Source organism: Cygnus olor, chromosome 15 (genome assembly GCF_009769625.2).
Source record: "Cygnus olor isolate bCygOlo1 chromosome 15, bCygOlo1.pri.v2, whole genome shotgun sequence".
Lineage (NCBI taxonomy): Eukaryota > Metazoa > Chordata > Aves > Anseriformes > Anatidae > Cygnus > Cygnus olor.
In genome coordinates, this window is record NC_049183.1 from 1,810,297 (window position 1) to 1,944,115 (window position 133,819).

At 41.4% G+C, this 133,819-nt stretch overlaps 2 protein-coding genes across 3 annotated transcripts; one reads left to right on the forward strand and one right to left on the reverse strand.

Annotated features, from left to right (window-relative positions):
* The first annotated feature begins 39,654 nt into the window (after positions 1-39,654).
* USP7 (ubiquitin specific peptidase 7) lies at positions 39,655-112,266 on the forward strand. 2 transcript variants are annotated; one of them, XM_040574420.1, is made up of 31 exons: positions 39,655-40,216; positions 71,168-71,272; positions 77,120-77,318; positions 78,708-78,846; positions 79,578-79,666; positions 80,348-80,456; positions 85,851-85,981; positions 88,895-88,949; positions 89,493-89,573; positions 89,661-89,751; positions 90,619-90,701; positions 91,721-91,830; positions 92,141-92,297; positions 93,376-93,520; positions 94,106-94,236; positions 95,341-95,475; positions 95,651-95,752; positions 96,411-96,516; positions 96,908-97,000; positions 97,918-97,985; positions 99,948-100,048; positions 101,427-101,580; positions 102,275-102,342; positions 103,550-103,658; positions 103,753-103,830; positions 104,130-104,230; positions 104,739-104,838; positions 105,684-105,803; positions 107,121-107,192; positions 108,093-108,183; positions 110,911-112,266. In XM_040574420.1, exons 1-31 carry the CDS (start codon positions 40,132-40,134, stop codon positions 111,015-111,017), a joined length of 3,315 nt encoding a protein of 1,104 aa, XP_040430354.1. In that variant the 5' UTR covers positions 39,655-40,131; the 3' UTR covers positions 111,018-112,266. The 2 variants fall into 2 exon arrangements, with proteins under 2 accessions (XP_040430354.1, XP_040430355.1); XM_040574421.1 differs by lacking the exon at positions 39,655-40,216 and adding an exon at positions 66,621-66,765.
* Positions 112,267-116,572: 4,306 nt separating this feature from the next.
* On the reverse strand, positions 116,573-132,386 carry LITAFD (LITAF domain containing). The gene is made up of 5 exons (XM_040574422.1): positions 132,239-132,386; positions 123,630-123,748; positions 121,856-121,921; positions 120,576-120,735; positions 116,573-120,116 (listed from the first exon to the last, which is right to left on the reverse strand). Exons 2-5 carry the CDS (start codon positions 123,733-123,735, stop codon positions 120,008-120,010), a joined length of 441 nt encoding a protein of 146 aa, XP_040430356.1. The 5' UTR covers positions 123,736-123,748; positions 132,239-132,386; the 3' UTR covers positions 116,573-120,007.
* Positions 132,387-133,819: the final 1,433 nt, after the last annotated feature.

A 133,819-nucleotide genomic window follows, 5' to 3' on the forward strand; every position in this document is an offset into this window, starting at 1 on the left:
TTAGTAGGAACTCAAGGAAGGAAATAATGCAGACTCCAACTATTGCACAGATAGCCAATGGAGAGAAAAGGATTCAGCGGGTCATCTGCTTGCTTGTGTTACGAAGCTGAATTCCAGGGGATGGAGAACATGCCATTCACCATAAATTCAATGCACAGTATCAGTGGCAGAAAGTCCCTCCACCTTGCAAGCTGCTAACTGTGGGAGAAGAGCAGCCTTAGCTGAGTAAACTCTGCTCTGCAGGTAAGCAGTTGGTGGGTACTGTCCCGCTGCCAGGTCCTCGGCATCTGGAGCAAGTGGTTCCTCTGGGAAGGAGCACTAGCAATTGCACAGTTTATAGAGTTCATGCTATGTTCTGGGGAGATTTTTGTTAAAACAGACCATTGTCGGAGGTACATTCTGTACTCCAGATAACGCCTTACCCAGTGTTTGATGCAAACTTCACAAGGTTGCTGGCAGCATGTGAAGAGGAGAGGGCTGCCTCTTGCCCCCTGGCAGATGTTCCCTCCCCACTTCAGCGGCTGCAGGGTGGGAACAGCCCATAGTGGGAATTGCTGGGACTGGACTCCTTGACGGCCACTGCCGGGGAAGCTACCCCTGCTAGTGACATCCCTCGGGACATGACTAGGGAATGCCACTGCCCAGCAGGATCAGGAGCAGAGCCCCCTGTCCTGGTGGGATGTCCCACACTGTCTGTGAGGAGTGTGACCATGTCCTAACAGATCCTGCCCTCATTGACCTCACAGTTAAATTATCAGGCTGATGCTCTCAGGAAACAGATCGGCAGCATCTTATATCTAACACCTAGCCCCTCCTTTGTGCTGCCATTAGTGCTCATCCAACCACTCGTGTGATGAGTGGATTCACCAGTGCCTGCAAGCCTCCTTACTTCAAGGCAGCCACCAGGAGCAGCTCATGCACACACAGGGCAGCCTCCAGACATCTCTAATCCAGGGTGGCTCTGCTCACACACCCACAGGCCTCTATTTCAGTTAGGGATCAGTAAAATGTAGTTAACCTTCTCATTATGGGTGGATCACCTGTTCAGATGGTCAGTCCTACGAGGTGCTATAGCTCACTTCAGCATGAGCATCTTGCATGGTGTTGGCCTCAGTCTTGGGCGGTCCCTCTGGGTGTCACTGCAGCACTCCACAGGGAAATCAGAACGGCCCCCCAGAAAGAAGCAGACTGCACAAAGCCACCTAACAAAATAGATCAAAAAATAATAATAATTTTAATCGAATTGTCTATCTGTAGAATGTAAGAAGTCATATGTTTTCTTAAGTAGCTATACCCTAAATCCTTCTTTAAACTGCAGATTTAATAAAGGGATAAGATCGCTGTCTTCTGCTGGAAGATCTCAAAGCATTTTTCCTGGAGCAATGTATTCATTTCCAGACATTAGCTGGGGCACACAGTTGTTTGCTTAGGCTTCCCCTGATCGCAGCTGGCGTAGTCCTAGAAAGAGACACAGCCTTCAGCCTCTGGTCCACCAGCACCACGCTGGCTGACACTTCTGAAGCAGTGGAGTGACACCACAAAGCAATGGTTTCACACAATAATCTTGGTTTAATAATAGAGAACTTGTGCCCAGCCTGAAACCACACTTTCTCCCAAATAATTTCCTTGGAAGAGCAGATCCTTTGGAAAAAAATAAAAAATAAAAAAAAATCCACACAGTAAATCTGAGCAAAATCTCCAGATACTACTTGTGCAGCATGTCACAACAGGACAGATGTTTCATGGGAAAGGTGAAATACTGCCAGAGTGACAGAGCAATAGCTGCTGCACTTTCCTCCAAAGCTACATTTAAAGCTTACAATCCTACAACCTGCATCAAACTCGTCGTCTTACTTCAAGCAGATTGTTTCAATTCACTATTTTCCAGAATGTCCACAATCCCAGACCGGGAATATTTCAGAGCACTGGGCACAAAGCTTCATAACCAAGCTATTTTTCTACTTTGCTCCGAATGCACAGGGTGGGCATGTGTGTTAGCAATCCGGCTGTGTGCCTGCCGTTCCCCTGCTCTGTTCATACACGGCTCTGCTGCCTTTACTTCCCCAAGCAGCTCTGCTGGCAGAAGATAGAGCCCACGCCGGAGCTGACCTTCATCTTGTACTTTTGGCAGTGATTCTTCAAATCCTCAGCAAAGGTTCTTCTTTTTCACACATCAAAAATCTGCTGCTTCTTGTAAGGAAGAGAACGTTTCTCTGAACGCTGTAGTCGTGGCACAGGGGTCTGCCCCTGTTTCCCAAAGCAATGTCACTTACACCTGTGACTCTTCGTGCTTTGGGGAGCTCTGCTTGGTGGCTCTCGCAAAGTGACCCCCCAGGCAGAATGAGATGGCAGGAGTGGACTCAGGAGGCAAGCTCTGCTCTGTGGGTTTCTGGTTTCAAGAAGCTGGCTTAACCTGTGCTAGGACGTTCTTTTTTTATCAGGGGAACTCTTGCTCCCAAGTCTGCCATTTTCTTTGTATGTCATGTACCAAACACCTTCCTAGTTCACACCCTTCATTACACTTACATTCTCCTACTTTTCTCAATAATTTCCTTCATAAAAGATTGGACAAGTGCATTTTGCACAGGTATTCCTACAGTACTAAGATTTTGAACTGCAAGACTTACAATATGATATCGAACAAACTCCTAGTTGATAAACATAGTTTTCATCGCCTGCATAGCCATGTGATTTTGTTAAACTCCCTGAACACAAGGGTCCCCTGTGAAATCTATGTCGTAATATTTTAGAGGGCTTTTCCTTTTTGCTTCATTCAAAGTATTACAGGAATCTTCCTGGAGATCGGGTTTTTTGAGCACAATTAGGGAAGGCTGCCTTTAGCCCTCTCACCCAGCCCTGGTGGCGGTGCTGCTCCTCAAAGCCAGCGGCAGCAGCGGCTCCGCAGGGCACGGAGCAGCGGGCGCGGGGCGTAAGGCTGGGATGCTACCGAGGGGCTCGGGGTCGGGGCTTAGGCCTTGGGTTTGGGGCTGGGGCCTTGGGGTCGGGGCTGAGGCCTTGGGGTCGGGGCTGAGGGCCCGGGATCGGGGCTGGAGCCCTGGGCTGCCGTGGCCCCGCCGCTCGCCGCCCGCTGCTGCCCCCTGCCGCCGCCTGCCCGTGGGTGCTCCCGCGCGGCCGGCCGGGCAAATTTGGGCGATTTTCCAGCAGCGCGGACACAAGTCAGGTGTGGGGGGGATGCTTGTGAGGCGAAGCTGTGCCAAGTGTCCAAACCAGGCACCAAAACACGCAGCCGGCGCTTCCCTAGGCTAGAGGAGTATTCCCAGTGTGCACCCCCGGGGCAGGAGCTGCGGAAGAAAATGACATTTCTCTGGCCATTTCAAAATGATTTCTGGTAACTTTAGGCTAACAATCCTTCTCATTACTTTAGCTTAACAGCCACCTATAGAGAAGGAGAGTGGTGGTCACTTGCTGTATTATTATTATGTTTTAAATGGACTGAAAATACATTCAGAAATTCCGGCAAGTGACTGTGCTCCAAAATAAATTCTGACTACAAAATAAACCAAAAAAAATTAATAAGTTCTGCTCTAAAATAAATAGCACTACATGGGTTATTACATCAGCACCCCCAGGCTCTTCAATGTAGGAAAATAAATAATGTATGAGTTAATTTATTAATTAAACATAAATATGACTTTAGCACTAATGACATTATAGACATCAGCAAAATAATACATGAGTAATGTAACAAGTGAATTAGAGAAATACTACAGAGAGAAATCATGAAAGAGAGGGCAGTTTCAGAGCCTCTCCTCCAGGTTACTTGAGCTGCACTAGCTCTTAGTAGGGAAAGGTCGCTGGCTTTTGGGTGGGACACAGAACACCATGGGCTACACACTAGCTACACACTAGCCAGTGGGAAAAGGACTATGAAATAATGGAGCCCATTGCTAGATTTATTTCTTGTACCAAAATTAAATATATATATATATATAGTGCCAGTGTGTATGTGCATGTGCAAAAATAACTGAATATCCAAAATAAGTCATTTTAAAAGGCCCAGTAATGCCTCCCAGCCCCTTTGCAGAGATCTCAGTGAGGTCAGCAGTGATTCTGCCTGGAAAAATATAAAATTTGTTACTGTTTTCAAATGGAAAAGTGCAACAATAAGGGGAAAATCTCAAAATTGAGAGCACTTCAGCAAGTTTCATTGATAAAAGGTGATGTCCATTGCACATGGCTCTGTTGGCCAAGCCTGTCACAGCTCTGCACTCTGGCCATGTGGCAGTGTACTAGTGTGGGTTGCTGTCCCTGCACCCAGAAGTGAGCTCCCAAACTGGTTATTTTGCAGCTGGTTTTCTCAAGATACGAATAACTCAACTTCTGGGTACTTCTTGCTTCTGGGAAAACAGATGATAGTATTTAGCCATACGAACGTTGAAACGAAAGTTTCAAAAACTTTGTTAAGTTACCCAGTTAAAAGATATATTGTGATAATGTTTTCTAATAGCGTGAATTTATTCCTTTATGAGAGTAAAGATACAGATGCTATTGCTAAGGGAAACTTGACTATTGCTTTTTTTTTGTTTTGTTTTTTGTTTTTTGTTTTTCCCAAAGCTTGGACAAAATGGAAAAAATGTAGAGGTTATATATTTTAGATTTGAGTATAAAACATATACTCAGATAATGATGTTTGTAAGTGAAGTTTACTCCAAAAAAACTGGATGCTGTATAAAGGAAGCTAAATCCCTGTGAAGAACAACATCCTCCTTGTCACTTGTGTCTTTTCTGACACCTGTAACATAAAATTGCAATAACAGTGACATGATCCTCACTGCCCATCCACACCATCATGGGATGGCACATCACAAAGTTCAAGTCTTTCTCAGTGGAGCCATTAACACCCTTCATAGATCCTAAATTTAAAAAAAAAAAAAAAAATCTTATTTGCAATATTGTGATCTTTTCCATGGACTGCAGTTTGATGTGCACACTGCTTTGGGCTTGTACACTGCTTTGGATCTCCTTTGGGTACTCTTCTCTTTGATAACCTGGGTCTTATTCTAGCTATATTCACTCCTATCCTTATTTTTTTTAATACATTTCTGCCTGAACCTTCTCCTAAGCTCCTTTTACAGATCTGCCTGGACAGTGATCGCCAGTTATCTTCCACGCACACGAGTATGAGCATGGTTAGCTGCTAATTTCCACCTACTGCATTTTCATCATCAGTCAATTTTCTCTTATGAACCTAGCAATTTTTTTTCAGCCTGGGTTGATGGAGCTGACACACTTTAGTCCAACCCTTCTCTATAGAGAAATATGGTTCGCAGTGCATACTTTGCTGCATCTGCCAACATTTAGGTCTCTATGGAGAAAGAGTTTCTTCTGTCTAAGAGTTGTTTATTTTTACATTAGATGACTGGGAAAGAATTGTACTCACTATAGAAACAGCTTTATGCATCCTGTACTTATTATGTCTTCATATCTAACACACTTCTGAGCACAGGATGAATGATTATTAATAATGAAAGACATAGGAGTGAATGGCTGGGATGCCTGCATCACTTGACCTCAGTGTCTGGAAGCTGCGGCCTTCCAAAGGCGCCTGCAGCCTCTCTCAGCTCAGTGCCCCTGCCTTTGCCTTTTGGCTGGAGGAGACACGATGGGGAATCTTTGCTTATCTGCCTCTTATCTCATGTAATTTAAGCTCCATATTCCCTTTCTACAGCTGAAGCTCAGACCTCTTTCTGAGAAACCAAGATAAAATTTGTGTTCTAGGTACCCTGACAAGAAGGCAGTTTCTCAGCATTGTTATAAATGTGTCAAGGTGGGCCATAAAAGGGAGCTTTCTACCCAGCTTTTACTTACGTACTTGATGGCATTTTCATGTAAATCTTAGCTTTTGGTCAGCCTCATTAGTACCTGTGTCCTATGAGGCACAGCCACGCACCGCATACAGGAAAATGTCCCTACCTGATGCTGATTTTGTTGCAGGAGAGTTTCCATATCCTCTGACATTTGCAGATATGAACAAATCTTTTGTACAAGTTCTAGCACCACATTTTTTCAACATCTTATTTTGAACTGCAGCTTCCACTCATCTCTATTTCTAACACTATGTTCGTCAGCACTCTGACCTGTTTGTATCCGAAAGAAGTGCTGGCAGTGCCAGTTCTGTGAAGTTGTGGCAAAATACCAAAGTTTTTCCCAACACCTTCTCTGGCAGCTGGGCATTTCAATGCTGCAGTGAGGAAAATAACACCTCGTACTGTAGCATTTACCCTGAAAGTGGATAAAATAAAAAAAATAACTATGACTGCAAGTGACTTCTTTTGCTCTGGAGGATTCTGCCGGTTCGAGGAGGCCCAGCCCAGAGCAGCCCCCGGGCTGCTGCCGCAGGCCCGGAGGGGCTGGAGCCCCGCCTTGGCGCAGCCGCCCTGAGGGCACCCACTGATCACAGGGGTTGTGTGACCACCTCATGTCCATTGCAGCTGGTGTGGAGAGCGCACACATACCCAGAAACACCTCCTGAGAAAGGCCAATAAAGGCAACATGAAAATCCAAAGAAATACTGAGGGGCCAATTGCTGGACTAAACCTTGCAACCAGCTGCTCTTGTGCAAAGTGGCTGCTCTACACAGCGCTTCTGTAAGTGGAGCAGTACATTTCTTCTTCTCTTCCTGTTTTCCAAACTTTATGCTGTTCGGGGAACACTTCTTTCCTGTGAGGATGACTCAGCCCTGGCCCAGGTTGCCCACAGAGGCTGTGGAGTCTCCTCCTTGGAGATCTCCCAAAGCCGCCTGGACACGGGCCTGGGCCCCCTGCTTGGGGTGGCCCTGCTGGGGCAGGGGGAGCAGATGGGCCCAGGGGGCCTCTGGCCTCAGCCACGCTGTGATGCTGTGATCCAGTGATACCACACTGTGTGTGTCCACTTCATCCCTGAGCTTCCCAGGGAGGAATTTGGGGAAAGTTGCTCTTCAGGCTGGTGGGGGTCATCTGGAGAGCAATTCCCTGTCTCAGTCCATAATGATTAGTACAAGAGCACTGCTTCTAAAATCACAGGTCGTCTGAAATCACTTTCACCTCCTCTGAAACAGCAAGCTGCAGGTTAGAAAAAATATTAATAATAATGTGAAATCTAGGCTGAAATTCTCACAAATTGATGAGATTCCAGCTTTGCAAAAAAAATACGCAAAATATTGTGAAATGCCTGGTGCGGTAATTACAAATTGGCAGTGCTGTAGGACTTATACACCTGAAATGCCTGTCTCATCAGCCAGCCTGCTTCAAGTACAAATGGTTGTTTGTTCTCAACATTAAGATCGGAAGATAAAGGAAGCTGGCAGAGCCCAGGAATGCGGGCTGTTAAGCAGACATCCCCCACCCATCTCAGCTCACACTTTTTGGGCAAACAGCTGCCCTCCTCCGGGCTAGCTTCCCCAGCAGGGATACACCAAAAGTCACCTTTTAATTACAAGAGCTCCAGACTGAGAGCTTTTATTTACTGCTTTAGGTCTGCAAATCTCAACATGCACTATTTTTAGCGTCTGCAAAGATGGACCACGATTGACTTTGTTCTCTGAGATTGATGTCCTTGGGACAGTGGCACACAGAGCAGCATATGCACAGGTTGGTAGCATTCACTCATTTTACATAAAACAACATTTGGGGGGCTAGGACCCTCACATACAAAGGGGACTTGCATACAATATCTAGTACCAAGCTCCTTGCAAGCTGACTTTTTTAATTGTCAGTGATTCTCGTTACAGCAAGACTGCAAACGTTTGTTTAAACACAATCTTCTGTCCTTCCCAGTGCCTGCTGAGCACTCAGATGTGTTTAAATCCCTGTTGGTGACTCTTGAAGTATGAATGTGCTAAGATACAGAGCATTTGTCATTGCACACACTAACTGTTTGCATTGGTGCCGTTGCCTGTGGCCGAAACAATGAAACTTTCTTCTCTCCAGGGGCCAGAAGAGAGATGGCCCTTTCAAAGCCTGACTCTAACATCAAAGCTGACTTTGCAAACTTGAGATGAATTCAGCAGCTTTGAGGAGGTTCCCCTTCCTGCATCACTGGGTTCACCTTTGAAAACCCTTGTGCTGAGGTAGAGCTTTTCTTTATCTTTCAGCAGGATTTCTAGAAAGGGGGCATCCATGGCAGCTGCTGCCTGATGGTTGGTAGCTCCCTACTAGCACCAGCTTGGAGGGAAGGATGGAGCTGGTCCTTTCCCACAGCCATCCATCAAATGAAGGGGAACAGAACCTCAAGCCAGCAGTGGAGACCAAGCTGTGTCTGTGTGGTTGTATCTTACATGCCAGGTGCTTTGTGGGAACAGGGCGTGCAGAAACCATCCATTGTCACACTGTGATGCTGTTGCCTGCTGTTAATCAAGAGCAGGTTTAATACAACAGAGTCATTGTCACGTTTCGATGAAAGCCACTTCCTCATGGTCACAGCACCAGAAAATCTCTTTACACTAGAGATGTGTTTCAGTGAGGTATTTGCATTGCAGACCAAAATGGGCAGCAGACACTTGGGTCTGTCCCATGGCCTCCTGCCATAGCAAGCTCCTGTCAGCTTTCCAGCACTGGGGAGCTGCAAAAACCATCTGGTAAGGGTTGAGAACAGGACTGGTTTGTTACAACAACCTTTCTTTTACTTTAAAGAAGTGTGAAAGGCCTAAACAATGGACAATTCCTCAACAGAAATATTTCTATCCAGTGTGTTTGTAGGTACTACATCACCCTTGGCTCAGGATCCTAGTGCCTTGCTCCATATATGGTATATCTAGAATAATATTCAAAATCCAAATGGAGCTACTTATAGTTTTAACCCGAGTTTAATTTTTTTTTCATTGTGCAGCTTTACAACTGGCTTCTATGTCTTTCTGAGGAAATAACAAAATTAAAATATGATCCTGAATGACTAAATGACATTGAAAATGCTTCCAAAAAAGATATTCTTGGGATAACCAGTGGATAAGTTATGCTTTCTGGGAAGAAGTAGTTTTCACAGACCTTAATGCTGATCTTCCACATAAAAACCCACTCTACTTACCTGTTAGGGGGAAGGGAATATCTTCCAATGATATGTAATTTTTTCAATTATGTCAATTTAAATAACACTTAAACCCAATGACTTCCAGCACCTTCAGGTTCAAATAAGTTACAATGTCTTATCAACATATTAAGATTTTTCATTTCACCTGAAAATATCCATTTAGTTCAGATAATATTTAGTCTAGTTTCATCGTTAAAGCCACTTCACAGGCTGATGTTAGACAAATATTATGATAAGTTCCATTTCATGGACAGAGAAACTGAGGCACTGAGGATGTAAGTGCTGCATTGGGGACTGAAAAGGGTGACCACAGGGCTGAGACCCGAGCTCTGCAGTTTTGTCTTCTTGCCCTGCCGTAAAATGACTCAGCCATGCGTTCTCTTTAAAGACAGCCTGTTTTCCTTGACTGCTCCAGGGACTGTGTGATTAGCCAGGAGAACAAATGTAAAAGGCAGCATGTGTATTTAGGAAAGAAAGAAGATTGAAAAGGTATGCACAATAACGCTGAGTGCTTTGGAAATCACTGCCATTAGGTCAGATTATGTCTGTCATTAAATCCCACCCTAGAGCAGAGCCCAGAGGCCTCTGAACAACTCAGATCTGCTCCCAGCTATGGGGAGCACAACCAAGCTTTGCCTATACAGTGATGCTCTGCCTGGTTTGTCCTGTTGAGGGGATTTAGCAAGCGCGGAGATGCTGGCTCTGTGCTTGTAGCAGTCAAACACCTGCACTCAACCCTTTGCTCAAGTGCTCAACTCTGCTCAATAAATAAACATCTATTGGCCACGGAGATTTGAGATATGAAATGTGGAATTAAGCCATTTGTGATGTAGATTTATCTTTTTGCAGTTTTGGAAAATTACAGCCACTAAGGGAGAGTAGTGATCTCTCATAAATTTCCTAATTCATTGAAGTCAGCGCCGTGGTGAACTGCTAGGCTGGCAAAGGCACGAAGCCAGCTGACATGGGAGAATTACGTCACTGTCGCTCATGTCATCCAGTCATCAGTCCTAAAATACAATATGTTAAATGCCACTAAACCAAAACTAAACCAAGTAATTCACTTGCACCCTCTATATCTCATGGGCCTACGGGTGTTTCTGTACTCTTAGTTTTCAGGAATTTCAAATATCATGCATTTCGGATCAAGCAAGGTTCCTAAGAAAATACCTGATGAGAGAAGGGGCTTCTCCTCCCTGCCCTGCAGCTTGTGCCACCATGATGGTGCAAAGTCCTGCAAAGCCCAGAGCAAAGAGCAGAGGAGGCCCCCAGACGTGGCTCTACAAATGGGGTGACCCACAGCCTTGGCACCAGCAGCACTTTCTTTAAGCGATGCAAGTGTTTAAGAAAATGACAGTAGGCATCTAGGTCACCTCTGTGAGGGTTTTCCTGATATTTTGCCTCCAAGCTGCCTGGATTGGGGGTGACCTTCCCCAGGTAGCCCCACTTGGGGCAGCGCTGCTGTGCCCAGCTGCACACCCAGGGCAGGGAGGACAGATGCAGGGTGGGAGGCAAAGGCACAGCACCCATGGGAGGACATGATGCCAGGGCCTGCTGCTGTCCAGGCAGCTGCAGTGACTGCTTTTGCTGGTGATACAGGTTGTCGTCTGGTCCTACCAGCGGTATCTTCTGGCCTGCAGCTGGGCGCTAAGGGTCACACTTGGATATGCATTTGTGGGTGGCTGCAGGGAAGCGAGCACCCCATCTGTAAGCTTCACCCTGGGATGAACGCTTGGTGAAACCAGAGGCTGCTCCCCTGGGAGCTGGTCTGCAAACCTCAGAAAGAGGGCTGCTTCTGCAGGAGGCAGCAGGCACTGCACCTGTCTTTGGGAATGGGGTTGTGAGCAGACAGATGTACGGACCTGGCTGCAGTTAGGGTCTTGTTTGGACTGTCTTTGGGCAAGTGGGATCCTACTGCAGAGAGAATGAGAGAACCAAAAAGCATTCCTGTGTTACATCCTAGTGAGATAACATGATAGTGCTCCATGACGAGACTTAATGAAAGGTTTCCCCATGATTGGAGTGGAGCTTTCTGGGAAGTAAATGTAAATTTATAATTTATTTACTGTAAAAGAAGTTTCGGAATAATTTTGGGTAGAAATCTGGCATGAAACTTGAGCATCAGCTTTCCCATACAGAGCACTACATCAGGTGGACCAGGAGAGGAAATCCCTCTCCGTGCAGCGGCAGCCAGCCCCAGGGCTGCAGGGTGCCACGTGGGGCTGTGGTCCTGGGAGGTGGTCTCAGACACAGCAGGTCACCTGCACGGTATCCACTTGTCAAAAACGCATGCTCCTGAGACATGGGCTGCTTGTGATTAAGCTTTTATCCCACCTCAGGATTCTCTTGATAAAAAAAAACAGGGAAGGCACACATCTTCCCGGGATCATCTACCAGTTGGGACTGGGCACAGTGGTGGTGCCTGCCCACACCTGTGCCTGGAGCAAGGGCTTTGCGTGACGGGTAGATGGCTCTCAATAGCAGAACAGCAATGTGCACATGCATTATCTGCACAAATCCCAGGCTTCAATTCACCAAGATATCATTCCTTTCATTTGTTGGGCCCTAATACTTCCTAGTGGAAGGATAGACCCCTCTGTAGTGAATGTGGGCCTTCTGGCACTGTGCTTGCCTTCAGCTACCTTCAGGGACTCAGAAGTCGTATATAGCTCCATAGGGACTGAAGACACACTTCTCCAGGAAGTCAGAATGAACTCCCCCATCTCACAAGGAAACATTTTTCAGCAGAGCTCTTGCTGGCAGACACAGAATATGAGGAAGGACTTTTTGCAGACCCATTTCCTACATGCCCATACAATGTTTGCTTGACTGACACAGAACATTGTTAGTACAAGGAACACGCTGGTAATATGGCAAACTGCAAACTGGTATAGGAACTCATGCGATACTGAAGGCTGAGACACCTTCTCCCAGTTTTGGGGATTAGTCTGCATAGCAAGTCTCACATGTCCCTTTCAGAGATGCTAGATGAGGTGGCCTTGGGGATGTTTTGTTGCTAATCTGGGAATTCATCTGATGCTCAAGAGCTGGCTGGCAGTGGCAGAACTCAGCCCATTTAGTTCCAATTTTTTTAGAAGTCAATTCCCCAGAGTCAAGGGGTTACTACCCGCTGTAGGGACAGAAACAGTAAAAGGCGTTTATCTTCTCCGAGGCAAGAAAATGTTCCAGCAATATTAATTAGTGAAATAGCTGTCATAAAAGTGATATTTCCTGAACCTCCTGGAAGGAGTCTTGCTTTAATCACAGAAGGTAGATCCCAGTTAAAGGTCTCACCACTGACTAGTCTTGTTTTCAGTGGCTGAAAAACTCACTATGAAAACTAATTGCTTCCAAGATCTGCACTAAATACCTGCATGAAATAAATGTGGCTGCACGGTGCACGAGGAAAGATAATGCAAAGACAAACAGAACTGGCTGGCAGTTAGGACAGACCTGCACTTGGTGTCCTTTGGTAAAGGAGGCCCCAGCAGACACTGACAGCCCAAAGAATTCAGACTTGCAAAATGACAGAAATACCAGACCATGGTGTCAATGAAATTGAGACAATTATGGTAGATATCACTAGGTTTTTTCTGCAGTAAATTCATGGTAGCCCTACCACATTAATGCTATCAGCTTGGGAAGTGAGAATCAATTAGTAGCTCCAGCCAAACTGCATGATTTTTTTTTCCTTGGGACTAGAAGATATCAGAAATCATCAGTGCCTTGATAATTCTTAATGTCAAGAGGTTTTTGCACTGAATCTCGAGCGTTGACCACCTGATCCCTCTGTTCACAGGAGCGGGACCAGCAGTGCTTCGCGCTTCTCCCTTCAGCATGCGATCACACAGGAAAGGCTGCCAAGGGTGAGGATGGAACACACCTCCCTGCTTCATGTTGAGGATCTATGTGCTGGTGTAGTTTTCAGGTAAAACATTTCCCTTCGTAATATAGCTAGAGTTGGAAAAAGGTTTAGGAGGAACAAGTAGCTTGACTTCAGAAAGTTGGAAAAGTACCTCCCTGGGAATATGGCTGCGTTAGAGTATTTTGTCTGACTAAGTGAATTTGCATCAGATTTTACTTCTTCAACAAAGCAATTGAAAAGTGTTTTCATTCTTTTGGGCTGTTATTTCTCCAGAATCTGCCTGCCAGGGTAATTGTCTAGGATGGAGAGTGATTGAGATCTGTTTTGCAAACACAAGTATAATGAAGTTTTAATATCTGGCGTGTCCACAGCAATACCCTAGAATCCCCATAAAATAACATACACAGCCAGGAAGAACAACAGACATCTCCTGGGTTGTCACCAAGGAGTCTCTGGCTTCAGTGCCTTGGTGCAGTTAAAAAAAAAAAAAAAGATTAGAGATGTCAGATTATAATTATCCATGATGGCAACACAATGTTCATAATGAGAAAACAATGCTCTTTGGACTTCAACCCAGTGTAGCACCCGCCTCTTCCTCTCTCCATTCCTCTGACTGTGTGAATTAAAAATAAAAGATGACCCGGAAGAGCAGGCGTGGTGCCCATCGCAGAGGGTGTGTTCCCAGCCGTGCCACACCAGTACCATGGTCCTGCTCCATCAGGAGCCTGTCTGGAGGCCCCTGTGCCACAGCAAAGTGCATTTTGGGCCCATGCCAGCTCGCAGGCAGAAGGATATTGGATTATTTTTCGCTTTGACAACAGGAAGTCTGAGGCAAGGCATTTCCCATTCTTGTTCCAGCATTATATGAATGGCCTTTAAAAAGTGTTTTGGAGAAGTAAACACAAAGGAATTTCATACAAAGGAATGGTTTTTAACAATGCCCCTGTTTTTTCCACGTTCAGCTGCGTGGCTGGGCTGCTTTGTCTCAGCCAGCTCCCTTGAAAGTTAGTGCAGTTCTGTGCACATCGTGCAGGGGTGAATGTGTTCCTCTGTAGCCCTCCTTTTGATCACAGAATCATTAAGGTTGGAAAAAACCTCCAAGACTATCTGGTCCAGCTGTCCCCCTGCCACCAATATCACCCACTAAACCATGTCCCTAAGAACCATGTCCAACTTTTCTTTAAACACCCCCAGGGACGGTGACTTCACCACCTCCTTGGGCAACCTGCTCCTGGCTGCCTCTAGATCTGTGATCTCCTCGCCTCCTGGTGAGAGAGCAGGAGGGAAGAAGGATGGAACATGTGCTTTATCCTTTCTGTGAATGGATAACCATATAGCAGTCCCATATGTTTACAGGTATCTGAACCTATTTGGGGTAGGCTTTTTGCTCCTGTGAGGTATTTTTTGTTCATTCATTCATAAATAAATGGTCTGAGTAGACAGAAAGTTGTTTTTAGTAAGTATTCAATGTGCTTTGAACTCAGTGTGGATTTTCCACTGGTTTTAAAGGACTGGATGAGGTCTCAAAACCATAGATCACAGAAAGAGACATAGGAAAAATGTGTATTAGCAAATAGTTTAAAGGTAAAGCCAAGCAATTTCAAAAAGAGAAACAAGGAGGCAATTGTTAACAGTAGGGGGGCATCAGCTCAAAAAGCCTTTTCAGATGCAAAAAAATATATTTGGTCTAATAAATGATTTAATGCTCCTGTCTAGCCTTCAACAATATGTGGAGCAAGGCAACCTCTCACCAAGTAAGGACTTTTTCTTTAATTCCTTTAAATGTTTTATATGGTCATATTCTAAATCTATTAGGTAGTAAGTGCTCACTCCAATATGAAAACCCATATATCCCAACAAAAGAAAAACTGGAAAATGTTTTCCTTTTTCTCTCATAGTTCCAGTAGACCTGTTCTGATTATGTTTTCTTCTATAAATCTGCTTTGTCTTTGGAGTTATAGCCTCTGAGTATCTGTATACTGTCTATCAATCAATGCTTAGTCGATTTATAAATACTCCCTTTAAACTCCTGTAAGTCTCCCAGGCTTTGTACAGATCTGTAAACTTTGCTAGAGGATATTTGGGAAAGAACATTTAAATGATTCAAACATTGCATGAGTTTTTCATAGGTCCTCTGCACAGAAGCGATGTTCATCTGAAAAATCACCTTAATTTGCATCACATGGGAAATGGGGGAAAAAAAAAAAAGTTAAATGTCCTCCTCATGGTCATGGTCATGCAACAGTTTGGTGAGAGAAGTAGCTTCTTGACCCTAGTCCCAGGCCTGACCTTAAACCATATGCCAGGTGGATATATATCTCTTCAGGATTGCCATACTGATCTCATCTCTGGCATCTCACTCACTGCTTTTTTATCTGTAATTATGTACTGACATAATTATCCTTCATTACATAGAGTGCATGCTGTGCACACACGGACAGGAAAAGGAACTGTGCAGTGCAGCTGGGGTGTGCTTTATCCTGACCAGAGGTAAAATTTAGCCACCATCATCAGTGTGCAACATTGCAACACAGACCAGTTGCATTGAGTGCAACATAGAACAGTTAGGGGATGGGGTTTTCTTTTTTGGGATAGAACTGTCCTGATGTTGTGATTTGCAGTTCATCCATAAAGCTGCAATGCATTTTTGTGTCTTCTCACTTCTGTTCTACCATTTTCTCCAATATTCAAGCATCTTCTGAAATAGGTGTGATAAAATTGCTATCACTAAGCCTTTCTGCTTGGTTCAAGGTGCTTTCCCTTGTCATCTACCTGTATTCTCCTTTGTGAGGATATCAATAGACAAAATATAAAATCTTAGGCAATCAAATTATAGTAAATTACTTCTTAAGTCATCAGATGGAAGTCAGTCAGTTCTTTACTCTGTGAGGAAGAGGTGAACGAGGATAAGGATTCCTGGCCTGAAGATCACCACACGCTGCTTCATCCATGAGAGAGAGGAGGAGAGGAGAGGAGAGGAGAGGAGAGGAGAGGAGAGGAGAGGAGAGGAGAGGAGAGGAGAGGAGAGGAGAGGAGAGGAGAGGAGAGGACTGCAAGTGAGACTGATATCGCATAAGATGTTTAGCCGCACATCTGCCATTAACGGCACCGGTGACAGCAGTGCTGCTCAGAGGGCTCACCACCACAGCCAGCACTATCGCACCTTTACGGTGTGGCAGTTGGTGGTGGCAGCATGCCAGGATCCCTGGTTTACGCTTAATGCCCAGCACACAGCACTATTATCTATTATCACCAGTGCTTCTAACTGTACCTTTCCTGATAGACCACGTGCAACTAGTTTTATTTTATGCAAATGAGGAGTGGGGCCTTACCTTTGATCTGAGGAGTCACCACGTATCGGTCTGACAGAGAAGTCGGGTAAGGATGGTGGTTTATGAGTGCCCTGGGTGTGCTTGGCTCCTGAGATCACAAGCTGTGCCTCCCGCTCACAAACAATTCCGGTGTCTGATGCCAGTGGCCTTCCGTCGGCATATAGGCCCTTCAGATAACCAAGCCATTTGATGGCAGGAGTTTATCTGTCTGAATCTGTTACAGGTCAGTGCTATAAATACTAACCTGTTTAGTATCTTGGTTCCTCCTCAACGTTTTTGCCTTTCATCTTCCCTATTGGAGTCAACCTGGAAAAGATAGGGATGGTTTCTGGTAGAGTATAAATCTCCTTTGTAACAGCCAAGGATGTGAACCTATATGTTCGGTACTGCCCAGGAAAGGAACTTCTCTGTTGTCAAGAGTTGGCTTTCCCAGTTAAATCAGCCTTCCATCCTGCCGCCAAGGGAGTGAGTGTCACATTCCTTTGTATTTTTTTGGATGAACTATTAGACCATACTGGTCTGAAAACTTACTGAAAAAAGGAGGCAGGGCTGTGTTTTCTTGTATTGTATTGTTCTAAGCAAGTTGATATGTACCACAAATAAAAATGTTATTTGTTTTATGCATAACAGCAAAAGAGGTTGGGAGGCTGAAGCTTTCCAGAAAATCCCACAGGAATTTGAGTCCAGTGCTGTGTTCTGGCCCAAATGCAGTGTTGCTGGTAGGAAATAAAGATCTCCATTGTCTCCTAGCTGTTGATGTTTGACTGAAGTCTAATCTGAGCCCTCCACTTCTATTCCCAGTGATCACCTCTGGAGCATGTCTCAGCTTCCAGGGGGCACACAGTCAGGAGGAACTCACCTGCAGAAAGTTTCATTCTTAAAAATGCACACACTAGATCAGAACTGTTCACTCGTTCATATTCACTTTGAATAACACCTCACTTCCATGACCACTTGTACTTTCCATGAGCGAGGATGGCAGATAGCAGCCCACCACCTGGTTTGTAACCTGTGTGACCTCTAGAACCTGAGGAGTGCAGTCACTTCACCATTGCACAGCACGCGTGCATCAGGAATGAGATGCCTTATGACTGATTTGTATTGTGATAGTGCTGTATTTTATGTGCTATATCAGTTTTTGGCAGCATCAGAAAAGTTCGACTCAAACTTTTTTTGTGGGAGGCAGAATAGGAGGTGAATGGAAAGACTACTTTCCCCAGTTTTGGTCAAAGGAATGAAAAATACCTACCATAAAAGAAGTGGAACTGCCAGTTCACAGAAATGTAATGCAGTTTGCCTGTGGCACTGCCTTGCACTGAATTCAGAAACCCTAAAAACTCACAACTTTTGTATTTTAGAATTGAGACAAGTTGTGTAATATTTATGTCCTTCTTTAACAGATCACAAGAGTGAGTCATAATGCTTATCTCACATTGTTGTCTCTGGTAGCATGATTTGAGGCTTTGTGCACCGTCATATTATTCAGAATAGGATGGGAGATTGAGAGCAGGGGCTGGCACTGGAAGACCAGATCCATGTGTGGCTGCTGGGTAGACATGATGCACACTTACAGAAGAAATCCTGCTGTATCAGAGCCTGAAATTCTGGCTTATGCTCTTTATTAAAATAAGGAATATTATTTAAAAAATCAGGAGTTTTGTCAAAGTTTCTTAAAAAGAAAGTTCTGGGCAGAAAATAGACGGCTTCGACTTGATGAGTAAATGTTTCTTTAAAGCCTTTCACCTCACTTGTAACAAGACTGGTAGCAAATTTTACCTGAAAGACTATTTTCATTTGATACTTTATGCTATTCCACCATATCAATGTATTACTAGCAATGATAACCAGCAGAAAGAACTCAAATAAAACTTGGAAACCGTGCATTGCTCTGGCTTTGAGTACTCCTCAGACACAGCTCCACATCCATCTCTGTCAACTCAGCTTAAATTGAACTTTTGTTCCTATTCCTGCCTGCTCTTGAGGTAATATCCAGTGACATTACTGTAACTTTATTTGGGGATGCTTAATGTCAGTCAGAGATCAGGATGCTTACACTTCCAAAACATCATGAGAAAAAATACTAATCTATATTTTTAAGAGAGAGGATGCAGACTATGCTGTTTTATTCATAATGAAGGAATTAAAATTACTTATCTGATATTTCTGAATTTGGGAGGACTGAAGAAATATTTCAGATTGGTCCTTGTGTTACTTTGCTCAATGAGAATTATTTTATTACTTTTCACACTAACAGAAATTTTTATATCATTTTGTACACTAATGCTGATACTTCTGCTTCATCACTGGCGACCTCTTATCTTTCATAAAGCTGCACTCCAAATATCCATTTCTCCACTAAAAGCCTTCCAACACCAATCAATGTTATCACTGTAAAAAGACCGTCCTAATATTTAAGCATTGTATTATAATTGCCTGTAATAGTTGTAGAACTGTAGAAGTGTAAAGTTCTTGGGACACAGACTACTATACACGTTTAGAGAACAACATGGCTAAAACAAAGCAAGAGGAGGTGAAAGTTGAGCTCCTTGAGTAGACCATTCCCATCACCTCCTGTGAGCACTTTAACCCTTATTTACTGCTGAGGTTTGCATCTTATCTTTTCACTAGAGCCTGATTGAACCTTACAGTCTCTTCATAAAGCACAGCAGTACATTTTTATCTTCCCCCTGAAAGACGTCTTCCGCTTTGGGATTTGGGATTAGAGGCAGAAGGTGAACAAGCTGTTGTCTAAGGGCCTCACACTTTGACGCTATGCCAGAACTAATGGAGGTTTAAACCAAAATGAAAAGCAAACAACCTTAAGCAAACCAAGGTGATGACGGTAGGGAGAAATGAATGTTTAGGGAACTGCTAAACATCTCTGAGCCACTGTCAATCTACAGGCTTTGCTTTCCTTTGACTTATGACACTGGGGTTTGTTGCTCTTGGTGTCAGGATGACACAGACTCTCCCAGGCATCTGATAACTAGGGAGAATCCTCCTCTTACACCCATGACCTTGCATGCACTGCCTACCTTGCATATATGGTCTTGCAAGCTGTGATACGGTCCTTCCTGAATAACTGCAATGTGTCTCAAGATATAACAGCCAAGATATAATAGCCAAGAAATAACAGCCAAATGTTGCACACAAACTTTGGCTCTATCTACACACATTGCTTAGAAGTTTGTCACAGTTAGCGTGTTAGGGGTTTGTCACAGCAATACTCTGGGCTTCACATTGGGCTCTAATTCTGGATCAATTACAAGTTCCTTTTGCCTGGGCAGTGCATCTCAAAGTTTGCCTTTATATCCATCACTTTACTTGTGATCAACTCTGCCTTTGGAGTGCGGCGCAGTTAATGATGGAGACCACCTGGGGAAACCCACACCAATTGCCTCACATGGGGGACCCTATCTTGGGATACTGCAACTGCACATCAGGACAAGGTTGTATCTTCAAAGCCAAGTTGAAATCTTCAAAATCTGGCATAAGAATCCTTTGGCGTAAGCTCACCCTCACTGCTCTGTCTGGCCTCTGCAAGCCAATCCGAATAAGTAGCCTAGACTTACTCCTGATAGGAAATATTCACCAACAACCCCTCACTTCAATATGCATCTTTAAAAATAAGCACAAATTTAATGCTGGTAGCAGAATATATGCTGGTTTTTTGTTGTTGTTTTGTTTTTCCCAAGTTCTCAGGCTTGGCATGCACCTGCCTTTCACATTTGCTCTGGCATACCAAAGTTTCTATGTGTTTTTCTCACACAGAGGGTTATATGCTAAGAAATATGCCCTCAGAATCCCTAATTATCCAAATTCTAACCATAGGGCTGAGTGGTTGTTTCATGAGCAATCATTTATGTTTGTCCATGAGCAGAAGCACTCATGCGTGGAAGCTGGCTGTTTAAAAGGTTCTCACCTTCACTCTGGCAAGGGTTCAAGTAACTATGTTTACAGTTAATATAAAATTTCGTTTTATCTTTTATTTGCTTCTTGATTCTGCCTTTTCAGCCCATTAAAAATTAAGAACAGAATCACCTCAGAGAATAACTTCCACGCTGTTTTGTTGTCCCCTATTTCTTTAAGTTGTGGTCACCAAAAGCAGTCCTGTCCTTGTCTGAACTTTGATTCAGCCTCAGGTCTAGAGAGTCCATTTACTGAGGAGCCAGGAAGAGTACATAAACAAAAAGGCATATTCACAAAAGAGGAACTATGTTAGTCTCCATAAAATTCACACCAATACTTTATTTTCAGTGAATATTTGGATATACTCCTTATAAGAATGACCCAGAGCTTTTCCCAGCTGTGAGGCAGTTAAACATTGTATGATTAAAGATGCCAAGATGTCTTAGGATGTAGAGGGCTTGAGTCCTTCTGCTGTAATGGCTCCATCTTCTGGGATGCAATCAGTTGAGCTTTCTAGGTAGGTTATCACTTTGATGCTCCTAAATTCTCACTGCTACCTAAGCCTGGTAATAATGTCCTGCGCGAAGGCTTCTGAACTGCGGAGCTTGTTCTGTGTGAACTTATCAGTACAGCTGCCTCTACTACTAAGCCCAGACTTGCCAGCAAATCACTCTTCTTTAGGGAGTCCTACACGCTGGAAAGCAGATTTAGTTTCATTATCGTCTCCTATGAAAACAGGGTGACTCTTAGTCCAGGGAAGAAGTAGGTCGTATTAGAGAGGCTAACAAGATTATGACCAGTTCAGTAGGACACTCAGGAGGCCACAGATTTCTCCCATGCTGCAGCTGACAAATGCCCTGCAGCATATTTGAAAGTGCTGAACGTCCCTGACAAAAACAAGACTTAAATTCTTGTTCCTCAGGTACACACCTGCTGTCACCTTGAATAATGAAAAGAATGTACAATCTCATAATCGGGTCCAGGGAGTCAGCAGAAAGACTATACAAAATGCTTCACATTTTATTCTTTCCTCATCTCTTCATTCCTTACTTCTTAAAATTCCCGGCGTCCTCAGTGGGAGTCGTAAGTGCCGGATGCAGGGCTGGGCGCAGACCGCAGTCCCTACCTTAAATCTTCATCATCTGTTGTAGCAGCAGCAATTACATCCTCTCCACTGCCTCTAGAGGGTAGAGCAATCATGAGTCTCTACCAGGGCAGGCAGACTGAACACTGACTGCTATTTCAGTCTCCCAAAAGCTTTAAAATTTCCTTAGCAACCCTGCACAAAAACTGCCCGTCAGTGCAGCCAGCCGGCAGACCTGAGACTGGTGATACAGCAGTTTAGCTTTGCCAGATTCATCCCACTCCAAACATATTCATAGCAGTCTCATGGAAGTCCGAGGACTGCTTTGGCAGCAATTGTGCAGGATAAATAAAGCTCCCATTGTTGCAGATGACTCTGCTTTCAATTGCATGGGAATCCAGGACAGCAGAGACTTCTGACTGATAAAGGTTAGCACATTTGTACTACTTTTGAGTAACACTGGGCTAGAACCAATGCACGAAGCGGCACCTTTTGGAACCTAATTTTGGGCGGCTTTCAGCATTTTTTAAGCAGCTAAGTCTCTTTGATTTTTGTCACTGCACTGCCATTTGAACAAGTATGAGTTAATATATTCTCAGCCATAGATATGTCTGGATCTCCAATAAGGAGGGAGTCTTCGCCCCAGAAATCTTTGTGAGGTGGAGTTATATCATGGAAATATATATATCATGTTGAGTAGAAGAAACAGTGCTCTTTTTATTCTATGCTTTGATAGAAACTCTTTTTATAGTTGAAGATGAAGAGTGTATGTTCATTTAAAGTAGTCCTGATCATGACCTCTGCAAGTATTCCTGAAAATTCTTTGAATTTCACCAGCTATAAATATTCCTTCCATGGCATAAATTAAAAAGACCCAATGCATCTCCTTGTACACTACCTTAAAATTACAATAAATTTATTTGTCCCTCCAGCAATTTACTGAACTGAACTTACTGCTCCTGAATATACAGCATATACAGAATAGAGATACAACCTCTTCAAAGAAAAAAAATAGTCTATTGATAATTTACCTCCTAAAGCTTTCCAGAAAGTGCATGCAACTTTCCTGAACCAGAGATTTCCCAATAGTAGATACCTGAATAATTAGTGGTGTTACTGAATATTTACTTCCAGCAATTTGGTCTGCCTATGTGGTGTATGGGTTTTTTTGAGCCTAATCAGATCTCCAAAGGCAGTTTATATAAATCAGCCTCAGGATGGTAATATGATAGCAGCTGAGCTTGTTTATAACACAGACTTCTACATGGTGCAAAGTCTGAGTTTGATGGTTTATAGCAGGCAATGAAAAGGCATGCCTCTGCCTTGCCCTTTGATTGTTTTGCTGAGCTGAACCATTGAACATTGCAAAAAAAGTTCACAGCCAATTTTTCTAGAAGTTTAATTCACTGCGTTGCAGCCTGTAGAATAAGAAAAAAAAAAAAGTATATAATAAAGTTTTTCAGAAGTTTAACCTCCCTCACGTGAGCCAGAGTTTGAGTGTAAAAGCACATAGGTGCCTCTCTATGCCAGCACAGTAACAAAATTCACTGTGGCATCCTGAACTGATGGTCCCCAACTCTTTACATCTGAACCCAGCCATGCAACAGCTAATTGACTGCATGCTTGCAGCCAGCGAGCTCAGCCAACCTGCTTTCAAAGAGGAGGCAAAAAGTGGCATTGGGACTGCGAGAGCAAGTTGTTTGTTTTTCCCCCTCCTCTGGATGCCAGACGTCTCAATCTGCCAGCAATTTGGGAAGGGAGTGATCCCCAGGGGAGGAGCAGGGAATGCATGGAGGAGGCTGCTTCCTTTGCTGTCTGCAGCATGGCAACCCGTTGAGAAATAAGGGAAGACAGGCAAGAATGGTGTTAAAATATAGTCAATTAGGGCTAAGGAAGATGGTAAAGGAAGAGATGGCTGCACTCTACTCAAGTAAAATTTAGAAAAAAATCTAATCCTTGGGGCCTCACTGTCAAATTTGACTGAACCTGGCAACAGAGGCACACATTTGCCTTATTTCCACAGGGAACTGGGTTAAATACCCTGGAGTTTTGGCTGGGGAATGACATACAGACAGGGCTTTTTGGGGCAGTGTGAGAAGCAGGCTTCAGGGCTGGGCAGAGGTATGAGGAGCACATGTGGCTGTGTTGGACACGCAGAGCCCCTCAAATGGGTAAATCAGGGCTGGCTGTGAGGTAGTGCATACCACAAATGTATACGTGTGCACATACACATTGCAGAATGAGGTTTTAGGGGGAAACTTGTCCCCCAAGCTCCTAGGAGCACCGCAGATTCACTGGTTTGAGGACTGATCTTGCCTCTCCTGTGAACAGTGAGTGAATTTTCCTCAGGGGAGAAAGGCAGGAGGCAGCAGGAGGGGTGGGCTTCCCTCCTCACCCGGCTGGCACCACTTGGGACTCAGCCTGGCCCTACACACAGGAGTGCCATAGGCCAGTGCAGAGGGCACCTCCTCACCGCTGAAAGCAGGTGGGCATATATTAGCTTTGACACAGGCAGCCACAAGTAACGCAGCCTGTCCAGCTCAGGAATCATCTCACCTCCTATAAACACCAGACGGCAATGCGCTGCCCAGCCGCAGTGCCTGTGGGATCAGGGATGCAGGGCCAGGGCCGTTCTCCAGCACCTCATAGCGGGCACCATGGGCAGCAGGAGGCAGAGGGCCCTTCTGGGCACACCAGCTTCACCCCAGCCACTGAACTGCCCTCAAACCTCCAAAATAATACCACCGACGGCTGCATTTCCATCGGCCCAAGCACAACTTGCCCTTATAAAGCTCTCAGTGAACAGATCATTTGTGATATGCAAAATATAATGAAAAGACAAGTGACCAAGAGTTGGGCTGCAACGACCACCTCTGTGTTTCATGCCAGTGCTCGGCGTTCACTGGCAGTGCAGGCCGGGTTTATGGCCACCACTGAGGCTATGTGGAAAGTCACCTGACTCTGCTGGATTACTACAAATGCATTTATGGCACATTGTTTTCCACTTCATTGTGCTCCTCCAGGAATGTAGTGTCACTTGAGATTTGCAATATTCATACGCTATGCTGCATAAACAACCTCCAGTGGACTGGACTGACATGTATGTATTGCCTTCATTGAACTGTTCAGTTCTACAACAGTTGAGGATTTAGCTTGCAAGGCCTGTAGCACGTTAAAGATGATATTTTGGTAATTTTGTTATCTGATTACCTTACAGCTCCCCAGGAGAGGGACCTGCATTCACCCATTTGCTGCCCCGTGCTCTCCCCGCAGGACGAGCTGGTGCTGGCGGATGAGCTGAGGTGTGCTCACGTTTGGGGTCTTGCTCCAGACAGCACTCTCTGTAAAAGACCAGAATGTTAAGAGGTTAGTCTCAAGTAATTTTTTGGTTCCCTTTATCATTTTTCAGTGTCTTCCTTTAACCTTAGTTCTGTGTTGATATTTTTGGTGATGGTAATGACTGTCTTTCCTTCTTTCTCTTAAACTTGTTGACAGTAACAGTGTACCTATACTGATATACTGTCCTGTTTGGTATACAACAATGTAAAGTTTAAGGAACTGATTTTAAAAGAAAAACAAGAAAAAGAAATTTATAATTGTTATTTTGGTGCTTACATTTTTTATCAGAGAGGGAAACAAATTGCAGAACTCCTCATTTTTTTACCTCACTGCCCTATTCCCTCTGTTCTTGAAGCAGCTGGCATTTCTTCCAGCTCACCAGCAATGTTCTAAGAGAGTGATAACCCTGGCAGCAAATTATTTGGGGATTGGTAGTCCGAAATTGTGAATTTTGAATTCCAGATGCATGGCAGAACCATTTTGCTTTTCTGATACAAGATTCCCCTGGAACAAACTGCAATTACCTACAGGTTGCTTTTATACTTTTGTGCTTCTTTCACCTATTTAGCCTATTTTTCTGCTTCCCCATTAGACCATTAAGGTAAGATTCACATTTCCCTACAGGAATGCCATAGATGTTTCACAAATGTAATTTCTTGGGAACCGTTCCTGCAATAGTTAAACATTTGTGTTTCTAGCATAAGGGTTAAGGAACTGTCCCAAACAGAAGAGGCAACACCAGGCTGCTGACTGCAAAACATCACACAAATGCGCCTTCCATTTGTAACATCCCCATTCAGTGTCTTTTGCATAGTAAAAGCATTTAGCAACAAATACAGGCCACAAGGAGTATATTCATGTCATTGTTTAATATAAGCAATGCCATACATGAGCATCTAGTAAACTACAGATTTTCTTAAATGTCACCAAATGTGTTTTTTGAAAGAGAATCGTTGCATCTGCTAATGCAAAACAAGATGACAGACCAAGATGGAAAGACATGGTCTATGCTCTTCCTGCTCTAATAGCAGGTCTTCCTCTGTCTCCCTCTGTTTCACTGAGATGAGCTTATTTCATATAATTTCTATGGTAATTTTTCTGTACACAAACTCTCGATTAGTACAATAAGTATGTAATTGGTTGTTGTGTTAGTTAATCATGTGGCCAAATAATCTCTCCATAAATAACGCAGGAAGAATCATACATCATCAATCTAGGAAAACAAATGAAAATAAAATTTTCTACAGAAAGATTTTTAAAAAGACTTTATTCTCAAGAAAGGAGAATGAGCTCTGTACGCCTTGCTGCTGCTGAGTCTGGCCATCTCTTTCTTGCCTTTGGTGCAGGCTGGTGTTTCCACAATGATCCCTGATTCTGCTCTAGAAATGTTTGTTTGGCATTATGAAACATGAGATTCATTATTTCATTGATCAATCAGTTTTACATTCTGTCTTTGGGAAATGGAAAGAGGTGGATTCAAAAATAACAGGGAAAGAATGAGGAAGCTCCTCCAGGCAGGGACTGGCACAGAGCTGATGGAGCCAGAAGAACAGGAAGAACAACAAAATAAGGACCAATAGGCCTTTCTCATTCATGCAGGTTATTGCTATTTGTCTTCTCAAATTCTCAAATCTTCAGAAATGACTCCTTAACCAGCTCTTGCTTCCTCCAGTTTCCTCATAAATGTTTTCTGGTTGGAATTTTCAAAGTGCTCTTGAAGAATTAAGCTTTGAAAAGGTCCAGCTTTCCTTATGATTATAACATGGTGGTATAATCTTTTTGCAAAAACAGCTATTTTTTTGCCTGAAATAAAGGGGAAGAAAAAGTAATGAACCCAAAAGAAAGAACTGAGGGTGAATGTGGGAGCTTAAGCATTGCACAAGGAGCATGTGTTTGCACATGTCTCTGTGAAATAGCACTTTCCTTGCAGTGCTTCAGACCACAGCTACTACCAGGTGGCAGAAAACCATGTGCTAGGCATGCACCATCACACTGCAAAGTGACGTCCACATGAAACAACTGTGTTTCTCTTCAGAGCTGCACCCTGTCACAGGATCTGGATACACGTGTGGGCTTCCCTGCTCTCAGGAACCCCCATCTGTGCTATTTTACCCTTCCCCTCCGGGACTTCTGCCTACGCATGGAAATTCCCTTCCCCTCAGGCAGTGGGTATGCCCGGGCTTCCACTCCTACCTCCTCCACCACCACACTCAGCTGTAGCTCCCTCCACTCAGGCTCTGACTCCCACAATCTGCAGCTGTTTCTGCATTGTTCTTGCAATCCTTTAAAAACCAGGTAGGGTCTTTCCACCTGCAGCTCCTCCTCCTCTGCTGTCTTTCTGCTGTGTGTATCAGATAACTCCTTTACTTTTATGTCTCGTCTGTTGGGGTTGAAGACAATTTAGGATGTCCCATTAATTTCTAAATAGCCAATCCTCAACTTTTAGCTTAGCAAAGTTCAAAAATAGCCTATCCGTATATCCGAGTGCTACACAACCCCCCAAAACTCAGCACTGGAGTGTAAAATTATGCTATTCCAGATTATGCTGGCCTCTAGTACCTCTCGTGTAGTACAGCCCCTCTCCATCACTACCACTACCTGATGCTTAAAAAAGCTCCAACACACTTGGTGCAGCAGATTAAAACCAGAGGTTTCACAGCCTCCAGCCCGTGGCCTTACTCCTTTCCAAGGCACAGACATCTGATTATCCAGGGAACCTGGTCCTGGATTGCCACTGTGGTCAGCCCAGTACCCTAAAGGAAAATAACTCAAGCCTGGGCTGGCCTTAATACAGAACTGCAGTAGTCCGAGGGCTAATTCACAGGTGGGTGAGCTGTCCTTGCTTTGAGGGCAGTGACATCCAGCAAAAGGATGGGAATGGTGACTAACAGTAGTGACCTCTTTAAGTGCAGTGACCCTTTCAGTGTAATGTTTCTGGGACTGTGTGACCTTGCTATGAATTTCTGTTCAGAAACATAGGAAATGAAGATGGCGGACTGGAAAAAGTTTCCAACTTCCTTGAAACTAGTGCCTAGCTATTGTATCGAGAACTGATCGGTAACAGGTTGAAAGCATCCTCAAAATGTAACCTATTTAAACATCAAGTTACCTTCATGTTTAAATAACACTCCCTTTATTATAAACTGTATTCAGCTTTCAAATTATAGCATACAGAGAGGAAGACATCAATCACATTAGGTTTGCAGGTCTGCAAATGTGTGTGTGTAAATTTATGCATGGGAATATTCCCACTGAAAGGGTGTGCATGAGCCTTAGGCCTAGCAACTCATTCTCTTGGAGCTGCAGCTGTGCTGGCTACAGCCATTGTTGCCTTCCTCCGGTTCCAAGTGGCTGGGTCACCAGTACTTCAGTCTGTCCAATCTGCTAGTGCAGGATTGATTCCTAATATTTTAAACTGCTTAAGGGACAGGCTTCTACCCTTTTACTTGAAAGATATGTCCACGATTTAATAAGTAGCTCTTGTAACACATTTTTCATATACTCTCCCTAAAGGTTTTGAAAAATGTGCTCACTTCTCTTACATTTACTCAAATTCTCAGAACAGTGTTGTTGTTGTTGTTTTCTTTTATTCCTGTAAATAATCAAGATTTCATATAATAATCCATCTCTGCATTGACTTATGCATGGTTAGTTATTGATTCGTTCTCTGGGTTTGGTTAAGCTTTAATGCTGCAAATACCTAATGGCATCTTACACTATATTAGCAACATGTCAAAAACAATTGATTGTGTAATGAAGCAAATGCCTAAAAAAAGTTACTAACCTGTAATTTTCACATTTGCAAAGAATATTCAGATTCTCATCTCATTGAAGATTCTCAGTCCTACTTCTTGACTTCTCAGAATGAGATAAATGCAGCTCTTTGAAATCCTGAGAGGTTTGGGCCCATATAGTGGTGGCTTGATACTAGTGCCAAGCACAAACTGGTGGTCTCCACATCTGGATCGGCTGCTCTGTGCAGCTCCAAATATGAGCAGGCATTAATGTTTTACCAGTGAGATAAACCAGTCAAGTAGGGCAAAAAATAAAAGAGGATGGGAAGGGGAAGAAAGTCTGACAGAGCAATACAGAAGTTACAAAATCAATATCTTATCAGAGACTCTCCAACAATAGGACAGAGGTGAACAGTCTCTTCAGAGCAGTAAATTCTGGTGAGTGGCTGGCCCTCTCCAGAGATCTGTCTGGATTCTTACCCCTGGAGTGTCAGGAGGTGAGAAAAAAGAAGGCACAACAATAAGAAAAGCCATGTAAAGGCGGAATTCATAGGGGAAAGGAATGTATATAAAGGCAGTCATATTTAAAAGAAAAGGTGAGGCAACTTGGAGTAACCTCCAGCACAGCGTTTCTAACTCTGAACGATGCATGCAAAACTAAAGCAAAACTCAGTTAAGTAATGTTATCCTGCAACAGATGAAGTTTCTGCTGTGTTGAACAGCTTGATTCCTATAATCTTGGAAACAACTTCCACAGCACAGGATGACTAAAATAGGATCTCTTGCTGTAGACTAAATCTAAATCATAGTGGTTTTGTGAATGCGTGGAGCATGCACCACGTAGCTAACTTGCAGTTGTCTTGTATGAAAATATCCCCAAGAAACACAGTGGGGGCTGCTTTGCTTCAGATCAAATGCATTTTGACACGATTTCAAGCTTCAGGCCAGACAGGTTATAAAAACAAAATGTACTGGAGCAGCTTAGCAGCTAGACAAGGTATTGGTAGCAAAGCTGCTTGTTGTGTTGATACCAAGTGAGACAGTAAGGTAGATGGGCCTTCCAAGTGCTTTAGTTCACTCAAGCCCTTTACAACTGTTTTTTACGATAACAACAACAACAACAACAATAATAATAATGTTTTGTTAGAACATGCAGGCCAGAAATGGCAAAGTAGCTCAAGTCTCGTCTTTGCAGTGATTCTCAGATGAGTCCTCTGCAGCACTCTACCATGTAAAATCTAAAAGATAACTGCTTGATGTGTGAATCTCACTTGATGCCACCAAGAAAGTATATAAGAAACCACAAAGTGAGTGGTTCCAAGGAAGTCAGTGATGGCAGACTCCATAAAGATCCTAGAAGAGAGCTTTTCGTAGGAGGTTTCAAAAATACACATTGACTTTTGAACGTATAAAAAGTCTCAAGAGTCTACCCTGGAGTAATTCAGTTTAGGTAAAACTTGGCATTTTTACTATGAGAAGCCTGACTACTTGGATATACTGCTTCCCATGTCGATTGGGGAAGGTTAGTGCTTCAAGCTTTAGGTTCTGATGGACTGAATTGCCAAAGAATCATCAAATAAAAGTGGCAGTCCTGTACTTGTAGCTGTAGGTCTTTCCAGATTTGAAAACCAGCTAAGAGCATTCAAAATCTTCCACTTGTTCTGATCTGAGGCCAGAGTTAGAAGACTTGCCTTTGTTAGAAAGCTTCTGACAAGGTGAGTTAAATATTCCAGCCTCTTGGGACTTGCTCTGTGTCGGAAAATGGCTTTTGCTCCTTCAGCTTCTGCTGTGAAGGACCTCTGGGTCTGATCTACTTGAAGCTATCCAGAAGCATGAAATCCTGTTAATAAAAAAGAATTCCTTTTCTCTGCCATGAAAGGAACACTCGGATGAGTCAGTGAGCTAACATTTGGCAGAATCTTCCAATTTGATGGTGATAGTTTATTGGGCCTATGGATGGAAATATGAAAAAGCTAACCCATTGAGCACCAAATTAATGTTTTTGTAGAAGATACTGCTTAAAAAGATATTAAAGAAAAGCTTCTTAAATTTATCAAGGCACCTTGAGCATTGAGGCAAAAAGTAAAATGAGTACCCATAACTGCAGTTTGCCAAAACACTGAAGTAGCCTCCAGAGAAGCCAGGCAAATTGTGTCAAAACAGGTTCCTACAGGCATCACATCACTTAAGGCAACAGCCTTCAACGTTGGCAGAGTACTGGTGATTCTGCAAGGGCCTCCTTTGCCAGGTACAATCAAGAAGAAATAATGGGGGGTATATAATATATATATAATATAAATAAACATATGTTTGGTGGAAAAGATAAACGATGAACATAGGAATCCTGCTTTTTGCTTAATGCAGCAACTGCAGACATCAAGGATCAAACAAAAAAGTTATTGAAAATTATCTTATACTAAGGATCTCAGACCAAGAAGTCTGACCATAGGCTATCTTTATAAATTATCAACTTAAGGGTTTCTAAGCATAGCATATCTAAAAAAATAAACCTGTAACTCTCTTTTCTCCCCAAACCCTACCACTAACACACCATGCACCAGATTTATTTCAAATGCAATATATCCAAAACAGCCCAAAAGAACATTTTCCCCAAACTTTCTCAAAGAAATTAAATGCTTTAATCTTGCTAAAAAAAAACAACAACTATAACCTTAGCCAAAATTTACTCTGAGTGAAAGGATCCTTCACTTCCACTACACTGGAGATGGGATGGGTTGCCTAGAAAGCAAGGCATTCCGAAAGAATGACAGCCTGCTTTAAGCTGCAATGTTAACACCAGCTGCTTTAAGCTGTGATGTTAGCACCAACTAATGCTTAATGCTCATATTCGAATAACAAAACAGCTTGCTTTAAATATAATTAATATTCATTGCTAAATATTGAGAACAAATAAAGGTAGTTGGATGCCACATTTGGCTTTGACTTCACCACTGTGGAAATGTTAATCCAGGCTCTCATCTTGCCTCCCACCGCCTATTGTCAGTTCTCCTTCCATGTTCTCTAAAAGCCCAGCTTCCCAAACTCCCCTAAATGTAAACTATTGCTGATAATAGGACGAAGTACAATTATGTGATTCCACCTGCAAACAAATCTCCCAGTTTCAGTTCCATTTCAGGACTGCAGTTAAATTCATCCTTCCTATTTTTAAGTCTTCAAGTGGAATTGCCCCAGGGAGCCTTCCAGATGTTTATCTCTGTGCTCCCAGCCCTGCTCTTCCTATTAGACTAATTGGTGTCTTCCTCCTCACTGCAACATAGCACAATTCTGGCATTGCTGGTGTTAGGAACTCCTCCTCCACAGACCCCACATATAGCGGCAGTTTTCCAGCAATTAATTCTCTGTCTCTACTCAAATATCTGGAGTGATCATTGCTGTTTAAATAGCCCTCTGAAAATTGTCTTAAAGGGGAGAAAAAAATCTCACATCTCATTTATTTGTTATGGATTTATGAAGAAAGAGCAAAGACACCTTTTTTATTCTGTCCTGTGTTTTTGGCTTGCTTGCACTTTGACCTCTCTAGCTTTGCTAGCTGCCACAGAGCATAGGAAAACCAGAACGATGGCAATGACAATAGGGTCTGACATCTGAACAATCAGAGGCCAAGGGTCTCTAATCAAACTTTTTCTTCCTCCTGCTGAACTCAAATTCCTAATAATACTTCAGAGACAGCCTTATTTGGGAAAAATTCAACAGTCACATCTTTATCAAAAAACAGAGGGCTTTCACTTTAGCAGTTTCTTGTAGGGACAATGAAGCTTCATAATTCTGATATTCCTTTCACATACACACAAAAACTAAGTGGAGAAAAACACTTTTGTCTATTTTACTGGGAATTTCTGACCTGAAATCAAATCTCAAGACACTGAAGAACACCACATTGCTTCTTGGATCTGTCTGCACAGAGCTCCCTGCAGGATCAGGGCTCACATTTGAGAGTGATAGAAACAGACGTGTCTTCTAGGACCTGGTTTTGTTCATTGCAAAGCAAAAGGTATATCTTCCCGAGTTTATCTTTAAAACGTTTCTTTCTGTTATTCGATTCACTTGTTTTAATTTATTCCTTCTCTAGGATCTTTTCTCTGCCACTCAAAACAAATGATTAATTCAACCAATGCTAGAACATTCATTTGAAGTAAAAATGACAATGCAGATCTCAATAGCCTTTTTTATTTAATCACTGAGAGATTTTGTGAGGTTTGCTTGTTAAACAGGTTAAAAAATTAATCTTCAGTACTGGAATCTGATCTATCCACTGACTTCATTCGGTTTACCCAGGCTGATCAAATTGCAGATCGGTTCCTACCTTCGTACTGAACTCTGCCAGACATGCTACATGGAAAGGAATCATAGCTACTCCTTACTATATGACAGATAATTCTAATATGATAACCATTCAATGTAGTCCTAGCATCACCTATGCTTATGCTGCCCCAGACCTGTTTTCACAGTTTTTAACCCATCAGTATAAAGTGAAGACCAGGGTGAAGAAGAATCAGTATCAGAATAGAGGTAATTGTTAATGTGGCCTCCTGAAAGAAAGAAAGAATTTGTGGGTGTAGGTTTTTCTTCTAAGGAGGAAGACAGAGTAAGGAGGTAAGGAAATGGCACTAGAGATATGGCACTGTAGGTCCCAGCCTATGCCTGGGCTGACAGCTGCTTCTGGGTGTACAAATGCTAAACTCAGTATCCAAGTGGGGATGTGATGTGCAGCCAGGCAAAGGGAGGTGATTGCAGGAAGGAGAAATAGTTTAAATCTTTAAGCACTCTGGTTTCTCATATTATATTTTATGTTTATTTTCATGTGAACATAATAAGTTACCTTTGCTTAGGAGCACTAATGCCTGGCAGACCTAGTGAACGTCAGGAAACATCTTATTTAGCAGAGACAGTACCTGCCCGTGTCTGTGACCTTTTCCACTAAATTGACCAAACAAATTGACATTTATGGATACACAACTAACTCCTATGTTAGCAAGACCAAAGTTAAATCTGTGTTGTGTTCTTCTGGATCAGCCGCCCGGTGCTTTGCAGAGGAGGTGTCACAGAGGAGGTCTGTGACAAAGCCAGGAACTCAAGTGTCCTCTCATAAGTCTCAACCTGATACCTTAACCAGAATGTTTATCTTCTTCTTGTCCTCAAGAGCCCCCGGGGAAGATGGCACAGAAACAAATTCTTTGTTATCCTCCACAGATGAATGGACAAGCGGCCAAATACCACTGCAGGTGCTATTTGCCTTTTGATGCCAAAAGTGAAGAGACTTAAAAATTAGGAAAATTGCTCAAAGGTGATCAGTTGCTATGCCACGGCAGACGAATTCACCTGATTTTCATCCCGCTACTCTGTGCCACCTTTCCGTGGATGTGTCCAGTCCCACAACAGCAATGTGCACAGGGGTTATGAAGCTGCAAGTGCATGGCCTGTTGGGGCACGTGCTGGAAGGATCTGCCCCTGTAACTACATATGTGATACATGGATGGCCACAGCAAAGAAACCATCATTATTTTTTTTTCTAAACGCAAAGAAGGTAACAAAGAAACAAGCAAAACCCAGACCATGTAACTCATTTCTGCTTTAATATATTCACAGCTCACATTCTGGCTCTGACAGTGAGTTAGCTGGTGTATGACCTGTGGTGTACAACAAGTCACTTAATCTTTTCCTGCCCGTTTGTAAATATGGTGATCTTAAGCACCTCATCTCCCGTACAGAGAAGGAGTTGTACAGATTATTCAAACACGGCATTACAAGCATTTTGAGAACCTCTGTGGGTCAAGGCGCTTCAGCATAACAATGCAAGCTGCACGGGAAGCATCGGTTTTCTTACTGGCAGTCCCTATCTTCCACTAATAATGAATTCATTTTAAAAAGGGCTGTTGCAAGTATACCTAATTTCATAGATACTTTTCAGCTTCACCTTCTGCCTTCTACTCAGAGTAAGACACAATTTTTATGGCTAGCCTTATTTGATTAATTATAGTTGCACAGAAAAAGATGAACCAGTAGAGTACCTTCCATTCCTTATTTCACTATGGATGTAGATCACTGGTAACACTTAACTTCACAGTTTACTGTGTCCAGCAAAATTTGATGAGAAAAAGGGATCATCTGACTTTTCAAAGATGGTAAACAGAGACTGGGTCACCACCTAGCAGCTCAGATGTAAACACACCTCTTTATAATAACAGGCTAGTTTTTAATGTGAAAATTAAACCTCGTGGTTTTTGCTTTTTGTTTTGTTTTGTTTTTTTTGTATGTATGTCTTGACCCTGTGAAAGTCATATGAAGGACGTGGCTTTGGGAATCGCTCAAAGTATACCTTAAATCATGTAAAACTTTAAACTGTGGGATGCATTCAGATGTAATGGATTTCCCACATTTTATTATTAAGGAATAATGATTTATATATCTCCTTAAAATATAATTGTTATTCAGTTAAAGAGGAATCATCAAACCAAAGATCTCTGAATTGAAAAAATCTCTAAAATAGACTTTGTCATTATGTATTTTTACCCTATTTTCCTGTGAAAGCAGAACTTATGTTATGGCACAGTCTACCTGTCTGTCAGATACTAAAAATAAATAAATAATGAACGGGTAGAAGACTGAAATATTAAGTACCTGCAAACTGTGTAGAAATTGCTGGCTAATTAAAGAATCACAGAATAATTTCAGTTGGAAGGCATTTCCAGAGGTTGTTGGATCCAGCACAGAGAAATACTGGGGTTATTGGGAGCTATTTGTGACTTTGTGGAAAGAAAAAAATACAAAAGTCCAGAGTTATTGCAGGATTTTGAGGGTTAGAAAATGTGGAAAATACGTTCATAGGACATGAGATGCTCTCCATCCCACTAGCTGTGCACCAAGTTGTTGCAGTTAAATACATGCACTGCAGCCAAAGAAATTACTCAGTTTTTGCATCCAATTCTGTACCTTTAATGACTTTTTCTGCCTATTGCCTTCCTGTCTCGTGCTCCAGCAGCCTCATGATTATTTTCTTCCCCACACTCAGCCTGAAGGTGTTCACAAGAGCAGCTGATCACCCGCTTCAGCTGGAAGGTCTCTCCTCAAAATTGTCTGCACTAATGTAGAGAGCTCGGGACGCTTGACTCTGGCTCCCTGCATAAGGTGCCCGGGGATCCACCTTTCACTCTCTAGATGCAGTGCAGTATCAGCAATGTGGCAAAGCACCAAAAGAACCATGAACAAGGGAATGGAGAGCTTCTGGCAACAGTGAGAATATTTTCACTTACTTTTATCACTGTAGTACTAAGTGTCTCTGATCGTGGAAGAAGCAAAACCGTGAGACCAGAAACAGCTGCCTGAGTGGGGAAGGCAGCCTCCGGCACACTTTAACTCATAACTTTAAGAGTTATAGGATGGTATAACTGTGCATATGGTCCCACGAGTGCAAACTCAACATCCTAAGGAAGCACGTTGCTGGCACAGGGGCACGTTTGCATTAATATATATTCATCCAGAAACATGGCAGAATAAGCTGCACAAGTGGTAACCCCAGTTTTGCTGGTTTAGTGCATCTATATTAAGGGTGTGCGCTGGTGTAATTGCCCTTCTGTCATTACACAGCTATAAATTTCCTTAATTATAGACATGGCCACCTGCATGCATTATGGGGCACCATAAGTGGTGCTGGAAGTGTAGAGCCTGGCCACGAGAGGACGTCTGTGCTGAAGCCAGGGCAGCAAACAGAGCCAAGCAGGAGGCGAGATGTCCTAACTCAGCTAAGGATCCGGGAGGAAATCAGCAGACTGGCACAAGTGCTCCTGGTCCAGGATATTGTGCCATGGGGCAGCATCCTCCTTTCCTTCAGCCCAGTTTGCTGTGGTGTTCCCCTCTACAGTTTACCCTGTGGTGGCCATCTGAAGCCATGGGTGGCCACTGTGGCCACCTGAGGCCTGCTGAAGACGACGTGGCCTTTCGGAGCAGGGGGCAGCAGCAGGGCAGGACAAAGCCTCCCCGACTCTGTCACAGCCAGGATCTCACCTGGAGGGCAGACAGGCAGCAGAGACACGGGGCTGCCTGGTTCGGTGCTCGGCCTGGCACTCACGCAGCCAAACACTGGCTTGCGAGTATTTTAAAAATAAACAGACCGAGTTGGATTTATTTTTAATTTCAGCGAGGCTCAGGAGCAGGTCAGCTTCACGAAGTGAAGCCCATTTCTTCAATGGCATTTTAAAGATGATAGCGCCTCTTTAACTTCATCTCTCATTACGATGACTAATGTGGAGGGAATGCCGGGAGGCTGCAGCCTGTCTGACAGCCCTATTGACCCAGCCAGTACAGAACAGGGAATCTCCTTTGCCTACTAATATACAGCTTGGGCCTGGAGGACAAAATCCTTTGCTCAGGTGCAGCTTTACCGAATTCCCCAGTGCTTTGTGTGGGCATAAGGGCCAAGAGGGACTGGATTAGCTTACAGGATAGAGGCCTAAATTTAGACAAGATTCAATAAGTGGGAGTAGGAAATGAAGGAAGGAGTGAAAAAGGAAGGACAAGAATAAAACTGATAGCAATGGATACATAGACTGTATTCATCACGTCCCCACTCGTGATCTTAATTGTTTCTTTTTCTTTTTCTTTTTTTTAGTATCAGTAACCCTTGTCAGGTGTTTGCCCACCCTTCCACATACGGCATTTACCATCAGAACTGCAGGAGACAGGAATCATCTGCAGAGGGATGTGGCTGTTAAAGATGGGGCGTGCAGTGCAAAAATGGTTTTCTTATGAAAATAGAAGGTATTTATGGAACAGCTGGATAAATAAGTGATTGGATATCACTGCTGAGGTAGAGGCTAAGCCAAATGCTGGCAGCGATGATATGGACAAGCGGTTACATAAAAGGTGACCATTCTTTCCTTTAAAGGATGGAGCTTTTGTGTCTTGTACTGGGGAGAGGTGAACAGCAGAAAGTTTCAGAAGGGAGTGGCAACAGGCCAGAAATACTTTGCAGAAGTATGCTTCATGTAGTTGGGATAAAATGTTAGCATATGTTGAGATCTGGACTTTACCTTAGGCTTGGCAATTGATAAAATTTGTATTTCCTGTCCAAAACCAATCAAATCGCAGTGCTACAACCACTGGCTGGCTGTGTAAAATGCTTACCATTTATTTCAAAAATGCATTTGAGATGATTATACACAGAAAATTTATTCCCTCTTAAATATGAGTACCCGAATCAATTTTCAATAGATTTTTTTTTACTTATAGCTATATTCACACAATGTAAATGATATATTTTCAACTGTTTTTTTTTTCTTCAAAACATTACAAGATACTTAAGTCTGCATTGTATCTGGACCCCGAAAAGTTCACTTAAATTAGAAATATACGGAAATGGCACTGCTTGATTGTGGCATTCTTCATAAGCTGACTATGCATCGTCCAGTTGATGACAAAAATTCCTGCCCCTCTTCCACACTGCCCTCTCCACAGCAAAGGATTTGCGCAGATGCCTTTTGCCGATTTCTGCTCCCCTAAAACAGCAGGAGAAGCCAATGACTTTGGAAAACTTAGCTGCCTGAAAAATAACTGAAACTGAGAAATTTTCGTATGTAAAAAAAATGTTTTTAATGCTTATGATAAATTAGCTTGACTGTCTTTAGGGACTTGTTCCTAAACAGTGAAATTGTTTTCCTCAGTTGATCCTTGCTTACAACCTCACTGTCTGTGGCTGAAGAATCAGGTAATAATCTGTAGCTATCTCCTCGTTGTGACATACTCGTTCATCCTGTATTGGGAATCACTTGTGGAGGAAGGACAGAGGGATGAGTTTAAACCTGCATACGATTTAGGAGGTTGGAATGGAAGTCATTAGGAAAGAGCAATTGTTCAAGGAGGTAATGATAGGGAAAGGCTGCAGTGTGGAATTCAAAGTTTAGGACAGAAATGAATTTCAGAAATGAAAGATCTGTGCATAAATCTCTGTCCTAAACCGGATCCCATCTCCCTCTTTATTGGAAACCCGGGTTTTGTAGATTTCCATGTTTTTGCCCAGGTCAATATCAAGTAAATGCTTGTAAATGATTTTTCTTTAAACAGCTTTTGAGAATTGAGAGGAACAACAGGGAACATCAGAATGTCCTATTTGGAAGGCAAACTATCAAACTGTTTTTAAAAGCTGATCTTCCCACTAGTATCTTCAGCCTCCATTATTTTTCCACTTTCTAGCTCTGGATTTTTACTACTTAAGGCAAGGCTTCAGATGTGGGACATTATTTTCCTGTCCTGCCCACCCTGCAGACTCCTGTGTTGATGAAAAGGGACCAGCTGGAGCCCAGACAGACTGGGTTTGTCCCCCAGATTGGGTGTGATTTGCTCATTTTATAAACTGGAAAAATAAACAAACTTGTAGATCACTTATCCACTTGCAGTCAGAGCAGCACTGTCTGCTAGGGTACATTTTCAGTCCCCTCAGGAGGCCCAGTCTTGCACGTCCTGGGCATTTCCCTTCAGACTATCCTCCTGCCCCGTTTTCCCACTACCGCGAATTAAATACTGCACTGTTTAATACCACGCGTTACTAAGGCCCTCTCTGCAGTCTCCCACCTACTCTTTCATACCTAAATGAATTTGCTTCCTTCGTCGCTCTAGCTCTGGACTGGCCAGGCATTATCTATTCATCTGCACCCTTCCCTGCTCTTTCCAGTGTACAAAAACCTAGTCCACGGGAGGGGCTATCCCCCACACAGGGCCCATGAAAAGCAATGGCACCCAGGCAGGGAACAGCCTTGTTTACAGGATCTCTCCCGTGCCTGTTCCCCCGTGCCGCCCCCAAACACCCTTCCCCCGCCTGCCCGCTCTCCCCACGCATCGCAGCCGGAGCACCCCGGCCACGGCCTCGGCCACAGCTTCCCCCGCGTGCGGCCGTGCCCCGAGCTCCGAACCCCGGCGCCCGGCGGCTCCCCCGAGCCCCGGCGGCCCCGAGATGCCCGCGGGGAGGCCGCAGCCCGGCGGCAGGCCCTGCCCTGCCGGGCCCGGCCCTGCCCGGGCGCGGGGCTGCGCGCAGGTGGCGGCGGCCCGCGGGGAGGCCGCGGCGGTGGCGGTGGTGCCCGGGCCCCTGTGGCTCCGCCTCCCCGGCCTCCTGCGGCGGCGGCGGCGGCGGCTGCTGTTCCCGGCGCGGCCGCGGCGCTGCCTCCCCCTCCCCGGCTCGCTGGGCTCCCTGCCCCTCATGCGGATGTGACATTTCACGGCGTTTACCGCAGCCGCCATTTTGAGGCACAGAGCGCTGGCGGCGGCCGAGCGGCACCAGCGCGCCGGGCCACGGGCGACGGGGACGGCCCGCGGGCCGGGAGCAGCGAGCCGGGCGGCGGCCAGCGGCGGTGCCGGGGCGCTGGGGGGGCCGGGAGGGCAGAGGAGGGGCCCCGCGGCGCCTCCCCGACTTCGCAGCGCCGGGGACACCTCGCCAGGGGAGGGGGAAGCGCCGGGCGCAGCCGCCGGGCCCTGACTCCTGATCTCCCGGCCCCCCCCCTCCCCCCTCCCCTCGTCCCGGTCCCCTCCCCTCCGGCCCCCGGGGAAGCCGCCACCCCCGGCCGGTCCCTCCTCCCCACCCCTTTCCCCCGACCGGGTGCCGCCGCCGAGATTGGGCGAATAGCGAGCAAATACGTGCGCGTCTCGCTGCCTCCTCCGGCTGCCCGCTCCCTGCCCGCCGGAGCCCAGCCGCAGCCCCCCGAGGCGGGTGCCCAGTCCCGGCCGCTGCCCAGGCCCCGCCGCTCCTCCGCCCCGTCCCCTCCCGACGCAGGCCCGCAGCCCCCAGCGGGAAAGGCCCAGGCCGTCGCCGCCGAGCCCCAGCCCCAAGCCCAGCCCGACATGAACCACCATCAGCAGCAGCAGCAGCAGCACCAGAAGCCCGGGGAGCAGCAGCTGAGCGAGCCCGAGGACATGGAGATGGAAGGTAAGGCCGGGGCCGGGCCGGCCCCCGGGCCCTCTGCTCCGCGCCGAGTTTCCCCCCCGCTCTCCCCCAGCCTCGCCGCGGGCTCCCGGGGCTCCCCCGCAGCCCCTGGCGCAGCGCAGCCCGGCCCCCCCTCGGGGAGCTCCCTTCCTCGGCCCGAGCCCCCCCGAGCCCCGGTGCACAGGCACCCGGCCCCCCGGTGCACAGGCACCCGGCCCTTTCTCTCCTCCTCCGCAAACATGGGCGGCCGGGGCCGGCCGTGCTGCGGGGCCGGGGGAGCTCGGGCGGGCGAGTCGGCGGCGGGAGGCGCTGAGCGAGGAAAGTTGAGGCTGGGAGCAGCGTGCGAGGGGCTGGGGGGGCGGAGGGGGAGCGGGGGATGGGGGGGCGGGGGGGGCCGGTCCGGGAGGGGCTCGCTGCAAGAATGCGAACCGTGCTGGGGCGGGGGGAGCGGCCGTACGGCAGGGGGCTCGGCTCGGCGGGGCGCGCAGCAGAGCTCGGGGGGCACCGGGAGCCTCCCGCGTGGGTCGGGGGATCCCGGGGGCTGGGGGGCGGGGCAGCGGGTCCCCAGATCCCTGCGGCTCGGCGGGGGGGGGGGGGGGTCGCGCTCCCGCGGAAGACGACGCCGCTGCCCGGCGAGGGGCTGGGGAGGGCAGCCCGGGCCCTGTTTTCCAGCGGGGCGTGGGGGGCCGGGGGGGGTCCGCGTTGGCCGGGGTTGAATGGGGGGGGGGGGGGGGGGGGGGTCCGGAGCCTCCCCGCCGCCCCCCTCGGGGCGGGCTTGAGCAGCGCCGGGCCGGGGCCGGGGCCGGTGCGGGGCCGCTCATTGTATGCGCGCAGCCACGCCGCTCGCCATTTTTAATTAACCCTCATCCCGGGGTTATTTACAGCAAACGCGCCCGGCCGGGCCTAGCGCGGGGTCGGCGGGGGCTGAGCGCTGCCCATGTGTAGCGCCCGCGAGCCGCCGGCCCTCATCCTGCACCGTCATGCAGTTGCGCCGCGCTCATAAAGGAGGCACTGCGTGTGCGGGCTGCTGCCCCGCGCCGCTCCCCGCCGCTCCCGAGCGGTCCCTTCGGCGTTTCTCGCCTGCTGTCCTTGGGTTTTGTTTTTCTGTTTGTTTTTTTGTTTGTTTGTTTTTCCCTCCCTCCTTCCAAACTACGAACTCGGCCCCGTGCAGTTAGTTCGGGCAAATAGCACGTCGGGGGTTCGCTTCGTCAGGAGGGGCAGGCACGGCGCTGAGCGTGCCCATGGGGTTTGGCTTGGAGGTCAAAATATTGCCTAAATCTTGTTTAGGGTGGCTGGCCATGAATGCACACGTTTTGTTTTAAATATTTGGATTAGCAGTAAGGTACATGGACACAGGGTATTTCACTTGTGAACCACAGAAATTGACATAGCAGATGTATATTTCTACTAAATAACAGGCCTGGAAATTACAAGTAGCAAAGGTGTTTTGGTGGAAGTTGGTCACAGTAACTGGGTGGTTACCTTTCAAGATTAAAAGGTCATTACAGGAAGCCTTGCTTTTTTGAATGTAAATCTCTATTTCCTAAAATTATAGCTAAAACCTATTTGCTATTGGAGTGATTTTTTTTTTTTGGAAAAATCTCCAAATTGGCAATTATATACTCAGTAACCAATACAAAAGACTTTTAAAATGCTTCATATTTGTTTTTGTGCATGCATACGCACACGTTAACATTTTGTGGGATACATTTTCCAGCAAACTTTGATAGCCTTTAGCAATCTGCTTTCTCAAAATCCTTTTCAAGTTCATAATACTACTGACTATCTGATGTTTTTATTTTGATTTTTCTATGGGCTTGGTGTTCTACCATGCTGGGCACACTGTGAAATGCTGAACACCTTTATTCAGTTAAAGGTGTCCTGCACCTCTCAGGATTGCATCCCCTCTGTCAGTGGGGAAACAGAAGCCCAAAGTACACGTGGAAGTCCTTCTGATGGTCGTGCAGACCTTATGCTGCTGGCCACCTCCTTTGGAGGGGCGAGGAAGGAGTCTGTGTACATCCGCACAGCATCCCTGGGAATGCAGTGTTGCCTCAGAAGTCTATTTGTGATCTATTAGGCTGCACTCAGCTGATTCAGGGTGATACTATGAGCTCGCTAATTTGTGAGAGCTTACTGACCTGTGTGCAAAACAAAAATTGTCCAGCCTTTGGAGGCTCTCTTTAAATGCTTTTTTCCCCCCTTGAAATGTGAAGTTTACCAAATTGCTGAGATAAGGTTATTGCTAACTTTTAATAAAAGTAGATGTCATGGGTATATATTCTGTGTGAAACAGTGTTCATCATCTTATGTATGGGTGTTCATGCTTCCATGGGAGAGATGTTTTCAAGCAGTGAGGAAAATATTTAATAGCGTGTAGTTAGCTTAATTTTAATGTGCATAAGACAGTGTCAGATGCCATTCTTCACTGAGTGATCACACTAGATTTAGGAGGTATGTGAAGAATGCACAGTGGAAAATTGCACTTCTTGGCTTCAAGCTATGTGAAGGCATGCTTGTTCTCTATACGCCTATACTAGATGAACAATTTTAATGAATAAAATAACTATCAAGCAGTAATAAAAGCATGGAATTAAATTCTCCAGGATTAAGCGGATATGATATTCTGAGCGTCTGCTCTCTTGTCCAGGGTTTTTCTCCCTTCCCTTTCCCTTGTAACTAATGTCATTGATGATCTTGCGGACACTGTAAGTGAGAGTAGTGTGCCCGGGGCTGTCAGGCTTCAGGAGTGAGGGAGACGTACCCTCTAGAAAGGAAAGCTGCTTAATCTCTGCATCATGAGCTAAAGAAGCGATGACAGCCTTGATAAGGGGCAGGTATCTACTCCATACGACCATGTGTGATACAGGCTCACCTTCTTCTGATTTAGCTAGAATAATGTGATGGTATGAACCACCTCTTTGTATATTTAGTCTTCCTGTGGATGTTGTGTTTGAAATCAGCTTTAGCCTTACTAAGGTACAGTGGTAGCGATGCATGGACAGAGAAACTCTGAATTTATGAGAAGTGTAGGAAAACATTTGGTCCCTTCAGCTGAACACGATAGCTTCCTTAGCTAGAAAACACAGCATTTGCTGCTGCTGGTTCTCTTCTTGTGTTCTTCCCCAACATTTGTGCTAGCGCAACTTCTTGTCACCATAAAGTGATTGAAATAATTTTTGAGTCATTGAAATGATTTTTTTTTTTAATGTAGCTTCATTCTTTTTAACTTGGTTCCCCCTGCAGCCCTGTTTAGTGTTATATTAATATGGTGAAGGTTTGGCATCGGGATGGGAAGGAACAAGAAAACTGCCACCTCGAGCAGCCTATCTTTACCAAATTATGTCAGTAGTAATGGATTTTGCCAGCACCCCTCAGTCGCTGCTGCATAAAGCATGTGATTCTGGTACAGCGGCTGCCTTTGCACTGAGACAGCCTGGGAGTGCGCATGTTAGCCATCGGTGCCCGACTTTGAGATAATTACCCTCTCAAGATGTTAATTTAGTCAATTATTCCACAGCATATTTTATTTGCTTATATACTAAATAAGTTTAGTGGAAAAAATAAATACTAGTTTTTGTGTACTGAAGGTAGGGTACGTAGGCTGCTTTATCATGCAAAGAATTAGGGCTGTTCAGTTGCTGGTGAGTTGCTCTGTGAGGTGTAATTGAACCCAAATCCCCCTATGTTCTGTATGCCTCCTCGGGAACTTCTTTGCACAAATGTGTCTAGTTGAGCTTCAAAGAACTTGGCTTAATACAAATCTACAGTTACGTATTTCATAAAGTTCTTTCATTGCCTCCATGGAAAGTCTCATTTGCAGCTTAATAACTGGAGGTTTCCCTTGTTTATAGTTTGAATTTGCCTCTTTGTAGTTTCAGCCTCTGCCTGTAGTTGTATACATATGTATGTTTCGCATTAGGGCTGTTTCGTTTCAGATGTAGCAGGCATAGTGTAGCCCTTGGACGCGTGGTGATGGGTAGCTGGGGTTGCAGGCTTGTATTTTCCTTGTGCAGCCCTGCATCCTCCCTGGTGCTGCTGTCCTCTGAGTGTTTCCCTAGTTAGGCTAGTTTAATGTTGAGATTTGGATTCCAGGTGAAACGATGCAAGCTTTTTAGAAAGGAGGAGATGTCTATGTGTGTGTGAGAAAAGTTTAAAATCGCGCTTTTTCGCAGCGTCCTCGCGATGGCAAGTTTGCGGCCCTTGCTGTTCATCCGTGTTTTGTTGGCTGCTGACAGCACTTACTGGATTTCTGTCCCATTGTAGCAGATTGGTCACAAATCCATAACACTTTTTTTGCCCGTCTTCTGAATAGTATTTTGTCCTCATTAGTGTTCTCCATCCCTGTCACTTTGGTATCAGCTGCTTACGTGATACAGGGCTCGGTCCTTTTCTTGCCTGCCCTGGTGTGCCTTGCTCCTGAAGGCCCGTATCCCTCTTCCCTGAGCTCCTCCACTGTCCTCGGCACTGCTTCCAGCCCAGTGCTGAGGAAGGGGGCTGTATGTTTGGAAGGAGAATACGCAGGCCAGGTTCATCATACGAACACGGGTACCTGCTCGTTTCTCTCTTCTTCCTGCCCCCTCCCCTCTCCAGCCTTCATGTTTTTCCAAGAAATGGATGATGCTCAAGTGAGGGGTGATAAAAGCGCTGATGCAGCAGACAACAAGCAAAATTAAGTTAATTCTGAGGTTATGGCTGGAGTGAAGAACCAGGCCTGGTCTCTTATGTCCTGTAATGATAATGTGTAGTGCCTCTGGAAACAGCAAGCCTGGCCTTGGGAAGTGGCATGTGTTGCATCCCTCTTGGAGAACTTCTCCGTGCCAGCTGAGGAAACGGCACGGAGGGGACTTTAGAAGAGTGCTGACTATCTCTAGTTCTCTTCTGTGCTTTCTTTGTCAAATAAGTGCTTAGTATGCTCTCAGATCTAGTAAGTTTTCTGTGAAGGAGAAGTGAACTAAATCAAGTAGTGGTAAATGCATGTAAAATGCAGAAGGAAACAGGTAGCGCTATTCGGGATGAAGTAAATATCAATACGTATCAGACCTCCTTGATACAGTACATACCAATACGTATCAGACCTCCTTGCTCTATCCCAGCTGTTGCTTACTGCTGGTTGAATTCAGAACAGATGTAAAATCCGCTGCCTATCGTACTCGGTCGCTGTGTTAAGTGATGGAGCAAGTTGTGTGTGTAAAAGCAGCGTAGCCCCGAACTTTAAAACCGCAGATGGAGATGGTTGTTTGAGACTAACTGAATTGGTTTCAGAGCTGCAGAATAATTTATCACAAAAAATCTGCGCAGTGCATCCAGCCTGTGGCAGTTAAACCAGTTCAGCCAGTACATCTTGCATGACATCATTCAATATTTGGGCTAAGGGTGAAAATGAACTGGTTTAGAGCTTGTGAAGCACCCACTTTTTTGTTAAATGATTATACATTTAAAACAGGGCATTGTTTGCTTTAGTTTGTGCTTTGAGATGTCTTAGATGAGTTGTTTTAGCTTAACTTTGTATCTCGTGGCTGTAAAATGTTGATTGTGAAGGAGAAAAGTATTGGGTAGCTTGCAATAGAAGGTATTAGTAAACTACAGCATTTTTTTCTTTTCAAACACAGATGTATGTATATTAGTATATATAGAAAATCTGTTACGTGCTAGTTTGATGTAACCAGCAGATTAACATTTAATATAAAATGCCTTGGTGGGTAGATTGGGGGCTGTAGGCTGGTTACGTTATTTATCAAGTTATTAAATACGCAGGGTAGTTCTTAAAAAACTTTCTTTATTAGTACTTCAGATATTTAGTGCATTTTGCTCAGATAGTTTTAGTATTGTAGCCTGATACACTAGCAAAAAGCTGTATGTTCAGAGTAAAAGTGCACATACTCAGTGGCAACAGCTGTAGCATAATGTATCCGTGCACGGTGTTGCAGGTTTGAACTTAACACTTGCATTTCAATATTTCCGCTAACCCTCTTTTTCACCTATGCTTACTGATTGTAGTAAAACAAGCTCTGTGGGTTTAGAAACGCTGAGAGATCAGAATGGGTTTTGAATGAATTGCCAGCAAAATGAGGAGTGGTCAGTTTGGAAAGCCCGTGTGTTTCTGCTTTATATTGCGTACTTTCACTAGGTGGTTGAGCTTTTGTCAACCAGAACCAATTCAGCTGGAAATAGGTGGATGGACGTTGAGAACAGTCAAACTGTACTGAATATTTGCAGTTTGGGGAAGGCCATTTCACTCTTTTACATCTCGCCCTGTAATGTCTAGGTGCTCTTTGGAGTACTTTTCAGAGTACAAAAGCACACGTGAAGACTGGTTTGTGTTGGACTTAATGTGCATCCAGAATAACACAGCTTGCTTGTTCAGTGTAACAGCGTGCCTGTATTTGTCAAGCAAAATCACTTAAAATAGCATTGAATAAAAAGATGGTAAATTTTGGTAAAACTAAAATCCTGTGATGTAAGCAGCATAGCATGTCTCAGTTTGGTTTTAATTGGTATTTGGCAGCTGTTTTAAGCATTAGTGCAATAAGTCATTCCTGACCCGTTTAATTGTGAAGATTTAAGCAAAGCCATGACAGTTTGTTGCACCAAGCATCTCAGGAGGATGGGACATTCAGCATCAGCAAGTCCAGTTCTCCTTGCCTGCTGCCATGAAGCAAGCTCTGGAGCACTGCCCTGCAGAGATGTGCTGGGAGCATCCCTTGGACCTGGGAAGGGAAGGTGCCAGCGTCTCAGCTTGCTCCTGCATGGACGTTGGTGTGTGAGGTGGTCTTCCAGGTGGCCTGAACACCTGGGGTCCCGCATTGGAACCAGCACCTTGACAGCTCCAAAGCGTATTGCAAGCCAGTGGAAGACAGTGTGAGTAAGGAGCTGAAACGTCCTGTGAGAGGAAAGCTCCAAGCAGGTCTATAGCAGTTCAACAGCAGTTTGCAGCCTAGGAGATAGGGTTAATATTATTTTTTAAATGCAGTCAGTTTTTTTATATATAACTCCATAAAAGAGGTGGAAAACAACTTTTGTATGTTAAGGGGTTGATTGTATTCCTATAGGATTTGATTTAAATGTAGAAGTCTGTGAAAATTCTTAATGCTATTTTTCCTAATTTCCCTTTTCCTTCTGTAAATCTGAAAGGATGTGTAGGAGTATCATTGATAATAGTGTTTGCCATAGCTCTAAGCTTGATCGTCTAGTGATTTCACAAGGTGCAACTGAGAGAGTGTTCTTAAAAAACACATCTCTAGGTGTGCATGTGCGTTTTTATAAAGATCTAAGGAAAACTTTTCTTTAGGGCTCTGACTGTGATGTTATACGAGTATAACAATTGGATGGACTTCTTTTGAGCTCTGTTTAAAAAAAAAAAAAAAAAAAAAGTTGTGTTTCCCCAGTAGAGATTTTGCTTCCTGTATTTTTCGGGGGTCTGTTTTCTAACATCACTGGCATTGATCAGCGGAACTTTGATGGAGGTTTGGATAAAAACAGGAGTGTGCAAAAGTCCGTTCAAACTTAGTGGCAGTTCTACATTCCAAGTCCGCCTCCGTGAGTTAATATTCTTCCTGTTAAATGGATCAGGGGTCAATAGTGGATATTTCTGTGTTAAAATGACTAATTCTTCAATTAAGAAGGCACAGAATTTACATCTATAGTAAATGCATTGGTAAAACACTTAATATGCAGAGACATTATTTAAGAAATGATGGAAATTTAGGATATTTAGGAAATGATATTTTTAAGAGTCTCGGTATAAGATCAGTGCATTTTGCTTTGCCTTGATAGGAAGTTATTGGTGTGAATCTTGCGCTGAGGCTGCGGGCAGGATCTCACCTCTAGGCCATGCGGTGATCCTTCTGCACTCCTGAGCATCTCCCACACGGGACTGGTGGTGTGTCTGGGCTGCTCTGCTCCAGGGAGGGTGCTTTCAGCTTGTGTTCTGCACCTCTCCACTGCACTGGATGTGGGGGTAACACATGGCTGTGGCTTGTGCTGGTATGAACGGTCTGGTGTGCAGGTCAGGTTGCAGGACCAGGAAGGCTGGCCGCCCTGCTGCTGGTACCTGTATTTTCATGCATCACGGGATGCACGTCGCTGTTTTGTCCAGCGGCTGCGATGCTGCCCATCACTGATCCCGTTCCTGTTTGGGTGCCGCAGCCCCTGCGACCAGATGGGTATCTGTGTGGAAGTGCACTTAGCTAGGACTCTGCAGTATTTCAGCAGTGACCTGATGTGTTTTTTTGTCTCACTGCTCTCTGATTATTGGAAAAGAATGAAGAGGTTCCTGGCTGGGAAATGATCAGTTGCCCTTTTTTTTCTTCTTGCCTAGAAATATGTTTTGTTTTGGGCAGTCAAGGCACAGTTGGCAGTCCTGGTAGGCAAGGTAGTTTTTGCATCTTCTATGTATTTGTTTTTTTTCAAAAACAGAAGCATTACATTTGGAGGTAGGGAAAAACTTGCATTCTTCCTTCCTGCCTGTAAGCTCAGGCTATTATGCTCCAGCCAGCTCCTCGTGGTTGCTGTTTAATAGTCATGCAATACATCTCAGTTACGTACTGCCAGGATATTTCTGGTAACTGTAATCAGCTAACAGTTTTTAGACACAAGTTTGCCTTCACAGTATGTCTTAACTATTCTATTTAGATAAATGGCTGTTTTGCTTCTGTTATAGATTTTAGAGATGTCTAGACGCTCAGATGCTGTTATATAGGTTTACAAGCTTCAAATCTGAAGACAATGTGAGATGTAATTTTTCTTAAAGGGGATTTTGAATTCTGGATCTGCACAGGCTGTGTGAATGCTGTTTAATTGTTCATTAAATCAAGCTATGGAAAGCTGGATTTCCTTCTTCTTTGGGAAAGAGCTAACCTGTTCTGAAGAGTTGTTCACCTGGTCAAGTGTTACTTAATGACATTGAAGGTCGAAGGTAATTTCTGGAGGAGAATAGATACTATTCACAGTTTGAACACAGAGGTAACTCAAGTGCGTCTGTAAATTATATGAATTAAAGAATGGGTCACAAACCACATGCAAAACCCTCCTTGCTAGTAGCAATTGCAGCAGTGGTGTTTCACAATTCTCTTCTGCTTTCCTTTCGCTCTGCTCATTCTTCCTGTGTGGTTTTCAGCTCCTGTATTTCAGTGTGACTGTTTCAGATGCTACTTGGATTTCAACCCTGCACCTATAAAGCGATCACCTTAAAAACTAGTACAGTGCTGTGCAGTATCTCAATCATGCCACAAAGGTGGTAACCATAAGCATAAGTGCTTTTTTTGTTTGTTTTTTGTTTTTTTTCCCTTAAGGTGTCCTTACAGCTGAGGAATTAAGTAGCAGTTAAATCAAACCGGAATCTGCCAGAAATAGCAACTTTCTGTTTTTTTTTAAGCATTGTATTTTAAAATCTCGACCACAGAATTTGATAACTGCTTGTTTCTTCAAATGTGTCACTTCAGTTTCATACTGATTTTAAGATACTTTATTGTTCTCAGCAGATTTGTCTTGTTCTTCAGCTTTTGTTCATCAGCTTATGCTTTGGCTTACACCCTCTGCCCTGAAGTGTAGCTTCCGAAGTAGGAAAGGGTTGGCATGGGAGGGATAGGATCTGTTTCGGGAAGGGAGTATTGGGGTTCCTCTCTGGAGGAAGGAGTGCTCTGTAATTCCTCTGCCTACCAATGGATCTCTGCTGGGGAAGGCATCTCTTGATCTTGGTAATGGCACAGAGGGAGGGGAAGAACACGTGGGAAGTTGTGCGGAAATGGATCTTGTTTCACCTACTGCTGCCCATAAGCAGCCCCTGATCATCCTTGTCTTTGCGTGCGGAACCACAGCGTGTATCTGCAGACCTGTAGTCTCAGCGTGAAACCTCAGCTGCAGTGGTCAGTGACCTCTTGCTGGGTTAAGAAGACATTTCAACTAATTCTTTAAGACCTTTCGTCAGCCTTCAATATAACAAACAGAGAGGTGTTGACACTAATGCAGTGAGAGACCGTGCCTCCAGTGGTTCTCATCAGCAAGAGTCTGCTGGTCATCTTACAAAAGTACTTCTGCACTGGAATCGTTTGTATAAATGGACCTTGATAACTTGAATCCACGTTGAATCAACATTTAGATACTTTGTGGCACCTGTGAAGAACAAAACCCATGTGGAATCGCAGTACTGGATTGATTGCAATGCAGAGTAGTCAAGGTCTGAGCGTGAGCCTCAGTGTGAACACATCCTTCTGCGAGTCGAGCTACACTGGTAGCACTGAATTCAACACAGAGCACACCATCAAGGCTCATTTCTTCAAAAATGCCGTTATTGGTACCTAACTTTTGCTTAAACGAGCACAGCAGAAGCCTGCTCACAGTTGGTAGAAGTGCATGCCTCGCTGCAGTCAGCGACGTCGAACATCTCCTGTGTGCAGCAGCAGGTCCTGTGCAGCTGCCCACCGGACACCAGTGTCTGTAAGGATGAGGAGCCCAACCCAGTACTGGGCAAAAGCTGCAGGGAAAGGTTTGGATTTTCATCTGGGCACTAAACCTGACTTTTTTTTTTTTAAGATTACTATTTACATGCTACCGGGAGCCAGGAGAAGAGTTTGTGTACAGTTCATGTTGACCTTCCTGCAGAGAACAGGTATCTTCTGGAGCAGTGTTTCACCTCTACACCTCTCTTTTGCCTCCTCACTTGCACTGTCACAACTGTTTGGGGGAGCACGTGGTAAGTAAGCTGAATGAAGAGAATGAAATTTAAAGTAACTTCCTTATTCTGGGTTTATTTTTAACCTAGCTCAGTTCACTGGTCTAGCTTATTGTTTGGCCTCACAAACAAGTGGGCCAGCCTGACTGAGGAGGCAGGAGAGAGAGAGAGAGAGAGAGAGAGAGAGAACTCTTAAGCTGTTGATAACTCCCATAACTTCTTTAACTTTCCCAAGAACCTTTGTTTGACACTGGGACCTTTCTCCCCCAGTAAATGCATTAGGAGACAGGGCTGTAGCAAGGTTACAAGGATGAGTAGCAGATCAAAACTTAGTTCTTACTGCTGACACCTGGTTTTACCATTACAAAAATTGAATGTTGTTCAGATGTGAACCACTTCTGGGGATGAAATTGTTCCCATTATAGGTCTGCTTCTGAATATCTTCCTTTTTTTTTTGCACAAGGGTATTCCTTGGAGCTAAAAATACTCCCGAATTCTCCACCTTGAACATACATCCAAAAGATCTTCAGCTTTCTCACCTATACTAAACGGGTTACTATTTTTAGATTAAAGTACGTATCAAAATCTCCAGCAATCACAGTGTAATATTTGGGAAGGAGGGAAGCCTCCTGCCCAAGCCAGCTTTTCTTCTGATACAGTGATTAAAAAATTTCAAGGTCATAATCAGACCTGGTGTTAGTGCTTACTGCGGCTTTTCTATGAGCCAAGCTCTCTGGCCAGCTTAATTGTCCTCATCTAAACAAGACCCGCCAGTTTCTGAAATGTGGTTAGATCATACAAGTTTGTAGCAGGCTGCTTAGAAGATTTCAGAGTTAAACATTTTTCATAAATAAAGAGGTTATAGGAGGAGATGCATGGAATTTTGATCATTTAAAAGTTAATTTAAGTATCTTTTGCTGTTAGTACCTTATTCACAGGTTAGATTTGGGAATACAAAACCATCTTAATGCTAGACTGGGTCTAGTTAGTGTAGCTTGAGTAAAATATTGGCAGAGGTTAACTAGGCTAATGTTCATTTTTGATCTCTTGTTTTAAGATACCTTGAAATGCACATTAAGCACCTCAGCTGCATGCTTTATTAAATCAAAGGATAGGCTTACAGGAAAAGTATTTGAAATTTTGGCAGAATACAACTCTGTAAATAGAGATGTTTTTTTTCTAAGATTTTTTTGAAGCTATTGGAATTGTTGAGCAATTAATGGGTCATTTCTGCCCTAAATATCGGAGTGCTGAATACCATGAGAAGCTAGTTAACTTCTGAGTGTTAAACCCATTCTTGGTGGTAGTGTTGCACTTTTGTTTTCTATATCATGCTCAGAAATTTGATGGGGGGCTAATTTGGTAACGTGGCTCTCCATCTGGGGATGCCTCGCTCGCCCATAGCTGCCTGGTGTGCAACACCAGTTAACCTGCCCATCACCCTGCTACTGGCAGCACTCTTTCCTTGGGAGCAGTCTCTAAGCTGGGTGAATTGTTCTGGGGATGGCAGAAGCCTACTTTAAGCCACTGTTTCCTAGATGAGGGTGCGTTGGGAGAACAAGCTCTGAAAATAGGTCACTACTTTGAAAAAAATAATTTTGGCCTACATCCTGGTTGAGTTCAGAAGAGTGCCTGGCGAAGTGGGCAGCCTGGGATCTCCTGCTTTTATTTTACGGGCAGAGTACCTTGGTTTTGGTGGCAGCCCTGTCTAGATGCTCTTCAGACCCGAACAGAGAAGAGGCCAGAGGGGTATCAGTTCCTTTTCCCCTGCTGCCACTCAGATAGTGCCTTGATCCCCTGCCAGGCTAGGAGTGGCATCTGTGCTCAGACGGATAACACAGAATTTCTAGTGCTATAGAAACCCAACTTGTCAAGTTAACATATTTAAAAGACTCTTGATTATATTGGCTTAGGCATTAGTTTTCTGGGAGCTGGAACACTTTCCTCACCCTACCACATTTCTCTGCCATTTATTGGGATCTGTAACTGTAGGTCATGTGTTGTGGGTGAGGGTATGCAGTTGCCTCCTGGGTCTGCTCAGAAGTGTTCGGATTGTGTCTGTTCTATTCACCAGCAGCACAAGTTATTTTAAAATAACATTTTAATGGTAGTTCAATACCTGGACGTACCTGAATAATTTAGGTTTTTGGCCTAGCCAGGTTGTTTAACTATCTTGTGAGATTTAAGAGAAAATAAATTAAAAAACAGAAAAAGCTATAGTTCCACTTGTTGTAGTGGGGAGAGATGCATCTCCCATTCTCCAGGGCCTTACTGGTTATCTTGGATGCATTTTTTCAAGCAATGATCAAATATGAGGATTGGAGTTAGGCTGCTAGAGCTATACTGAAATGTAGGTTACTATTGCAAGAAGTTTAAAGTACCAGTGTAGCCAGCAACACGTGCGGCTGCCAGTGCCAGCTCTTCTGGGGATGTGTGCGTGCCTTGATTTCCACCGATCCTCTTGTCCTTTCTAATCAAAGCTCAAAAATACAATCTGGTCTCCAAAAATACTTAAATGACCTAGAACTAATGTGCTTTTTGTCTACTGCTTTCCTCCCCCCAACTCCATTTTCACCTTAAGATAAGGAATCACAAGGATTAGGAACCACATAAGCGGGTGCGTGAGAGTTGGGTGTTGAGAAGCTCTGGCTGGTGCCTGGGCTGCTGCGGGGGAACTCTGCTGGAAAGCTGACAAACCAAGTGCACCAGCACAGGAGCTGAAGGGTAGCGGTCTCATCTTTCGACCTGGATGAAGGATTCATGTAAAGGACAATTGCAAGAATAATAGTAGTAATAGTAAAATAATACTAAAGAAAAAATCTTGTCTCTGGTTTTACTCCTTGCTTGCAGAACAGATTGAAAAAGCTACTTCTTATGTGCTCCAATCTTTGACTTACTTGCATCTTTATTAAAATTGGTAACAAAAATCAAACGAAAACTTTGTGTGCCCAGCAATGCTCAAAATGGTATTCCTTAAAAACAAACAAAAAAAAGTACATTCAATAAACTAGATAGAAAAATGACGTATAAAGCCATCCCTAGAGCAGGGGTTGTATCCTGCAATTAATCCAGCACGTGCAATGCTACCGTGTAACTGGAGTTTGTCACTTAATACAGGTTCTTAACTTCCCACATAGAAGGATCCCATAATTTTGCCAGAGTGCTTTGGACACCAGTGTCGTGAATTTTAGTTTGCATGTGTGCAAATGGATGGGCTGGGCTGGAAGGGGAGGCATTTAGTGGGTGCATCTGGGACAACCTTTCTGGTTCCCCTGCAGCTGGGCTCCCATGTTCAAGTGGATGCTCGCCCTGGAAGTCAAAGTTCAGGGGGACTTGGGAGTCGCTGGATCCGGGAAGGAAGGTTGTGGTGACTTGAATGCTGAATTGGACTGAGTGCTAGGAAATAAGTGCTCTTGCAGTTAAAGTGTTTCTGTTTGCCTGTGGAACTCATGAGGAGTTTGTTGCTATTGATATTTGCAGAAGAGGGAAGAATGAAAATAGAAGACTTTAAAAAAATTGGCTGGGAACACTGCATCTATTAGGTAGGGATGATGGTAGGAGTGATAATAAAATCTAGAAACAAAGTGTCTATAAGCTATATTGGAAGGGTTCCCTTTGTGTTCTGGGGTCATGCATTCTGTGTCAATACTTAGCAAATATTTTAACAGCGCAGAGGGTGGCGATGGCAGCGGTTTTTTTGATGAAGGCACATTGTTTTTGTCTTGGATCGTGCAGCGCAGTACTAGTGGGCAGGATATCTCTGTGTGCAGCATGGTCCTTGTGATGGATGACTTCTCTCCTGCCATACAACAGTGTATGGGATAAATCCCAGGGCCTTGCTAGAGAGGCAAGTTCCTAGAGCATGGTAGACAGCCTAATAAAATCCAAGAGATGTCTGGCGTCCCACAAGTTATCATTTGGATGTTTAGAGCCGTCTCTTGTTTACCAAGACTATCCAAGCCCAAGTGAGACACCTGCTCACTCATTCTTTGTCTCTCTCTTCTTGTTTTTGGGGGTTTCTTTGATCTTAAAATGTGCTGAAAATGCATCAGGAGTAAAGCATCCACAGGAGTATTAAAATACATAAACTTAGCCATATGAGCTAGAGCAAATCAAACGGCATGTGTGTTTATTTCTTTATTTTAACATTTTAATGGTCAAAGGATGTAGTAGGAAAAAAACAAGTGTATCTGCTAGGTAAAACTATAGACAATGTATTGTGTCTGATGGGGTTAGTGAACAAGCTTAAACAGGTAAAGAAAGGCTCTCCTGTTACATGTGCACAGATGAATTTCCTTTTGTGTAGCTTAGCTGTTAAAAGTATGCCAGTGTTGTGTTACCACACCAATAAACACAACATATTGCCACTTACAAAAACCCAGGTGCTTACAAGTAGGTGAAATAACTGAATATCATATCAAAGGGTTTGCTTTGGCTGGTTCTTTTGCAGGTCTGAGTGCTCTGCCCCAGAATGCAGCTTCTCCCCCCAATAACCTCCAGCAAAAAAAGTATTCTCTTTTCAGCCTCAAGTCTATCTTAGTTCTTTTTGTCTCTTATATCTTCTTATTCTTTACTGCAAAAGCATAGCATGGCACATCTTTTCCTTGCAGAAATGGAATAGAGTATTCCATAGAAATGGAAGAGTATTTCACTATGAATAAAAGTTGCAGCTAAACTATTGCTTCTTCTGCAAATTGACTCTCTGTAACCATTCATAAATCCGTATCTTACTCTGACTTTGACCCATAACATTTGTTTTTTTTTCCCTTTCGTTTTGCCAAACTTGAATGTAATGGCATTCAAATTGGAGCTCTTTGCTTCAATTCTGTTAGTTCACGGTGTTAACAAACAAACAAAAAACTTTTAGATAAGAAACCTTCAAAGGATTCATACTAGTTGTCGATGTTTTTAATGAACTTTATTTCTTAAGGAAGATCTCTTAATTTGTGTCCTGACTGCCTGTGAAAGGAGAAGTAAATCCATATAGATTTTTAATTGAATAATAAGTTGTTTAAAAAAAGAAAGTGCCAGGAATTTCATTCTGAACAGTTTGTGGTATACCTCTCCCTCTGCATTTGTTTCTCTGTCCTCTCTTCTGATCAGCTGCCTTGCCCTGTCCTATGCTCACCGTTTCTCCGTTCCTCCAAGGAAAAGTGTTGGGTTTCCAAGTCATGGAAAAGGAGTCCAGGAAGAAGAGAGGAAATGAGCTGAGGATCCAGTAATGGGGAGGACTGGAAAAAATAAATCTGCTTTTTCATGCTCCAGGGGTATACATAAAATACTGACAGCATTTGTGGGATAAAAGGTATAGCTAGAAGTGTAAGTGACCTAGATAGATCAAAAGAAGAGTGCGACCAGTAAGGGTTTCTGTACCAGCGGTGCGTGAGCAGTCACCTCGTTTGTAATGTCTGATGATGACACAAGCCACAAGTGATACATCATTCAAGAGGAAAATAAAGGGTGGGGAGAAGACTTTTGGGACTTACGGGTTTCCTGAGACAAAGGAAGAACCATTCATCATCAGTAGAATAAGGGACTTGAGATGCAGCTTAATTTGGTGGTGATGTTTGTACCAGCTTCTTGCCAGAGGCAAAGCAGGAAGGCAGTAATTAATTTTGGAAGTCCTCAAAATTTGCTTCAGATGAGTGGTGCAAGCAATGGAACAAAAATAGCAGTAGTTAGGAAGATTTGCCAGAAGGAATAGAGTATTGAGATTGGGAGTGTATTTGTGGAATTAGGGTGTTTTGCAGAGCATAAGAAAGATTTAATTCAGTGGCTGACACGCAGTAGTCAGCTGCTCTAAAACACATTTTCAAGTCTGTTTTGTTGCCTTTGTGCTCTGAGAGTGGTTGTCCAGAAAGCTATTGAAATACAGTCTGAGGGCTTGGCTCGCGGAGCAACAAATGAAATATGCAATAAATAAGAAAGCAAATACACAACAAACGTGTAAGCAGTAAAGTATAACTCTTCAGAATGCATTTTTGCTCAGTAGTGTGCTAGTTATACTCATTGCCCCGTGTGAGGTGACTGGCTTTTCAAGGAAAAAGGATGAAATTTGTGACCAACTTGGTATTCTTTCTCCGTTCTCAGAGAAAACTAAACTAAAGCTTTATCGGGATGGCTCTGAAGTAAAGAGCTAAATGTTCCTCAGCATGTGGCATGGACACTTTGAAATGCTGCCTCCAGTCAGCTGGAGGTACTGAGAGGGTGCTGTAGGTGGAGTGGGGTGGCTCCTAACGGAGGGAAATCCAATGCCTGTCAGGGGAGAAAAGGCTGTGGAGGACACGAAGTGCTCTTAACCTTGGAATGCGTTGGAGAGAGGGTTATGGAGAAATAGTTATTTGGGGTTCTGACACATCAGGGCGTTAATGAGAGAGCTGCAATATACAAGAGCCCCATCATATAAAACAAAGTCCGTCTGAAGCATCATCTCCCCACCTGTCATTCACTTGGTTGCACTGCAAGGTGAAATCTAAATTGCATAGGTGGACATCCTCATTTCTTGAACGTCTCTCTCAAATTTCTGTTTCTAAAATAGTTTTTTTTTGCACAGTTTGCATAAACCATGTATTTTTGAGGCTTGCAGCTGCAAATGATACCGTATGAGGTGTACAGTTCAAGAAGCTGTGTCTGTGATAAAGAATCACTTTAAAAAATGATTGCTGCTTTACAGGTGTTGCAGTGTTTATCAGTAGGCATTCTTTTCATTCTTGTTTGTTTTCCAAGATGCTCGATTTTTGGAGACCTGAGTTTAGCTGTTCTCAGCTGATGCAGATACGGCAGTAGTTCTGCCTCGTTGATTTCAGTGCGTTTACATTAGGTTTTGGAAGAGAAAGCTGGCCTCAAAATGTCTGCACGGTTGTGCCTTTTGTGTACATATATTGTTTTCTCTAAAATACAAAGTATACTTCTTTTCCAATTGTGTTTGCTTAACTAATATGAGAACTTGGCTATGTGGTCCTGTGGCAGCTCTTTGGCACCAGAACAATTGGTTGGATGTTTAACGCTTGAGTAGTCAAACAGGAAAAACTTTTTGGTCACTTCATAAAAGTTTTCTTATGTTTTCATTCAAAAGGGGGAAAAAAAAAAGACTTCAAGTTGTTGACAAAAAAAGCGATAAAATTGTCAGTGGAGTGTTTAAGTGAGAATTAGAAAATTCCTGTCCTGCAGTCTTCTACGAATTCCACTGTAAATAATGGAAACCAATGCCAACAAGTCCTTACGTTTCTGCAGGAAAGGGTTTTGGAGCTGTGGCTTAACTCTCTTTGTTTGAAGAAAGTTGTTCTTCATGTAGATAGTATGAAATAATTAACGTGGTTTAATACTGATTTTGGCACCTGCTAGCGTTTGGATGTTTTCAGTGTAGCAAATTCCATTTTTGAAGCAGTAAGGAGAAGCTGACGTTCAGAACGCTTTCCAGCAATAACCACCTCTTTCTCAGAGCCCAAGTAATTATTTGCCCGCATTAGCGCTGCAGTGGAAAAAATAGGTTACTGTCAGAATGAAAGGGAAAATCAAGTTTAAATCTTATGTAAAAGTGAACGCTGACCAAAGCCTAAACTGCGCTGGGACCTACTGATTCTGTTGTGAAGACCGAGGAGGACTCTGGATTCAGTTCCGTGTTAAGGCTTTTTCAGTGATTTCAGTGATTGCCGGCATTTATACTGCAAGGACTGAAAAGGCAGAGCAGCCACCTGGCAGATGATTCATTAAATTAATGCTGGCCAGAAGTGTAATGGCTGTGGTTTCTTGGGAGTGGCCAGACCCCAAAAATCTTTGTGGAAACTGCTGCCCAAATGGGCCCACTTCTGACGTGCAGGACGGGTTTTCTACACAGAATTGTAGGGAGTGGAAGGGACCTCGAAAGATCATTGGGTCCAACCCCCCTGCCAAAGCAGGTTCCTTAGAGCAGGCTGCCCAGGTAGGCCTCCAGATGGGCCTTGAATATTTCCAGAGAAAGAGACCCCGCAACCTCCCTGGGCAGCCTGTCCCAGTGCTCCGTCACCCTCACCGTGAAGAAGTTCTTTCACATGTTGGGGCGGAACTTCCTGGGCTCCATTTTGTGGCCATTGCCCCTTGTCCTGTCCCCACAAACCACTGAAAATTGGTTGGCCAAATCCCTCTGTCTCCCACGCTTAAGGGATTTATAAACATTAATAAGATTCCCCCTCAGTCTTCTTTCATCAAGGCTGAACAGACCCAGGTCTCTCAGCCTGCCCTTCTCTGCTTGTCGTTGTTGGCCTGCTGAAGTTTTTGTCAAACATGGAAAAGTGCTAACAAGGGAGATCGGGAAACTTAGCTTATTAAATAACAACCTCAAAAACTCGTGGGAACAATATCTTTCAGGAATTTGGGGAACTGGTGGAAAATAGAAGTTCTGTAATCTGCATTTTGGACAAGAAACTGCTTTTCTGTTCTAACCCATTGTAAAGCATCCCATTTGAAAAAGGAACGTTTCTTATTTTGCTGACTCTGTGGTTGTTAGTTTTAGATGACAGCATAATTACTTTTTGTTAATTACAGTGAAAACAAATGGTGAAATTAACCCAAAGCGTAGATTTTTGTAGTAGGAATCTCTTAAAATCATCATTTACCATTATGTTTGCTTGCAACTTGTGTTATTAAACCTAAACATGTTGAAAACTGAATTCCTCAAGGAAATAATGCTTTTGGTGGCAACGCTCCTTGCCTCTCTGAGGAAACCTTACGAGTTCCTCCTCTGGCAGGACGTGGATGTGTGCGTTTATGTCAGTTCCCATAAAGGACTGAAACCATTCAGGGCTTTTTTGTCATTGTTAACCCCCATGTGTAACCATGACCCCGGCACAGGCTGCGTCCGTAGGGGCCGGACGCCCGCGGGCCCAGCTCAGCGCCCCGCGGCCGCAGGTCAAGCGAGGAGGAAATCTTCAGAGGGAATTGGAGGGAGTCGTGGGAGGTGAAGCCCCCGCGCTGGTACAGGGCTGGGTGGGGAGCCGGGGCTCTGCCTGCGCCCCGAAGCCCTTCCACATTGCATGGATGCTCCCCGCGGGGCAGCTGAGATTGTTTTTCTGGAAGTGGAAGGGAAACATGACCCAGGTGCTCTGTTAGTCTGAACACCAAATCTGTATTCACACCAAGGATTATAGACGGTCTAAAACTGTCTTCTGAGTTAGGAACCTTGGATTTTTTTTTCCTACACTGTTCCTGTTCAGGCTGTTTAGAGATTTTTCGGGTCAAAAGCTTCTTGTGGAACCCCCACATATCTCCGTAAGATTAGGCATCCTGTATTAAGCAAACATTGTGTTTAACCTGGTGCCTTGTGTCTTGAGGGTTGTCAGCAGCAGATGCCTATGGTGAATGTTAAGACATGGAGCACTCACTTCTCCACTGCCTGCGCCCTGGGGGTTTTCTGAGGCTCCCTAGGCTGCCTCCTAGTGTTTTAACAGCTTTTGATGGAGTCATCTTCCATTCATTTCTTAGCTTTTGGAAGTGAATGGGAATAATATATGCTTTGTATAAGTTCACTGCATCTTGAATACTGAGTGCAGCCTGGTTTAACAGCCTTGCTTTTTTGCTTTTTTTTCTTCATTTTGAAAAGGTCCAGGAGAAGTTAGAAAAAAAAATGCAGCAAGGAAAATAAAAATCATCAAAGGTATTAAATGGCTGTTGTAGCAGTAACGACTAAATAGACTAGGAAGCGGCTGTCTGGCACTACCTTCATGGATAACTGAGGAAAGATACGATAAAAGCCTGGAAGGCACAAGTAGCAGGAGGAGGAGCAGAAGCAGCAGTTTAAGAACTGGAGAATGTCAAATGCAACATCAGAGGGTAGGTTGAAAACAAAAAGAGTTATTTTGTGTAAGACAGCTAAACAGTGGCACTCTTTGCTGGGATCTTGTAAACACCAGCGATGTATGCTGGTTTGAAAAGTGGGGGACACCCTCACAGGGAATTTTCAAAAGCAGAGGCACCATCCACAGGCCAGGACGTCCCTGAGCGTAAGACGTGGGGCCTGGCAGGACAGTAATTTAAATTTCATGTAATTTCAAGTAATGCCCCTTACATTGCAAGTGGAAAGTAATTGTTTTCTTGGGCATCCTTTGTCCCCCTGCCCCAGGTTCTGTCTGGCATGTTCCTTACCCTCATTTAGTCACCTTTTCTGTACAGGGAATGAATATATCTACTCTGTTTTCTCTGCCCTCATTCTGAATTCGTTTTAACTACAAAATAAAAGCTAAGTGTACAAGACAAACCAGCACACACAGCAGCCTTTACAGTTCTCACTTATAAAACAAAGCGTATCTCTTTGCTTCCATGTAATAGTTCAGATCATTGTAGCATTCGGCACGCTTAATTAGAGCTCGTGGCAGTTGTTTTTTATACAAGTACCTACCACTTCAAGAACAATGCAGTCAGATACTGTGGTTAGCAGGTCCCAAGAGCTCCTACCTGTGCATCCAAACTGAGCAGTACGTGCATGATGCCTAGTGCCCTAGATCCCCATGCTCTGGGTACCAAGCAGTGTTTTCACATCGTCAGAGACTTGCCATAGGACTGCCAGACCAAGTCTGTAGGTGACTTGGCTTGTGGTTATAGCTGCTATGCTGTAATAGTTACTTTTAAAACAGGTTTAGTAGTTGCATAATTAGGCTAAGAGGAGTCATTTGTTGTGAGCACATTTGATTTAGACTCCTTCACAGCACAGCAAAAAAGCCTGGATTTAGAGTTGCTTGTGTTCTCTGATGAGAAAGAAATACCATTAACTCCACCTCCTTCCCCTCCTTCCCCTCCTTCCCCTCGCGTAACAGGATTTAAAGTTGCTCTCCTGAATCTGGTTTGTTTGCCTTTCCTTTTCACTAGGCTGCTCTCAGAACTACTGAGAGACTGCCTGTAACAAGCACGTCAGATTTCTGTGGTCCTGCGCTGTGTATCTATCTATTTTTCTGCACGTTGCAGTACGTAAAGAGGAGATGAAACCTGATCAATGCTAGCAAATCTGTGATGGTAAAGGAAGACCATTAAAAGCACTTGCAAAAGTCACGGGAAGAAGTGCTGATGGTGTTGGATCTCAGGTGTGAAGTCTCCGATGTGCATAGACCACACTTTGTCTAGCTTGGAGTGATCTGTTAATGGTGTGGTGGTGGTGTTTTTTTTAAACAAACCCTGGGCAAGAAGTTACCGTTAGTCCTACTTACAGACAAGGTATGAGGCTAAAGGCGGTCCATGTCATGTCATCCCCCCCGTCCCGTATGCTAGTGTCATTGCAGTGCAAAATCTGTATTATCCACTGATGCTGTCTGCTGGAAAATTGGGTTTGCATTTAAACATGGGCAGATGAACTACGTTTTCAGTTTCAGAAAATCATGTCAGTATTACGACAAAAGAAGACTTCTTGTGCCCATGCTACCTCTCCATGCTGCCACTGGTGTCAGGAAAGCTCAGCATATGCCCAGGCGGCATTTAGCAGTGAGCAGCACAATTAGTGATTCCTGTAAGCACAAATGCGTTCTCAACAAGTATTTCAGAAATTAAAGTAATGGCTAATGATGTTTTAACTAGGTTACAAAAGTAACTACACAAAATCATCCTACCTTCAGAGCTCATTGTACAAGTACTGTATATAATCATACTAACCCTCATTTTAAGAAAGGGTAAAGTAATATTTTATATTATTGTTACAAGTGCAAAGCTTTTTCACTGCTCTAAGTATGTAGCAAGAATTCAGCCGTGGTATTTTTGTTTTAATACCCCAAAACTTTAGAATCTGATGTACTCAGCCAAGATGATACAGAGATGAGTTCTGGGTATGTATGTAGCTGACTGACGGGTCAAAATTAGGCTGGCTCAGGCGGTGGAGCCGTATGCTTTTCTATACTTGAAAGAGAAGTGTATCAGGCTAAAGGGAGCGTAATCACCAGCCCCATAACGTGTTCATAGTACTACCCAAATAAGCTTATTTAATTATTAATTTGTCTCTCTTTAAAGCACAAAGAATGTGATCACAGCATTGCAGCATGCTGAGTGTAGCGTCACAGGTAAACAGAAGTGCTCTGTGATGCTTGGACTGCCCTGGCTCCAGTTGAGAATGTATCATTTTCTGTATGTTAGAAGTTCACTTTTCTGTAAGTAGTTTTTCAGCCTTTCTAGTGATGATTGCCGAAGAGCTTAGTGTTTGTTGTTGCAAGAGATAAGTCAATTAATTAGTCAGTAGAGCAGTAAAACATAAAGAGGGGTGTGATACTGGAAAAACACATTGTTTAGGGTGTGTTCAGTAGGTTGGGACCAAGTGCCTTGTCTTCAGCAAAAATGTAATCATGCTATCATCTCTGGAATGCGCAGAGACAAGACTTAACGAGTTAGGATGGTTGTCGCTCTAGCCATGCTCCTTTAGATGCAGTCAAGAGAAGGCAGTGCAAGTCCGGTGGTTGTTGCTGTAATAGGTCATGACACTTCTGATGTTTCAGCCTTTCCCCTGTCGTGGAAGAAAATTATTTGTCTTGTCAACCGTTCCGTTTACTGTTTTGAGTACTACATGGGAGCCAGAAGCAGTCGTCTTTCCTTTTTCTTCAGGGTCTGGTAGTTTTCTACACGTGTAACCTAAGCTAGCAAAGCTCAGCAGACTAAGAAAAAAAACTATGGAATGATTCTCAGCAGACTTTCTCTTGCCCGGATGACTGCTGAGGAGCTTGTGGCACTGTGGAATGGGTAAAAACAGGTTAGTGAGAAGTTGGCATCTTTCAGAGAAATAACATCACTGTATTGAAGAAAAAACTCATGCTGGTATTGTTGCGTACCCCAAGTTATTAAACACTTAAAGCTTTAAAAGTGTGTGAAAATTTTCTTAAAATACATTGAGAAAGCAATCTATAGAAACTGCTCCAGCAGAAGTATAAAGTTGTAAATATGTTGGATAATTATAGGTGTGGTGTTAGTGTCCAAACTGAACTCTGGTTCATGCAGTTTTTCATTTGACACTGAATTATTCATAAAGCAATGAGTTAAACTGCTGAAAGCTGGCAGTAATTTAGTCACTGCTTGTTTTAGTAAATTTGGGGAGGTGGGGTGACTTCTTAAATGGCAGCTTTTGGTCCAGTGAATAATTGTATTGATAATCCCTTAAATGATTTATATGTGTCTATAAGAAATTAGTCGCATTTTTAAGACTTCAGCATTCTGATAAGCATTTTACAGAACAAAACATTATCTCTAAAGATAAGCAATTTGCTGCAGCCACTCATTTATCTGCCTAATTTAGGGAATAGCTTCTGTGTAGGCTATTTGTTCTCAGCTATTTTTCTATTCATGAAGATACATTGTACCTCCCTTTTATTTTCAAGTAATGATAGCTTTCTTAGTAGGATGACATTTCAGATACTATTTACCATGATGTGTCTCTCTCATGCACATTTGGTGTTCAGAAGTTTCTTAGGGGAGTAACTCTGGTTTATCTGAGAATGTAATAGTCCTGTAACTTACTAAGATCATACCTTTTTGGATTCATTAGGTACACTGACACAACATAAAAACACTCTTGCCATCCCATATTTTGTCAAAATGTTCTCTTTAACAGGCGGACGTAATGATAGGAATACAAGACAACAGCAGTATAATGATTGATCAGTGTAATAAGTGGTGGCTACAGCATTACTATCTGTCTAGTCATTGTTAAATGTTCTGGAGGCATGGCAGGGATGAGTCTGCTTCCAGGAAGTTTCCCCATCCCAGTAATGTTTTCTTCATTTACTGTCTTGTGTAGCATCGTCTCTGACTGTGGGGGATTTGCAATTCAGTCAATAGTGCAATAATTATTTGTTTCAGATGACAGCTACAGGGCAAGAGACTCCTGTATAATTCTTTATTTTTTTTAAAGAACTAACATTGGCTACTTGCTCTCTCTTTAGTAAATAAATGTCTTTCCTATTTTCTTTCTACTAAATTCGCTAAGGCAAATTTTGAAAGCACCAAGGACCATTAAACCGTGCCTCCCTCCCTCGCTACAGGTCATTTCTCATCCTGTGACCACAACACCTTTGTTCCTTCACCTGCAAGCTCGCCTCTTGCCTTCTGATGCTTCTCCTTAAGTTTTACTTAGTGTCCTTTATAGCTTTCTAGTTTAGGGGCTTGCACACAGTGCCGTTTGACACTGGATCAAGTAATGAAAGAGGGGAAAAAAAAATAGAAAAATTAAAAGAAAAAAATGTGGGGGGGGAGGGGGCACAAATCACCCACCATTTTGCTAATATGAAAATTAACTCTTTGCTGTAATTGCATGATTTTTTACAAGTCATGGAAACATCTGTGGCAGCAACAATCTGTACCTTCACATCAGTCTTCAGGATCTTACTGATTTAGCTACTTCCTTTTTCCTTCCTCCTCTACCCGGCCAGCTTGAGTTCCATCTCTTTATTCCATCTTTTGAAAATGTTTGGGGTGGCACCTGCTTTATTTTTTGGATGCCTTTTGAAAGGCAGTCAAAGTACAGAAATTGGTTGTTGCATTTTCACATTTTCATTACAGCAACCTCAGAGTGCCTTAAAAAATGGAACTGTAGCACACTTTTTGCTTAATTTCCTTTCTCCTAAGTCCCTTCATGCAGGTAAGAAGTAGTGTTTGTATGCTAACTGCAGGTAGGGATTAGAGGCCAAATATTTTCTCTCACTTTTGAAAGGCTGAATTCTTCCAGAGCAAGCTGGTCGCTTTCTTCCATCAGGGGAAGAATTTTATAAATCTTTTCTTTGAACAGTTCTAGTTGTTCAAAGATTGGGTCTTGTAAGTTAAGTTTCTTGAGGTCACACGACTTGTTTGGTTGTGTCTGTTGTGTGTTTAACCTGCTGCCTCCTGGGAGTGGTGCCTGTTACTCTGCCTTCACAGCAGGGCTTTCCAGGCTCCTGGGGAGCCAGTCGCTGGAAACCCACAGGCTTTTTTGTAAACTTCTAGTGTAATTGTATAAAACCCAGTTCCACTGACTCAGTAGACTTCCTGCACACCACTTACGGTTTGGGGAATCTTTGCTGCAGAGAGCTGTGAAGTAACCTGTCTGCACAATTGTTTCCCATTGAAGGTGGGTATTTATTCTTTCATCTTCTCCACATCGTTGGAAGTTTCTTGTTTGCTTTCAAGAAGTAATATTCTTTGAGTTTTTTGGAATGAGTCTCATCAATGTCTAGTAAAGGTCAGTGTGATGGCAGATGACGTGATTATTTAAAATAGCACTTAAAATCACTGAGCTCTGTTTCAGGATGATTTCTAGCAATGGTGTGGCTTTTGTTTATTTTTGCTTTTCAGCTGTGTGGTATTATCAATGTGGTATTGGTATTTTGAATCATGTAGTCCCTGATGCATTTTAATACACCTACTTTAAAAAATCCTGTAAAGACACTGTATTTCCCTAAATTGAAAAGGACTCACGTGATAAGCCCTGAGGACCAGCAGTTCAGCAAAGCTGCCTCAGAAGGTCCTTTTCCAACTTCAAGTGGTCCAATGAATTCTGGCACTGAGATGGAAAGTTGGCCTTGGCTTTTATGTTCAGCACGTGATTGATACCCTCTGATGCTGGTGTAATTTGACTGCTGCAAGACTGATTTCACTCATTTTTCAGTGAGAATTGCATAGTCTGTCTACATACTATTATATATATGTTCTTAAAAAGGCATTAAAAGTCATTTTAAAGTCTTCCGTGAAGTAACAAAGGCTGAAATTCTGGAACACCCAGCAGTGGGGGAGAAAGGCTGGTCTTTTCGCCTTTCTCTCCATAAAGGCAGAACCCTGGATCTGAAACGTTGCAGGGCAGCTCCTGAGGCTGCTGCCAGCAGCAAGCGGCCGTAGGACTTCCCTTCGCCTTGTGAACGCCGGAGCTTCTCGCTCGTCCTTTCTGGAGTAGTCGTGGAGGTTCTGCATGGAGGTCTGTACGAACCGTAGAGACACGGGAAAGTCCTCAATGCTGGTGGTTGCCATCATGATGCAGCCGTACATGATAAACCATAAGTTTTTAGTGTCACTGTTACTCCAAAACCGTGGTCTGTTTAACCTGAAAAGGAAACAGAATTTTTTCATAACCTTCTACGGAGACTGCTTCAGTTTCTCCTCTTTGGCTGCCAGATCCAAAAGCTAACGAGAAACACTGTAGATAATCTTTCAAAATTTGAGTACTTCATATGACACAAGTCATGACTGAAACCTGTGAGGTTAGTAGCTTGCTGCTGTCAGCCTTAAACTATGACAGAATACTGCTACTAGTTTAATTGCTGCTGTAGAGGGGTCAGTTTGTGGCTTTTGCTTACTTGTGACTGCAAGCACATTTGCTGCTGAGCTACCTATCATATATCTTGGAGATGCGTGAAATTCTCCAGTATTTTTCAGTACGAATATAACAGGCCTCATATTGTTTCAGAGGCCACATAATCTTGACAAAATCTTTTTTGCTTTCTCATGAATAGGAAAAAAAATATAGCATTCTTTGAGTTTTCTTTCCCTGTAGATTTGAATTATTGTGAACAGTAAAACAATAGAGCAATACATCTTACAGTGACACTGAGTTCATCCTACTAAACCAGCTGAATCTGTCTGAAGAGCTTTTTTGAGTCCAGGCTTTTTCAGTCATTGTGCTATTTTCATTCTGATTAGTTAACATTGTATTTACCTATGTTAATGTTGAGGTCACTGTCCATAATGAGGAGATTTTAAAAAAAAAACCCTTTCTGTAAGAGCTGGCATCCTTCGGCATAATTGTAGCTCCAGAGAATTCTGACTTTCGAATAACCGCTTTGCTTTCAGGCTTTCATCTGAACTCTTCAGTGATAGACTTCGTTAATGAGTGATGAGGAGTACACAGTAATTTGATGCACAGTAATTTGTGTATGATCCAGTAATTTATCTGTGTAAGGTGACTTGCTTCTCACTACTTTCCTAAACTGTACTGTCATGTTTCAGTGTCTTTCTGGTTGCATACGCCAGTTTCTTAGACTTGATTTCACTTCAGCATTCATGATCTTTCAGAAAATAAGCAAAAGCTCTTTCGCTCAATCTTGCTAATATCTGAAGTGCGTCTCTTCAGATGCTAACAGAACCTCCAAACTGTAGAAACCCTCTTTAAACACTCAGAGCTGTTTGGTTTCTTAGTAGTGCAGTGGCATGAATAGATAGAAAACTGTATACAACCCTAAATGTTTAACTTGTCATCACTGTTCATCATGTCCTACATTTCTTTTTCTAATAAAACAATATCTAAACAGTTGTAAGTGTTGCATTTTAGGAGATAGAAAACAAGTGTTCTTTACTGACAGTGTTTGCCTGAAATATTGGAGGCTACAGTAATTTAGTATTTTGTAGTACTGTATTTCAGGAGTTGAAGGCACTCCTTATTCACAAGGTCATTTTATGCTTTGTTGTACTACCTTCTTCATTTATGTGGTTTATGTTAAATTTTGGTTGATTATTAGATTGTGCCTTTATTTCAAGGATACAATTAAAACTGTGTGTTCTGGTCTAGGAACTGACGGGTGACATGACTTGGGTGGTGTTGACCCAACGTGGTTTAAGCTGTGCTGAAGACAGCAGTGTGTTCGGGAGAAAGGCCTTCCTGACCTGTGCGGACAGGTGTTTTTTCTTTGTCCTGCCTTGTATAATGCTAAGAACTCTTTGGCTTGAGGCTAAGAAAAGTGTTGTTTCTTGTTGGTGGTGTTTTTTTGTTTTTTAATTAAATCTTGGTGCAATTTGACATTTCTTTCCTCTTAAGGGCAACAGAGGAAGACATCAATTCTCAATTTTCAATGCTTGGTTCAAAAACGAATGTCGTACTGCTTGCTAGCAAATCTGTTAAACAAGGTCTGTGTTTGCTTTGTGCAAAGCATTCACAGTAATTGTTGAGTTTTATTAGAAATCATAAACTTCCTTTATTCACAGCAGTCGAAAACATTTCTTACTATTATCTGTCTTCCCTATCTGAAGGCTGTGTTACAAAAATGTGTGTCAATATCTGTCAGGAGAAGCAGCAGCAGCAGCATGCATTGTGATTCAGTTTATCTTATCAGTAAGTAGTATCTCTCAGAAGCTGCATCTATTGTATCTTTTAAGTTGATTGCTTTTGCTGTGATAGCTTGTGTTTTCTCCCTGCATGTTGCTCCTGCTCGTGCGAATCGTAGAGCGGTATCTCATAGAAAGCTCTAGAGTTAGCTAAGGACGGATATTTCCCAATAAAACATGATTTCAACATTTAAATTCTCTGTGAGAAAAATAGTTTGGTGAAGAACCAGCTATTCCTCAACGGTTTGCTTCAATTTGTTTCCGGATATGAAGTTAGCTTGATGGCAACTTTAATACTGGGCTTTAATTGTTCCAGTTCGGTGTGTGAGCAGCGGTATTGCTGTGAGCAGGCTGGGTGCTCCCGGGGAGGAAAAGTGCCCCAGAGGATGGATGGCTTCCTTCTTAGGCTTGTTCCATGCTGTTAAACAAGAAAGGGAGGAGAAGGAAAAGAAAACAAAACAAAAAAAAAAAAAAAAACGCAAGCTGTGGAAATAAACTTAGTGATCTGTATTTCTTACTCTCCTTTTTGTCACCCTCTTCTTGAATTGCAGCAGTTTAAACTTCTCCCTCCCTGATTCTGTTGTAGTTGGGTTCTCTTTATTTGAACTTTCTGTGCTCTAGCATTGCTGGTATTGATGCCTGCCAGCATGGGCTTCTTTAATCTTCTGCATACCTGTGTCTAGTGCAACCCAAACTTTGATTCGTAGCTGATTTTGCTATCGTCCTTCTAAGGAGAGATGAGGAAGGCGCACGCTTTAGTGTGGGCACTGCATGCTGTGTGTCTTCAGCATTTAAATAGCACTCGCGCCTCAGTGAGATGTGCTCTAACCCAGCAGGCCTCTGAAAGTCATGGGTCAGTGTCAAAGTTTATGGTCATTTGTGTCTGGTCCAGGAGCAAACCTCAGGTGGGTTTCTGCTGATACCCGAGGCAGAGGCTGTTTGTTCTGGGGATTTCCTCACAGAGCTGCTGCTTCAGTAACAACAGGGTAGGAACGCCCATCATTTACGTCTCTTTCCTTCAGTACTGTGAACTGTAAGGAGGCTGGAACACCCAACGTGATGGGAGGATTGAGGCAGCCCGATGCTACCTCACTTCACACCTAGCTGGCAGTGGCTTTGGCCTCAGTTCTGGCTTCTCAGGACGTACAGGGTTGGTGACCGTAGTGCAGCAAGTGCGCGTTCCACTTGTCGCTCCTCTGGCACGAAACGGGCAAAGGAAGAGCAGCGGGCGGAGGCGGGTCCCGAGTGAGCTGTCCCCTGTCCCAATCCCCCAAATCCCCCAGTCCCCAGCCCTGCTCCTCCCGTGGGCACTGGGGGCTGCGGGTGTCCCGGGCCAAGCGGGTGCTGCTGTCCGAGGTGCTGACGGGGCACGGGGGGGCACTGGGTGGGTGCTGACTGGAGGGCTGCCCACGGGCTTCTTTCTCTGGGGTCATGCGTGCCCCTGGGCTGGCGGCAAAGGGGGTCCGGGTTTTGGTTCCGTGTTGTGAAAGAGTTTGTTCAAGAATGTATATGGAGGAAAAGCACGTGGCAGTAATTATGCTGAAGTGATCAGTCAGCTTCTGGTGCAGGGCAGTGCAAGAAGGGGGTGTTCTGTTGTTGGGTTCATCGTGAAGATGCTGAAGCAATTCATCTCTGAAACTCTGTTCTACGGTTCACAGAGTTGTTTCACATCTCCTGTTTTAGTGGCATTTACGCATTTAAAATGGTTATCGTAACAAAACTTAGTAACAGTAGTGGCTAGAAACTGGAAAATGTTACCTCTAAGATGGTCCTGAGAGGGGAAAGGATTTTCCTTCCAAAGTTTTCCAAGTAAAATTTAAAAACATAACTTTACGTTTGATTAAATGTTTAGGTTTCCTTTAAAGAGCAGTGCCACTGAAGAAGTCTTGAAGTAGATTGTTAATTTATGTCTGATTTAGAAGTATATCTATGAAAAGGTGGAATGGCAGGAAAAAAGCCATTTAAAGGTTCATTTTTTTTTTACAAGACATGATTATGAGATACTGAGTGTAAGGCCATTTGAAAGTTTAAGAATCAAGTTGTTTTTTATATTTGTGTTCTGTATTAACATGGACTTTTTGCTCAATCCCTAAGTGTCTACCTCTTTGAGGAATTTTACAGTTAGATGTATACCTGTACAATAGTTGCACTACAGCTTCAGTGGATACTGTTCTGCAGGAAAAAGCGTACCTTTTCTGTCTTGGTTGTCTCATAAACATTGCTGGAGATAGAAATGTTAATACAGCTGAATAATATATATTTTTTTTATTTTTCTGTGTTAGCTGGAGATGCAGATGATCCTCCAAGAATTACTCAAAATCCTGTCATTAATGGGAATGTAGCAATGGCTGATGGACATAATAACACCGAAGAAGACATGGAAGATGGTATGTAAATATTTGATGAAAACGTGCAGCTTGCTCATTTCTTTATTTTTAGGAGTTTAAGAACAAAATGCTCCATGTGTTATGTGTCCTCTAAACTGCAGCTAACTAGAAAATCAAAGCCTCAATAGTTACTGTTTTTTTTCTGTTCAGGTGTTCTTATGACCTAGCTATACAGTAGGATTAGGCATCTGAGGGTTTGTTACTTTTGTTTTTTTATTCATTTAAAAATTGCAGAAAGTGATACTGTTTGTTGTTACATTTTGTGATATATCCCTTTAAACATACTGCAGCTGGCGCTTTGCTGAATTGTAATTTTGTCAGTTATGCAATCCCTTCAGGACGTTTAGAGTCCTTATCTGTCCTACTCTGTTGTCAGGTGGCAGCTGTGATCAGTTATGATAAGTCACTGCTAACTATTCGTCTGAGGAACACTTCTCGCCCCCAACTCTGATGCACTTTTATTTGTGATTTGCAAGGGAAAAAGTCTGTACTATTGTCCTGTTAATGAAAGGGGAAAGCAGTTAGGGTTTTGATTTTGTTGTTGTTGTTGTTGTTGTTTGGCTTGCTAAATAAAAATTAGGGTGTAAACTTTTTTTCCTATTACAGAAAAATAATTTTAAGTAGATATGTATAGGCTTATTTAAAGAAAGATAACACATTTGTAATTCACTTAAATCTGTTATATTTAGTGAAGAAAGTATGTAATACTATTTCTTATCATAAGATACTAGGAGGAGAAACTGCTCCTGTTTTGAAGAACTAAAAATTAAATTGGGGGAAAGGAGACACAACTTGAATGGGATCTGTTCCCCTCTGATTCTCTGTCTCATGCTATCTTGTGAGAGTTAGGCAGTCTTACGTACTCAAAGACATGCTTAAATATTTGTGGAAAGTGTTGTGTGGTTTTTGTTTGAGAAAAAACACAAACTGAGTTTAAAGGGCAAAAGAAGTGCTTGCTGTCATGTATTCAAGGAACCTAATAACAGATGGAATGCTGATAGAAAATGATAATGTTCCATGAACAGAGTATGGTTTAAATTCAAGACAGAAACATCTCATGGTTGACTTGTCTCTGTAACACTGGCAAAGATAAAGTTTCCTAAGATCAGATTATTGCAAAAAAGTAAACATGGTGTCTGTATAGCTTATGTTCTTATTGATCATCATTCGGGGGGCTTTGATTTCTCAAATCAGGAATTCAAGAGTAATTAACCAAGACTAAAAGAGGATTTTTTTTGTCTTTATCAAAACCAAGTTACCTGCTGTTAAAAGATGTTAAGCATGTTTTTTGGGTCCTGTTATTTGGAGGGTAGCAAGAGGAGATTGAGTGGATTGACTGGCAAGGATGGCTCTGAGTTTCATGCTCTTGGTAACAGGGTTTATAGCTAGAAAACCTGATAGCAGTGAACCAGTGTAGCCAGTAGCTAATATTATTGGTCAATTAGTACAAAAATTTGTCCAGATGTTCGACCACATACTTGCACAAATTAAGCAAAAGGAAGTTAAGCTGCTGAAGCAGCTGATGAAGCCCAGGCTGCATCAAAGATGGCAAGTAATCAGCCATACACCTCTCTTCATTCAGAACGACGTTGACTTTTTAATCAAAAAGCTACAGTAACACAGTTTGTCATTTACCAAATGTTTGAGTCATCTCAGACAATGAGTGTGCTGCTGTAGGAAAAGAAGCATCTGAAAGCATTCAGCAAAAGGCTTGTGAAAGCTTCTGTGTTTGTGGCAGTACTAATGTCTTGGTGGACTTTCGGTTTGGTCAAGAGCTTTGCTCCATTCTGCTGTGGGACACCTTTCAGGGGTAACATGATGATTTAGCAATACTCTGGTAGTTCTTGACTATCATATTTGATTAAGGAGTGTCTGGATACATCTTGGTGCTATGATACTTCTACATTGACACAGATAGAAAGTAGGGTTATTGCAAAATGTTGTAGTTGCAAAAACATTCCTGAAGACTTGCATCACATAAGTGAATGATGCCTTTTCCAAGCCTTGTAAACCAGATTAGTTGCTTGCTGTTGTATTACTTACACATCAGTGCAGTTGCTGCCTTGCTGTTTGTTCCTAGGCTATCCTGGTTTGCAGCATGGTATACATGCGTAATGGACAGCGTGGGAGATTCACAAGATAGGAAAAATGCAGGGAGGCACTGGCCTCTTTAAACATGCTCTGTTTTCCACTGCTGTTTTTTGTAGCAGTGAGACCAATCTGAGCTGAAAAAGAATGCTTGAATTCAGACACTGCTTCAGTAAGAATATTCACAAGTGAGTTTAATGGTTTCTGCACAAGAAGTGAAAAGCAGGATAAAATGTTGATGCTGCTTACTGGATCATAGAGACCAACTTCCTAGTGAATTTCTGAATTTAAGAAACTTTGAAGGTGATTTTTTCCTCCTGCTTAGACCACAAAAAAAAAAAAAAGACTGATAAAGTGGGAAAAGTGCAGCTTTCGTCCCTTTTGCTAGGTAGCTCGCTGTTGGCATTGTACCATGTGATGGGTGCAGCAGTGGACCGCCAACTGGACTTTCAGACAGAGCTTTATTCTTACGAGTGGTTTGACTGTAACCTGGTGTTGCCCTGTATGATGTCTTGGCAATTAAAAAGAACCAGCTGAAGGAGTGTGCCATGCTTTGTAAAGAGAGGGACTCGATGAACCAAGCCTTGTGAGGTGGAATAGCAGCTTTGCAAATATATGTATATATTTGCAAACAATAAAAAGGGGGCTCTGATCAAATTTGTTTTGTAAGGGCATCAGCATTACAATCAGTAAATAGAATAAATTCCCTCTGAAGCTGAAGTTCAAGCAGAAGGTCCCTAGCAAAACAAACTCACAGCATTGAAATTACCCACTGAGTCTCATTTTGGTGAAGAATTACAGTGGCTAGGAGGGTTTCAGAAGCATAAGTCTTCGCCATATGCTAGTATTGCATGCTGTATTTGGATCACTATTGAAATATTCAGAGAATTTTCAGCCAATTTCCCCATTAATAATTCAGGTTCAAAATATTTTAATAACCCCAGTGTACTTTAAAGGTAGCAACATCTACTAAGAGAAAAATCTGCTTTTCTCAAAGGTAAAAATACTTAAACACGTACAAAGTCTTGAAATGCATCATGTTCTGTATTTGGATCTCTGAAATGAAGGATCTTTGTTGTATCACGATGTTAAGCGTGACATTCATCTCACCGGTGACCAAATCTTTTCCACCTAGCTAACACAATCCGTAGCATGGAATTTCACCAGGCATTGTTAGCTGGGTCTGTTCTTTTTGTCTTGTGTTTAAGTTCACGTCATATTTGTATTTCAATGATTTATGAAAGTCTTACTTGCCAGTCACTAAGAAATTATCCTGCTGCCAATTGCAGCCTTTTATTAGAAGTTGTTGGGTATGTTTGTGATGGTGAATAAAGGTTTTGCCTATATGCTCAGTATATTAATCAGACTTAGTATTTAAACTTTTTTTAAACACAATTCTTGTTTTAATCAATTGCACTTGTTAAAAATATGGGCTTTCTGGAAGGAAAAGAAGGTTGTTGTTTCTAGGGATTGTTTGTATTCTTAGAGAAACTTCTATTTTAGGGTTGACCTTTGCTGCGAGGTTGAATTTCTGTGGAGTGGTTTCTAGTGATTGCTCAAATATTCTACTGAGAAGAGCGCCCTTCCCTGGCGAGGTCTCACACACAGGCTTTCCTGAAAAGAAATCAAGAAATACAGGCAAACTTGCTCTGAAGCATCTGCAGATGCTGCGTGGGTTGCCTTTTTTTAGCAGATAACGTGGCAGCACTGCTGCATTCTTTGTACTGAAGTGCTCTGAAAGCTGCATTACAGGAGGCAGAAAGCAAACTTGGTCTGCTCATTTTTTGGACGCCTAAACCAAGTCCAGAAGGCGACTGGTCTTGGTGGTGAACAGGGAGGCGTTCTCGAGCTGTTCTGAGAAACGTGATGCAAGGCTGATTCTTAAATCGTTAACTCCGTTAAGGATTTTCTTTGATTGTGTCTGCAAAGAAGCTTGCAAGCGTGGAGCTCCTTTGCTTGTAGAAGAGCAGCTGCCTGAATTCTCTCGACAAGCAGAGAGTAAGTAAAATGGGTAGGAAACAGGTGCAAAGTAGGTGATAAACTACTGGTTAGCTACACTTGCAGGTAGGGAAAAGGAGAAAACAATCGTTTGAACTCTTCTGTTGCTGAGGAAGCTGACAGCACTGAGTATTACCAAGATTATTACAGGTGTGGAGGGGAGAGGAAGCAGATTGGTTGGCTGGTTTCTGTTGTAGTGCTGCTACTTTTGAGAGCTAATTAGGAAAGCTTAGGGATAATAAGACCAACTGTGTTGCCAAGATCAAAATCAGCAGTAGAATAACTGCTTGGAAAGAAAACCATTTTGCAAGGGCGAAGAATGAAACCTGTCAAAGCTTCTGCACAGCTAGGGACAAAATTTGTAATTTTCTTTGTGAAGTGTATAATCTTTACACTGTTGCATGTTGTAATCAAAAGAGTTTAGTTTCTTAAACAAGGTAGCAACCAGGACTTGCCTGCTTTAAACAAAAAAAAAAAAAAAAAAAGGCACCATTCAACACAATCTTTGGTGTTACACAAAGGATTCCAAGTAAAAGACTGCTTTGCAAGTACCAAAACCCAACCTTTGTTGTATACTGTGCACCTTGTCACTAATCTCATGGTCCAGTTTCTGGCTCGTTGTCCTTGTACCTCAGTGCTTTTGGTTTCTGGTGTCACTGCATGTGATATATCTGCTCCGGTTCTGCACCCCCTGTGGGTGACGTGGGATTAACGTCGGGACCCTGCATGCCATGTGCCACCCTGTGCTGCTCGTACTTCCCCACACCCAGAAGCAAATCTTGCCATGTTCTGCAGGTGTTAAGTTGGAGCCATGAAAAAAAAAAGGAGGGGAGCGTCATGAGCAAGCACTGTACGTGTTCCTTGCCTTGTGAAATTGTTGAGATAAGTTGCAAGTTTTTTCTCCCTATATACAATATGAGGCATGTCACAACAAAAAAGAGCCCAGTCTTGTGCCTTCCTGAAGCTGTCGCAGTCTCCAGCACCCTGTTACAGCTTTGTACAACAGAAGTGGAACAGATTGTGGTATATGAAGAAGCAGGGATGTGGGAAGAAGGCAAAATAAGTTTGTGTGTCAAAATAAGCAATATTAAAAACTGTCTTAAAAACTGTCTGTTAACTTTGTTTTAGACAACTAAAAATCTCTAAAACTTGCATACAACAAAGAACAACAGGACCCTAGTCTTGAAAAATTCTTCACTTATCTGATAGGAAATCAAAAGAAAAGCATGAGGTTGATCTGTTTTAGAAAAAATACTCTTGCAAGCAGAAACCAGCTAAGTGGTGACTTGGTATTGACAGGCCAGTTGAACAGATTGTGAAAATCCTTCAAACGTCTTGGTTCATGCCGACAACTAACTTAAACTGATCTGTGAAGACACTGCACAACGAGAGGAGGTAGTGGGCTGTGATTTTTGTTGTAAAGCATTTGATATTTCTGTCTTACTGTACCTGTAGCTTTAGAAGAAACTCAAGTGGTAGCAAATTCTAGTAATAAAATGATTTAAGAAACAGTACAGAAGGAACGTGTCTTTCAGTGCTCTGTTTTCCAGAATGCTGTTGCAGTGTGTTTTTCAAAACGAGAAAATTGAAACTTCAGTTGCTAAAGAGTTAAATGACACTGGATTTTGGACTTTTTTTTGGTTGCTTCCAGAATCTCACTACATAAAACACACCCATGTTGCAGGATTTTTGAAAATTATTTTGAAGGGCAAACCATCAGATCTTTCAAATGCTCTCTGCATGTATTTGTGTACTTTACAGATACAAGTTGGCGATCGGAAGCAACATTTCAGTTTACAGTCGAACGCTTCAACAGATTGAGCGAGTCAGTTCTCAGTCCTCCCTGCTTTGTACGGAATTTGCCATGGAAGATAATGGTTATGCCACGACTCTACCCGGACAGACCACACCAAAAAAGTGTAGGATTCTTCCTACAGTGCAATGCTGAATCTGACTCCACGTAAGACACTTCTTTTTACAAGTCTTCATTTGATACTAGTTAATCTGTATTGCAAGAAATGAAGACATCTATGGAAAAAAAAAATCTACCAATCTTTCTTTGAGAGGAAAGAATTGCCAGATTTTGAGTCCCCTTCCCCCCTCACCCTTCAAAAATCAAAAAAAAAGAGTAATCCCCTCTTTAGGCAGTGTGGCGTATAAGTAATCTTCTCTTTAGGCAAGTTTGTGGTAGAATTTAGATATATTTGTTTGATTGCTGGAGGGAAGTCTTTGACTGACAGTTCTCTTAGCATGGGAGAAGTTTGGGTTTACTTCAAATTGAAGAGCTTCTGGAGTTTCAGTAGCCTTGCTGAGCTATAAATCCTACCTGTAAAGAGCATGAGCAGGTAATTCTTAGCAGCTAAGGCAGAACAGTGCATTGAGGTATCTCCTTAAACAGAGTTCATTACTCGTTGGCCAATATGAGGACATGGACATGTTCTTAGATTTCTTTATGCCAAACAAAATTGGCTGTCTTTTACCCCTTTGGCAAATAATGCAGGAAATTAGAAAGGTAAATAGAAATTTCTGGGGAATTACCGCACCTTATCCAGCTAGAGAGCAGATGTCTCAAAGGTATCTTTTCCAGTAAGATAATTTCATTCTTGCATGAAATCTTGCACAGTTTGCAGCTCACTGCATAACAGCAGTTGTTTTTTCACATCATTTTTGTAACCTAAAAGGTGAATCCTCATCTCACGCACGTTTAATCACAGGAAAAGAATAATGTGATCTTTAAAAGTATATCAAACAAGGTGCAGCTGATGGAGCTAAGAAAGCAGTCATGCCACTGGATGAGACAGTGACAAGGCATTGTTTGAACTGTTGTTCAGTCTGATCGTTTTCCACAAGCGAGATGAATTTTAACAGGACTGGTCACAATGAAATGCTACTGAAGACAGATTAAGAGGGTAGGGGAATTTGTCTGGTGGGAGGGAACGCAGAAGAATCTCCTCCTTTCCTTAGTCAGAGGCTGAGTTACCACACTCTGGAGACACCAAGACCACCTTCAGTTGACATACCCATCTGTGCTGAAGTAGGTTAGAAATAGCTTACCTTGAGATCTGTTAGCTTCTTAAACTACTGTTACCTGTGCTTGCCCAGCAGTAGTTTATTAATAATGTCATTGCCTTAAGAGAACCTCTGTTCCAGCTTCAGGTTCATAATGCACCCTCAGAAGGCCCCAGGGATTCATGCCCTTGAAAATAATTAACCAAATCTTAACATCTAATAAGAAAAAATAAAAATGTGAAAGTAAGGTACCAAAAAACACAACTAACTAACAAAACGTTTTAATGACTATAAAAAGCTGGTTTTGAATGAGTTTCAAATGTTTCTTCTGTGTTTATAGGTCGTGGTCTTGTCATGCGCAAGCAGTTCTCAAGATAATAAACTACAAAGATGATGAAAAATCATTCAGCCGTCGTATTAGTCACTTGTTCTTTCATAAGGAAAATGACTGGGGCTTTTCCAACTTTATGGCCTGGAGTGTAAGTAATTGGATATACATTAATCTATTATGTTATAGATGCAGTTTTGAACTTGCACTCCTGGATCCTGAGATACCTATAGAATTTTTTTAAGCTGTTTTTTATCATTGCTGAAGATTTATTTTCATTTTCTTATGAATTCCTGTACTTAGTTATTATAGATAGATTTTACTTTCATAATGACATAAACATTCCTTCATTGTTATTTCCAGCGTATCTGAATGCCTGTCAGTGGGGGGGGGGGGAAAAAGGGGCGTCATCATTCTGAAGCAATGCAGACTTTATTCCGTTTCCATGTGTTATTTGTATATGTATATAGATACTTTAATGCACTAATAATACTGCTAAGGCTTATCTTAAGTTGAGACAGCTTTTTAAGCCTTTTCAAAGGTTGGCCCTCTAATCTTTCATCTGGCTGGAATAATGTTCTTCAAGTAGAAGCCCAACTTCTGATTACCGATTCTTATTATCCACAGGAAATTGAAATAGTACTGTAAAACCTTAAAAGCCAGGAACGAGTTTCCTGTATTGAGACATTAAAAAAGAACTAAGTGTATTAAGCTGAAAAACAGCCTTGCCGATGTCCTTCTTTTTTTTCCCTTCAGTTTACTATTACTGGTAGGTCAGGCTAGGAAATTAAACGATGTCTAACTGGATGCTTCACAACAGTCATCTTGTAATATAGAGAAGTTTTGCAGTTCTCATATTCCTGTGTTGTTCTTGTTTTACAGGAAGTTACTGATCCTGAAAAAGGCTTTATAGAAGAGGACAAAGTTACTTTTGAAGTCTACGTTCAAGCAGATGCTCCACATGGAGTGGCGTAAGTATCTTTGTTCAAAAATAATTCTTAATTTTAATATTTCTACATCACTTGAGGTTGTTCAAGTACTTTGTTATTAATAGTTTTAGCTTATTAGACATTTCTGTCACGTTAACTTGATTATTTCTCACGAGCAATATTTTTCATCAGTCATACACATTTTTGTCAAGGTTAAACTTCAATTTATTTTACAATGTTGCAGAACTTTTACTTCTGTACAAATTAATTTGTGATTTAATGTGTCTGCTTATGTAGCCTCAATATTTTTGATCTTACAACTGATAAGTTTCATATACAGTCAAGTGACTCTTCTATCTAGCTTCCCTTGGTTTACAGTTTTAAAACTGCCTTGTCTGAGTCATTCTGCTTCATGTCGTTTCTAAACAAATAGGTTCTACTGAAATACAGACTTGCTTTTAAAAGGATAGCTTTGGATTTCAGTACACTTTCATAATAAATAATTTTTCTGCCATATAGAACATCTTGAAAAAAAAAATCTAACATCAAAACATTTAGTTCCAAAGATATACTGGCAGGCAGTAGGTAAGCATATATAGTCTGGCTTTTTGAACCTTAAGTAATAGTGAAGAGTAGCTGATACCTACCAGCAGTGCTACCTTAGAACAAGTGCTCTTTACAGTTAATAAAATTCTATCTTTTTTTTTAACCACTATTTTCCAGGTGGGATTCAAAGAAGCACACAGGATATGTTGGCTTGAAGAACCAGGGAGCAACTTGTTACATGAACAGTTTGTTACAGACTTTATTTTTCACAAATCAACTACGAAAGGTAATTAGTATGTGGAAAAAATGAGATTGCTAATTGAAATATCCAGAATATTTATATATAAATGCTTCAGAATGCGTCTCTCTATTCCTTTTGCCTCCTTTATCCTATTACGGAAGCTGTGACATGCTGATGCACGTCTTGCTTCCTGCACTTCAGCCCCAAGTTTCCTTTTCTAGTTTGAGCATAGGCTCTTGGTTTTTGTGAAAGTAGACAGAATACCTGGTGGAAAAATCTGAGTTAAGGGGTGTTTCCTAGGCTCTGTTATGTGTGAATGTTGCTTTGAATTGTTGAAGGAAAAAAGAAGACTGATTCCACTTCTTGCAGATGTGAGGAAAGTAATTTTCATTTCTTTAAATAGTTAAACTAGAAAACTCACTTAGGACTTCTCAGCCCATAAACAACATAAAAAGATAAATAAGTACGTCCTGTGAGGTTCATTTGTTCTGTCTTTTAATTTATATTGCACAGCTGAATTTTCTGCTGTTGTGGTTTGCATCTTTGTAATGATGGGAAAGCATTATAATTTCAGCAATTTAACCAACTTTTATATTTGCTTCATTCATATGTTTTTTATTTACTGCAGATGGTACTTCTTTGCTGGAAGGAGTAAAATTTTGGAGTATGCGCTTAATAAATATTTCACTGAAACAGGATGAAATGCACTAGATAATGTGTAATTTTAAAATAGTGCAATAGCCTTAATGGGGTAAAAAACATAAATTACTTTATTGAAGCGTGGCTAGTTAGAAGATATATACTACTTGGTACCATTTCGTTTATTGGAGTGTCCTTTTGATTCTACTTTATCCTTCTACTGTTATTAGTTATTATTATTCCTTAGGAATAATAATAATAATAAAAAACTCTTCACTCAAAGATTTTTGAAGATTCTTTTGCCATTCTTAATGTTCTGTTGTATTTTGTTCTTGTAGTTTTACCTAAGTTTTTTGCGTTCTTGCCATTCGCACTTGTTGTATCTCTTAGTGAAAATGAAGAATTCTGACTTCTTTCTTGTGTGTGTACTAGGTTGTTCCATTAAGCTTTCTTTTCTCCAGTACTTTTCATTATACCTATTCTCCACTGTCTTATCATTATTATTTGTATCACAGTGGCTTGTAAGAGCCCCAGTTGGGATTTTTTTTTTCTTTTACAATGTGCTGCTTACACTTCAGAGTTGCAAAAAATAGCATGTTGAGCTTCAGTAGACTGTAACTGAGGTTTTACCAATGCCATGCACAAGAAATAAATACTTGACTTGTTTTATGTGGTGCACCTGTTTCTTTTTTACATGAAGTGTAATTTACCCATTCAGCTTATCATTTGTTATAATGCCTGGTTTTGGCTCAGCATTCGTAATGTTTGTGCATTTTATTCTTTCAGACAACCTATGTGTTTTTATAATAGCTACATCTAATCCAATTGAGTATTTCCTTTCTAGAATGTCTTGCAGTCGGTAAATCAGTATGTTGCATGAAGAAAACTTGTTCTGTGAAGAAATGCTTTTTGTGATACAGATTTGTTTCAATTGAACTAGTCTTCTCAGGCATTCCCCTGCACTTCTTCCCCAGGCCCTAAATAAATACCAGCTGTTAGGGATTGTTAATATCTGGTTAGCAACCATATAAGAGAGCTTAATTTACTAGCTGGTAACTGCAGATTCTTTAATGGAAATGGTACTGGATGCCTAATTCTCTGCTTATTCTTCAGATTTTCAGAGTCCCCTGAACCAGAAGAGCCAATAGTGGTTGTTTTAGGCAGTTTTGGTACTTACTTGCTGTTACTACAGATAAGGAAGAATCACTAGCTATCTGGTCTGAAAAAAAAAAAAAAAAAAAAAAAAACGAATTTCTACAGCATATTTATTTTCACTTTGAACAAATTTGTTCCTTTTAAAACAGTTATCACCAATTCCTTTATTTCTGTTAATCCTCCATACTTAGGATAAATAATTATTTTTATTGTTGTTATTCAGAGGTTTGTTAACAGAGAAATTGCTGTCAGGAATAGAGCTGGGAAAGCATGAACAATATCAAGTGCAAGTGTATATTTATGGGAAGTCAAACCCTCTGATGAAGTGTGGGAGAGGATGAATGCAGACATCTTTCCTTCTTTGCTCTGTTTCCAAACAGCGGTTGGAGGGTTCCTGGGTACTTGAAACGAAACTTGCCTTTGTTAGCAACCACGTGGCTTCCGTGGTAGGGAATAAAGCAGGGCATATCTTTGTGACGGGTAAATGCACGCCGAAGCACAGTCTACTCTGGCAAAGGACAGTGGGGAGTCCAGATTTGATCTCAGACCACTTCATGTTGCTTCCCATGTCTGTCATCAGTGCCCCCAGCCAGTCAGTCTGTGTTGCTTCAGCCAGTCAGTTTTAAAATTCTTTGCTGGTTCTCTTGGAAAAATTCCCTGCAGTTTGTGAGCATGTTGCAGAACGTTTACATAATTATGCTAATATCGTAAGTATAGGTGCAATACGTTTCTCCCTGATCTGCTCTCCTTAATTTAGCTAATAATTTAGCTAATATATTTTACCATACCTTCAAATTTCATGCACAGTGCTTTCTTCCCTTCTTTAAGTAACTGTCTTTGACTCTAAGCACTGTCTTCAAGCTTGTCTGTAGCATTCTTTTACCACATGAACATCTAAAATTTTTCTTATATCCCTGTCTGTTGCTTTTAGCCATTGCCTCTACATGTTCCTGTCATTCTTGTGTGTTCATTTCCTGAGGGAACTTCTCAGGTGTTAAAGATGCTGCTTTTTTCTAATGGATCAAAATGCCTGACTCATTGATCTCGAGATCAAGTTTTCAAAGTTTGGGAGGGCTAAATGTGAAAATAAAGGTTTGTAAAGGATCGTGGTTTGTTTTAGCTTGAAAAAACACTTAAGCTTTTTGAGAAGTGGTCTTCAGTTGTGCTTATATACACACACACAGAAGGAAAAACCAAAGGCAGGCTGTATGTTAGATGTCAGTCTGTAGTAAAATATTAGAGTTTCAGAAGAAATAAAACTGGTGTTTTTATTCAATTGCATCTGGAATGTAGTCATTATAAAAAAAAATTAAATAATTGATTTAGTATTATTTGAGAGATACAGGAAAGGATTTAGTCATCCAGATGGTACATGAGGAAACCAAATTAGAACTAAACGCAAAGGACCTGATTTTGTTTAATCATCACACTATTCTGAACTCCCATTTATCTCATTTTGGAAAGAGATAGCTATAGTGAAAGCCACTAGGTTGACTTTTAGCCTGCTATATTATCATCTTGGGTTTGTCACAAAGAATGTTCATGACAATAGCATTTGAATACTTATTATTGATATGTATATACAGAAAGTACTCTAAGAAAATGTATCTGCACTAGTTACATTTGATTTTTTTCCTTATGTGATTTTCAAATCCTGTTTGCCTAAACATAGCAAGTAACTTCTTAAATTTTTGCTTTTTATGAATGGTTGTTTACAAGTTATGAAAAACAATTAATACAGGCTGGTTAGATTTGAAGATTTGAAACTTGGTCACTCAGATATTTCCTGTTTCTTCTTTTGGCCAGTGACAACCAGCTTATAAAAGGGTTCATAAGCTGGGGTTAGGGAGGGGTTAAGTTAATTCTGCAAGATGCTGATAATGCTTCACAATCTGGGTGGTCAAACCTGACGGTAGCATGTGTGGAGAGGTGGTGGGTCTCCGTTCCTGGAGATACTTGGAACTCAACTGGGTAGGGGCCTGAGCGTGTTTTCCCTTTTAGGTCTGTAGATATTGCTCTTGACAATGTAGTTCACAACTAAGTAGAAACATAAATTTAAATGTTACTAGTGTCCAGTCCTGATTCTGCTTTATATCATCTCTCTGTTTACTGCTAAATTTTGAAAGTTAAATGTAAAATTCAAAAGGAAATAAAATGATGTGAATTATCACATTGCTTTACTGTTGCATAATTAACTTTTTAAAAAAATCTGAATGTCAGGGGTTTGCTTTCCTTGCCAAACTAATCAGTATTTCAGTAAAAAGTTATGAAGGAACTTTAGTTTATTTCATCTTACTACTGTGGTTGGTCTGCTGATAGTCTCGTATAGTTCTTATCCTTCCAAGTGTTTGTTTCTGCATATTTGAAAACTCATTTTGTGGATGTTCAGAATTTTTTTAATCTTCTTAACTGGCCAGTCAATATCTTAACATATTTTATTGCCTTTTTTTGTTTGTTTGTTTGTTTGACATTAAGTTGTATTTTTCTGTCAGCCATGTCTGTATCTAATGTCTGTCTTGTGGCTCCCATTACCTCTGCACTGAGCATTCATGTAACAACTAATGCGTTTACCCCAGCAGTTGAGCAACACGCTGGAAGTACCAACCTCCTTCTGTACACAGGGAACATAAGGCACAGGGTAGATGTGCTGGACACATCTGAAATCTATGCTGACACGGAAACGGAGTGAGAGGAGCTGAGGTACAGTTCAGTGCTTCGCGCACAAAGCTGTACACTTCTCTTGTTTCACAGGCAAAAGCTCAGCTGGCAATATTTCTGTTTCTTAACAGGATTTTTCTCTAATACTACTTAATATCAGAGTCTATTATTTCAAGTGTTATCTCCTTTCGAAGTTGCCTCTATTTTCTTTTTACAGTCGCAATTTTTAAACGAGCATTTCTCAGTCAATACCTTTTCTTTGCTGTTACTTTTCCCTAGATATATTGGTGTATAATTTCTTCAATGAATCTCATTTCACTGCCAGTTCGAACTTTCCTAAGGCCTGTTGGTCTGGTTGTGTAACTTTTGTTCTCAATCCTTTCTGGTTTGGTAGAATCAGTGAATTGAATTGTTGAGCTGTTTACTTCAGTTGCTACCAGTGGTGATGTTAAGTAGGAAGGAATGTATCGGAGAATCTCAGTGTCCTTTGACATCCTTCTCCTGCACGTAGACCCATTCTGTGTTCCTGATTGATGCCCTTTGTGCTTTCATATGTTGTTTTCCCCCAGTGGAGATGACAGTATTCACACAGAACCAAGCTAAAGCACAGAAGTGGTATTTTTAAAATCCTATAGTGTTGTTCGGTATATCTGGTCCTACTGTAATGATTGCATAGGCATACAAGGCATGATATGTTCATGTGTTTTGAATGCTTCGGTGTATTTACTTTTCTAGGGTGGAGTTTAACTATTTAGATAACGTTGCCATGAATGGAGTCTGTTCAGATCATTTTAACCACTGTGCTCTAAGAAGAGTGATTCCAGCCAATATTTTTACACTACAGTAAAAGATTTTTTTTCAGACTTTTTTTTTGGGAGTGATTAAATGGAGTTACATGAAGTAAGTCACTGAAGAGGAAAGGATGCATTCAACGATATGAGCAATGAACTTTTCCTTAGATACTAATTGAACTAAATACTTTTTCAGGCGGTGTACATGATGCCCACTGAAGGAGATGATTCATCCAAAAGTGTTCCTCTAGCATTGCAAAGAGTGTTTTATGAGCTGCAACATAGTGACAAACCAGTTGGAACTAAAAAGTTAACAAAATCTTTTGGGTAAGTTTCAGAAATTTCAATTATTTTTTGTTTTCCTATAACATTTCTTTCAAAAGGCTTTATTTAAAGTAGACTTTTTAGAGAGGTGCAGAAAAATGTTAATACAGCATGTTAATTGCTAGTTTTTCATAGTTTAGGTTTCATAGGTTTTAGTTTAGGTTTTAGTTTCATAGGTTTTTAGTAATAATCGTTCCTAAAGCCAGATGATCCAAAAGTCAGATTGGTGGGGCTACACAGTCATCAAACAAATCAGTAGTGGGATTGGGATTCGTGTTACCTGAAAGTTGTGACACATTTGTCTAAGTAAGATTGAGAACAAAACAAATTGCTGAAATATTGCAGTTCGTGTATTGTTAGTGTCTCAATTGTTTCTGTTTTAAATCTAGGGAAATAACAGTAACTTGTATTTCCAGATTGTTAGTTCAGCACTGATGCTGTTGTAACGCTTCGTTATTATACATCAAAGATGCATGTCTTTTTACCTGTCCACAGTTTAGAAACATTTATCCCATATTCTGTTTCATGATTTAAAGCTTAAAAGGAATACCTGTGGTGTGAAGTAAAGGTGTCAGAGCACACACACAAAATATTTCTTCGCATTTTCTTTACTCTTGCACCCTCTTTTCCTCCATAAAACATCTGTTAAAAGCTTGTTTTTTACTTTCATTTTTCCCCAGTATCCAGTTTGTTGGCCAATATTTCTTTGGTCTGGTACTACTTCTTGTGAGACAGTGTTAAGAAGTATAATTTTAAATCTAGAATATTCAAATATGCGGAAGACAGAATTACACAATATAGCTGTGTTGAGGATATTTTTGTTGTTTGTTTTTTACACTAGTTTGATATTTTGGTTGGGCAGAAGTTGAGAGAAGATGAAGATTAGCATAGCCTCTACAAGCTTTCTCTTTGCACATCCTATGAATTCAGAGGGTTTTTAACTAAAAATTGTTCTAAAAGATTGTTTTTTGCATTATTTTGCTACGTGTGTATTTATAAACTAACCTTTTGTAATAGTGTTGAAAGGTTTTTTTGTTTGAAAAAAAGTTATTAAATTATATGATCTTACATGATCACATAGCTGTCCTAGTGTTCAGCATGACAGTCACATTTCTGAGGTCTCTGATCCTGCAGCTTCTGCTAAAACTTGTAGAAGAGGTCTGTCCTGATAAGATTCTTGTAACCTTACAGCTATTCTCATTTTCTTTTCACCTTTTGAGGCGATTTTAAAATGAAATTGGTAACCTCAGTGCTGTATCTTTATCTGGTGGTATCCTCTTCCTACTGGTACACTGTATGCTTAGTTTATCAGCACTCCTGCTGTCCTGTTACACTATAAAGATTTGCTGATATCATAAATACTTCATCCTGAGTTAGTATCTTAACTGTGTCATCTTCAAGAGCATGAGGAGATCTTTCCTGAGGGTGTTGCACATGCTTAATTTTGTATCTGAGAGTAAGCTTCTGAAAATGTGCTCATGCATGCCTTTGTTCTTGGGAAGGAACTTCTGAATGTCTTTTTCCTCCTTTAAGTCAGAGAGGGAGGGTTCTGACCTTGTGAGACCTAGCTGTATGCTGTGTATATTTATCGGGTATTATGAGTTTCTGTAGAATCTAAATAAGTTTGGCTTTTTTCAGTAGAAAGTGATGCTGTCTGAAGGAGCTCCTTTTTAAAAATCGTTATATTAGTATGTAACCTTTTCTTTGATTTTTGTCCTTCAATCTGGTAAGCGTTTAAAGCCTGGAGATTCAGGAGGCTATTTTCCATTCTTAATTACCCAATGGATTACTTCATTGATCTTGTTCCAGCGGGGACCCCCACACAGTTGTTTTGGCATGCTTTTGGGAGCAGCATGCTGCAGTGTGACAATGCTGATGAGTCACTGAGAAGAGAGTGGGAGGGGAAAATAAAGTTAGTATTGCTCCTGATCAGCCCTGTACTTCTGGCTTCAGGAGCCGGGGTTGAACCTTTGGCTCACACAGGAGCTGAAGCCTATGGTAAATATAGCTTATTTTATATAGTGGGAGTGATGGCTGTTGCAAAAGGAATTGTCAGAGACTTGAACTCAAGGATGCTTTTTAAATATAAAGAGTTTCTAGGAGCAAGTATTTCATGGTGAAACTAAAAACGGCTCCTTTATGCTTCTTCCCTTTTATTTAAGGTAGTAGCACTGAACATCTTGCTGCAGTGTACCATTTCGGCTACTGTGGAGGCATTTTGACTATGTCGCACTCGCCCCTCCATTCACACAACTGCTTGCAAATGTACATACAGTGCAGGTGGTGTTCAGGCAGCTGGGTGCGTCCTTGGAGTTGCTGTGCATCCAAGAGTTAACTGTTCAGATGAGCACAAAGGAGCCAGGATAAGTCCATTTGCTTCCTCTGATGTGCACAAATAAGCCCAGAACGCTACTTAGCTGCACCTGAAGGGCACTCCGTGCAGAGGCACCTAGAAGCATGTTGTGGGAACTTTTCTGACAGCAGTGAGTTGGTCCGAGGCCTCCTCTTGAGTTTTTTGACATGAATTGCAAAGAGGTTTTAGACTAGAAGAATTCTGCTATCAACAGCCTGACCCTGGCCTCTTCCAGTGGCATGGGCTGCTTTCCTGGTACCAGGACCACAGAAAGAAAAGGCACGTTGGGTGCAAAGCAGCTGCCAAAATGTCCCACAGGTTCACTGCCCCTTCCTCCTCTGAGCTGGGCTTACTGAAAGGAAAAATGGCTTTAGAAGCAGGCTGTAGGCCAAGTAAATGCTACAGAACTAAAAAGTATGCGCACCAGGCAGTACTAAATCTTAGAGTCTATACATCTCACTGTATATTAGATTCCTGGTATGAGAAGAAATCATGAAAATGAGTTCTGAGCTGTAAGTTTTCTTTATGGTATGGTAATTTTTCTATTGATTTGCCTTACAAAGGTGGGAAACTTTAGACAGCTTCATGCAACACGATGTCCAGGAATTATGTCGAGTGGTATGTTTTTGCTATTTCTTACTCATGTATCATAGTATTGTCTCTTGATACTGTGTGTATATAATACAATTCAGTAACATTCCTAGTAATAGTGACACTGACTGATTAAATTAAGTCTATATGAATTGAGGCAGTTTTTGCCTTGGTTTATTTCTCTTTTTTAAGAATGGGATTAATTGTGACTTTTGAGGGTGAGGAGTTTGTGAAGGGTAGGGAAGGTTGAAAATAAATAGAACATTTATATTCTAGTGGTCCTTTTATTGTTGTAGAGAGGAATGCAACATTGAACATGCAGGTGTATCACTTAATTTGTGAGGTTTTCCAAACCCAAAAGACGGTAGCTGGGGTAGCCCTCAAAACATTTTCTAGGGGAAAGAAGAGAATTTGGAGGGCTAAAAAAGGAGATGCCAGTATGAATAGACTAAAACTTCATTTTTATGCAAATGGCTTAGAGTTTAATCAGTATAGTAGTCATTTGTATGTGATGACTGAATTCAGCAACTGTGCATGTTTATCCTATGTAAAAACTAATCTTTCTTTCAGCTGCTTGATAACGTGGAAAATAAAATGAAAGGCACGTGTGTAGAAGGCACTATTCCTAAATTGTTCAGAGGAAAGATGGTGGTATGTATTTAATCTGTTAGTAATTTTTAAAATTAACTCTGTTATTTGTGTACATTGAAATTCTATGGTGTTTGTTTTTGTTTACAGTCTTATATCCAATGCAAACACGTAGACTATCGATCTGAACGAATAGAAGATTATTATGACATCCAACTAAGTATAAAGGGAAAGAAAAATAGTAAGTGATACGTCATGATATGCACCAATCAAGTACTTCAACATGTTGGGCTGTTTGTTTTTATTTTTTTTTTTGTTACCAGATGGGTTTAGTACCTGTTTGTTTAGTGGCTGCTGACTTCAAATGGGCTTGATGGTGCTCAGCACTTTGAAAGATCCTTGTTTTAATTTCAGAGGAATGGGTTTTACTTTTTGACAGCTCATTGAAAACATTTTCTGTAGAAAATGTCTTTGCTTATGTTACCCTTTTTCCCCTTCTCCCTTTCAGTTCGCTGTTCCTTCCTGCCTAATTCTCTGAGATATATTTTCATGAAACTCTTTGAATTTAGAGATTTTACTGGTGTCATGGAAGTGCATCAGTGACTTGTTAATAACAGTAGTGTTATCACCGTAGGTTATAATTTATACATGGAGATGAACTTGTGGGTAATAGGTTCGTATTTATGCCTGACCATAGCAATAAGAAAGAAAAAAAGAATAAACTAATCAGATTAGCGTAACGTTGATCACTTATCGGTGGTCACCAAGTATTTGGCATACAAGACATGAAAAAGGATGCGTAAGACTCAAGCAAACAAAATTATCTAGTTTGATACTTAACAGTTGTAGAGAGAATACATTTGGCAGGCAATTCTAACTGATTTTAAAATCTTGGAATTCCTATGTATGCCCCTCCAATTTTGGTGTGTTTCTTGATATTCTTGAACAATATAGAACTTTAATTTTAATTTTTATAAAGACAAATACTCAAGTACAAGTTCTGGTGTCTTAAAATGTTATTTGATAAATATATTGTTAAGCTCCTATGCTAGAGTAAACTTAAATTTTTCTTCCTTTTTCCATATTATTCCCAATCTTTTTCATTTAGTTTTCGAGTCCTTCATTGACTATGTTGCAGTGGAACAGTTGGACGGTGATAACAAGTATGATGCAGGAGAACATGGCTTGCAGGTATTTTTCCTCTTTTAATTTGATTTTTAAATTTTATTTTTGTGTTGTTGATGAAACAAAGCTACAGTGGCCAAAAAACTTTGCTACTGATACAACCATTCTAGATTGTATCAACAACTGATCTTGGTCATTTTTCTCTTCAGGCAAGCTTGTACGTAGTTCCTCTAAATTGCTGTTAGACTTCTCAAAACAGAGCTTAGATTTTAAAAGTCTACTCAGCAATGAATTTTGATTTTGTACCTGTAACAGTTTTAGTGACTAGAATGATTTTACAGTTAAATTCTTTACTGATTTTCAAGACTGAGAATTTATTCAAATCCTTCCTCTAAGAGTGGCCCAGTCTTCTGTGTCTAGTTAAAAAAAAAAAAAAAAAAAAAAAAAGCTCTGAAAGTTACTTTAGAGGCAATTTCTGTATGGTCATCAAGAACATTAGATGCACCTGTGGAATTTTAACTGTTTATGTGCACATTTCTGAGCTTTTCAGTTGTACTTCGCAGCATCCACTGTAGGGAGTAGTAGTCCTTTAAAATTTTTTCTTTTTCTACTAGAGTTTATTTTTGCAGCTTCCCTATAGCAGTTTTTGTCAGTAATGTGCTATATATTCTTAGGTGTTCTCAGAAGGCAGCATAATAGTGAAATATCTGTTGTCAGGATACAGTGGACATGAAATCCTTAATTGATCAGAAATGAGATTTTGCCTCAGTATTCTTCTATAAATTCATTCTATAAATTTCATTTATACCTGAGTTGCTCGTAACATAGTGCTGTGTTCACATGTGCTTCATGAATGGCCTAAATTTGAATGAAATGTTTTCTTGTATGATGCTACTGGAGTAGCTCTTGGGAGGACTGCTGCATTAAGATGGTTCAAAACTGGGGTGGAAGTTAACTGTTCTTTGCACATTATAGTGTCAAGTCAATAAAATAAAAGTTTAAAGAAAAATATCTGCAGCAGACAGGTATTTTGAATTGCTGAAAATCTTACAATTTCAACCCTCTATTTCCTTTAAAATGTCTAGGAGGCAGAGAAAGGTGTAAAGTTTCTCACGTTGCCACCAGTGTTACACCTACAGCTCATGAGATTTATGTATGATCCTCAGACTGACCAGAACATCAAGATAAATGATAGGTGAGTTTGGGGTGGGTTTTTGGTGCATTTTTCTTTGTGTGCTTTTGGTTTTGGATGTAGAATATGGACCAGTTGAGGTATTTTTGTAAACAATAATAATAATAAATAATTAAAAAAGGACGAAATCCTATTTTTGAATCAGTTCCAAGGGGAAGGTGTGTGTACAGGCATATGTTAGAGGTCCCCAAATTGAACGTTAAAGTGTTGAATTTGTCATTCAGAACTTTAATTGCCATTTGTAGCTGTTGTTTTAAACATAATGCAAGCAAATGTAGTTTTTTAATGTAGTTTTTTTCTTTTTCAAAATTAGGTTTGAGTTTCCTGAACAGTTGCCACTAGATGAATTTTTGCAAAAAACAGATCCTAAAGATCCTGCAAATTACATTCTTCATGCAGTTCTCGTACACAGTGGAGATAACCATGGTGGACACTATGTTGTTTACTTAAATCCAAAGGGTGATGGCAAAGTGAGTATTCAAAAACAACTAAACATATTTGTGTGATGTAAATAGATACTTGCAATTTTCATAATGGGCAAATCTTTGCAGTTGTTCTTTCCCTAACAGAAGAGAGTACTGGCATGGTCAGTTAGTGAAGTCAAATCTCTGTTTGATGTAGTTTGTAGGTTGATATTTGTCATTGTTGTTTCTATTCTAACATTTGAGAAACTTGCTTTAGATTTACAAAGACAAAGCAGCAGCCCTCATGTCTAGTTTTCTTTTGCTCTTTAGGGGAGAAGCTTGCATTTGGAGGCATCACTTGCCTTATTAAGAGAGCACCTTCATATTTGCTGTTGGCTTTTGGCAAAAGACTAAGGGAGGCCCTTCAGTCTTCTGTCTGTGTGTTGAATTTCTACACTGAGCAAATTTTATCCAGCATTTCTCAGACTTCGTGCTGAAGCAAATATGAGTCTTCCTAATGGTTCTGTGACTCAGAAATTCAGTATCTTTGCATGTCCAACTGTTACAGGTTTAGGTGACTTGATCAGATTAGATGTTTATGGGTCAGGTGCCTCTTCCCTTGAGCTTACTGGTTTTGTGTGTCTATGACTGTTCACAGTAAAAGGAGCAGTCGGGTTTTACTGTGAATTTGTTTCTATTTGTCTTTCACTATTAATTGGTTTTTATTGGTTTTATTTAAAATTTCCTGTAAACTATTTAAAATTTACAAATAATTACCAGATATCTGGTGCATCATTGCATTGCGTTATTTAATAAAAATAAGGCCAGCTATCTGAACTTTGTATAAAAATGTGAAATACTTCAGGAATAGTCTTGAGATGAATTCTTTGTATAATTATCTGGCTAAAAGGTTTTGATATTCAGTGTAAGATTTTCAGATGAGTCGGAGGTACTTGTGACCTCCCTTATGCTGAGTGCAGGTAGCACAAATTACACCAAACTGTAGAATTTTTTAAACTCATGATGCTTGAAGAGAAATTGTAATTACTTGGAGCTGAAAGGCATGCTAGAAATAGGATTAATTTATCATTCAAGAACATGTTTTTGTGTAAAACGTTATATTTATGTAAAATTTTCTCTCTAGTGGTGTAAATTTGATGACGATGTTGTATCAAGATGTACAAAGGAAGAAGCAATTGAACACAACTACGGAGGCCATGACGATGACTTATCTGTACGACACTGTACTAATGCATACATGTTGGTTTACATCAGGGAATCAAAATTAAGTATGTATACCCTGTGTGTGTTCCAAATTAGATAGGGATAGAGGGATTTAGAGATATATTTGATTTCTGAATTGTTGACAGCCTTCTTATACAAAGGGGCTCCATTAGTTATAGATGGCATCTATAGATTCTGTGGGGATCGACCAGCCTTTCTCTCACTTCTGTAAAGTGTGTTCTAATCCTCCGGCATCTTGTCTCAGCACAGTAAGACAAGACTGTGTATCAGCAGAGTGCTTTAGCCTTAATTGTTTTATAGGATGAAAAATCAGTGACTCATGGAAATTAAATCCATTATAAATATGTAGATACATATATATATTAAAAACAATTGGGTGGTGGTAAATATTTTTTTAAACCTGAAGTGAATAGCTAATTCAGAAGTCTGTGATACATATTTCATGGAAATAGTGCATTTTGGCTCAGGATAGAAAATACTTCTTTTGCCAAAACATGATGATATCAAATAATGTTTTTAATTAAAAGATGAAAAAGGCAGGGTTTTTTTTCTTCAGAGGAAAGTCAACTGTGTATGAAAACCCTGTTTGATGTAAATTTCAAAATGACATCACAAAATTTGCTTTGTAGGTGAAGTTTTGCAGCCTGTCACAGACCATGATATTCCTCAACAACTTGTAGAAAGGCTACAAGAAGAGAAAAGAATAGAGGCTCAGAAGAGGAAGGAGAGGCAGGAAGCTCATCTCTACATGCAAGTGCAGGTCAGCTTTCAAAATAGATCAAGTTGCAATTGCCTTCCAAATAAGTTCAGAATATTGAGCCACCTAAGACAAACCTAGATTTTCAACTCTTGAATATGTTTTGGAAGTAGCATTTGAACTGAAATAATTTCAGTGCCTGTAAGTATATTTACATGTGCACTGAGTACTGATGAAACAAACTGTACTGTGCTGGGAAATCAAAGCATGTTACAGGCATTTCTGTTTTCTCTAGAAGGCCATGAAAAGTTACTTGCAAGGAAAAATAGTAAGTTCAGGTGAAAGGAAAAGGACTAGGTTATTTTAAATGTCTGCCCTGCCACTGCACTTTTATCTCCTTCAGGAATTATTTTCTAAAATTAGAATGTATCTAGCCATAGGCAGCAAGGCTGGACTTCTGCCAAACTGAGCTCATCAAGTAGAAGCAGAAGGAGAGAGTGCTTATATTTGCAATTATCTCTTTGGAAAAGCCAGATGGACTGGATTGTTACGAATTGCCTTAAGGAACCCTGTTTATGGCTCTTTCCAGAGCCCATCTGGCAGAAGAAGAAAAAACCCATTTTCCATTTGCCTCCATGTTTCTTTGCATGTTCTTTCTAGAGTTCTTATGTAGAGCTATTGGTAAAGGTTAGCTTGTTCCACACTACATTTGCAGTAGAACTATTTCCAGTGGAGTGATTAGCAGAGTTGTGTGGTCTTTCTCTCTGTTAAAAAAGAATACATGGGAGCTGTAGCAGATGCAGGAAACGTTTTAGGCCATCCTCCGTGCATTACACAAAACAGTTATGTAGCCTTTTTTTTTTTTTTAAGTGCCAACATTTTTAGAATACATGTTTCCAAGATTGGGATCTAAGTGCAACTGGTGTCTTATTGTTCAGGATTTGTAAGAATTACTGTACATTAATTACTTACACTGATTTGATTCACAATTTTTAAATTCCATTATAATCTGTATACTTGCAAATTTTCTTCATGGGAACACAAATAGTGTGAGCAGTGTGATGCCAACCATAGAGTCAATGACGCTGCATAGGAAAGCATCATAAGAAAATATTGTATTGTGGAGCTGAGTAATATAAATAGTAACCTTTAAATGTAATTTTTCAGATAGTAGCAGAGGATCAGTTCTGTGGCCACCAAGGCAATGATATGTACGATGAAGAAAAAGTGAAGTATACTGTTTTCAAAGTATTAAAAAACTCCACGCTTACGGAATTTGTTCAAAACCTCTCTCAAACAATGGTAAGCTTTTGTAGCTGGCTATATGTGTTTATTTTAGTATGTTATGTTAGTTTTTATCTTCTCCAGGTATTAGCAGCAGTCATAGTTTAGACCTTTTAAAACAGAAGTTCTGTTTGGTTTTAATAAAAGTATCTTAATCTTTTTTGTTTCCTGTCACAACTTTTATTTATGTCAGGGATTTCCGCAGGATCAGATCAGATTATGGCCAATGCAAGCTAGAAGTAATGGAACGAAAAGACCTGCAATGTTAGATAATGAAGCAGATGGCAATAAAACAGTAAGTATTCATTGATAAGTAACATGTATGTTGTCCATGAATCTTAGATTTCAGATCCTAACTTTGGGACATCAGATCTTTATGTGTTTTAATTTAGCCTTTGTCTGGTAAAGTTTCATATTTGAGAAGATTTGGGCTATAGTGGGTTTATTGGGGTGGAAAGGAGGATTGTGGTGCCATGATTCTTCTTCCATGAAGAAAAGACATAATCATGGTTTATATCCTAGATTTTAAACGTAAATGTCTTTTTAGTCTTCCATTATTTGGGCAGAAACAATGGATTTAATGAAATGTATCGCTGAAGATGTAAAACATTGTACTTAAATACCACAAGAAAGGGATTGGTTTCACTGTCCTCTATTTTTTTATAGAGTGAAGTAATTTTCTTGCTGTAATAGAGATAACTGTAGGTATACTTTTAAATGAAAAAGAAATAGGTCCATTTTAAGTAAAACCTATCATTTGTGCTTCATTAAAACTCTTAATTTTTTTCTGTCATTGTTTCTCTTCTCATAAACTTTCTGTCACTAGTGCAGCTAAAAGAAAAAAAAATCCCACTCATAAAGTATGTCAGAAAGTTCTCATATCTGATGAAAATGCAGATGTTAGTTTATATTATGTTCTCTAGAGACTTTTTTCTTCTTCCACATCTACATAGATGATTGAGCTCAGTGACAATGAAAATCCATGGACAATATTTTTGGAAACAGTAGATCCAGAGATGGCTGCTACTGGAGCAACATTACCCAAGTTTGATAAAGATCGTAAGCATATATGCTAAAACTCGAGTAAATGCAAAATACTTTGGATATTATCTCAAGAAACCTTGTGTACTTGTGTTTTTCGATGATGTCAACGATGTACCCATCAAACTACAGTGCTGAAATTAGTTTGTCTCGTGCATTTTTTTCCCTTCATTTCTTTTTTTTAAGTGCAAGGTGTGTTTCAAATGCTTTTAGAATCACTGAATATTTTTTCATAAATGCAGGTAGATTTATATAAATTCAGTATTTAAGAATATTTTAAGGGCATTAATTAAATGAATAAAGGAAAGACACACTTACTTTGCTGTTTAAAGAAAAGTACCTAGGTGACTATTTCCAGACATAGTCAAATACTCCTTAGGAAAAAAATAAATCTTGTCTTAATTTCTAGATGATGTAATGCTGTTCCTGAAAATGTATGATCCGAAGACTCGGAGTTTGAATTATTGTGGACATATCTACACACCTATATCCTGTAAAATACGTGAGTTCTAAAATTCAATTTCATTATTATAATTGAAAAAATTTAGAGACAATGGATTGTATATCTAATTTATTTTTAACAATTAGTTGTTCTATTGAAGTCAAATGTAGGCCACAGAGTGAAATTTTGATTTCTCCCAACACCAGTGCTGGTTCTCTGGTACGCTTTTCTTTCCCATGTTGTCAGTGAAACTTTCTGCAAGGCTGACAGTTTTGCCTTAACACAGCATTGGTGGTCAGGTGTTTTTTTTAGTTTTACAGTATTCTTCAGGTGTTGCTGAACATAAAAAGTTGTTTCAGACTTACTGTAAAGTTTTGTGATATGATATTGCTCCCCAGTTTGTTTTTTTCTTTTATTTCAGGTTATTTTGCAGAATGGACCTTTGCAATCACTCTTAAAATAGTCTTATACAATTTGAGTACTCTTGTACTCATTTTCACAATGGTAGCCTGAGAATAGCTGCTTGGGTTTACTTAGCTGTGAGCCTTGGTTTTCATATGTATCCATTTAAGGAATTCAACAAGTAGCCACCAAGTTAAGATACTTTGTCGTTTTGAATATCTCATTCTGTTGATTTGTACATGCTTCATGTTTTTGCGTTTTATCCATGTGATTTCAAAAAAAAAAAAATTAAAATCCATCTCTGAAGAAGGAACACTGTAATTTAATTTCCTTGATCTTGGATGGCCTTGCACATTTTTTTTGTTGTTCAGATGAAGTGGAAGGAAACCATAAAGTCTCTCTCTGGGTTAAATCTCAATATGGGCAGCTTTAGCCTAGAAGGTTCCATTCCTTAGAAAGGCATTTTAAAACTATTTAACCAGAACAAAAGAAAATAGATTCTCTGTTACTTTACAGATAGGTCTTGCAAGCAGTTACAGTGCAATGCATTTCACACTCCTTTTCTTTTCCAATAGGTGACTTGCTTCCAGTTATGTGTGAGAGAGCAGGATTTCCACAAGAAACTAACCTTATCCTCTATGAGGTTTGGATCGATAGACTTGTTTATTGTAAAAATCATTACTGCTGTACCGGTAGCAAATTTTGGGGTCTTTTTTTTTTTTTAAGGATGAACCACTGTTTGATAATGTTCTAAATCGTGGATAATAACAAAGAAATAACCAAGTAGGTTGAGATGCAAAGCTTAGCATGGCAGTTGTGACCTAACGTTCTCATGTACAACGCAGTTAGACACAGTTCTGTCACTTGTAAATCCAGTCATTCACACAGAAGTGTGTGAATTCTCCACTTGCATCTGGAGAGTTTGTGGAATTGCAATCTTTGGGACATTTCCAGCACCTGAAGGAATGAGGCCTTGAGCAAACTGCTCTAAACTGGAAGTTAGCCCTGCTTAGAGTAGGAGGTTTAGCTAAAGGCCTCCAGTGGTTCCTTCAAATGAAAATTATTCCATGATTCAAAATGCACGTCTCTGAACTTTTGATATTACACATCTGTTTCACTGTGTTATCTTATATACTTAAGTACATTACTAGCGTTCCCAACTCTTTAAAAGAAACCAAATGGTGAAACTCTACATTCAAATTGAAGTTCAATATTTAAAAGGTGCATAAAAGCGACTAATAATATTACATGCATGTTATAATATACTGTGAGGCATGATTCTGTTAACAAGGTTCTGTCAAACCAATACATTTTTCCTGAGAACTGAAGGGATGAATATTTTGACTTGATCAAGTAAAGGTGGTAAAGTATTATGATTTAACATTTTTGTCATTTACATTCTGTAGCTAGAGGGTGGGAAAAAAAGGCTTTATTGGTTTAAAAAAAAAAACAGCGATAATTTATAAGTCATAAGTACTCTTATTAGTAGGTTTGAGGTCTACAGTGCTGCAAGAGAGTATCAGCAGATAGTTAACTTTGGAACAGATTTAAAATCAGAAAACTAGAAGTCTGAGGCTTTAAAAACAAAACAAAAAAATCTCTACACGAACTCCTACATGTGCAGCTTTGCTAGTACAAAATCTGTGCATATCCTCCGAAACTCAGTGTTAGAGGAGCTATGCTGCCAACATTATTGGCCATTGTATTTTCAGTGCCCCTCTTGGATGGATGAGTTGAGAAAATGTTGCATCATCTCCTTCCTTCCACAAGTTCAAAGTCAGCAGACAAAATACTTTGTCTGCTAACATATTTCTATTACAGAAATAGTAAATCTTTGCAACTGCTGTATTTATTGAGTACCGAAGGTACAGATCTTGCCAAGGCAAAGTTCTTACTATAGTAAGAACAAGGAACTGTTTTTGTGTATTTTGTTAGCAGTCCTGCTGTTCTCTCTGGTGGTTCCAGGGGCACACATGCAGTTCCATGCTATAGAGCAGACCTGTCAGGTACTGCTGTATGGATTTATTTTCAAAAATCACATGTGCCTTGCAATATGCAAAACATTTTTACTCCTTTACAGGTCAGGGTTGCATTTGTTTCTAGTTATAGGCAGGTGCTTTTATCTCGGGAGGTTATCCTACAAGTAAAAATAATATGTATATATATATTTTATAATATAAGCATTTTTAATAGGGCTTTGTTGTCTTTTTAGTGTGTGTTCCTTTACAAATGTTCTGCATTATTAAAATTAGTAAGCATACTTAGTATGCTCCAATCTTTCTGGAAGCTGCAGGAGTAGAAAATTAATCTGAAATTCACAAAATTTCAGTGGTATGATAATAATGATAAAATACTTCAAAATTAAGATAACTTGAGTGAGATTCCTAAGGTAAAGTATTGGTAAAATAAGCATTTTCATCCATAATAATGAGGTGGCTGTGAACCTTAGTTAAGATTGCATTTAATTAAAGAAAAAAGTATAAACGCACACTTCTTTCAGTTGAAAGAAGATAAAAGTTATCTTGCCTGATTACGTTTACTATTGTGACTTTTATTTGTCTCTTTTTTATTCTGTGTGATGAACAATTTTCATTTTTCGTTGCAGGAAGTTAAACCCAATTTAACAGAAAGGATTCAAGACTATGATGTATCTCTTGATAAAGCTCTTGATGAACTCATGGATGGTGACATCATAGTGTTTCAGAAGTATGTATTTTAAGGGGCTGGCTTATCATTGCAATTAACCTGGTTCACTTTGAAAACAGAACTTCCTTTAATTTAATGCTCTAACAGGAGCAAAGTATAGTTTTCCAGCAGTAGATGTTCTCAGCAGTTCTCATTTGTTCATTCAAAGGGGAAATGAAAAATATATCGATAGCTTTTTAATTATAACGTCACATAATTTAAGGAAATTCATCCTAGTTTAGAAAACTAATGCTCATAAATACTGAAATACATCTCACTATTACAAAAAAGTGTGGTTCAGCAATACATCTGAGTTCTGCAGCTTTTTACATGGAGCCACTGTAACCCAAACAGTGAAAAGCCTACCAGAATTTCAGATCTTGGGTTCTGCACCACCAGTGCTATACAAGGCTCTTGACTTGGAGCTCCTTTCAACTTAGAACTGAACTCCTCTCCCTTTTTCCTTTTATTCATGCTCACTTTAAGTTCCATACTGGTCTGCGGTGATGAGATACTCAGGCAAACTGGAAGCGTATGCAACTCATGGGTGTACTGGTGCTTTGACTGGAGTTTTCTCCAAGGCAACAGGAGAACTCCTGCTTCTTTATCCATTAAAGGGATCTTTCCTAAGCTTGTCAGGGCTATAAATCAGCATTTCAATGCTCTCACTCCTGATGGTCACACCCAACTGTGTTGCTCTGTTTCTCTCCATGGGCTGACAGTGGGTGGAAGCCAGCTAGTCTATCTTCAGCACTCTTACCCCAGATTATGTGAGATGAATGTATTTCTCATGTCATGCCTTGGAACTCACATTCCCTGTTGACCCAGTTGGTGTTATGCACCTTTGGCTGGCTGCTGAGTTTTGGGTAAGTGCACAGCTTGTACCCTGGTGCTATTTCTCTGCTGAGAAGATAGGGGTACTGGTCAGTAGTGACCCAAACCAGCATCCGTGCAGGTTGTTTTGCTTCTGTGGTTCAAGGAGTGCTGTTGTACAGCTGGCCTCTGTGCAAAGCAATTGATACAGGGGTATACAGAAAGTTTTGGCAGCATTAATAAAGACACACACTAATGTTCCAGGGTGGAGAGGGAGGGAAGAACGCTGTTAGAATGCTGCTGTGAAATGAGTGGAATTGTCTATTGCCAGATTGCCAAATGAGAGAGCACGGTGTGCAAGTGCATTGACTCTTGCACTGCACAGAAATATTCAGGGGTGTGAGTCACTACTGACTGTATTAGTTCTACTGTGTACAAGTGGTGGCTCTTTAAAAAGGTTTCTTAACTTTATTTCTGTATTTCTCAACTGTCACTGATTTACTGTAGAACCTGTTTAAGAGCCCTAGCTACGTGTATCTATAACAATGTAATGTGTAATGGTATTATCATTTGTCTGCTCCTGTAGGGATGATCCAGAAAATGATAACAGCGAACTACCAACAGCTAAAGAATACTTCAGAGACCTCTATCATCGAGTGGATGTCATTTTCTGTGATAAAACCATCCCCAATGACCCTGGCTTTGTTGTTACTTTATCCAATAGAATGAACTACTTTCAGGCACGTACCCTATTTGTTTCTTTGCATTTGTTTCCTTGTGCTGGAAGTGACTTCTGCATTAGTTCACAAGCATGTTATAAATATTTTTAGGGAAGAGTAGATATGTTCTTGTACACTTCTTGCATTATGGTAAGGAAAAAATTAAGAAAACCACTAATGCTTCTGAGAAGAAAATACTTTAAAAAAATATAATAATTTTATTAATTGGAGTTCATGCTGTGACATGAAAATATTGATGGGAATAACATGGTGATATAACCCAGCAAGCTAATTTCCTATGAGTGAGTTAAAGAACAGTGAGAATCTTCAAAGAACAAAGATTACAGGTTTCCTAAAAAATATTATAATGAAAAACAAAAGAGGAGTAGAGCTATTGTTGTGGCCTTTTGGTGACAGTGATTTATTGTAATTAGAGACACGTTCCCCTCCCATTCCCTTTCCTTCTTACTCTGGGTCACCCGTTCAGAAGCTAGAGATAGTAGTTTCTTCTTTTCTCGGAGAAGTAGACATAGTGGGTCTCTCCCATTATTTCTCTAGCATAATATTTTCGAAGTAGAATAATGAATGATTGGGGTTGGACCAAATGACCTCTAGAGGTACCTTCCAACCTTAACCATTCTGTGATTGTATGACTGTAGAGCAGTGCCACAACTGTCTGAAAAAAATCAGAACTTACACAAATTTTTGTTTGCAGGTTGCAAAGACAGTTGCACAAAGACTTAATACGGATCCAATGCTATTACAGTTTTTCAAGTCTCAAGGGTAAGACAAATTTTCTAGTTTAGTGTTCTGTGTCTAAAGTATTATTTAAAATACTTAGCCCCAAAATAAGTAGGTTTCAGTTAATTTGTAGCTTTTCCATGTTGTGAACTAACTTTTTTATCATTATAATGTTAGCATTCTGGCACACACAGCAAGTTGCATAGACAGTTTACTAACTATTACAGTGGCTGGCTCTGGAGACCCCATGAATTGTTCATTTTATAAGAATTGTAGTAAGTAAAATTAAAAAAAAAAAAACAACAAGCATTTTAAAGGATTGTTGTTTAAATAACATTTCTGAAATGATTAATAGTTTCAGAGCCTTTACTGTATGGGTCAAGTTATTAAACTAATGGAAGTGCTATTTCAGAATATGCAGATGTCTAGAATGGAGGAGACCAGAAATAAGTGCATATGTAAAAGCAGGATTTTTGCTGCTGTTAAAGCTTTAAATGCAGGAGCTACTTGTCTCTGACTTTTATTTTTACTATTTATTTCCTGGAAGCCCGCAAATGAGGAAAGTTAACTCCATCCTGTCCAGACCCAATACAATGACTGTGATCCCACAGAGCTGCTAAAAGGGATGTTTCTGGTTAAGGTGGTGGTTTCGGGCACAGTTGTGTAAAACTGGATTTGAATCTATAGGAAACTGCAACTGCAGCAGAAAACAGCATACTGGTAGCTATGGGTATATGCTGCAGGAGTAACGCACACACAAATTGTATAAACTTCTTGTACGTATGTAAAAGTAGAGTGCTCTTGAATCATTAACCTGCAGGTCTCTCCCTTCCTCATCAAGGAGCCTGTCCCAGTTTGGATGGCTCTGTGTAGCTTACTGGGCTTCGGTCACTCTGGAATTTTGCTGTGTCATATGGCCCCACAAATTAACCTTTCACAATCTAAATCAGGTGACTTTAGTGCTGCTATACTAGTAGTTTCAGAGGAATGTAGGTCTGCCACTCTGCAGGATTAAAGGTGAACTCTTAAACATCTGAGAGAGTTAACATGTACAGCAAATGGTTTTTCTGTTCCCATGTGCTTGCCTGTTTCTAAAAATCAGTAAAGCATTGAATATAACACTGCTTAGCGTGTACTAGCAATTATGTGAAACTAGTAGCAAGGAATAAAAATGTTCTTGGTACTTTGATTTACTGAGCAGCAATGGATTGTAAAGAGATGTTTGTGTTTTTCTTTTTTTCTTCTGTAGTTATAGGGATGGCCCTGGCAATCCTCTTAGGCATAATTATGAAGGTACTTTAAGAGATCTTCTGCAGTTCTTCAAGCCTAGGCAACCTAAAAAACTTTACTATCAACAGGTAAGAGTTTTTTGTTTTTTGTTGGTGTGAATAATAAAAAAAAAAATTGCCCTGTACAAAGTATGCCTAAAGTGTTTCTCTTTTCTTCTTTAAGCTCAAAATGAAAATAACTGATTTTGAAAACAGAAGAAGTTTTAAATGCATATGGCTAAATAGCCAGTTTAGGGAAGAGGTGAGTGAGGTTGGCTGTTTGTTATAATTTCTTTGTTGAAGTTGGTACGGCTGTGATTATGGTGCAGTTTGTACATTCTGCTGTCTCTGAAGAACACCAAGTTAGAACAGAGCTGTACCTTATAGAAAAACAATGCCAGTTCTTAAAAAAAAAAAAAAATTTGAAGCGATTGTTCACTTCAGTAATTTTAATTTTTAAATATGGATTTTTGATGAAGAATCCAGTGTTTTCTGTGCTTTAATATGGTTGTTTACATTTTCAGGTTTTCTAATCACTTTTCTGTTCTAAATACCACCTAGGAAATAACAGTATATCCAGATAAGCATGGGTGTGTGCGGGACCTGTTAGAAGAATGTAAAAAAGTTGTAGAACTCTCTGAAAAAGGTTCAGGGAAATTAAGGTAAAGCTGGAAGATTTTGGATTTCTTCTATGTGATTGTATGCAGAAAAGTATCCATAGAACTTAAAATACTGTGAAAACTATTATTTTGAAATGAAGTCTAATACTGTGTTAAAAAATGAAAAGATTCAGGAGTCTCATTAAGAGAGTTCTTATTAAATACAAATAGGAATCTTACGTAGCTATGTAAGTTTATGAAATAAATAATAAATTCTTGAGATGCTTAAGATTCATCAATCTCAATTATTAATTCACAATTTAATAATTGTTTCCAATTCATGCTGTTCGCTTTTCAGGAGAGAAAAGTGAGGTCATTTAAAGAGAGTTTAAAAATAATTAAAACCTTTGCACTGCTAAAATAGAAAATTCAATCCTAGTATCTGTTTACATTCTGACTACATTAATTCTTCTTAAGGTTTGAGAAACTAATGTTGCATTGGTTTTTGTCTTTTCCCCACCACCCTCCATCCCTCCCCTTTTAATGCTTTTTCTGTTCGTATGTTTTTAAGGCTGCTAGAAATTGTAAGTTACAAAATAATTGGTGTCCATCAGGAAGATGAGCTGTTAGAGTGTTTGTCACCTGCAACAAGTCGAACGTTTCGAATAGAGGTAAATACTACTTTCTTTAAGAAACTTTAAAACTTGCCTTTGAAAGAAGAAAGTATTTCAGGTGGTTATTGTCTTTTCTTAGATTCTGTTTTTCAAATACTGTGATACTTGCAGCAAGCAAGAATACGTGATTATACATATATATATTAAAGATAATCCTTCTAAAAATCTCTGTTCCATCTCCTAGCCTGTAATGGTTCCATTCTTTCAATCTTTACATACGTTTATATAACAAAACGTGAACAATTGGCAAGGGCCTGTCCTGAGAACATTTGCCTTCTTAGCAATAATTAATTCCAAGGTTTGTATGGGGACTCATCGTGCAAATTTTCATGCTTGGAACCCACATTGATATGCAGAATTGTATTCTAGAAGACTGTTTCCTTTTCTTTTTAAGTTAGAGCTTCTTGAGCCAAATCTTGTTACTTAGTGAGATTTTTTTCTAAACATTTCATCTTGCAAATCTGTTAACTTGCCTCAAAGATAAGAAATAAAAAAAGAATAGTAAGCTTCCAATGTAAAGCTGTAACGACAAGATGACAAGAGAAGGTCTGTGATATTTTTGTAACTACAGCTGATGGAAGATTTCATGTCAAAAAAGCCATCCAGGGAAGCCAAGAGAGTATTTTACTGAATAGGGGAAGCTCAAGTGTTGTTGTGACAGAGATGAATGGGGGTGGGGAGATGACACTATGTCAAAAAAAAGTTCTGTCTTTAATTGTTTTTAATAGACTTGTTTTGCATCAGTAACAATACATTAATTATGCATTTAGTTACTTAATATGTTGGGTTTTTTTTGTGGAAGCTTTAGCTGATTGCAGTCTTAATTTTATGTCTGGATCTAGGAAATTCCTCTGGACCAGGTAGATATAGATAAAGAAAATGAGATGCTAATCACAGTGGCACATTTCCACAAAGAGGTTTTTGGGACATTTGGAATTCCATTCTTGCTGAGGATACACCAGGTACATATGCCTCCCTTTTCTCCTTATGCAATAATCTTTTTCATGTTTCTTAAAATACTGTAAAAGAAATTGATTAGAGTTAGTAAAAATTGTTCCTGTTTAAAAAAGGGAAAAAAAAAAAAAAAAAAGAAGAAAGTTCTGCCCCATATATGCATTTTTGTGGTTAAATCCCTTGCTGTCTTGATTCTCCTTCGCATATACAGATTGTTCAGTGTTTCAGTGAGCCTTTTTAGGTCATGAACATCAAGCTGGTGATTGACATGCTGTATATGTAATATTAAAATAAATATAGAATCTGATTTCTAATACTGTGTTAGCAGTTCCGATTTAAACTTATTCGCAAAAGTGGCGAAGCCATTGTTGTTCGGCTTCTTATTGAGACAAATGATTATGACAAATGAGTGAGTTTGCTTTCTTGAACATTTTCTAAGATGACTCTGCATTTTATAATTTATTTCATAACTTTAATAATTTGGTGTGCTTTATCTTCCAGGGCTAGAAGTTAATACAAGAATGAAAGCTAATTTTGAAACTTTAATTTATATTAAGTTTTTATGTGTTGCAACTATAACCAAGTGTCACACTATTTCTTTCAATAGGAAAGTGTTTTTATGAGGGCAGTTAGCACTTGTGCTTTTAAACTATTTTTCTGTTTTTTGTTTGTTAGTTTATACGAAAATTACATAGTTTCATAGAAGTTTTGGAGTGAGAAATATGTCCACACCTCTGAATCTTTGTGTCATTTTACCATATTTCCATGTTTTTGACCAATGTAGAGTAAGATCTTTGTGTTAATTTTTGGTGGAGACTATTTGCACTGCATTTCCCTAAGATAGCTCTATTGATCTTTAAGTTAACACTGTCTGGTATTATATTTCAAGCAGCTTATATACACAACATGCAGAAAAATACTATAAAATTTACCAGTTGAGGGGAAGCATCACAGCTGTAGAGGTTTGAAGAAGCAATATGCTTAGGAAAGATCGCTTAAAAATAATAATATGTATATTTTTAAAATCCCTATTTTGCTGCTAATTTTCTAACTTTGTTTCTTAACTTGTATATATTGAGCAAGTCAATTTACGGGATAGATTGCATAAAGATGAATTAGTAAGACTTGCAGATGCCGAGTTTATAGAAAGTTGTACATTGTACATACTCTATTGTAGTAGATAGTGTTGACACTTCAGTAATTTTGGTAATAGCTGAGAGATTAAGATATGCAATGTATTCTGATGTAGCTTGAAGCAGGAAATATATACAGCACCCCTTTTGTTTCCTATTTTTTGACGTTAAAAATCTTGTTGTAATCATTAGGGTGAACACTTCAGAGAAGTTATGAAGCGGATTCAGACAATGCTGGACATACAAGAAAAAGAATTTGAAAAGGTAATGGCAAGTTGGAAGAAGTTTTATTGCTGATTGCAGACTCTAAGTTTATTTCAAAAAGTCGGAAAACTGTAAATTTGTGATAAGTGTAGATGTTGATCAGTAGAACAGTTGCTTGCCCTAATGACCTTTCTGAGAATAATTAGGTAAAATGTGTAGGGCTAGTACTTCTGTACTGTGTAAAAGGAGATACTCAGCAAAATAGCAGAATAACCTAGAAAAAGTTTGGATGGTACAGAAGCTCAAGAGGCCACGTGCTTCAGTTTCCTGCTCAGAGTAGAGCTAGCTTAAAGTTAAGTCAGGTTGCTCAGGATTTTACCTAGTCGCAATTTAAATATTCCTAAGAGTGGCAATTCTGCCACGTTCTGGACAGTTATTTTAGAGCTATATCACTCATTGTGAAGGTCTTTCTCTTACTTGAGATCAGAATTTGTCATTTTGCAGCTTGTGATAGTAGCCTCTTGTCCTTTTGCTGTGCACCTCTTGGAAAAGTCTGCCTCAGTCTTCACTGTATCACCCTTCAGTTGGTGGAAGACTGGATGTTCCTGTTAGCCTTTTGTTCTCTGAGCTAAATAAACAAGTTTCCCTTAGCTGCTTCTATGCCTCATGCTACAGCCCCCTGTCTTACTGGCCTTTGCTGGAAAACCTGCAGTTTGTTTCCATCTCACTTTCATTGGAGGGCCTGAACCTGGACACAATATTCCAGGTGCAGTCTCAAGATTTCCTGACTGTTCATTTTATCCTGCTGTCTAAGTAGTTGATGAAGATCTTAAACAGAATTGACTTCAGTATCAACCCCTGAAGAATACCACTCATAACCAGCTGTGTTTTATATTATGAAGTTAGACTTGGAGGCTTTATTTTAGTACAGTATCTTAACAGTTTTCTTCCTTTTCATAGTTTAAATTTGCAATTGTAATGATGGGCCGACACCAATATCTCAATGAAGATGAGTATGAAGTGAACTTGAAAGATTTTGAGCCCCAACCTGGTGAGTTGTTCTCAATCTGACTATTCTGACCTGCTGAAGTCAGGTCTGCCAGTTGTTATAAGGCAGTTATCCCTAACTCAGAACACAGAAACAGATTAGTTGTTCTTTGTACGTCAAGTACTCTGAATATAGTAACTAAGCAAGTATTTGCCTATACTTGTATGCACACTTAACTGTTAGTCTTGAGAATATATGTTCTGTAGACATATGAATTACTGCATAGTGTTTGCTTGTGAGCTAAAAGTTTGCATTTGAACAACCAGCATTTGAGCAACCAAATGGGTCAAATATCCATACAGCATGCTTTACAGAAGAGAGTTATGTTATTTGCACTGTATCTGTATTGCCCATCTGCTCCTTTGTGTATTTGATTCTCACATTGTTATTGGAGTAGGTGCTCATATTATTCCTAAAACATAAAAAGGTGCATCCTCATAAGCTCCTTAAGTGTGCCACAATGAGGTATTTGAGTTCTCATATTCATTGAAGACATTTCTTGTTCTTTCTTGATATCTTCAATGAATCTGTAGAATCAAACAAGAATATTACAGATGTGACTAGGATGCTGTTTAGATTCTTCAGACAAGATTCACCAAGCTACAAATTCAGCTCTGCTCTGAATTTGTCTGTGGAGGTGGTCTACCATCTTATTTACTCAACTGATATTTAAAGCTTTATTCTCTGAGGAATATACACATAGGAGAAACCAGGTTAGTCATTGAGGAGTCTCACCACAGTCATCTTTTGGGAATTTTAGCTGGAAATTACACCCTTGAACTTGCAGTTAGGGCTGTATTGAAAGTCATGAGTTCTCTTTCCCCCCCAAATTTGCCAGATTTGCTCTGATGTTTTTCAAGCTCTGGACTTATATAACAATTGTAAACAATTCCTGTAACTGTTCATTTATTTCAAAATCCATAGAGAATTAGGCCTGTAGTGTTAATGAGTACTTTGCAGGGACCTAGCAAGAAGTCATCTTGTTGTGGTATGTTATACAGCCAGGTTTATGGCTAACGGCTGTGAATATGAGGGGACTTGCCAAAACTTTGGATGTCTCAATGTGACCAGCCCATCAGTGAGCAGAGGGAAGTGTGGTTGGTGTCACTGGGGGGACCTGGTTTTCTGCACACATTATGAGGGGTCTCTGGATGACTAACTCAGAGGTAGACATTTGTCAGTGGGCAAATAAGCTCTTTCTTGTATGTTCAGAGCAGGCAGAGTCCTGATTTTGTTTTAAGTAATCTTTCTGAGTGCAGGGAAAGGGAAGGCAATAGTCCAAAACGAGTTATTGGACTTTCTGAGCAAAGCTAGAGCCAGTATTGCTGAGGCAACGTGAAAGACTAGGTAACTAGGTCAAAAGTACAGAACATAGAAGAAATTGGAAAGGGGAGAACTTGGTGTTTGAAGCAGCTGTAGGGAATCTGAGACTAGTGGGTTTCCATTTGAGAGTTGCCCTTTTGATATTATAGACTTTGATAGAATTAACTCCCCACAAGATTATCCTGTTGGGTGATAATATGATGTTGTAATTCTTTCTTATCTAAATAGTATTTCAAGGTGTAGGGCTCACAAGTTTCTACAAATACCAGCTTTTAACATGTGCTGGACTGACTGAACTGAAGGTTTGGCTTTTGCTAATTTTATCAACATAGTTGGTGTCAATCAGTGCTGTCCCTCTCCTTTTGTAAAGATGCACTCTAATGACAATTGTGCTAACAGCGTATGATTTAGTTTCTTTCTTTAAAAGACATTAAGGTGATCTCAACCAGATTGGCAGTACTTTTATATTGGACATTGACCGTTATGTCAAAAAGAAAAATTATTTTGATTGAAGAAAATATATCCAAAAATGTGGATGCAGGCAACCAGAAAGGTCAAGTGTTTTATGCTTTAGTGATTACAGTTGATGTCCTGAAATGTAGGAGTGTGCTTCTCTTGCTGGGGGCTATTTAGTTTGTGCCGTTATCATTTCACTTCAAAGAACATATGATGCTCTTCATTGAAGACATCTTAAAAGGGAGTATTTTCCATTCGCAAGAAGTACATGGAATGTGTTTTTTCATGAAAATTAGCAGTAGGTAAAACAATATTGGGTTGAACAAGTGAAAAATTCTGTATGTTTTCTGTATAGTTCAAATATGACTAAATTTTTTCTCAGAAAATAAGTACAAGGTTAGTTACATGATTTCTTAATAAACTCATGATTTGCATTTTACATGTACTTAAGAATGTTCCTACATAACCAGGTGATAAGAATAACTTAATACAGCAGCAATCACTTATACTGTGGCAAATACTATTGGTTATCATATTTAGATGATGATTTCCTCTTTCAAGCACTGCCCAGCAATTCTGTGAAAGGCGGTACTTCAGTTGACGTGCCTCTAGCCATAAATTGCAAAAGCAAGGGTTGTATTTTTTGTTGTTGTTGTTGTTTTTTGTTTTTTAACTTTAGCACATACTTCACTGCTGTAAACTCTTGTAAGTGACTGAAGAGGAGGAAAACCAGCTCCCTGATGCAGAAACAGTTGTAGAAATATTACTGGGAGGAAAGTTGTGGTCAGGAAAGCAGCTGTCATGGCTGGGGACTATAGGAGTGTTCTGCAGCCCTCTTCCATACTGTATGATTCCTAGCAAACTGAACAAGGCACGCATGAGTAGTTTGTGTAAAGGAGTCTTTTCAACTTACTCTTAAAAACTTCATTTTTTTTCTCTTTTCTTTTCTAGGCAACATGTCTCATCCAAGGCCATGGCTAGGGCTTGACCATTTCAATAAAGCCCCAAAGAGAAGTCGCTACACTTACCTTGAAAAAGCTATTAAAATCCATAACTGACTTACATAACCAGATTGTCAAGGCAAGGGACAAAAATAAGTGTGTGTGTGCACCTTTTTAACAACTGTAGAACTTTGGTACACGTGCACTATATCTGAAGTCTTCAGCAAGAGGATTTGCTGCTGATGTTAATTTTATTTTGTTGAGGCTGTTCAGTTTGGCTTCTCTGTATCTATTGACTGCCCTTTTTGAGCAAAATGAAGGTGTTTTTATAAAGCTTGGATGCCAATGAGAGTTATTTTATGGTAAACGTAATGCAAGGCAATTGTCAGCATAATGAGGGAAGAGTTTAGTAGAACAGTTGACATTGGCAAAATATTTGTCTGTAGTACGTTTATAGATGGCATAAGCTGGCTGGCTGCCCTTCCTGGTATGGTTTTCACCATCACTGCAGCTAGTAAGTCTTATGTTTAGACTCACATCAGATTTATTTCCTTCAGTTATACTTTAAATGACATTTTTGTGCATTTGTAAATGCAAAAAACTCACATCATCAATAAATAGCAATCTCTACTTCATTGTGTACATTGTTGGCACTTATTCGGGATTTTTGTCTCCTCCAGCTGCATAGAATCCTTTTTTAATAAACTAGTTTTCATTTAATTTAGTCACTACTTTGCATCCTGTTTTGCCAAGTGGATGCCCTGACTCCTAAAATGAGATATTTGGGTCTTTTTATTAAATTTTCAACCATTGTTGAATACAGTTGCAATTTATTATGCCATCTTCTGGGAAATAGAATGACACTCAAAGTTGGCAAAAGCAAGTGAAAGGATTATAAATATCATTAATTTAGTTAATATGGGAAGAGATGGGGAAAACACAAGAAATAGCCTTTTAGCACAGAGGGGCATGCTCACTAGTATTTAGTAAGCTGTTGACTTTGTATAAAAAAGGAGGAAAAAAAAGAAAAAAAGTAAAACTGAAATTGTATATTTAATGAATGAACATGTACAATTTAACACTTGGAGGTTAATTTTGTTGGGTGATTCTGCAAGTGAATTTCACTGATGTTGATATTCATTGTGTGTAGTTTTATTTCAGTCCCCAGACTGCTTCCTTTTATTTTGGAGCTAATGCCAGCCGCGTGTCTAGTTTTGAGTGCAGTAAAGATAGAATCAGCAATTCACACTTAATTTTACATTTTTTTCCAGTATTTTATTTTGTTTCTGTAGCCGCAGTGTACAACAACTCTTCCTGTATATTGCCTTTTTTTGCTGGAAAATGTTGTATGTTGAATAAAATTTTCTATAAAATTTTTCTTCAGTGAGTGATGACATGGAAGTTGAAGAAGATTTTCTCTTCTCCATGGAAATAGAGTTCTGGGAAAGTACTTTTATTTGTGAGGTTTTGCTAAAGGTGTGTTTTCTTGTTTTCAGTGTTGACAGTTGTATAACCCTCATATTGGTTGTTTTGGAGTTTGGGGGAAAATTTGTGGGGTTTTCTGTTCAGTTGTTTTAGGTTTTGGATTTTTTTTTTGTTTTGTTTTGTTCTGTTTTTGGGTGTTTTGTTTTTTTACCTCCTAACTAGTTACATTTGAGCTTAACAAATAGAAGGGTTTTCCTGGAAGGAACCATGTACAAATACAATAAATGGAAAAATTATTTTGCTAGGTTGTTTGTAAAGCTTGTAGTAGAGTCTTTGTGGTAGACTTGACTCTGCCTGCCTGTACAAAATTTTGTCGTCCAGATTCTGAAGTCTAATATTATAAATGGTGTAAAATTAAAATCTGGAGTCTCTAAAGGTAAGCTCTCTTAATAGAGTGATAGGTTCCCTCTGTAGTGTGTTCCCTGTATTCATAACCAAAACAAAGTTCTTAGAAGCTTCCTTTTCTCAGACCTACCAATAAACATTTAGTAGGGGTTGTATACATGTGATGGCCTTTATACTTTCTTTTCTGAGATGTGGGTGCTGGTGATAACTGAAAACACCAGCAAGTATTTTTAAATCGAATTTTAAGATATTTTGTTCATATAGCTTTAAAAATGCGTTAATCTCCAATATTAGGTGTGTCTGAGTTTCTTTTTAATTTATATGCCGTGGTGCTTTTAACCGTCTCTAATTCCCAGTCAAAGCAAACTAGTTGTTTACATTGCTTTTGTCGTCTGAGTAGGTAGGTTACAGGTAGAGGGAAGTGCTTAAATGGCATGCCTTAAATGGATCAAGATTTCCTTTGACTTGTATTTGCATTGAACTGGTGAGAAAGGTAACACAATCCAAGACAACTGGTACTTTTACTAGTAGTATTCGGGTTGTCTCTACAGGCTTTCAGTAAATATCAGGGTTTGTATTCAAAATACTTCTGTAAAATTAGGTACTCTGATCAGCAGTAGTAGGCCGTAATTATATTTTGTGAATTCAATGTTATGGTAGACAGATTTGAAATCGAGTTTGTATCTGAATGTCACTAACTTTTAGCACTAATTTATGGGATTCTGGCAGCTTCTAGGGAATATCTTATGAAATTGCAATACTTCCTATTTCAGAAGAAAATACTGCTAACACAGTAAATTTTGGGTGCCTTTTGATTTTTAGATGACTAGTTCTTACATGCTTCAGTATTTGTGCAATTCCCACACCAATTTTGAAAAGACAATATATTAAGGCATTCCGTATGCACTATTTCCAGTAACTGAAGTTTTTTATGGAACAAAAAAAAATTAGAGCACAAATAACTTGTTACTCAAATGTAGAAACACACACAGCTATGAAGAGAAGAGGAAGAATGGAGGTTTTCTCAGGTGCAGTATCTTTGTTTAGCTCATTCTAAAAATTTACAAGAGTACAGTCTTCAAAGCTACTGTGCTTTCCATTTCTAATTCAGATATTGGAATTATCTGGATAAGAGCAAATGCATTAAATTAACTTGATAATAAGTGTTAAGCAATAAGGATGTAAATTCATGGTATACAGGATCAGAGCACCATGATGTTAGCAGCCCGTCTGAATTCTTGAAAATAGCAAGAATTGTTCCTGTAGATTTACATAGTGCCTTTTATTCTAAAGGAGTCCAAAGCATTCTGTGAAATCTAAGCAAATCACACCAGTTGAAATAGTTTGACTAGAGAGTGACAGCCAACAAAAACACCCTTTATACAAGAAGGCTTGCTTAGCAGCACCAGGACGAATTCGTACTGCTGCAAGACACGTCAGAGGGATCAGGCCGATGTCGTGCCGCAGGACGTGCAGTGCCCGGTGCTGTATCTACCTCAGCTGCTGCCCCTCGGAGCTGGGACCCAGCCTGCTGCTCCCTAGAGCCTCAGACCTGGAGCTTGGACCGCCCTCAGTCCTGCGGGCTCTGTGCTGGCTGCAGGCATCAGTACGTAGATCTAAGCGATGCTGTGTTTTGCTATTTGATAACCTTTGTGAGAAATCCTTTTTTTTTTTCCTGTAGGAACTGTATATATTGTAAATAAAATAGATAAGGGTAAACACTGGATTTGTGTCTTGTCCGTTCCTTTTTCAAAAAGAAACAAAAGCGAAAGGGTTGCTCAGAAGTCAAGGTGATTTTGATTAGACAGAGGAGATGAATTTTGCAAAATTCAACTAAATCATGTCAAGAATGACATTCATAATGTAAGTAGACTTCGCCAGAGGGTAAATGCTGAGTTCTGTGGCAATTCCTAGGGTTTTAGCTCTTCCTGTTTTTCCTCAGAGGATCTAAGCAAGCATTTGGATATTGAGGTAGGGAGGGTCAGGGTTTAGCATGTGCGTGGCCTGGTGTCATTTATCCTTTGCTTTTAAATGAGCCTGGCCTTTAGGATCTGAAAAAAGGGGCTACACCAGGCAGTAGCTGGAGTCTGCCTTTCTTATAAAATACTTGTATAAGCTATTGTGCCTCCAGATATTGGTGCAAAAGTGTTTTGACTACTTTTGCTAATATCCTCTGCACATCTGAAATCATATGCATCATTTCTTTGTTATGTATATATTCAGGGTTATTTGTTTCTGCACTTGCCTTCTAAATGTTATCCAACTTGATGTGTATTCACTGTTATTTAAAGGTAAAGCTTACTCTTTCACAGACAGATTTTTAAATTGAAAGAAAAAAACTCTCACATTTAAAAATATTTGAAATGGTGGAAAAAAACTGGCTGATGTCTGTCTGGCTGCTAGTGGATTTTATCATCGTGGTGTTACTTCCTGTTAGGTCAAAGTGATTAAGGAGGCTGGGTCACCAGAGGATGCAGAGTTACTGACCTTGTTATCATCTGAAAGCCAGGGCAGCCTCTAGAATGGCCATCCTTGCCCTGTTACTTCTGCCACTGGGTTGAGAAGGCCGGAGGAGTTGGGTCTGGTCTTCGTGCAGGTCCCTAGGAGTCACCATGAAGGTTCCTGTATGCAAATAACTCACCGGAGAAATTTTACTACCAAGCTTGTACTGCTCTCAGAGCTTCTAGGTTTCTAAACGATGTCAATATTGTAAGAGCCTTTGTATTCTTCAGTAAAATTCCCTGCATCCACCTAGTTTAATAGCTTGGTATTCACTGCCACACCATCACACACACACCAGTCTTCAAATGGTTTGAAATCCTTTGTGGTCTAGAGCCCCCTTTTTAGCTATATTCCTATGACTGGTGCCTTGTGCTGTTCTGCAGAGATCCTACTGTAGCAAGGTGACCAATGTGTTCAGCCTGGGAGATGGCTGATGATATTGAAGGCCTTTTCCAGCCTAGATGATTCTGTGTTTCTGTGATGCAGGGGACAGGGAACAAGTGGATGGGAGAGGCCAGTTTAATGAAAGCATTGATAGGAGCCATAGACAAAGAGAAATGCATTGGGGTCAAGATGTACCACTGCCCTCAGGGCTGTACTGAACACTTCTATCAGTTTGTTTAATGTGAAAACAATTCAAATACAGATCATGGACGGTTTGTTTCCAGGTAGCATAATTTACCACCTGCTGTGTTCAAGTCCTGAGGAAGATCGATGATGGGTTTGTTTCATGGGATCATTCTGGCACTAAATCACAGCTTAGGCTAATTGATGCCCAGCTGCATCAATTTAAGCATGATAGGTGATGATCTGTGGAACTCTGAATTACACCTGTTTTGTTACGAGCAACGATTTTCAACAGTGCCTCTTGCTTTTTGCTGTTCTCATCAAAAAGGTGAGGTGTCTTTTCAATTTGTGGTGTCTGCCAGGCTGAAACATCAGCCTGCTGCTTGCTGTAGCACAGACGTTGGCTTGGGCTACACGAGTTTGATTTTTGTGGAAAACAGTTGTGTAATGGTTTTTACTTACTCATACACCACAGCAAAAAAAAAAAAAAAAGTACACTTGTATTATTCTCTGTTTAAACGCTGGAGTTCTCATACTTCTTATATATACTCCTCAAGCAAAAGCGCATGCACAAATCTACACTAGTTTAGCTGTGGACATTTAAAAATGTGCTACTAGCTAAATAGATGCTATTTGTAATAAAGATGAGCTCCAGGTGGTTTAAGATGACTGCACAACGGGGAATGCCACTCTGAGAACTAATTTCTGATGCATTCTTCAAACCTATAGCTTTCAGTATCTTTAACTTTTAAGAATTCCAATTTTGTTTATAACACTGCCACCCGCTGGAGCGCTGGCAGCACAGCGCGGGTATCGGGGCTCGTGTACAGCCAGTACAAACTGCGTCCTGCTGGCAAATGCTTACTGGGTGCCACTGGGGCAGTGTTAGGCTGTAACAGGCACAAATTCAGGAAAAATCAGGAGCCGATGCTACCTAGAGCTTATGATTATCTGTCATGCGTGTGGTATTGAATAAGCTGCATTGCCAATGCACACATGTAGGCCAACTCTGGCTGGTATTTATTTACATATTAAAAAAAGTCAGTTTTAGTTTTCTCATCAGATTCACAGACAAAACTGAATGACTGTCTATGAAAAAAAAATGCACTTTTTTTTTCAGAGGACCTCCCTGTAAGTGTGTATCTGGAGTACATAACCAGTGGAAGCAAACAGTCCCTAAATTTTAGGGTGTGGGGAGGTTTAGTTACAGAAAACAAGAAATCACAACACTCACTTTTTGAACTTACTTTTTGAACTTCCTTCTATTAGTAGCAGTAATATCTTCTCAGTAGTCACATTTAAATCCTCTCTGGGCTTTTGCAAGTGAGCAGTTTTTGGATGTTAAGACTGTCAGTAAATACAGGCTCCATGTATGGGTTTGTTTTCTTTTTTTTTCTTTTTTTTGGTAACAACTCTATAGTTTTTGAGAGCAAATTATTAATTAAAGCCTCAATTCCTTGGTAGTTTTTTATTCAACCTTCCCAAAAGCAGCTGCAGTTATAAAATTCATTAAAAACATGAACCCGTGTTTCTACAAGAAACAGGGTTGCTATTTCCAAAGCAGGCCGGAGTTGTTCTGTTAAGCATTCAGGCTTCAAGGTTTTCCTTCTGTCACACAAGTTACTTGTTTTCAGCTTCATGAAAGCAGTGTTCATGTGCTGCTTCCCCTCTGCCAGTGATCTCGACATGTGTGGTCTGCATGGGCAGCAGAAAGGAGGTGAGGTGTGTAATCTGAGGGTGGGCAGGCCTCACGGTTCCTTTCTCCAGAAGCACAGAAGGTCTGAGGAAGCCCATGGTTTTCTCATCCAGGTCAAGATGCTCCTGTAAGCGAGTGCTGACAACACACCTCAGCTATGGTCTCTGTGCCTGAAGCGAGGACAGGGTGCCCCTGTTCAGACCTACCCCGTCTGTCCCCACAGCCTTAATGCTTCACAGTTAATGTTATTGTTCGAGGAGTGAGAGGATGTTGCATTCAAATACAACAGTGTGTCCAACCTGGCTATGCAGTAACCTGTAAGTACACTAAGAACTGCAGTAAAATAGTTGCTTGAAAAGACTATGGTTGCTTCTACATGGTTGCAGATCGATATAGTTGCAGATATGTAGAGGGATGTGGAAAGACTTGTTTAGAAGCTGTGATGATAAAGCAAATGGAAGAAGCTACACAAGTGAAGGAAACTAAAAAGTTTTGAATGATGTGCTTGCTGTGTATAGGGCATTGGTTGCACCTGGTTTTCCATGTTCTTCATTTCTAGTCTGCTTGTAAACCTGTGGCTCTCCTACAACGAGCACAACCTCAAAGAAAGCAGTATCTCTACTTAGCTCTCCTTAAAAGTAGGCAGAAGCATGATCACACTGTTACTGTCCTTGTGTGATAGCAATCACGGCATCGCTGATTAACAAATCTGAGTCTCAGTCCAGAAGAGATCCCATGCATGTGTGTGGTCAGTGCAGCAGTTTCGGCAGTGGCAGTAGCTCTGTATTTGGGGGACTGAAGCTCCCCAGGGGGGTGCTGGTGGGACACAGACTCCTGGAAGTCCTGGCACCCTCAGGCAGTCCTGCTAAGAGCCTGTGGGGTTGTTCTGCCTCTCCTGTGTAAAACAGCTGAAGAAGGCTGAGTGCGATGAGGTAGAATGGCGTTCTGCTCGGGCAGAGCAGGTTTTGAACGGGGCCCAGGAGCTGGGGTTTGATGGAAGCCGAAGGCTGCCCGGTACCTCCTCTGACCCCCTTGCTCCAGCTGGGCCCAGCCCCGTCCCTCCTTCCTCCCTGTGGCTGTGCATGGGCTCGGCTCGGGGCCTGCCCCGGGCGCCCGGGGGGGAGCTCGGCCCCGCCGCGGGCCTGGGCCCGCCAGGGGGCGGCCGAGAGCCGGCCGGGAAGGGCCGGGGATGGGGCTGGGGCTGGGGCAGGGTCTGGGGCCGGCGCCCCAGCGGGGAGGCAGGGACGGGCCGGGCCGGAGGGGCCGTGAGGTGCCTGAGGAGCGCGGCTAAGGTGGGGGGGGGGGAGGAAAGGGGAACCGGTGTTGTCCGGGGGTTCCCTCAGGTCGGTAGCCCAGAGGCGAACGCTGACTAGGAAGTTCTGGCTGTTTTACTACTGAAAGTTGGAATTTGTGATGATTTTGTATAAAAGCTGTGGGAAAGAGCACAGGTAGATCGAATGTTCTGCTGAAAGAATCACAAGAAGCAGGCTTGGCTCATGAACACCTTGGTGCGGACCAAGGAAAACCTGGAGGTCTTCTCACGTCGCAGGTCAGTTGGAGCAGCTCTGTACCAACACGCTTCGTGCTCCCGGGCTCCCAGCGAGCTGGGTCGCAGCTGGGGAAGTTTTTGCCTTGCCTCTGGCCTGGCCTCCTCCACACCACTACGCGGGCTGGTGGTTTCCCCAGCTTGCCCGACTCCGTTCCCCAGTGGTATGAGGCTCTTGCAGCCACCCTGACGTTCAGGAGACGTCGGCACGTCAGCACTTGGGTCTGGTTCTGGGAAGTGGAGTGGGTGAGTGCTGGGATGCTGCCTCTGCTCCAGTCCCTCAACACAACCTTCTTTCTGTGGCTTAATTGCCTGAAGAACTAAAACACAGATTTTCATCAAATAACATCAGGCTAAATGGGACGCTTTATAGTTCTTCTAGCTACGTGGTTTCTACGGATCTTCCGGAGCATGAACAGGGTGCCTTCAGCGATGGGAATATTTGTTGTATCTCATATGTAACACAGCAATGACAATCTCATAACGGCGTTTCATCAATAAATAATAAGAATAATCAGCTACCCCTGTACCACTCACAGCCCTGCAGGGGTAGGTCGCATACAAAGAAGAGAGAGAAAATCCTGACCAGTCAGTTTCAGTGCATATAAGGTAAGTGCTTCTCTAAAATGTGCTTTTCAAGCCTGGTGGGTTGAAAAATCTGTGTCCCAGCTGGGTTGGAGATCTGAGAGTAGTAGTAGCAGCACTGAAGTACTCACTAGCTGGTCACTTTATAACTCAAGAGAACTATTCAAACAGAGCATGAAATAAGTGAAAATGTAAATTAGTCTTTAAGGCTTTCCATTTTTAAGTCAGTCCAACCATGGGATGGTAAACTCCAGATGACTTAGCCAGGGAGCTGCAGAACCAAAGCCTACTTCTAGGTTTTCTGGCAGTAGTTTTACGTGTGGAATCTTACACCATTAGGGAGCAGAAACTTGGCATCATCTGGTTGCGTAAACTCTGTCCCTATAGTCTTTTGTATCTATAAATATGAAAATGGCAGCATGGGCAGTAATGGTCTGCATCCTTGAAGATCTTCACGAAGAAAGGTACAAAGCAGCATCCAAAACAGCACCTACAGGCAAAGAGGAAATGGACATACATGAAGTGATTTACTAACTTTTCTTTTTGTTGGCTTCCTCTATTCTTTGTCTTACTCTGTCTGCCATTTCACAGCATGAATCCACTTGTCTCCCAGGTTTCTTAATATTTAAATTATCTTCCTAAAGACTAATCATCTTCACTGCTAACATCTTATGCGTTAGTCTGATTCTGAATTATGGTAGGGAAGTGAATAATCTACTAATTTTTACATGTCTTATGAAAAGTAATAACATACTTGGTTAAATTTAGCAACAGATTGTCCATACTAGACACAGTCATCATGGCTGCCAGGGATGCAGACTGACTTCTTAGGATGTACAGAGAAGGGCTAACTGTCTATATAAGCATTAACTAGAATTTTATTTTTTAATGGATCTATCTTTTTAAACTTCTGCTACGAAGAATCTCCAATGTATACATGAAAGCTTACCCAACCATACACAAACTGGTGCACAGAAGGTAAGACAGTCTGCCCAGCCTGTAGGTGACCTGTGTGGTGATGTGCTGGCGGCAGGAAGGACATATTGTGGATGTTGGTCTGCTTGAGAAGATTCCTGCTACTATGATCGGAGGCTGAGACACCAGGTAAACTGAGTTTAAGAGGAAACAAGAAGCAGCAAAATCAGAAGGATGTGGAGTATTTTACACATTATTGATTCTTAGTTGTAGAATGTAGGTTCTTAAAATGACCAGTCTAGAGCCACTTCTGTTACTAGTATCGACTAAAGGCATATTCACAAGAACTACTATAATGTTTGTTCTATGTATCCCAACACATTCCTTCTACCAGACAGTATCTACATGGATAAAGACATATGCAGGGAGCTGCTTACAGGAAAATCTCTACAGTCAGGCAGTCTCCACTGCTCAGCATTGACACTGAGAGTTTATCTTCTGATATTTAACATACTGTGAAAAAGTGTGTTCTCCCTGAAGAAAAGGATTTGAAGGATATAGAGGAGCTTTCTGGATCGGCTTTTCAGTAACTACAAGAAATTCAGAAAAGTAGTTATTCCATTATACAAATGTCATCAGTCAGATGCCGGCATGACTCCAGTTAGTAATGTCTGTAACTTCCCTCATGTCTTTTTAGTCTGGATTTGAGTCTGTTATACCTCCTTGAGAAGTGTGCACCTTGTAGCTACAGGAAAGATTTTTTTCCAGAAATATTTTCAGTGAAAAATACCATTTTAAGGCTCCTAAAACAAGTTCAGGGTACGTTCAAACTGTAGCCTAAAACAAAGATCTGGGCATGGGAAGGTAGTGTCTGTTAGACAGGTAGGATGTATGATATCTGAGTTTTGTCTCCTGGTCTTAGGGATTTTAAAAAACAAATGCATCTCCTTCCCTCCCATAAGAGATGGTATTTGACTTTCTTTGAAGCCTTTCCTCAGTGTCTCCTTTGAGCTTGTCCGCTTACTTAAAGGTTACTAGAAAAGGAACGATAAAATAAACTGGACTTAAAATAATTGTTCTGAAAGTCCTAGCTGGTTTAAAAAAAGAGTGCTTCTGCAGACTGGCAACTGTTGGAAAATGAGTCTGTCTGTCATCTTAGGTTATCTTCCAACATTTCTGGGGAAATTTTCCATCTGCTTAGATTGTGATTGTTCAGAAAACTCCATCTTTGTAGACTTGAAAACCAAAACCATTTTGCTTTTGTTAGCAGTAGAATTATGAACGTTGTCAGAAACAGAGTCCCCTGGCACATACCTGGTTGCTCAACGGTGGTTGTTTCATGATAGGAGTAAGGTGGAGGAGGAGGATATTCATAACCCCCTATGAAAAGAAAAACAGTAACACAAAAATACATCCCGCTCATGCCTCCCAAAAGCCCTGTTTGGAGTCAAAGCAGCTGCATTGGAAGGTGCCTCACAGGAGAGGCTGACATGACTCAGTGAAGTACAGGATAGGGAACAAATGCTATTGATTTGATTCACAGATTTTTTTAAAGCCAAAAGAGACCACAATGACTAGCTGGTCTCATTTTCTGTATAACATAAGCCAAGAAATCAAATACTTTTTTCAACATGAAGGCTTTGACTGCATCTACTCCAGCATAGCATCAGAGTGACGCTTTGTCTAATTTTAAAAACAAAATCAACAGTACCTCTAACTAGGTTGTTTCAATGATTACTACCTTTACTATTAATATTTGGAATCTTTTCTCTAGTCTGAAATTTTATCCAGCTTCAGTTTCCAGCCAAGGAATTCCATCATACCTTTTGCTCTACAAAAAAAAAAAAAAAATGGTACCTGGTGAGTGACACCTCAATTTTGTTTTAGTTTTTCTGTTGTTTTTGTTTTTTGAGGGGGAGATGGAAGGCTTATTTGTAGAAAAAGAAATTTGTAAGAAATTACAAAGTAAAGAATTTCCTCTCGATCTGAAAGAGGAATGTTTTTTGTATAAGAGAATTATCACTTGGGATGTTTTGTGAAGAATCAGCTTCCTCTGTGGCTCTCTACACAGGGACAAGACAGTGCAGCTCAGTGTTAGGTGTGTCAGTGCCTGTCTCTCGGATGGCTGAGTAGTTCGGAAGTGAGGCTTTTTGTCCCCAACCTCTTGTAAGTTCTTCTGAGTGTTTAGAAAAAGAACAGAGAGCTCTTTGTAAAGAAAAATGTGTACAAAGTGCTGATCAGAGTAAAGTGCTCTGAAATGAGTGAAGTTCAGAGGCCCAGTGCTCACACATTTAGCCTCATTAGCCACCTTCTGACATCCCCTTCTGGTTTCTGCTCCACTCCTGTCTGGTGAGTGGCGATTTCCTCAACAGCAGGAAGGCAGAAGAGGTAAAAGCACTGATATCAGAGTGTCTTTCAATGAGCATGGGCTCCAACAGGCAGAAGACAAAGGAGTGTCAGTATGAGAGCAATGCCTAATTTCAGAGCAAAAAGCCAACCCAACAGTACAGCAGCTCTCGGTGCCTGCTTGCAGTCATTGAGCTGAAATGCCAGCACTTCAGTCGTGATGTTCCCTGTGAGATGGCACAGGGGAAGGGTTGCTCATCACTACGCAACCCAGGTACAAAACTGACTCATCTAGGGAGGGCAGCTCCGGGCAGCAGGAGTGTTTGGGAAGAGGCCAGTCGTCTGGAAAACTAGATCACGGTTTAAGTAAGACATAGCCACTCTGTACAGAGTTTGCTGGCTGAACACTTGCTTGTTAGGAATATGGAATTACTGTAGAAAGACATCTGCAACTCCGTTTCCAATAAAGCAATTGTTGTTAGGAAAATGAGTAACTAAACCAACACAAATATATATGTTTTCCATTTTAAGGGGCGTGCCCATTAGGAGATCATACCAGCTTGCCTACCCCAAGCTGGGTTTTATACACTGGCACAGGCACCTTCTAAACCCATCATGTCCTAGCAAAGCCGGGCCCTTTACAAGGTGGCTTAGTTATGCTCTGGAAAACAGCTATCAGTGTTTGCCCCACAACCACAGAGAGCGCGCTCTTTCCAACCCCCTCCTGGCAAAAGCTGCTTACCCTCTTGGCTGCAGTACTCTGGTGCAGAGGGTTCTTGCCTGTAGGGTTCTTGATGCTGTTCATACATAACCATGGGAATTTCCACACGTCCCTTCTCACTAGCCATCTCTGTAGTTCACCTGCCAAAAGCAGTACAAAACATCTCCTGTAAGTGACTTTCAGTGCCCTGCACTTGTCAGTGCCTCCTTCTGTAATTCCTACTTCTTACACTTGGACTTCACGTAGAGGAAAACCAGCACTTCTAATGTTCTGTCTGTTTCACAGATTGAAGTGTGGTCAGTTACTGTTACGCTTCCTCATGAGGAAGATGGGAAGGAGGAACAGAAATTACAATATTTCTTTACTTATTTCTTTGTGTTGGAAAGATAAAACTGTTCACCCAGAAAACACTATGCGAAGTGTTCAGTGGGACTGAAAGTGTTACCTTTAGAGAAAAGTTGTAATTTTTTTTCTATGAATTGTCAAAATGATCAAGGAAGGGAAGATCACACTTCAGAGCACCTGTAAAAGCCCTTCATGTGTCATTAAGTCAGAGCATGCAACTGTGCAACCCGTGGCAATTTCGATCTTTCGTCTGCTTATTGTGCAACCTTATCATCACCATTGCTATGACCAGTTCTGTACCGTGAAACTATTGTCTCATCACTACTGTGACATGCTTTTGTTGGGCAAGATCATCATTAAATATGACTGTGCTACCTGAGGCTCCGAACAAGATTAGGCCACAAAGTATGTGTGTTAGCAGGGACTGTTCACAACACAGGAGAGGAGGAGGAGGAGGACACAGCTACAGATGTGCGTTTGTATTACTGTGAATAGAAAGGTGTTAATTATTCCATTAAGCACCAAAGCTTAATGGAGGAAAAAGCACCAAAGATAGAATCACAGAATGGTCTGGGTTGGAAGGGATCTTAAAAATCACCTGGTCCACCTCCCTGCCATGAGCAGGGACATCCTTCACTAGACCAGGTTGCCCAAAGCCCCACCTGTGGGGCATGCACAGCTTCTCTGGGCAACCTGTTTCAGTGCCTCACCACCTTCATTGTGAAATGTTTCTTCCTCATATTCAGTCTAAATCTCTACTCTTTCAGTTTAAAGCTATCGCCCCTTATCTTGTCATACAGGCACTGTTTTTTTTTTTAAAAAAAAAGTTTGTCTTTCTTTTGTCTTTCTTACAAGCCCCCTTTATATATTGAAAGGCTGCGTTAAGGTCTCCCCAGATCCTTCTCTTCCCCAGGTTGAGCAGCCCCATCAATCTCAGCCTCTTTTCATATGAGAGGTGCCCCAGCTCTCTGATCATTTTTGTGGCCTCCTCCGGACCTACTCCTACAGGTCCCTGTCCCCCTTGTGCCAGGGGTCCCAGCAGCACTGCAGGTGAGACCACAAGATAGTAGAGGGGGAGAATCACCTTCCTCAACCAGATGCTTCTGAGGGCTGCCGAATGAGTCTGGCGCAGGGTTACTGGCTGCTCAGAGGCTTAGGTAACTTCACAGAGCACCTTGCGGTCCAGCTACGTGTCCTGTGTCACCATGCAGGTACCTTCCCTGTTTTGGGTCGGTGCTGTGGCCGTCCCACGCAGTCATGAGGGATTATGTTAAGAGACATTTGGATAAGCAAGTAGAGACTGAGAAATGTAACATGTGGCAAGCCAGCACAAGCTGCATGAATATGTGAGGTCAAACTGGAGGAGCATGGAAATTTCTGAACAAGGCAAAATGATCTCAGCAGGCCTGCTTTCAGTGTGTGTTGGGGGGCAAGATGTAGGGGGGAGTGCAAAAGGGGGGGGGTCTGGAGTGATGAAATGAAACACCAGTCCTAGGGAGGAAGAAAAGAAGGAATTTAAAAGAATCACTAAGGAAGAAGTGCTGTAATTGTCACAGATCAGGATGAGCGGGAAGTGAAAATGGTAGCAGAATGAATAATAAAACTAATAAGTGGGATGGTGTAGAGAAAACATCAGAAATACAATATTGGCCATGTTAAGGCCAAGCAAGTTGGAGAAAATTGCTAATATATGGATTGGAGAGGAGGGATGGGGAAAAGTGTATCTCAGTATACTTGGTGTAGAGAAGCTAAATCAGACCAGGAATGTCAGATGTATCAATAGGCCGACAGGGAACCTTCAAGAGGATCTCACTGAGAAGAAAAAAGAAAAGCTGAGAATCGAGAGGCCTTGGGTAAGCTGATGCAGTGAGAGCCAAGGGAGGGCCTTGATCAATGGAGAAGAGTCTCAGCAGTGACTGCAGGTTCAGAAGTGCGATAGTAGACAAATGGTGCATTAGCCGGTGTCGATGACCCCCTGAGCTGTTTCTTTAGGACAGGGATCAGTGGGCAAAAATTTAGGGAGTGTGTTCAATTTTTTTGGCTTATTGCTATCTTGGTACTTAAACATCATACACTAAATACTGGGTGGTGTCCGTTCTGATGACATTTCTGCTCAATTCATCTCACTCGTAAAACAGGAAAAAGAAGGAAGGGATTTTGAATTTCATCCAGTGACTGTAGGCCCAGGCAAAAGGCCTGTCGTGAAGCCCAGAGCAGGAGGGAACAATAATAATAATGGTTAACATAGTGAGAACATTGCAAGCTAACAGCTGAATGCGAGCAAGCACTGACTAATGCTCACTCCACCCAGCAAGGTATTGGTACAACAGCACCAGCTAAATGCATAGGGCAGGCGATGCAGGAGACAAACCAGTGACGTCTGACTCGGCAGCAGAGCCAGGAATACGGGGGGAGACATCGTCTGTGTTTCAGAGGCGTTGAGCTCTGAAGCCACAGGCCGTAGGTGTTGATAAAGTTGGTGCCCCGAACGTGCATCGCCCTCAGTGTCTCGTCAGGCAGTTAGTAGTGCTGCCGGTAGCCCCGTGTGTTGTGGTGGAGCACCTGCCCCAGAGATGGGCAGGAGCTGCGGGTCCCTTCTGACTCAGGATATTCTGCGATTCCAACTGCACGGGCAGCTGGGCCCAGTGTCTGCAGGAGCTTCCTCAGCCTCCCTGGGAGGAAGTGCCCCGGGGTTAGCTAACCTCTGGGCCTGAGCACTGCAAGCTCAGAGGCTCAGAACAGCATTCCTTGGAGTGCTCTACGCAACTCAGGAGGCCCTTTTATTTACCACATAAGTGGTCACTCTCAGTTTTTGGTTGCTACTGGGCCTGTGATGTCTGAGAGCCCTCTGGGGCTGCGAGCCCCCAGATCTCTAAGTGTTACTGCCATGGGTTATAGCTGGAGCCTTTCCTCTCCCTCTCGGAGGTGATTGTCTGCTGGCAAGGAAGGCATGGCAGAGAATGGGCAGTGTTAGTAAGGAACCTTGTAGGAAAAAATGGTAAGGAGAACTATCAGGCAACAACTCCTGAAGAGGAATAGGAAAGAATAGGAAGACGTCCTATAAACATATTGTAAACATTAGGTCATCTGGGTCCTCCAGAACCCAGCAGCGTGTAGGAGGCCCACACTTAATACGGAGGGAGGTGGTGTAGGTGTCTTGTCTGCAGTCATGTTGAGCAAAGAGCTCTCCACAAGGGCAGAGCAGAGCCCTGTGCACGCCTGACATGGGGGCTTGGTTTGTCTGAAGCACCTGAGATTGGCTTAAGGAATTGCAAACTACCTAACTTGCAGGCAGGAACATGCAGTCCGAGGAGCACAGAAACAAGTCTGTGCCTTCTCTACTCTGAAGTCTCAGTCTCTTCTACATGTGGGCAGGTTCAGTTTTTGCACTGGAAACTAAAACTCACTTTACATCCCATGGAAATTAGTATTAAAAAAAAAAAAAAAAAAAGGGAGAAAGCAAATCCTGCCCTGAGGCATATATACAAAGATCCAATTCAGAGAAAGGAAGGTGCAAAGTCTTTATGTTCCAGGAAGGACATGTCCTAGGGGAGAATAGGCAATAGCAGTTTCCATCATCTTCCTCTGGGTTTGCTCCAGGCCCTCGTGTTCTGGTGTGAAGAGCAGTGCTCACACAGCCAAGCAGAGCTGGTGAAAGGCAGAACTCCGTGGCAGGGAGCACTCTCCAGCACTCACCCACACCTCTGCACATCCTCTCCCCAGCATCCCCGATGGCTAAATAGTCCCGTAGATGAGACTAGTCTGACATGCATTTTTAGGTGCCTGCAGAGAGGCACAGGCCCTGTCATCTGTGCTATAGAAAGGGGAAACTAAGGCACACAGAGGACAGTCTTGTCAGGAGTCCTGAGAAAATTGTCATCTGGCTTCCCATGTATAGGTGAAGTAGTTGCAAAGAGAACAAAGATTTTCCTCCTGTCTTTACTATATTTTTGTCAGAAGGGGTTTTCAGGTGTTGTGTATTTGCAATGATGGGCAGAAGTGGTCATATGAAAGTGTATGAAAATCAACCGTTTTTTCACTTTTCAAAAGGATTTTTTCCAGCTTGATTCCAATTTTGATGGAAATGTGCTTTGCCCACAAGCACCTCTCCTAAGGTGACATTGTGGTACTTGAAATGGAGGTGTTCATGAGACTGGAGTGTCTGCCCCGTGGGATTTGTGTCCATTTTGACTGAAGTGTAGCTCAGCAGAACATGAACTGGGAGTTACTGAACTGTCATTTCCGAAATCTCATTGCCTGAATGCTGTAACCTTTGTTTTAGTCTTATGAGCCTGTTCCAATGACGTATCTATGATTTCATTTGAGGAACTGAAGTTGACTGCAGCACTAATTCTTCTCCATTCAGATTCAGAACCTGTAGCCTGGAGAAGAGGCAGATGGGATTGGCAGGTGTGTGTGTGTCAGAGTCCAGGTAACACTTCCTTTGCCTCTCTGTTCTGTTCTGTGGCAGTTCTCTGTCAGAAGTAGATTGGTCTAATTAAAAATGATGTGGTACCATGGTGAAAACTGGTCACGGTTTTGTAATCCTTTTCATATTTAACTGAGTCTTTTTTAGCAAGAAGGTTAATTGTTGGTCTTGTACTGCAGACTCCAAATGAGGTTTCCAAAGTGTTTTCAAGAGCACTTCACGTTGGCCTGCCTCTATTCCAACTGAAGCAGTGGTGCTACTCCCAGGACCTAGTCGTGGACGTAGCAGCACAAAACAGCCAGCACCTCTTCTCGAGTAGAGGAGAAAATGTAGGCAGAAGTGGTTATGTGAGAGCGACTAAAGTTGCGAAGGGCTGTCTGCACCCTGTCTGTACTACAGCTGGCATTAAGAGCTGGATCCGTATCATGGCAGCCAGCACGAGGCTATCCTATCTGGCTGTCACGTCGTGTACCAGGATGGCATCCAGAATCTTAGGCAGGACAGGAGCAAGAGGCTTTGTGAGAAAAATGTTTACTCCCTGTTCCAGCTCCATCTGATGTCAGTGTGGGATTTGACATTGACTTTAGTTTTGTGTGTTGGAATATTAACATTAAAATCCTATAGGAAGTGATCTGCAGGCTTCATGGATGTGTGAAGGTATAGCAGTTTTCACCAGGGATCTCTTGGTTTGGAGGATACTAGTCCAAAGACTACTTTGCTGTGATGTGTTCTTGCTCTCCTCTCATTGCTAGTTTAATGTTTCCTTGGGCAATTAGCCCTTCCAGCTGCATTTATGAAACAATTTCAATTTCTCTTATTTTAAAGAGTGACCATTAAAACACCATTGTTGGCATGCAGTTGCATCTGTGACTTGAATAATATTGAGTGCATCTGTTTTACTTTATTGAAACAGTTAATTCTAGTTTTCAGCCAGCAATGAAACACTGAATTCCTGAGTGGAGAGGTCTTCTCCCATTAGCCCAGAGTTTGTTGTTTAGGGTAACATTCACAATGTGCCGAGGCTTTTCAGATGTTCAGGAAGGAACCGTTCCAGCTCTAATACAGATAAACAAAGAGTTGGGGAGCAGCATTCAGGTATATGTTTATTTGTATTCTTAAAATAGAAGCTTAAAGACATGACAGCAGGCAGCATATAAAAAGTTGGACATTAAAAAAATATTCAACATGTCTGATGTAGACATCCTGTCAATGAAATCAATGAAGGATGCTCTAAAAGTACCGTGCTACCCTGCTGCCTTTTCTAGTTCTTTACTCTAGAATTGCAGTTTTAATCCTATGGTTATTCTGCTTTTTAAGCCTGTACCAGGCTACCAGCTTCCTCTCTCAAGTGGAGAGGATGGAGCTGTGGGGGATTCAGCTGCATATGAACCATGTTGCTTGTTGCAAGCTCTTCAGTTGGTTCCATTGGCTTGTCTGTTGGCCGCATTGACTCACCAGCCAATATGTAAGGGCCCTGTTTCAGGTGGTCAGTGGAAGAAGTTGGTTGTTCATCCGTTGAAGCCATCGGAATTATTTTGTTATTGACCCAGAGAGCTGGGCAAGAACCCAGAATGTCATTGTGTAGATAGCTGTTGCTCCTCCTCTCCCTTGTGTACAAGGAGATATTTATGTGTAATCCAAGTCACAGTGGCTTAAATGGCAGCTTAGAGCACAAAGAGAATAACTGTTGTTCACAAAATTAGGAAGAAGCATTTACTGAAGAGTGAAATGCTGGTGAGCTGAGCTCCTCAGAAAGAGCTCTTGGCTCTTGGACCAATCTGCAGAAAGCCCTTTATCCTTCATGGTACTGTAAATGGTTACAAAAATGCAAACATATTTGAAACCTTTTCTTTTTTTTTTTTTCTTTTTTTTGTCTTCCTTCAGTGCATTTGCTGTAATGTGCACCCGGAGGGCTGGTCGCCTGGTTGCTGGGCTTGCACAGGCAGCTGCAGCATTCGTGCATGCAAATCAGCATGCAGGGCAGCCTGGCCCTGCCTATGTGGACTCACCAGGCTGCTGCCTAGGCAGGGACTCCCTGGATTTTCCAGTCCTGTCCCAGGTCAGACGTTTAAGTTAGGTTATTCCTCCTCGAAGGGAGTTCAAGTCTATAATTTAGTGCATCTGCTGCTGCTGCTCTCACCTCTAAAGCAGTTCAAAATATCGTAAACTTCTACAAACCTTCTGGCCTAAACTTATTCATGGGAGCTTATCCCTGCTTGTTATTGTGCCAGAATCACCCTTTCAGAAAAGTCCTCCCCCAGAGAGCTTTTCTATCTCTTTGCAGCCTTTCACAGCACTACACAGTTTGTTGTGTCCTTCCCATTTCTGTACAGTAAATTTATCCTTCTTGGACATGAGTGACCAGATGAGCTCTGTCCTCAACCTATATAATGGTATAAATGTCTTTTTATATTTAGTGGAAATGCTGTCCATAGTATAATCCAGAGTACTTTTTCCTCTTCTACAGTCACATTGTGCTGATGGCTTGTATTTATGCTGTCATTAACCAGTAGTAGGTCTTTCTCCTCTGATGTAATTTCCTACTAATGAATTTGTAGTTGAAATTCCTGATAGTATTTTCTAAGTGTATAGCTTCGTAGCATTACAACAGATACAAATTCTGTCACGGCAATTGTCTAGGCTGTCTCATTCCATGTGCAACAGATTTTATGCTTCCCAACTTTGTGTCTTCATTCATACATTTTATTAGTCACTCCTATATTTCTGTGAAGGTTATTAATTAAAATACTAAATAAGATCTGTCACTGATTTCTGTGTGAACCTTTGATGTAAACAAGATGTCTCTCTTAATACCTGCTCCTTAATTTACTGTTTGAGGCATAATCCCTTGCCTTCCCCAGATGACCAGCCCCACATTTAAAGGGCCCTTTTTGTGAAGAATGAGGAGGATTGGGCCATGAGATTGCATTAGACCTTCTCCCTCCCTAATTACCATTCCAAAAATAGAGTACTAACCACCAAAAGGAAGCACTGTCCAGTGGTTTGTGCGTTAACCTGTGCTGAGGGGAAAAAAAGATGGGTTCAGTTCCTGTTCTGCAGCAGTGATGATGAGCAAATTAGTCTTGGTTTTGCTCAGCTCTGTTGTATACAGAAATACTATATCAAGGAGATACGATGTCCATTCTGCAGTAACATGGTCCAAACGTGGTTATGTCTTGTCTTAAAATTTGAGCAAGCAGCAGAAGATAGCAAATACCAACTTCAGTCTCTGCCTTTGTACTGTCTTGACACAGTTTTAGCTGTCACATTCCCTTCTAGCTGTCTGAACTGAGCGCAGCCTTACACAATTGCTTTCAGCACTTCATCGTTACCTTAAAATTTGATATTTGCATCTTTTATTTGGTTCTTTTACAGATTAGCATTCCCTACTGAGACCATTGAATCATGGGTAGCCAGCATTTCATTTATACCCAGGTAAAAATAATGTCCAGAACTTGTCCTTCACTTGAAAACTGATAGAACAGCTTAAGTAACGTGACATAGCATCTGGACTAGCAACTCTTACAAAGTTATGGATAAACATTAATTTGTAGAAAGCAGGTCTGTGCCCTGCTTTTATGTGTGAGCTAAGCCCTTTCCTATGGCGCATTAGTCTAACTTTCTATTCTTATTACTTTTCTCATCTTCATGTGAAGTATCCTAGGAACAATCTTTGCCTCCAGATTTCCAAAGCTTGGTGAAGCTTGACAATGTAATTATAAAGAGTTAACATTTACAGCCCAGAGCCACAGCTGTCATACTCCTTGAGCTCCCTGTCGTATCCTTACCACATCCCTCTCTTTATTTTGTAAGGAGTAAACACAGTACTGATTCAAAGTAATTTGAAAGCTCTTACCTTTAGGTAGCTCTGGCAAGTCTTTGGAGCAAAAATGCTTCAAAAGTTGTTCACTTCATCCACGTCTTTCCAGTGCAGCTGTGTCTAGGAAAGAAAGTAGCACATATGACCACTGACATGGCCTGTCGTCATGCCTCAGCAGTGTATGGAGCTGAAGAAGCCAGCGAGTCAGGTTGGTAGACACTATAATTATCCCAGCCTACAGCTCACACCTGCTTTGCAGGAATAGGAATGTTGCGTGACAGGCTTGCACCAGAGTTTTTCCCAGATAGTTTTCAAATATCAGATTGAGTTTATTTCATGCTATCTTGAAGCCTACATGAGGATAATCAGAAGAAATATGGGGTTAACTGGAGGACAATGGAGAGAAGAGGATAACCTAACCTGTCATACTTCTATACCAAACCATCACACAGAATGATGAAAAGCCATAGGTACTGTTGGGTCTGGGCCTCTGACATTTTGTTCTTGAAGTCAGTGATCAGTTTCGGTTTCTGACTGATAAAGTGTTTATGCCTAGATCGGCAAATACACCTGGGCCGGGTGGTAGACATTGACATTATAGCTATGATCTTCTTGGTAACTAGGTTTGTGTCTGAGCTCAACTTTCTGTGCAAACAATGCTTTATCTCTGTGCTGGGTGACCTGGGCTGGCTGCCAGACCCCCACCCAGCTACTCTTTCACTCCACCTTCTCAACAGGACATGGGAAGGAGGTAAGATAGAAAAGCTCATGGACTGAGATAGAGATGGGGAGATCACTTTCCAGTTACCATCATGTGCAAGACAGAGGTGACCTGGGGAAAATTAATTTAATATATTGCCAATTAAGATAGAGTTGGATGGTGAGAAAGACCAAAGCTAAAACTCATTCCCTCAGCCCCTCCTTCCCAAGCTTAACTTCACTCCTTCGCTCCCAACCCATCTACCTGCTCCCCACCCCAAGTGGCGCAGGGCAGTCAGGAATGGGGACTGTAGTCAGGCCATAACTGTTTTACTTATCCCAGATTTCATCTTCAATACCTTTTCACTACCCATTGTAGTTATACATTATAGATATACCTCTTGACATTTAACCTCATACATCTTCCCATTAAATCCAAACATCCTTCATTGCCTACCGTATTTAGCCATACACATGGGAGTGATCTTCCTTCTCCTTCAACAGAAATGACCAGTGGACCCTAAGAAATAAAACATTCCCTAAGAAAATGTTGTCAAGATACATCTACTCAAAGCATTTCTCTTTGAATAAAGCAGCAATTTAATGTCTCTGTTCAAATTAAATTGTGTAATAATATTGTGACCATTCCTTTTACATGAGTGAAGGAGTGAATAACTTGCTTGGTATCACACAGGAAACCTAGGGAAGAGCAAAGACTTGAAATGCAAAACTAGGATCAGCCAAGCTTAGTGTCTGCCATCCCTTCATATTTTGAGAGTAGCCTAGAGCTGGGGCTTGTCAGGGGAGTCTGCTACTATTCTGACGGTGGTTAAAGGTAGCTCATGCATAGTGCAGAAAGTGCTGAGCCTCTGTTCCTGCCAGTGAGGCAGACTTGGGCAAGAGTTCTGTATCTGGTCT

Coding starts and splice junctions, on each gene's coding strand:
- LITAFD (XM_040574422.1), bottom strand. CDS start 123,735: ATGGCTAGTGAGAAGGGACGTGTGGAAATTCCCATGGTTATGTATGAA. Junction 121,922..123,629: donor AGAGTACTGCAGCCAAGAGG/GTAAGCAGCTTT, acceptor TTCTTTTCATAG/GGGGTTATGAATATCCTCCT. Junction 120,117..120,575: donor ACCAGTTTGTGTATGGTTGG/GTAAGCTTTCAT, acceptor CTTTGCCTGTAG/GTGCTGTTTTGGATGCTGCT.
- USP7 (XM_040574420.1), top strand. CDS start 40,132: ATGAACCACCATCAGCAGCAGCAGCAGCAGCACCAGAAGCCCGGGGAG. Junction 94,237..95,340: donor ATCTCTACATGCAAGTGCAG/GTCAGCTTTCAA, acceptor GTAATTTTTCAG/ATAGTAGCAGAGGATCAGTT. Junction 105,804..107,120: donor TCTTGCTGAGGATACACCAG/GTACATATGCCT, acceptor TGTAATCATTAG/GGTGAACACTTCAGAGAAGT.